This window comes from Dermacentor albipictus, chromosome 1 (assembly GCF_038994185.2).
Source record: "Dermacentor albipictus isolate Rhodes 1998 colony chromosome 1, USDA_Dalb.pri_finalv2, whole genome shotgun sequence".
Lineage (NCBI taxonomy): Eukaryota > Metazoa > Arthropoda > Arachnida > Ixodida > Ixodidae > Dermacentor > Dermacentor albipictus.
This window is the reverse complement of record NC_091821.1, coordinates 497,265,311-497,409,489: the sequence shown is the minus strand read 5'-3', so window position 1 is coordinate 497,409,489 and position 144,179 is coordinate 497,265,311. Positions and strand designations below refer to the sequence as shown.

The 144,179-nt window shown below is 46.1% G+C and overlaps 1 protein-coding gene and 1 long non-coding RNA gene across 4 annotated transcripts; both read right to left on the bottom strand.

Moving 5' to 3' along the window:
- Nucleotides 1–26,279: 26,279 nt before the first annotated feature.
- LOC135908814 (protein-lysine N-trimethyltransferase SMYD5-like) lies at nt 26,280–87,487 on the bottom strand. 3 transcript variants are annotated; one of them, XM_065440649.1, is made up of 10 exons: nt 87,330–87,487; nt 81,202–81,453; nt 72,072–72,187; nt 67,864–68,107; nt 66,003–66,073; nt 53,773–53,879; nt 38,898–38,954; nt 34,812–34,906; nt 28,143–28,213; nt 26,280–26,536 (listed from the first exon to the last, which is right to left on the bottom strand). In XM_065440649.1, exons 1-10 carry the CDS (start codon nt 87,384–87,386, stop codon nt 26,413–26,415), a joined length of 1,194 nt encoding a protein of 397 aa, XP_065296721.1. In that variant the 5' UTR covers nt 87,387–87,487; the 3' UTR covers nt 26,280–26,412. The 3 variants fall into 3 exon arrangements, with proteins under 3 accessions (XP_065296721.1, XP_065296723.1, XP_065296722.1); XM_065440651.1 differs by having other exon boundaries at nt 81,202–81,372; nt 87,330–87,469; XM_065440650.1 differs by lacking the exon at nt 87,330–87,487 and adding an exon at nt 86,332–86,467.
- A 16,284-nt stretch (nt 87,488–103,771) lies between these two features.
- On the bottom strand, nt 103,772–141,596 carry LOC135908832 (uncharacterized). Its single transcript, XR_010566457.1, has 3 exons — nt 141,553–141,596; nt 120,722–120,799; nt 103,772–103,820 (listed from the first exon to the last, which is right to left on the bottom strand). It is a non-coding gene; the product is annotated as an uncharacterized lncRNA (long non-coding RNA).
- Nucleotides 141,597–144,179: the final 2,583 nt, after the last annotated feature.

Sequence of the window (144,179 nt, the reverse complement as noted above, 5' to 3'; positions counted from 1 at the left end):
AGAGGCGGTGAAGCTGCCGTCGGTGCACAGAGTGACCACTCCTCGGACGCTGATTGGCCGCTTCGCCGTACGGCTGCCGCACAAATGGGTCCCGGGCCCGTGCTCTCCACAGCTAGGAAATCTGGCCGTTCGGGAGCAAAACCGCCGTCGCACGGGGGCCCGCGAACGGCAAACGGCGTGCGGCGAGTTTCCGTGCCGGTAACGTGGACGGGCCTTCACATTGAGAAAGGCCAAGCGAAGGAGAGACCGCTCCGAGCTGCCGAACTATGCGACTATGCGAGGAGAGAAGCGGACAACACGAACGCCGCATATCCTGGTCCCTTTCGGAGTCGGCCGGCTACTGTTTTACACTCAAACGTGCAAAGGCCCGTCAACACGGTAACTCGCTGCACGCAGTTTGCCGTTCGCGGGCCGCCGTGCGGCGTTCGTGTTGTCCACTTCTCTCCTCCTGTGTCTGTGTCTGCACGCCTTACCCCTTCTTTGCATTAAGAAAGGATTTCTACATGCCTGTAGCTCGGTCATAGTGGAGGTTATGCTCGGTCGCTCGGCTCAGCAGGCTCCGTAATCGGCATTTCATCGCTACTCATCATACGTCACGTTTTTGTGCTGGTGTGCTATGACGTCAATATTTTCGTTCCTCCTCTGTGACGTAGTAGCTGCCGCGCTAGCGATGGGTCTTGACTACGAGAAGGAGTTTTTAAAGACTTTTTGAAGCTGAATTAAAATTATTTTGAAATGTTTGCGGCGTCCGATACCTCGTTCTGGGTGTCCTTGCATACATAAGCACCCTACAACATGCTTTTTATAGCCTCAAAATTTGGTGTCCCAACCCCTTTAAATGTGAATATTGAAGAGCCCAGAGCCAATTTTCATGGTACCTATTTTTTACTGCAATGGAAAGTTTGCTAGTCAGAGTGTGTAAGCATGAAGTGGTAACGCGGAAAACGCCGTGGAACATTTTTTATCAGAATTTTTTTATCTGCAGTGAGGATGTAGTCTTTCACCGGCAGCTTGTTGGCAGCGGTGGTAGGTGAGCGCGATAATGATTATACGTCGGCATTAGTGGGAGGCAGACAAGTGCGGCCGTAAGTGTGACAAAGTAGTTTGTCAAACAATTCGACGTTCCTGGGATTCATGTTTTCTGAAGTCTTAAGTACTTTTGCGGTAATAGCTACGTGTTTCCATTGTTCCCTGCCCAACTGCTTTGGTATTTAAACAAAGTGAAACCAATCGGATTGAAAACGAAACGACAATTTTACGCGTGATACGCAGTTCAGCGTGTTGCCGTAGCCATGCGTGCGCTTTTGATTTCCGAAGCATAGAATAAAGCGCAAGTGTCTAATACTATAGCAACTGCAATTTTAAGCAATAATTATGTTGTATTAAATAATAGCCGACTTACTTGCAGTAATCGCATAGACTACATTCGAAGTGCCAAGATTTCATTGCCAGGCCTCGCCACTTACTGGCCTTTGAGATATTCTTTGCCAATTTTAAATTATAATCCCTATTTCAATCCCGAACAGCGTGCCTGTTTCTATCGCCATAAATCATGATCAGTTCATTTCCATCAACGTCCCACAACACTTTCTGACTAGTTCTCCAAGCGTCCTCCAAGTTTTTTGTTCGTGCTTTCATTCGACATCGAGGGAGACCACGAGAGAAATTATGGAGGTCTACTATATCAGGAAAAACGGGTCGCGTTGTGTAAGCAGGCCATCGTTAAATTTGCATGACAGTGAATTTGAATTTTTAGGCCGCCTCATAGTGTAACATTAGACTACAGGGTTTTGCGTTTTTTGCCTGTGCACTGTTAATGCCGCCATTGATGGGAGAGCACGTGGCTATGGGCTGTGTACATAAGTTTCTATATGCCTTCGAATGAAGTTAGTTGTGAGATCAGCGCTGTCCTGTGTGTTCCTGCCTTCTGTCTTCGTCATATTGCGCTGCCCCTTCAAGATGTTTAGCTGTTGTAGATGTCAAGGGTCGACCGTCACGGCATCACGGACATTTTTTTACGATGGGTTGTACAAAAAGCGATTACCATAGTCGAATGCGAAAATGTATATACAGATAAAACTGCAAATAACAATGGCTATATTTGGCTACAAATTTGTTCTGCTCTTTTTTGTGTTTGACTACATTTGGGCTACAGTTTCTCTAGCTTTGGGCTATTCCAAGTTGTCCGACCTGGCAACACTGCAGCTGCTTCGGAAGCGCCGAAGCGAACTGAAAACGAAAGTTTAAAGTCCCACCTGCGCTGCGGTTCTGATTAAGTGGTGAGGCTTTACCGCCTTTGGTGTCTGCTTCACAACATTTGAAAGTAGTATAATAGGTATTGGCTGCCTTTGGAGGCGTGAAGCACGGTAGGCTACTGGTCGGCGCCGCAGTGCCGGACGTACGCGATGGAGCCCGGTATCAGCCTTATTCACACGTAGCCACAGGGCAAGGAGCTGCGTGAATCTTAGCTGGCGAAACTTAGAACCAGCCGACAGCCATCGGCTACAACTCGGGCATGCAGCAAGCACAGTTGCGAGGAATATTTCTGCTACGGCGTCGAAACTGCGCGATGTTCGGTGAGTAGCAGAAAACGCGCACTGAGACACGCGCCCGCTGCCCGGCTAATGTCATGACGCTTTATTAGGTCTATGAACTTGTTGATACTAGAATCTGGCAAGTTCACTAGAATGGAAAGGGAGCGGTAAGAAGCGCATTAAAAAAAGGCATGGCATATATGGTCATGTTTGTGTTATGAATTAACGCACTAGATTACGAAAAAGAAGCACAGGGAAATCGCACGCTGAGAACACCGATAAACATACAGTGCGACGCAACTTGAGAAATAATATTGAAATGTCCAAGAATTTAGAAGATTGAATCGTCACGACGGCACATCACAGTCGCCGTAGGCATCGAAGTCTCTACAATGAAATTATTTTTGAACAGTTCTGATAGCGTCCACGCAACGGTTGCTAGTGTGCTGTCAAATGCTCCCATGCTGCGGCCCAAAGCTCACGGCACGGTGCGAAAAAACGCTCACAGCGAAATCAAAACATTGTGCGCGGACATGCATGCAGACGCGCAGTCGGTCGCTGCGAACCCGTGCGATCGCAGCATTGAGGCTTCATTCTGTTATGCTCCATTTGGTTATACAGACAGCCCACTATAAGAATGTATTTAACATAGTTTGCTCTCAGTGTTTTCCTACCTTTCACGCAAAAAGCCAGTTCGGGAGACTCCATCGCGGCGACCGCGCGCAGTGACGTTCACTGTACGTATTCGTTAAAGACAGCATCTGTAAACGATTCTGTGCTTTCAGTTTGCCCAAGATTAGAGACGTTTAGCATGTCCAGTATTCGGGCAAGCGCGGGCGGTTTTCCGGTTTAGCGGGGGCGTCAAGGTGAGCGGCCAGATTGGTGGCACAGCTGGTGGCGCAAAGCTCAACCACACAAATACAGAGCTAATTACTATATTCTGCTTAGCTGCTGGCGTAAATTTTCGACAGTGGCGTAATCGTGTTCACAATTACGCCGCTGCCGAAAATTTGCACGAGTGGCGAAGCAGGATATGGTGAGTTACCGCAGTTTTAGCTATGCGTTTGTCTGGTTGAGCTCTACAACACCAGGCGGCTTCACCGCTCCGGCCGCTCACGTTTACGCCCCGACCATCCGGTAATCCGCCCAAACCGCTCCCGTTTGCCGGAATAGCGTACAAGCTAAAGGTCTCTATTATTATATCGAGTCAAAAACTTCCCTCGTTTTGAGAGCACCTACATAAATGTCCAGGAGGGCTGCCGCGTGGTGTTTTTGTTGAGCGCCGTAAGCAAAACCTATGAGGGGCGCGCCGCTTGATCCCTCATACTACGCAAGTGAGGCGCTTCCGACAGATGGCGTCTCCGTAACTCCTCCCCGCCAATACGCTTGGACCCTGGCTGCAGGCGCGGTAAAGTAGGTGAAGCAGGGGGCTAAGCCAGTCATGGCGGATCGTAGCTTTCTCGCGCCTTACGGCGATTTACCTTGTAAATAACATCATGGATGTTTCCGTGAGAGCAGTAGTGACCGTAGTACCACTGATCGCAAGACGTTTTGAAGACGTCTTTGGCCAACCAAAAAGAACTAAGAGAGAGAGATAAGAATACAGGAAGGCAGGGATGTTAACCAGTCAATAGTCTGGTTGGCTACCCTACACTGGGGGAAGGGAGAAGGGGAAGAGAAAGAAGGGAGAGAGAAGGTGTAGGTACGCGTACGGACAGCACTTCAGTTAAAGTCGCTCGAGCAAACCAGAAGTTCTGAGAAAACACAAAAGTGCCTTCACTGCCTTCTGAGCCGATGATCGGTCGGGACGGTGCTCTAATATTGTCTGTTCACTCAGAGGACGATCGTCTAGTTTCCTCAATGTGTCGGACAAATACTGTCTTTGGGCTTGAAATTGAGGACAATGGCACAATATGTGGTCAATGTTCTCCTCGCATGCGCAAACATCACATGCAGGACTATCAGCCATTCCAATTAGTGCTGAGTAGGCATTCGTGAAGGCCACTCCAAGCCATAACCGACACAGAAGAGACGCTTCACGCCGGTGCACACCGGCTGGAGGTCCGAGTTGAAGTGATGGGTTTAGTCGGTGCAGTCTTGTGCGTCTTGTATGTACATTATTCCACTCTGCTAAGGAGATCGTGCGTGCCAGAATGCCGAGTTGTCTCGCGGCGTCGGTCCTTGAGAGCGGAATGGGGACGCAGCGGTCTTCTTGGTTTGACGTCCGAGCTGCCTTATCGGCGTCTTCATTACCAATGATACCGCAATGACCTGGTATCCACTGAAAAGAGATATCATGGCCTTTTTCTCTTAAGTGATGGACAAGTTCCGCGATTTCGCACGTGAGCTGATCGTGAGTTCCATGTCGGAGAAATGAATGCACACATTGCAAGGCCGGCCTGGAATCGCAGAAGACTGCCCATTTTCTAGGACTTTCAGTATTTATCACTTGAAGCGCGTCGCGGAGAGCCGTGAGCTCTGCAGCTGTAGACGTAGTAACATGAGAAGTCTTGAACCGCTTGGTTAGTCTCATTGCTGGTATAACTACAGCGCCGCCGGAACTGGTTGATGTAGTTGATCCATCAGTGTAGACGTGTGTGCAGTCGCTGTATTTCTCGTACATGAGAAATAACGTTAGTTGCTTGAGCGCTGATGATGGCAAGTCCGACTTTTTCTGAAGTCCTGGGACTGTAAGGTTCACTTGAGTACGGCGCATACACCATGGAGGAATAGAAGGCCTTGCCGCAGGTGTGTAACCTGACCTGAAAGAGGCACGGTGCGCGAAGACAGTCGCACTGAATGTCGTGTGGGGCCTATCTACTGGGAGACTTGCTAGGTGGTGGGTAGGGTTCCGGGCAAAGTGTCTTAGGTGCACACGCATTGTTTCAATGCTAATGTGCGTTCTGATAGTGAAATCTTGAGCCACTGCAATAACTTCAGTCGTTGACGTACTCCGCGGTAGACCGAGACATATCTTGAGTGCTTGGGCTTGGATGCTTTGGATTATGTTCAGGTTAGTTCTGCAGGTGTTGGACATGACAGGTAGGCTGTATCGCAGGAATCCAATAAAGAGGACCCTGTACAGTTGCAGCATAGAGTGTATTGGCACTCCCCAGGTCTTTCCTGCAAGGAACTTAAACATATGGCAAATTCCTGTCAGGCGTTTTTTCACATAATTCACATGAGGGGTCCAGGAGAGATTTTTGTCAAGGACCACCCCTAAAAATCTGTGACTCGTGCTGTACGAGATCATGTGTCTGTCGACGGATATCACGTATGGCGACATTGATTTCCTGGTAAATGCCATCGCTGCGCACTTCTCGTATGATATATGAAGTCCTTGTTCTCGAAGGTAGGATGATGTCAAAGTAGCTGACTTTTGAAGCCGCGCGCGAAGCTGCAGTCGCGTCACAGCCGACGTCCAAATGCAAATGTCGTCGGCATAGATGGAGAGCCTAACAATGCCTGGCAGGATGTCGGTGAGTCCAATGAGTGTTAGACTGAAGAGCGTTGGGCTGAGTACTCCGCCCTGAGGCACCCCACGGTTACTGTAATGCTGGGAGGTCGGGCCATCCTCGGTAAGTACGAAAAAGGATCTCGTATGTAGATAGCTACGTATCCAAATATATACTTTGCCACCAAGTCCTACTGCCTCTAACGCGTTCAAAATCGCTTCGTGCGTTACGGTATCGTACGCTCCTTTAACATCCAGAAACAGGGCAGCAGATAATCTTTTGCAGGACTTCTGGTGCTCGACGTACGTCACCAAGTCGATAACGTTGTCTATGGAAGAACGGCCCCGCCTGAAACCGGCCACTGCATCTGGGTATACCTGGTAATGTTCGAGGTACCATTCTAGCCGTGCTAGAACCATCCTCTCCATTAGTTTTCCGATGCAACTGGCAAGCGCAATTGGTCGGTATGATGCAATGTCTACAGGCGACTTGCCAGGCTTGAGCAGTGGAATTATGCGACTGGTCTTCCATTCTTGGGGAACCGTACCTGTCCGCCAGGAGCTGTTGAACAGGAGCAGGAGCACTTTTCGAGCCTCATCACCCAGATTACACAGGGCACGGTAGGTTATACCGTCGGGGCCTGGTGAAGATGAACGCTTGCACAAGGCCAGTGCAGCTTCGAGCTCGTCCATGGAGAAAGGACTATCCATGCGGGAGTCGCGTGAAATCGGTGAGTGGCGGAGCATCGATGTTCCAGCGCAACTAGTTTCGCCAGCAATCCTCCTGCAGAAAGCTTCCGCTACGTCAATCTCGCTGCATTGTTGGTGAAGGGCCAAAGACTTAAAAGGGTGGCGCTGCTGAGGGGTTCCACGGAGACCACGAACAGTTCTCCATATGTGAGACAATGGTTTTCGTGGATCCAAAGATTCGCAGAATGATTTCCATCTTTGTGATGCAAGTTTGTCCATGCGACGCTGAATTTTCTTTTGAGTTCTTCTGGCCAACCTCAAGTCATTTACAGTCTTCGTGCGCCTGTATCTTCGCTCTGCACGACGACGAATTGCACGAAGCTTCTCTAGCTCAATGTCGTATTCGGTGCGTGTGGACGTTCTCAGAAGTGAATGTTTCGCAGCCTCTAGGGCACCTTTTATGATGTCCTCTAGGCTAGTGGCCAAGTCATCACGACAGCCGTCTTCGACAATTGACTTGAACATTGGCCAGTCGATGCATTGTGTGACGGCGGCTAACCTGGAGTCCGTCAACCCTTCAACCCTAAGATAAGTGGGTAGGTGGTCACTTCCCCGCGTTTCAATATCCGGAAACCACCTGACCTTTCTAGTGAAGGAGCGTGAAACAAAGGTCAGGTCCAGGCAGCTACAGTAGGCAGTTCCACGTAGAAAGGTGGGGCTTCCATCATTTAACAAGCATAGTTCTTGTTCGGAGGCAAATGACACTAATCTTCTGCCTCTCGAGTTTATCTTAGAACTTCCCCAGAGATGGTGGTGGGCATTAAAATCTCCAGTAATCACCAAAGGCTGCGGAGTCGCTGTGGTGATTCGCCGTAATCTCTCGCAGTCCAACCGACTTGAGGGCGATATGTAGGCTCCAATTAATGTGAAAGTGAGCTTGCCTTTCCTCACTGTCAGACAGACGTATTGGTTTTCTTGGTCAGGCGACACTGGGTGATGGACATACGTAAGATCACGTCGCATGAATACGATGATCTTGCTGCATTCTCCGTGGGTGGCGGACATGAAACATTCATACCCGGACAGTCTGATGTTATCTGATAGGGGCTCGCAGATGACGATGACTGGGAACTTATTCGTGAACACAAACTGTCGAAAGTCCGACATGCGTGACTTCAGTCCTCTGGCGTTCCACTGAAATATCGACGCGTTTCGGACTTCGTCACGAAACGACGGCTTCTGGAGAGCCATGATTTTAACCAAGAGCTGCAAGTACTGGACTCAAAGTGTCCAGCACCTGTAGTGCGCTTTGCGCAGACAAAGACTTCATGTTGGTAAGTACAACGCGAATGGCACTCATGAGCGACCGCAGAATGTTGATGACCTGGAGATCATCAGCCAGCGTCGCTTCAACAGTGGCAGAAGCCGTTGAAGTCGGTGCGTTTTGAGGCATCTTATCAGGGAGGTGTGCCCTCGGTAGCTCAGGCCATTCTTCAGGACGGGCGAGGCTCTCCTCTGTGTTCGCTTTCCTTGTATCTGTCTTGGTGGCGCAGTGCGGAGATGCGGCAGCCCTTCTGACTGTAGCTGGCGTGTACCTATCTTCAGCTGCGGAATTTCTTGAACGTTTTCGGTGTCGATGCCGACGTCGCCGAACAGCGGTAGCAGCCTCTCGATGCGTCGAATTGTCGCGCACCATGCGTTTTAGAATCGTGAATTCCTTCCTCATCCGCGGGCAATCCTTTGATGAGGCCTTGTGAGGACCACTGCAGTTCGGGCACTTTAGAACATGTGTGCTGCAGGCGTCTTCTGAATGGGACTCGGAGCACCGCGGGCACACTACACTGTTCACGCAGACACCCTTCACGTGGCCAATCTTGCAACATTTGAAACACTGGAGGGGCTTCGGTACGAATGGTCGTACTGGATGGCGGACATGTCCTACTTTGACGTGGGAAGGAAGGCTGTCTCCTTCAAACATAATCTTCACACAGCGTGTGTTTCCCAATCTGGAAATTCTTGTAATGAAATTGCCTTCTGTCGTTGGCTTTATCAGCGTTGGCAAGTCGTCATTAGGAATGGCAAAGTCGGCGTCATAAATGACGCCCGCAGTACCATCGCCGCCTGTAGGGATCATTGATCGCACCTTTACGTTGTCGATATCAGTTATATTTCGTAGGTGTTGTAGGGCACTGCGATGTAGCACATCAACTGCCAGGACATTTTTCCGCGGGTTTATTCGCACGTCTTTAATCTCATTTGGTGCGATTCTCTCGAGTAAGGAAGAGAGGACCTGCCTGTTGAGGAGCCGCAAATTGGTCGCCGGGTCCACGGGCATAAAGAGCACAGTGTGCGGCCAGCGCAGCGGTGCACTCTTAACGGTAGAAGCACTTGGCGACGAAGATGCCTGCAGTAGTCTTCTTTTCGCTGATCTACTCATCACGACCTGGAAGTCATCGTCCGACGAGTCGTAGCTGTCCGAACATATCTCAGTGGCCTCGCTGTCTGTATCGCTTGACGCACTTCCACGTTTCCTGGACGCTAGCCGACCTGACGGCTGCACACCAGGAAAGTCCGCGGAGATTTCTTCATCCATTGCCGCAAGGAGGGAGCGGCAGCTCCCAGAAATGCAGGGAAACAAAGCGAAAAAGCGGAGACAAAAGCACAAGCGTTCTATCAAAGAAGCACTTCGTCTTCCTCCCTAGTGAAAAAAAAAAGTTCCTTTTTTTTTAAAAAAAAAGAACTAAAACGTCTACAACTGTTTATGACAACTGAAAGACGTCCTTTTGCACACGTCTGGAAGACGTTCTGTAAAAGACGGCTAGGAGACGTCTTGTTAAGATGTCTTCTGCTTACATCTTGCTAAGACGTCTTTAAAACGTCACCAGAAGGTGGCTTGGGAACGTTTTGCGTAAATGTATGGAAGATGTCTGCGCTAATCTTTCGGAAATGTCTAAAAAGAGACATTTCAGTGCTTTTCTCGGCTTACACGGCTGTTACATATCGCAAAATGACTGTACCTAGTATAAATACGTGCACTTCTTGGTACCCTGTCATATCGTGTACACTTACATGACGCACAAACATCATGCAAAGAGTGTAAAATTAATAGCGCTAAACTCCACTGACAACGTGTACGTGCATAGGCCAATATAAGTGAAAATGTTAGTAAATACACAATTTAGTCCATAATAAATACAAAGACGTGCGTAAATGCACGTGAAACACATACAGGGGCGGGAATAACGCTCTGTACACAGTTCGATGCACAGCTATCGCTATTCAATTATTTTTGAAAGAGATACGGGTGCTGTTCTCGTAGCGAGGAGGTGGGGACAGCCGACTAAGGAAGAAGGCTTAAGCAAAACCAAACGTGGTTAATTCCATGACGGCTCGTAGTGGAATGCAGCTCGGTGGCCACATGACTGGGTAGATATAACAAACTGTCGCGATAGTCACGCCGCCGCTATTGCTCTAGCGGCGATGATAACACAACACTCCTCCCTTTTATTTAAGAGGGTGCACTTGTATCCTCATACAATAGTTAAATAACGGGCTTCATATCACTCGGGCGGACGGCGTTGTCTTGACGGGTAGCGCCTTTGCAGAGCTGATGTATCTGATGGAGGAGCGGGTGCTGGAGGGACAGACTACCCGGGCACCGGCTCTTCTGACGTTGGCTGGTCGCCAGTCTGGGTTTAAGGGAAGGCCAGGAACCCCTCCGTGAAGTCTGCGTTGGAAGCACTTGGTGTCACCATACGGCCCGCACCAGCCAGCAGCTCTGTTGGCTGGTCGACGCCAGATGTACTTGCCTCGGGGTGTGGTTACCATGACTGTAAGAAACTGGTCCAGTCTTCAGAACGGTTCCACGAACCCACTTTGTTGAGCTTCTATAAATGCGAACTAGAACACTGTCATTAACAGAAAAAACAGTCTCTGTTGCTCCTCCGCTGCTGCATTTGGGTGAACTGACTATGCATCACCTTCCCCTCCACTGTAGGCTTCATTGCATCCAGCCTGGTGCGCAATCTTCTACCCATCGACAGGCGAGCTGGAGCTTCTCCAGTCGTAGGGTGAGACGCATTTCGGTACGCCAAAAGAAGTTGTGAAGTATTTCTTCGGCAGACTCACCGGGAGATGACTTGCGCAGAGCAGACTTCAACGTTTGCACGAAACGCTCCGCCAGACCATTTGCGCTTGGGTGATAAGGGGCGCTCATGACATGTCTGGCCCCGACATCCCGCATAAACGCCTTGAACTATTCGGACACCAGTTGAGGTCCATTGTCGGACACCACCGTCTCCGGCACCCCGAATCTGCAAAAAAGTTCACGCAAGCAGACAACAGTATGCTCGGACGTACGTGCTTCGCATAACGAACACTTCCGGGTACTTCGAATGAGCATCTACTACCACTAAAGATATAGTTCCTTGGAAAGGTCCCACGATGTCCAAGTGCATTCGCCTCCACGGTGCGGTCGGCCATGCCCAGGGATGCAGAGGTGCCTTAAATGGATCATTCTGTTATTCCTGGCAGGCTTGGCAACTTTCCCTGCGTCATATCAGTTTCACCAACCACTTCGACTTCTGATACGTGAACGTCTGATGCGCTTGATTCGGAAGCGTGCGCTTCTGCTCCTTTGGCTCCTATGGAGTCGTGTTATTTTGGGCCAGTTGCGCGCCCCAGTGGGGTTGAAAATTTTGAGAAATGCTAATAACAGTATCGATAATGCTGGAGGCAACGTTTATAAGGAGGTTGGTTTTTTTCTTAAAGCCATATGAACGGGGTATGACGATGTAAAGGAAGCTTTGAGGCTAGTTTTATACTCCAGACAATTTTTCTGCCACATGATCAGATGCTTTACTTCGTGCGTGACCTAGTATTGCTTGTGACACATCCCTGTGTGTGTGCCTTATTAATCGAAAGCCTTAGACCTGTTTCAAAGTCCCGTTGTGAGCTACAGAAAATATCACGTGACCGAAGGCGGGTGGGAAGTGAACCAAAGCATGTGCAGCCACGTATAAGAGATGATTAATGATTAGCAAAGTTATGATTGGTTAGTGATTGGATTAAGATGAATTCGGGTGTATTAAGGAGAATTAAGGTGGATTAAAGTCGATGAAGATGCATTAAGGCGAATGAAGGTGGATTAAGGTGCATAAAGGACTAGGTTGGATTAAGGTCGATGAAGGTGCATTAAAGGAAAGCTGAAACGGTTTTCAATTACCATGAATTGATGGGATTGGGAAGAACAGACCTAATAATTTACGGTTCCGAATTTTTTTCTTCATTTTGTTAATATAAGCGGCGGAAATCGCTTTCTAAATCACCCCCGCGGACACGCCCCCATCGCTTCCCGGAGCGCCGGGTGAGGTGGTTGCCAGAGGAGAGAACCGGCGAGAGTGACGTCATTCGCGTGGACAGAGCTGCCGGACCGGCGTGCTGGCATGTACTGGCATGCCTCTTTCCGTCCTGCGCTTTACTGAACGACGCTACGAGAGATCTGCCGCCGCCGCCACTCACGTTTGTTTTCTTTTGCGATTTTCGTAAACTGTTCTTTCGTGAAGCTGCCCGTCGTGGCAGCTTCACCTGCATGCTCGCGCGAGCAAACGCCGCTGGCACGCTGCGATGCATAGACGGAAACGCGCGCAGTAATAAATTTTGGTGACCGGACTTCGTGCGTAGCTTCCACAGCGTTGCACCTGAGGTATGAAATGGAGTATAGGCTTGCCTAGTGACATTCGACGTACGGTTGCAGTTATCGTGTTTACCACACGGCGGAGCTAAAACTGCCTAACATTAAAGCCCCTCAATCTCCCAAAGTAGCGCCATTCACTTCCCTCCTCCTCCGCTCGGCGCGGCCTCGACGGTGGCGCCGCTGGTGGTGGGCCTGCCGTAGCAGACGACGGCTAACACGCTACGGGAGGAAATCCGCGGAAAAGTTCGTTCGAGTCCTGCGGAGCAGTTTTTACAATCTAGATCTTGCTTTGTCAGTCGGTAACTGGCCTTAAGAATGTCGTGTCGGATTTGCGGAAGAAATAGAGAAAAGCACCATTATTCAAGGCGTATTTAAGGCGTAAAGCGCGCGCACGTTGAAAGTTCATGTTGCTGAAACACGACACAGGCACGCGGTGTGCTCAGACACGCGAGTAATTACCAGAGTTTCAGGTTTTGACAGCGCGAAAGTATGTGCACGTGGTTTCGTAGGTTAATTTACGTACCTGCAGGATGCTTTTGTTCGGCCGGCGCGTGAGAGATTCCGACTGTCTGCGGTCTGCAATGCCTGGCAGCAGGGCCGTTTCTGTTCCGCGCCTTTTACAGATGTACGTAGCTCATGCACAGGTTGTGGTGGCCATGAGCAACGTTTTCACACATAGGCGGTATAGATAATTTTAACAACGTACCAGCATATGAAATCGTTATTTATTTATTACAGTGCAAATGATTAGAATTTGATAGAAAAGAAAGAAGGAACTTGATGGGACAACTGGAAAGAGGTTCAGAAAATAATTATCCCCCTACCTCATTGGCACCAGCAACACTTTTGTTGAAGTGCTAATTTTATCTCTGTATACTACGTGCGTCTGTATTCTTTTGCGTTGTAAGTTTTCACAAGGAAGCAGTGTTGCGTTAACTGGAACAGTCAAGGCACACAAGACAGAAGAAAAGTTGATTCTTGGGTTTTACATCCCAACACCACGATCTCATAAGGCACGCCATAATGGGGGCTCTGGATTAATTTTTTTTGCAGCTGGGGTTCTTTAACGCACCCCCAATGCACTGGACACGGGCCCGTTTTGACACGGGCGTCAAAAGAAGAGGTTGGAGGAGCCGTGTCACTTCACAAAGCCGCGCGTTCTTTGCCACTTGCTCGAAGTCAGTCCGCCCGATCTTGTGAATCCACACTTTTCTTCGTTTTGCGTTGCGCCCGGTGGATGGTAAAACAAAAAGCTTTTTGCCGTCACTGGGTCTGTTGTGGCAACCGTAGGCGCAGCAGCACGGCATCGCAATTAAGCACTCGGCCCTAACACATTGTATAAAACTACCGCGCTCCTTCAAACCGCCTGCCGTACTTCGTCGCGCAGGCCCAAGAATGGGGGTCGCAGGCCCAAGAATGGGGGTCGCAGCGCACTGGAAAGAAAATATATACAAAAGCGCGGCGCCTGCTCTGCGCCGGAAAGAAAAAAATATACAAAAGCGCGGGGCCCGCTTTCACGTGACACAGATTGGCCAATGGGGGAGCGGAGGAGGCTGGGGCGACAGGAGGAGTGGAGGAGGAAGCGCCTGGGTGAGCGGGGTGGCGGAAAGATCTAAGAATGGCGCTACTTTTGGAAAATTGAGGGGCTTTACCTAATATCTTTATGTCAACACTAGCATGGAGCACGCACACCGATTCTTCATCGAGCCACAATCGCAAAGCAAAGTCGTCGAACTATAATATGAATATTGCACATATAATACCTCTGACCATCTCTGGATGTGTATAAAAAACTTCCACGACTGTACCTCGCAGCACTGCATGTGCGCACTTTGAAACGCGGCACTTATGTTCGCGATCGTGTATCAACACGCAAAAAACAACGGGACTTTAGACAAGCAGCGGCAAGATGCTTGACATCGCGGAATTGCACCCGTATTTACAATCTAATGAGAAGCTAGTGCTTCGGAATTCTTCCAGCAGCAAGTTCCCAGTGACACTTTAGCGCATTTTTTCTCCCGTCATTGGAACGTGCAGCTACATGAAAAAAACATACGTACCAGCTAAGATTTACAACGCGCGAGAAGGTGCACACATCGCTCTCGCTGTTGGCACACTCAACATCGTCGTTGCCGCCATCGTTTTCCGTATCGGCTGTCGGTTCGAACATGTACGGCGAAAATACAAGCTGTTCGAGACAGCGAGAACGTCCCACAATGCTTACAACTCAGCTATGAAGCTTGAACAGAACAGCGTGCTACCATAGAATGAAGAACCAACTGTGCTACGCTCTGAAACGGCGGCGCCGACCGGCGACTGCCGCCATTGACGTCACAGTGGCGCTGACCAATCACGGGCAACAGCGGCGTTCGCGCGATGCCCTGAGGCGCTGGTGCGCGTTTTCTTGAAATAACAGCCGCTTGCGTTTGTTTCCGCCTTTTTGAACCAGATATTCGTGTTCAGGGGACTCAAAACTGTAGAATTCAGCAGAGAACTCATTTTTTTCGAAAAGTGTTTCAGCTTCCCTTTAAGGTGCGTTGAGGTGCATTAAGGACGATTATAGTGGATTATGGTGGATTAAAGTGAATGAGGAAACATTAGAGTTGATTAAGGAGGATTAACGTGCATTAAGGAGGGTTAGAGTGGATTAAGGTCGATAAAGGTAGATTAGGATGCATTAAGTAGGATTTCGTGGTTTATGGTGGATTAAGGAGATAGAGGATTAAGGTCGATGAATGTGGATTCGGTGGATTAATGTGCATTAGAAGGATTACGGTAGACTAATCGGTCTTACTACTCAATGAACTCTAATTCACCTTAGTCCACCGTAATCAACCCTAAAGCTTCTTTATCCACCTTTATCTAGCTTAATACTTCAATCTACCTTAATACAACCTAATCAACCTACATCGCCGTAATGCACCTTAGCCTACCCTATACGGTCTTTATCCTCCTTTATCAACCCTAATCCATCATATTCTGCCTTAATCCTCCTTCATCCACCTTAACGAACTTAATCCTGCTTAATAGTCCCAACTACCTTAATACACCCTAATCCACCTCTATCAAACCTAATCCAGCTCCATGGTCCCTAATCGGTCTTAATTCTCCTTTATCAACCCTAATCCACATTAATCAACCTAAATCCTCCTTTATCCACCTTAATCCTTTTTCAGGCACTTTAATTGGTCTCAATACCCTTTTATCAACCCGTCACTTTAATACACCATAATCCGCATTAATCCTCCTCCACCCACCTTAATCTTTATTCATGCATCTTAATCCTTCTTAATGCACTCTAATCCACCTTAATATTCTTTAATACACTCTAACCAACCTCAATCCTCCCTAATCGACCTTATGTCAATCACTAATGGTTCATTAATTGACTTGGGTAAACATTCTATTATACAGGGGTGGACATGCTTTGGGTCACCTCTGGCCTTCCTTGGGTCATGTGATACTTCCAGTTTACAACGCGACCTTGAAACATGGAAATCTAAAGGCTGTCGCCTTAAAAAAACTCAATGTTGACTAGCTAACGTTCATCACCTGCAATACCACGGGCATACTTGCCACTAATTTTTTCAGGGCGCAAAGCAGAATCTATAATGCTGCACTTCCGACTGAATAACAACAGTTAGCGACGTGTGAGGTGATGCAGCCGCCCCAGAATATTAAGCATATTGAGGACAACAGCAACAAAAACGCTGGTGAGCAGGCCGGAAGAATGAAAAAGAAAATGCAGCATTACGGGATGCTTTGCTACGAGCTATGAGAAAAAGACCTCAGCTCGCAAACAACGTTGTTCTTTGTCGGAACAAAGTTATTTCGGCCAATGTCATGCAGCCACTGCTTCCCGCGCAAGCCGTCATGCTTTCCTTGCGGTATCATAAAAATGGATGTGGCTTAGCTAAAGTTAAGCCCAGGATGCGAAGCATACTAGCCTTTATTTTAACGCGACAGCGTTAAGGAGCTCGTGTCGCAGAAAAGCCGGTGTCGTCGGCGTCGGTGTCTGCGGCGTTTGCCGTGAGCGATAAATCCCAGCAGGCACTTCATGAATAAAACAACTTGCAAGATGGGCTGGGTGGGAATCGAACCAGGGTCTCCGGAGTGTGAGACGGAGATGTTACCACTGAGCCACGAGTTTTTTTTCTTTATTACCTTGATTTCAACACCAATCAAACGCGTACAAAGTAGGTCACTTGGTGCAGAAAAATAATATTACATCACTTCAAGAGACTACATATTTAAAAGGCACTCAAAGAGAATATCACAGACACCAAAGTGTCAAGCTCCTGAAACCACTCTGGGGGTTCAATCATGTGCTTGAGGGCATCACGCGTGTATCTAAGACTTTCATTTAGGTGTTCCCTCGCAGACCTTTCATCCACGCGGGCATTCCTGACATCCATACGCGTTTTCCACACGCTGCTCATACACAAATGCATCATCACGTCGGCCGGCACTCCCCCTGTGTCTGCACACGGTGAGAATCGAATACCGAAAAGACTTAACGGCAGGTCTTTCTTCAGAGTCCGCTTGAGAACATCCCACAAGAAAACTGAGTCATGGCAATCCAAGAAGATGTGGTCAATAGTTTCAGGTTTCTTACATATGATGCAGTTAACAGACCATGGAACAAAAAAGCCCTTGCTTTGCAGCCATGGCTTCACAAGGAGAGTGCCCGAATGCAATTTAAAAAAGAAGGTTTTCGCTGAAGATCTAACCGGCATTTTTCTAACGCGTTTCAGCACATTGCGTTCAGGTCATAAGTTATACATCATACGGTAAACAGGATGCGGCAAGAAAACATCAACCAGATCACTATAAAGTTTCTTACGTGTCACTGAAGTCAAAAATTCATTCGAAAAATGCGCTTTCAATAAAGAAAAGGACATAACTTCCCTCAGAAAGCCAATTGGTGTTCGAGTGCGTTCATTTGTTGACGAGACAACCCACTCAGGCAAAGAAGAACTCAATCTCACTTGAATAACAGTACGCAGAAATATATCGCTTTGGTCCCTTAAGAAAAAGAACCTACTAACAATCTGTTTCAAAAACAAATGTGTTAATCCTAGTCCTCCATTCTTCACCGAATGAAACAAGTTACACCGGCTCGTTCTCTCCCAAGTGGATCCCCATATATATACCGCAAACACTCTGTGAAGTTTCTGCACCGAAATCCTTGCCATGCATAACACTTGTAGTACATAATACACCTTTGTAACTAAAAACAAATTGCAAACACTAGCTTTTGAAAACATCGAAAAATTATGCCCGCCCCACTTTTCTGTCTGATCTTTAATTGTTTTTACTTCTTCGATGCAATACGCAGCACTGTCACGATAATGTTGTAATGGCACCCCAAGATATTTTGCAGGGGTAACGCTCCAGTTCATATTGCAAAAATATTCGGGTACCTGTGTCCAGCTGCCGTGCCATAAACCTAGGCACTTAGTCCAGCTGACAACACTTCCAGTTGCGGCGCAAAAAGAAACAACTTCTTTCATAGTGTTATTCACGCTTTCTGTATCACGGCAAAAAATTGCCACGTCATCTGCATAAGCCAGAACTCTAGTCTCAATTCCTGCGTAGATAAACCCACGAATAGATTGGCTCTTAATTATTTTCAAACAGAAAGGCTCCAAATACAAGGCAAATAAAAGAGGTGACAAACAGCATCCTAGTTTTACTGATGACTCCACTTTTATACTGGCGCCTAATTTCCTATTAATTACTAACTTTGCAGTGCAATCTTTGTACACCATTCTTACTCCATCTGTTATCACTGCACCGTCTTTAACACGTTCTAAGAGCAAAAATATGACATCATGGACGACTCTGTCAAAAGCCTTTTCAAGGTCAATTTGTATCATAGCGACTCTGACCTCTCTTTCATCGCAGCATTCCAGTATGGTCCTTGCAGTATGTATATTCGAAAAGATCGATCTGCCTTTGATACCGCATGTCTGAGGGGGGCCCACAAGTACTTTTATAACGGTCTGCAATCGTCGCCCCAGTACTTTAGTATAAACCTTATAGTCCGTATTCGTCGAGCTTATTGGTCTGTAGGCTTCAACCGCCATAAGTCGTGCAGGATCTTTTGCTTTAGGAATTAAAGTAACGTGCGATGTCCGAAATGAAGGAGGTGCTTCCTTATTCTCGTACATCTCCCTTATCCCGCGATGTAATGCTACAGCTATTTCACTTTTAAAGCTCTTATAGAAAGCCCCTCCCAGACCATCAGGCCCCGGTGATTTGCCGGGACTAAGTTCGTCAATCGCATCCTCAACTTCTGAAAGGCTTATTGGTCTGTCGAGCGCTTCACAGACCTCGTCTGATAATGTTGGCATTAATGGCAAGAAGTCAGTTCTATACCTTTCGATATCGCACGTCTTTTTCCCTATCAAACTTTTATAATAAGACTCAAAAGCGTGCTCAATCATTCCAACATCACTAGTGACTTCCCCTTGATAAGTTATTTCTGTTACTTCTTTGGAAACCGCATGTTTCTTCTCGTCACTTATTGCTCGCTTGGTAGGCGTCTCCCCCATCCATAAACTCTCCGCCCTTGCCCTTAATACCGCACCCCTGTACTTTTCTTCATCCATGACTTCAAGTTCAGACTTAACTTCTTTGATTTCTTTCGAAAATAAGCCAGGCGAAGAGCTTTCTGCACTGAGCATGTATTTTAGCCTAAGGTGTTAATTCCTTCTCACGCTCTTTTTCTTTGTGAGAGACTACGCATGCTCTTTCAATCGCGGTTAATTTAACGTCTCTTTTGAAGAGTTCCCATTCTGCAATGAACAACGCTGACGTAGTTATGCTGAGCAAATTTTCGAGCGTTTCTTGAACTGCCTTTTGAAAAACGTCGTCTTGCAAAAGCTTATCATTTAGCTTCCATAAGTCCCAGCTGAATTTCGATGGTTTTTGTTTCTTTTCTATGGTTGACATAACGAGGCAATGATCGCTTAAACTAACATGTAGCCCTTGACAAATTGAAAATAACGGTACAAAGGTTAACGGAACATAAATTCTGCCTAGCCTGGCATGACACTGACCTTGATAGTGCGTATACATGGTATGACTTTCGCTTGACAACACATAACCAATGTTTTCGAGCTCTTGTTGCCTCACAATCGAACTTAAAAGCAACGCACTCTTATCACAAACACTAGTCAACTTAGATTTATCTTCTGGAAAGCAAACACAATTAAAATCACCCAGTAATATGACATGTCTTTCACAATTCAAGTACTGCTGAATATCACCAAAAAAGGCTTCCCGCTCCCGTGCTACGTTCGGAGCATAAACACATAAATCCCTCCAAGGCATCTCTGAAAAAGTAAAATCGCAGAGGGCCATTCTACCATCCTCTGATGACGTGACGGCTTCAACTACAGCAATACTGCTACGTAAAAGAATAAGGCAGCCTCCAGACCTACCCGCCGCATGACATACACTTACGGTATATCTAGGGCGGAAAACGTTAACCATTTGCTCCGTGCATTCATCAGTTGCAATTTTTGTTTCTTGAATGGCCAATAAGTCAATATCATTTTCAATAAGAATACGGTTAACTTGGCATTGCCTTCTACGCCCGCTAAGTCCACGCACGTTCAACGTCGCGACACAAAGACCAGTCGAAAAATTAGCTACCATTTATCAGGAGGAAATCTAAACCAATTACCGCACATCGTCCGTCTCACATCTGCTACGATGACTCGACGGCCTAGGGAGGCGGCCGTCGTCATTGGGCTATGAAGTCCAGAAAACTGAGCCACGAGTTCGATGCTTCAAAGCGGTACAAAAGCGCCTCTAGTGAACGCGGTGTTGCCTTAGAAACGAGCTGTTTATAAGGCTCAGGCGTGCGTCGCGTGCTCAGGCGCACATTTCGTTGTCGCGCCGAACGCTGCGTTGCTCAACGCTCACCGCGTCCGATGCGGGGCGCGTAGTCGCTGCGCCGTAGCCCATTGTCTTACACCCCTTGGCGGGTCGACGGGAACGCTTTCGCGTTCCACTCTTGAAGGCGAAGCTTAAGCGTCCACTTTGCAGCTGTTATGACGTCATATGGTAGCTACGCGGCCGCGCGCTGCGCAACAAGGAAGAGCGTGGTTGTGCGGCTAGTATGCTTCGCATAAAAACAGAATACCCATCTTCAGGCTTCTTGCTACAGTTATATGCGCAACAGCCCGGCATAGCGCTAACCCATAGAGCAGGAAACACAGCGTACAACGTTCGCTACGCCGAGCTAAAGCGCCGGGCCAGCCGTGCTCAGGAGGAAAATGGCGCGGACGAAAAAGGAAAACACAAGCAAAACTCAAGATCGGCGCGTTTCCAAGGGCAACGGCGGGGAGGACAGTCGTCGTGCAGAAAAACGGGGGCAAAACTGGCTGCCGCGGGGGAATGCGCAAGGGGCGAGGAGGAGGCGAGGAGGTCGCGCGGCGGCGGCAGAGTTCAATGAGTGTCGCTGCTTTCAAATTATGAAGGGATTTTAGGGGTTCTCTTCAGACTGTTATCTGAGGCTCCGCCTCAGAGAACAGTCTGAGCCCTTAAACAAAAGAACCTGCTTCACAAATTGGCATCCGCAACAGGACAAAACCGTTCGTTTCGCTTTTTTTTTAATTCTAACGGATTGGAACCATGGCTAGCACGTAAGACCTGTTAGTTTTAGCTGAATGCATGGGGCTGGTAGGAGCGGAGTTAAAGGCATGGTCAGACGAGCAGGAGGCGCGGGCGCGAGAAGAGCGGGCGGCGGAACGCGAGGCTAGAAAGGAGCAGCTTGCATTTGAAGAGAGGAATTTACAGTTACGGCTAAAGTAGCAAAAGCTGAGGGAAATCGTGGAGAGACAAGTCAACGCCAGTTAGAACTGGAGGAGCGAATGCTTCAGTTGCGCCTTCATATGACGAACTTAGTTACCGTGGCCCAGCGGTTAGGTTTGCATTGGGAAGACTTGGACAAGTGGGTTCAAGAGCGATGGTCGATAATATGCGAGAAAGCTCAGATGGAGCGCGAGAAGCGAGTGGCTGAACAGGCTGATGAAAAAGCACGTCTGGAAGAAGAGCTTCGCAAGGTGCACCTTCGCATCAAATGCCTATATCCATCACTCACGGACGCTTGCTCCAAAGGGACAAGTTCCATTGGGGATACAACACAGCAGTGCAAAGGCAACCCGAAAGCTCACTCCGACATAGCATCAAACCTTAGTGAGCAGAAAGTGTCGCATGCAAAGACAACTTATAATGATGCCATCATAGGCAAAGATACTGTTTCTCCCAAAGAATATGTTTGCTCACGAAGCAAGGAGCATATTTCTTCCGCATCTCAACCACTGTTGCGCGAGCCCAGCGCAGGCTATGACTGGTTCGCACATCTTTCCGAGCTACCGTGCATAAGCCTGGCTGAGGAAACTAAAGTTAGATCGTATCATCTCCTAGAAGTTAAAGATAGTATGTTGGATGATTTGCACCATGGCGAAGCTAAACCTGAAGATACCAGGGCTTCTGAGGGACCCTGTTTGGTTTCCATAAAATGTATTGAGGTGCCTTTACCGCATTCCTCGAATCGAACAAAAGCAACTGCTTGTAAAACTATGTGCACCTGGGAGGGTTCATGTCTGTGTGCCAAATCAACTCATGGCTTTAAGGACGCAGAATCTCCTTTTTGTTCTCATGCGCTTGTGTGAGGTTCGACCTTTCGCAGTGACGCTGCAATAACACATCACAACGTTGGGTACGTTAGAGCACAAGCAGTGACTTGGTCGATGCCATGCAAAGACCCGACTATATCATCTAAAAACGTCTGGGTCAAGCCTACAGTCAACAACACTAGAGGTCTCATTTTATGTAGATAGAGACATTAATTCCTGGAGCAATATGATTGCAAACTGACCAGTGTACTCTGACCGAGAACATTGATGTCTAGTTCGGTTGATGTGGGAACGGGTCACCTAAAGGAACCGTAATGCTGCACTTATGGCTTTTGTCGGACTCTTGACCTCAAACATTGTGACATAAAGACTTGATTATGATTATTCAAATGGAGTGTGTTCTGATAGTCTGTCGAGCACTTAGCGGCAGTTTTCCCTCAGAAAAACTGTAAAAAATGGGGCTTATGTGATGTGTGTATTGCGCGACATTGTGCGGTGGTTGGAGAGGACAAGAAGCAGACGACAAGCAGTGTGCGCGCCGAGGCGAATTTCGTGCGGGATGGAAAACGACAACGCCGAAGAGCGTCCCGCATGTGAACGTGCAGTGCAAAAAAAAGAAACAAAAAGGGAAAAAGCCAATCCAATCAGAAGGGACCACGGAGCTTCAAGCAGCCGATGAGCAAACGACGAATAGGCCAGAGCAGGAGAAAAAGTGAGGTGAGCTGGCAGAAGGGAGAAGACGCAGGGAGAGTTCCAGGAAGTGACACCAGGAGAGGGTCGGCCACCAGACCAGGAGTTGAAGACAGGCCGTCGGGTTCAGTACCCGAGCCACCAGGACTTCACCCGAACGGGGCCTCCTGCTAACCCGTTACTGTGCATCACCACTCTATCCGATCGTGAACTGTTGCCCGAGGCCGCCAATCGAGCTTCTGTGCCCGTGGGCAAGACGAGAGCAGTCGGGCTACAGGCCCGAGTTCTACGTCCAGCTGCCTGGCCAGAACGCCGCCGCCATCTGCTCGTCCCGCCTGCTGCCCAAGCCCGGCGATCGAGCTTCTGCGCCCGTCGGCAGGACGAGAGCATTCGGGCTATGGGCCCGTGTTCTACGCCCAGCTGCCTGGCCAGGAAGCTGCCATCTGCTTGTGCCGGCAAGCTGCCTGCCTTCACTCTCCAAGCCACAGCTGTCACGCTCTGGTCGCCCGATCAACGGTCCAACACCCCGACCTTTGGTGAGACCGGCGCCACTTCTCTCATCATCTTGTCACCGCTTCTCCACGTCGAGACTATTATGCGCCCTTGCAGTCGTGGTCAGCTTAGACTCGCGTACTGTTAACGCCATCATAGCCCTAAGTGTGTTTCTTGCCGTGACATGCATCCACATCGCCAGCACTATCGGTGTAGTTCGCTGGCACTGGGTATGGTTTGCCTGCCATTACAGAAATTCAGTGCTCGTGGAACTGAACTTGCTTTTCAATTGACTTGCCCTACATTTGCTTGACATTCCTTCTGCATCAATGATTCTCCCAGTATTGATGGATGTCATGGAGACACAGCCGTTCAAAGAAGAATGTCCACGCCTTTGCCAAGTGACATCACCCGATACACTACACTCTGGAGTTTGCACAACACTATACAGTTCAGCAGTGGCATCAATAATTTATTTAAATGCAATGTTCTCCGCAGCTTTACAGAGCTTTGATGCTATCTTTTCGTAATTGGAATGCCAAAACGGCAGCGGCATGGTCATGGCTTTTGCCAGCATCACAGCTACAAAATGGCCCTTGCCTAGCTGACACACTGCATAGACCAGCTGCAGGTTATTTTCAATTGTACTTCCGCCACCTTAGACAATTCTAATGAGTGTTCATAAGCACATGCATGATGTAGAACATATGCAAGGGATATTCCATGCTGCGAGTGCCCCTGCAGTCTAAGCGAGGTGTTCTTGCATTCTAGGCAGGTGAGTTTTACAAAAAGAAATGAAAGGATTAAACGTTAATGACTCCATTACCTTGCAGTGGCATCTCATAGCTGTCCTCCAAAGTGCTAGGCTTTGTCACACTCGCCGATATATTAAAGTCAACGTGATTTTCAGTCGGAGCATTCACAGTCTGCCGAGTGTCAAACAACTTTTGTTTAAATCGCCGTTTTACACTAAACTTGGCCACACTTTAAAAAAAAAATATCATTCAGTCTATCTCGCCAATAAAAATATGAACTAGGTAGCCTTTCATATTTAAAACAGCACCAAAAAACACTGACAAGGGAGGACACAGGACGAGCGCTGTGTCTTCCCTTGTCCGTGTTTTTTGTCGCTGTTTTAAATATGAATGATCCGTACCAACTAGCTCGCACCCAAACCCTTCTATGTAGCCTTAACAGCAATATCACAAAGCGGGTGCAAAGTAGGCAACAGAAATGCTTGCAGCGTTGCATGGCCCCTTTACAGGTACTTAAAGCAACGTTTGCAAACTGGAAATGTAACTTCCCTTTGAACAAATTTTTACATATTAGACCTAAATATAGGCTAACTTCAATATATACTGCCAATCGGGCCACAAGCCTTTCTTCTGTGGGTCATGAAGGGTCCTGCTATCACTATCACCAATGACATCAATGCCTCTTACCAACTTCTCACATGAAGCTTCGTACTATCTGAAGAGAATAAAAAACTAGGAACGATGGTATTGATTTGTGGCTAATAACAACAGTGCACTGAAAACAACGATGAAGGTAGACATAACTTCCCTCTTCGGACTCTTTCGTTTATGGCTGCGAGAGGACGAAATGTTGCCTCGGAGGTAATCGAAGCAATGCTATAGTACTTAAATACCAGGCCTCAAGGGCTAAACTGCATCCTTATCATTAAAATACATGATTAAATCAATCCTTGTTAAAAACACTAACAATCATTTTTGGTAGCTCTCTCTGCTGCTGTTAATGTCTTTTAAATAAATTAAAATGTACATGTATCCACGTCATCGAAGAAAGTAAATTTTCAGAAGGCTTATAAAGGTGAGTGGGTCATGGAAGGTTTGTACTACTAAGAGGGGTCACATATTGGAAAAGTTTGCAGAACACTGTCCAAGAAAACGTTGTCCAGATGCAGAGTGGAGCCTTTCATTTCACAGGGGAAATGCCCCTAAGTTCCACTCCTTCTAACTCCTCAAAACGGTGAGAGTTGGACCATTCCTGGAATGGGAATGGTCCAACTCAGCAGCACTCAGCGGCGCAAAGTTAGTGTCATGTTTCACTCTGGCAGCACCATGGGCATCGTATTCCGGCATCACCCACCAGCTCGATTTCATTTCGGTTTCTCATTGCCGATTGAAAACACTGCACAATAGGAAAACTATAATGTGCACCACAAGTCACTTGGGCCTCACCAGATGGACGTGCACTGGCATCTCCTGCCACAATTTATGCCTTGTGGTTACATCAAGACTTCCCGCCAAAATTCCCTGCTCTAAGAAGCTGCGGACCCAGGCAGAATCTGAGCAACGCAAGCGTAAGGTTGCCAAAACTGCAAAAACGACATGCGTCTTGAGCCACTCTGGCCCCACGTCATCACGTGCTGCAATGATTTGCGTATCACTTTGCATTACATAGATGTAAACTACAGTTGAGTCTGCCAAATTTTTAGCAACTTCAAATCGTATGTCTTTCTTGTCTGTATGTTTCTTTCTGTGCTTTTTTTCAAAAACTTATGAATGAGGTTCTACTGTACTGTCATTCTTATGCATGATTTGCCACATAATGCTTGTCTTCATAAATGCGTGTTGAAAAAAAAAGTAAATTTGTTCAGCAATGTTTGCATAAATTGATAATGCAGAAATTATTAAAAATATATTTAATACTGTTTCCATAATTCAGTCACATCACACCTGCCAAAGAAAGTTACACTTATAGTTCTCACGCTTAGAACCTTATGCTTTTCTTGCTCATACTACTAACACGTTCAAATAGCTTTCTTTTTCCATAGTACAATAAAACACTAGAATTAATTGTCCGGTACTGTTTATTCCTTGCCCATAAATGAGCTTTTAGCCACCATTGGAGAATATTCTTCAAATACAGATAATTTGCATTACCTGTAATATATTTTTCTGTGCTTGTGTTTGCTTGTTTACGTTACCTGGTTCAATTATCTGCTAGTGTTCGCCTAGTAGTTGGCTAATTTACCAATCTGTACCTTTTTCACTCCTGCTGTAACTTTATAATATGGCTGCAGTATGTGTAAATAGATAAACATGACATCCTTGAAATCAACTACTGTAATTCAAAATGATGAGCAGGAATCATCTGTGATGCAAAACCACAACAAGCACATACGTATACAAGTAATATATTCTGCACACTAGATAGTGTGCCAAGAATGTCTGTGGTTATTTACATCCCTAAGGTGCCATTGTCTTCATCACTTTCATCATCCATTTCTTCATCGCTTGTCACATCTGGCTGATCAGCTTCTTCGCGACACCTCTTGCAGCAGCATGTGAGCAAGTGGTTTTCTCTGCAAAAAGAAGAATACAAGTAAGTGGTGAATTCAAAACATTAGGAGAACTTCAGAAAATTGCTCCTGTGATTCAAAATATTGAAAAATAATTACATTTCTTAAATATACTTTAAACTGGCCATCACATGGCTGATTGACATACTAGTGGAGTTCTACATTTCAGTGAAAAGTATGGAAACACATTTCCAAACATTTTTGAGTTATATACGCTCTAATTATATTCCAAAATTGCATATTAAAATTGTCAGCTTGAAGCTGCTTTACTGGCAGCAACCACGGCATATTGGCACATAGTTCAATACACAGTAGGAGAAATAGATAAATAGATAGATAGGAGCTCAGCTCCTAAATAAATGTCAGGAGCTCAGCTAAACTGAGCTCCTGACAAAACGCATGAGCCAGCTAATATGGATCCCAATTTACTATTACTTCCAAGTCTTTCCAGGAGCTGCCAAGCACGACCATGCTTGACCTGTGTTACCAGAATCAATCTATGTGAGTACGACGCAGATGCCGACAGGATGCTGTTGCCATGGAGGAACAAAAAGAAAAAATGGCTGTCGCCAACAGTACGCTGAGTCATTGGGACATTTGGTGCTGCTGATATACTAACATCCTGCCATGCTGCACAGACAACAACAGCAATACCAAGTAGAAGTGAAAATTGTTGCAGTTTGGCTGGCTGTTGTGCCAATAATATAGAGAAAAACAGCCTGCTGATTGCCATCGAGCTAGTCTCGAATGCTCATTGCACTGGTGCCTGGGATATCAGACACTGAGCAAACTGAGACACTTACTAGCAAACAAAAATTCTGCATGGATGCCCATGCTTGTATCTATTTTACTAGTGCTCAAAATAAATCAAAACAAGCTTCTGGGGCTTAAACACACAAAATTCAATATTTGTCAGCCATAATTGCACCGATTTTTACCACTGTCGCCTCTATTGCATGGATGTTAAGGCATTTAGTGTGCCCACTAAGCTTGTGTCCAGCAGCAGCTGAGTCTAGAAGTTCACTGTCTGAGAAGTTCAAGTGCGATGTTAAACCTTGCTACCGATGTCAATGCTTTGCTTTTTGTATAAATCCGGCGAACTTTTTACTACTAATATCTCATAAACTACTCCCGTGGCTAATTCAAATACAACAGACTACTCTCATGGCAAACACCTTCTTAATGTGGGCTGAAGTGCATTTAGTATTCTTTTATGTCCTCTATGTGATGCCAAAGCTGACTGTTCCTAGAGCAAAGCACTAAATCTGATGAACAGACATTCAAAAGAGGAGCCTGCTGCTGACCAGAGCAGAAAACCAAGCTTTGCAGGAGCACTGTGTAGCACTGAGGTGGATTTGCTGTCTTATAGTGTGATGTCTTTAGATGGCAGTCATGAAAGCAGAACAATCACAACATCTAAGCAGTTCATGTACCCTCAGATAATGCTGCATAAAATCTAAGCTCGCCGAATGCAGTATGGTTGCAGAATACCACATTTACAATCGCCGAATTGCACGCAATTGTTCAATGCAGAAACAAGTTCTCCCTCCTCCTGTCATTGCAAAAAAAAGATACATCTGATGCAAGCCTGTACAGCGTAAGTGCTCACCTGAGCAGCTTGGCTCGACTGTGACGGCTCCTATTCAAGCTGCATTCATCCAGGTAAGAAACGGTGATCTCCTGCACATGATAGTGTGATTCTATTATTGCAATCTAGGGAACATGGAGTTGCTTGCTAAAGACAACATTTTAAAAAATTGATGGGGGAGGTTGCAACACCCAATTTAATTGATGAATCATTAATTTGCATTACTGAGCTGTCTATTGCATATTTCACTAAAGTCGGAGGTGGTAAAGACACAGGTCTCGAAATTGTGTGTAAAGGAGTGGGGAGGGTCCACAGGATGATGGGATAGTCACATGGCATCCTGATACATGCCACTAGACTTGCAAAGGAGATCAAGGAAGCTATATCCTTAAGGCTTTACGGACCAGCATCCAAGCCAACCAGCCGGTTCTTTGAAAGATGATAGCCAACACAGTGCATGGGGCACAGAGCAACATGAACATGAGCACCAACCCGCCTGATGAGGCATTCGAACTGGTGTCCTGGCGAGCCAGCTGCTTTGTGGCTCAACTCGTAGATGGCACGAAAACTCCTTACTAGCACTTAGAGCTGTGTTGCACTACGTTGCCCACACCACCCCATGCACGGCAAGGCATGTAACGAGGCAAAGAGTGTTTTAGTTTGGTTGACTAATCGCTCGTAGAACCATGGGCATGTTTTCACTGTTGCCTGCACGACACTGCATACCCCTGCATGCTCTGTCCACTTGTCACCTACCAAAGTTCGTAGAATATTTCGCTGCCTTTAAATGGATGAAAATTTACTGCAGTAAGTGCCAGTGTCCTGGTAGCAGCTGTTAATCATATTTTTCATGTTGGTATACCTTTGCTGAAGTTAAATTTGGTAGTAATAAACTGAAATGAAAAGCAATAAACAACTGCCTCGTATTTGCCAGCATTCATAATATCACTCCGAGAAAACATCTGATATGATTTGCTTACTTGTGCGTCTTTTTGTATCTTGTCTGTGCTCATGAGCTGAAACTCGTGGCATGCTTCCACCTGTGCCATGGCATGCTTCAGCTGGCATGTTATACATGATGCGAGTCATGCGACCAGGCTAACATGTTGAGCTACAATTAAAGCTTCCATGTGTGTTTGCCACGCACAACACTATTATTTTGGTGACAGTGTGGCAGCAGTGCTCTAAGATTAGTGAGAGCACACCACAGGCCCCCAGGAACATGAGCACACTTTTGTTTTATCCTGAACCTTTGCTTAAAACAACTGCCATTTTATTCAAGTGATGCTACTGGCAGCAGAATAAGCAGATTGGCACCAACGTACCAAGCATTTCATATTGCTTTCTACTTTGTCCCCACGAGCACCATCGAAGCCAATATGTCACTGCTGCTCCACCAAAACAGCGCACTGTTACTGCCTTTATCATCGCTAGCAGAACTGTGATGGGGAACTTCGGCGACGCAAGCCCTTTCCACTCTTTGAAATAAGCTGACTGTATGTTTACTGTTCACAGTAGCAGCTGAAAAAGGCACCAATACTGCTTCAAGCAATGGCAATGGCAAAAGCAGGCCATTTGGCCTCCTAATATTTTTTTAGCTGTAAGGGTTCTCAACACGTTTGTTTTTCGACTTGAACGCTGTGCAATGTGCACATTTGGTGCCAATAGCTTGGTGAGGAAGAGGAACGTGCCCTGAAAAGCCACGAAGAAGAGAGGAGGAGAGCAGAGGCAGAGAGCATGGTGCAATACTGGGCACCTTTAATCACTGGGCCATTAGTTGCACCAAATGCATCGCTAGATAAGAGTGTCTGCGCTCCTGTCTATTTTACACCATGGCATCAGAGTCCATGTGAACAAAAGGTGCAGGCTAACAAATATGGCAAAAATTTCGTGATTGTTGTTGGGGTTCGAGGACGATCCCACCGCTGTCAACCAGTTGTTGAATCTGGAAGACAATCCCAACTGCTGTCCCCCAGATTTTTGGACTTTGCCGTTGGGTGCGGGAGTTGGCCGAGGTTGAGGAGGACGTTGAGATGGAAACTGTAGGTTTATTTACATTATTTACAGTGAGAGCACAATGAAATTAACATTCATAAAGTCATTACGGGCCGGCAGCAACTCGGACACTGCAGCCCATGAAAGAAGCTCAAAAGAGATGAATGAAGGAATGCTCTCTTGCTGCTTCCGGTCTGTGCCTTTTAAGCTTTTCGGTGTCTCGAAGACACGTCACGTTCGGCCAATCGTAGCCGCCCATGCAATTGTGTCACACCCGGTGCAGAGGGTCGCTCCTTGGGCTCCAATTGTCCGATGGCTTACTTCTCTCTGCGGTATTGCCTTGCTGGCTTGCAAGTGCCGTCACAATAGGCGGAAGGGGGCAACGTTTCAGTGCTGCAATGCAGCTTTGCTTGGGACCTGCGTTACCTGGAACCGTGCCAGGCTCCCACTACTTTCGGGAAGAGTCAAGCAGTGAATAGCTCCACCTGCGGCGCACGAGGTGGGGGACGCCAACTCATTTGCACGTGCCGTGCCTCGGGAACAGGGTAGATGTGCTTCTGCGCTACTTAATTAGCTGTGGCGCGATTCGATGTGGTCTGGTGAACTCGAAGGAGGCTCAGGAAAAGGTCCCTTATCTAACACTGTCCAAAGTGGATTAAGGGAGTTGCATTCAGTGATTGAGAACATTCTTGACCTGCACTCCAACGGTGAGAGCAGGCGACTGCCGCAGGCAATGAGATGCTCTTGTCCTTGTTGCCATTTGGCAAGGACAGCACCAATCCTGTGTCCATTGGTATAGGTTTGAACTACAGTGACGCCAAAAGGTCTAAATATGGGGTGATGAGCAACCCCGCAAATGTGCAAAAAAGGGTCTAGTCCAGGACTCCATGAAAATAAGATGCTTAAAGGATGGCTAACAACAGCAAAACTTTTGACAGAACATCGGAACACAGTCCAAGACTCTGTGGACGTCTTTGGCCAAATGCAGCAAACGGAAATCTTTCACGCACAAATGTTGTCCTGGTCAGATTGGACACGAGAAGCGCACACAAGGCAACCAATAATGCTGATTTGAAGAGTTCACAGGAAGGCTAGCTCAGTAAAAAACACCAATAACAGCTGGGGGGTGGTTCAAGTGCCTCTCAAATAAATGTAAAAAAAATATAAGAACATCTAGACAACAAAGGCATCTCGGTCATTTTTAGCAATGAAAGAGAGAGTTGACCATCTTTTTAGATGTGGCTGGTACACTAGCCAAGCCAAAAGGCATAACTCAACTGAAAAATGTGGTCCTTTTGCAGTAAGGGTTTCAGCAAAAATCAGCCACTATTTACCGTAAAAACTGAAATATAAGTCGAAGTTTTTTCAAAAAAACATTGCGAAAAGTCGACCCTCGTCTTATATACCAGACATTGGTGGAAAAACTACGGAAGTCTTGCAACAATGGGCGGATGAAGTAAAGAGCCGCCTTCGCCATCGTCATCAGCAGTAGTACGGCGTGGCGACAATGTGACACCGTCAATTTGCGTTTACATTGTCACAAAGTTATAATCGTTAAAGGCTGCTTTTTCACATTTTGTTTCAAAATGAGCGGAAGCCGACGGCAATTTACCGTCGCCTTCAAGGAAAAGGTGATTCAGTGTGCGGAAGCCCACGGTAACCTTGCGGCACAGCACGAATTTGGAGTATCCGAAAAGAGCATTCGGTACTGGCAGAGGTAGAAGCAGTAAACCAACAAAAAACATCACTCTGTTGGCGGACCACAGAACTGGAAGACAAGGTTGCGGAGTTCATCCGGGAGCTGCGTGTAAGATCACTGCCTGTGACTGCCAAATGCATAAGTTTGAAAGCGGTAGAGATCGCGCACGCCTCTGGCCTGGACAGCGAGAAGCACTCGTCATCCGACTATAGTTTGGACGACTGATCAAAGGCGTTGCTCTGATTCAGAGTAGCGCTTGGCACTTCGTGCCTTTCTGTGTACTGTACACCCGGCCAATTTTTAACAGTATCGCGCGACCATCGACCCGCATGTTTGTCAGCACCTTATCATCATGGCACAGACAGACAGACAGACAAAGAATTTTAATGACAAGGTCCTGAGAAGCTTTGCCCTAGGGCAGAGCTGCGGGCCGCTCCCACGTGGGGACTGGTAGGCCGAGCCTAACCGCCGCATCGTGGGCTCTCTGGACAGCCCAAGTTTGACGTGCATATTCTGAGCTCCAGATGGCAGTGCTCCATTCTTGTTCTGTGATGCGATTGGGTCCCTGTAACGAGGGGCATCGCCAGAGCATGCGTGCGAGATTGCTAACAGCCCCACAGTTGGGGCAAGTAGAGCTGAAAGCCTCTGGAGTGATCGTGTGGAAAAGGGCCAGGTTTGGATAGCACATCGTCTGAAGCATGCGTAATATGGACGCCAGAGGTCTAGCCAGTTTGATGTGAGGGGGAGGATAAGTCTTCCTACCGAGGCGATAGTGCGTAGTAATTTCGCTGAAAGTAGTGAGAATGTTCCGAAACTCGAGAACCCCGGAGTCTGAACTCGATCCTGCTCCCGCGCGGTGGGTTAGTGCGCGCGCTTGGGAGTGGGCGATGTCATTCGGATTGGGAAACGAGTCAAGCTGGGGGCACGGAGCGGCGAAATAGCAAAAGTAAGCGCATGTGTACACATGCGCGTATCTCGTTTGTTTCGCCGCTCCGCGCCGTTAATAAGGTGCTGACAAGCACGCAGGTCGATGGTGGCCTGATACTGTTAAAAATTGGCCAGGTGCACATGCGAGCAGCATTTAAATAAATACTGTCACTATTTTGCACGAGCCGCATTTGTTTCAAGGTAAGGGTATCTTTCGGTACATTTGCCATTGAAAAAGATTTTTTTCATTTTTCGAATTTGTTAGTTGGGGGATCGACCTATATTCCGGTCCGACCTATAGTCCGGCTTTTACGGTATCTTGTGTGGATGATGATGCATGGGAGGTAGGTCGACTTATGAAGACAGCTGATGGCATAATCAATCGGCGGCAGAAGGTAGACACGTCCTTCTATGCAACTTTTCTCAAGTGACGGTAGTCGATGCATAGGTGCCAGTGGCCAGCCTTCTTCTTTAATATAAACAAATGATTCCAAGGGAGTGGGCATCACATAGGAGGAGGTTACACATAATCATCTTGTCCAAACTGTCACCAGATAAACTGCATGAAGTGGAGGCTATAGCAATGAATTAATCAACAGCAAATGCGCACTCATATATAGAAGAGCGGCTGGCCAGGATAATTTGTGTACATGAGCTGAAGTTCAAGATGGGCAGGGACACTTCGTTGTAAGTCACAGTGAGGAGGCTGTTGGAGAGTGGCGATACTCCGGGCTAATAGAACACCTACAGTTAGAGTGAAGGTGTAATCACCATTGAGTATAGAAGCAGAGGATGTCAAACTGACATGCTTAACAGCTTCAGGTGGCAGTCGAGCTTAATCAATGGAGCACAGATGCAGTTTATGTGGCCCAGAGTGTCAGAGTACACTGGTTTCATAATCAGTAAAGATAGAATAGGCAGATAGAAAGTCAAGGCCGAGGACGACTTCATGCGAGCACTGCTTGAGCCCAGCAAGTAATACAGTCATGCTGAAGTCAGTGGTACTTATGTGCACTGAGCAGATCTAAAGGGCAAGACGTTCTTCTATTTTTATTTTATTTATGGTACCTACTGCAGTCCAAAGCTGGCGGGGGGCCAAGCAGCGTGAGATGAGCACTGTCGTTTTTGTGGCTTCGGTAAGCTTACATTTGCTCTCCTCGTTTGCCCTGAGTCAGCAGCTTTTTCGACTCCAGCATTTTGGCAGAAAGTATTGGCGAGTCTACTTGGTGCGAATCACTGTGTCACAAGATGCTGATGCACGCAGGGTTGGTAGCATCTGAGTGACCGTACATTGTCATTCAATGAAACATTGTTTTCCTTTCCGTAACCGAAATGAAATCCAGCTTGTGGGTGACACTAGAATACGATGCCAGCTGAGAGAAGCATGATGTTCACTTCATGCTGCCTGCAGCAGAGAACAGCAGCACATTTGAGTTATTGCCTGTTAAATGTTTTGGAGCAAATAGGTGGAGATGCTTATCGCAATAGCGTTGGTGGAGACAGCTGTGAATGTGGCGTGCGATGATCCTGGAGGAGATTTGCTGGTACCAGAATAGGAAGCTGAGTGCACACTGGTGTCTTCATGTGAGATAAACGCATGAGTACTGCAGGGAAGCTGCTGTGGCAGACGATTATGTACTGTTCTTGATTGCACGTGCCTCTTGCCTTTTCCTGTTTACATGGGACCTAGTAAGGGGAAAATGTACCATACGATTGCAGTTTGGCGATGAAATGAATGTTGCTACCGAGAGATTGTGTTCTCTGAGAATGTATGAACTGGTAAAAAAGAAGCATAACTGTATTGGGTCGTTCCTTTGTGTTCCCAATTGCGAGCATTGGCACCGAGAAATCATACGTAACAGGATCCTATCAACGAGGTGCTACTGTAGTGTTTCTCATTTTTTAGAGCTTCGTTGTTCAGTCAATTTTATTGCTTTCCTCATGCATATATTGCCTTCAGGGCAATAGGTACAGCAGTTGGTAGTCAGTGGTGCATCTGTGTCCACTCCCTTGTCCTATTTTTCATGCTGTGTTTTACATGAGATTGTAAAGGTGACCTTGCATCATACCTCTCCTGGTTGGATGTCACGAAGAGCCACCAAGCTGAGGACATAGTTGTTGTGGGGGAAAGATGACTCAGCATTGGGAATACAGCTGTGAGAGCCTGACAAAAAGAAAAAAAAAAACATTTAAGACATTACACCTAGCTTGTACGATGAACACAACACTCTACGTGCGTCTGGTGATGTGCTCTTCCTGTGTTTGATTGGTGTCGTTGTGATAATGTGCCAAATACAATCTCCTTTTAGTTGTTTTTCATTTACAAGCTCCTGACAAGGTCAGACTTCTATTTCTTAATGGCATTACACACATCAAATGATGCAAATGGACCTCCTTTTTTTTTTTTTCCTAAAGAACTTCACACAAGCTTTATATTTAACTTTGCTTAGAAATGACCAAATATTTGGTTACTTGATTCAAAACTGAAAGGTGTTTTTTACTAAATATTGGTATTACATTCTAATTTGAATTTTCACTATATTAAAACCCACCTATAAAAATACACCAAGGAGCACACTTGCTGCAGTTAGGGCAAGCGCTTCAACTTTGCCCGTGGCAGCAACTGAACATGTAGTTACGCATGAGCAGAATATCATAGCAAAGAGCTTACTCCAACAGTCGTCCTTAATATGGATTTACAGAAACTGAAGGAAACCTTGGAATGTGTAATTTGCTACGAAGTTATGGCATAGAGTGGCAGGGATACAGCAAAACTCATCACCTTGCCATGAAACACAGCCCTCAAGGATAGGACACTCAACTATATATATACAGTCAAACCTCGATATATTAAACACGGATATATCGAATTATTGCGTATATCGAACACTTTCTATATCACGTGGAAAATCGCATGCATTTTTTATTTTTTATTTCGAACGGGGCCGGATGTAAAATGGATATATCGAACTCTGCCGCCCCAGACCAAGTGCGCTCTGTTGACAGGAGGCGAGCTTTCCCACAACACTCTCGAAGAAAGCGGCGGCGCGATGGGCGTTCCAGACTGCTGCGTACGACAGCTCCCACATCGGTTGCACCGAGGGCGCCATTTGAACGTAGCGGCGTACACACGCGGCGGCTTGGAGCCAGCCACGGCCGGTCTCGAGGGGAGTGTGCGCTTTGCGCGCTTCTCTAAAGCGCGCGCTCCCCTAGAGACCGGCCGTGAGCCAGCCCGGCCGCCTCAATCACGCGCCCCCGCCGTGCGCGCTTGATCGAGGCGGCCGTGGAGCCAGTTGGAGCGCTTTGTCGGTGTTGAGCCACACAGGATGTGCATTGAGGACTTCGTTGGCGGTGACGACAGCACCGGAACAGTGGCAGAGTTAACAGACGTGAGATTGCGGCAGAAGTAACTGCTGAGCGGCCAAACGAAGATGCTGCCGAGGCTGATCCTGCAAGCGCTGATGTTGCCCCGCTCCCGACTGCAACTGAGGCTGTAGCTGCTTTGGCCGTTGTACGCCGCTACTGCGGCGCAATAGAAGGCACTGGACAGTCTCTTGTGGACCATTCGGACTATGTTGAGGACGCTGCGGTCAAGCACGCGGTTTCCAATATGAAGCAGGCTTCGCTGCTTCAGTACATTCAGCGAACGAAATAAATACTTTGTTTGAAGCTTCATGTGAGTATCTATTGCGCCACGATTGGTTCATCGATTGATTTGTGCTAGTTTTTGACGCATTTTCTACGTGATTTTATATATCGAATTCTGGCTATATCGAACTATTTTGCGATCAACGCGCTGTTCGATATATCGAGGTTCAACTGTATATATTTATATATATATATATATACAGCCCAACCAACTTGTAACAATATTCTGGTACCACAAAAATTCCATTGTTATAACCGATAATTATTATAACCGGGTTGCATGAAAAAATCAAAATAGGTGGATAGCTGAGCTGTTGTGAAAAGACTATAATGGTGGGGAGACCTGCGCCCCTCCCCACCACCTTCCTCCATCTGGCTGCTGATTGTGTTCGCTCGTTTAAGTGCTTCCTGGGTGCTCCAATCGCGTGTGACAAGCCGCGGCTGTCGGCGTTAAAGAATGGCACTGCTACAACAACTGCAAAGAGGTGTCACGGGTGGCAAGCGATGCGAGTACCACCGAGGCATCGCTTTGGTGGTCCCAAAAGGGGCTATTTAAAACTTGCAAGAATGCTGCCACGGCAGCCTGTCAGCTTGAGAAATCCGGAAGAAGCACTGAGGTGAGATCGCGACAAGCATCTGGACACGTACTTCTCACTGGCTTGCATGAGAATATCCTATGTCCCTCAGCCTTGCATGCTTTACGCGAAGCTTGCCGACATCCTTTTCCAAGGCATCCAGGTGCTCCCTGTAGTGCAGCGGAAGATTCCTGATGAAAATGACGCCCCGGAGCGACTGAATCATCTGCCGGGCCTCCTGTAAGGACAACGTTGAAGCAGCCTGTCCTACCGCGTCATAACTGTCGTCGTCGCCATCGCTGTCCGATGCAAGCACACTCGTGACAATCGCCTCATCAGGCAGCCTGCCCTCCCGCGTTATCGCTGCCTGATGACGCGGTACTTGATGACCGTACTTGCATCTGATGCAAGTACGGACATGACGATCGCCTCACTTAGTTTCCAAATTTACAGCTGTGTGCTTTCTTTTCACCGGCAACGTCGTGCACTGCCGATGATCAGCGGATGGATCAGCCATTTTCCGTTTCAGCGCTCAGATCTTCCGTTTCAGCGGCGAGAAACCGTGCAGCCAGGAATGATTTCGACGTAAACAACGAAGACCAACACGAGTGATTAAGCTGTTCACAGAACTGCGCTGAATGAGGAGCCAGCGAACAACATGCAAGCAACCTGCAAGCAGCGCAGTTGGCGCGGTCCATGGCGCGGTTCCGTGTTTCGGAAGGTGGGGCGGCTATAGCTGTGGGTGCAGCCGAACTGTGCACGGAACCCATTCATGTTCAGAGGGGGGGTAGGGTGATGGGAGAGAGGCGCGCAGAGATGGCTAGAAAATGAGCACGCAGCGGCTGTTGGAGCAGCGGCCCATCGTGCAGTGGCTCGAATTTCTCATTTTCTTTTGTTCTTTTCAAAGATTTCGCATTTCACTACCTTTTGGCTCGGGCACCCAGCAGCCAAACTGCATCGTTATAACCGATAATGCGGCATCGGGGCATTGTAGTAAGCGAGTTATTTCACCATGAAAAACATACAAAAGTTGACGATGCAGCAGCTTCTCCCTGTTGTAACCGATATATTGTTAAAACCGGCATCGTTATAAGTGGGTTCGACTATATGTATATGTGTGTGTGTGTATGTATGTATGTATGTATGTATGTGTGTGTATATATATATATATATATATATATATATATGCACACACACAACAGCTGGAAGCTCTGAAAATAGGTTCACACAAACCGGTTGGCAATTTTTCTTAATGGTACTCTTACTGAACTTGCTTTTCAAAATTTCTTTAAAACAGCATTGCACAAAACATTAACGTGACATTGCATACTTGAGGTTAAGCCTGTCAAGTTCTGGTTTTGGCTCCACCCTTAAATGCTGGAAGTACACAGTCGCAGTCCTAATAAGCGTGTCTCAGTATAGTTGTCAGTTTCTAGAAGTCAGCTTTGCCGCAGTAAGCTGTGTTCTGTGGTAAAGCATGTGCAAACTATTATGGCGAAACATATTAAGCCTGTAAAGCCACGGAACATAGTACATGTCCCCTAATTAGTATTCACGCATGCGCCATCTTTGGTCAGAGTATGAGTGCTGAGACGTCTAATAACTGTACTAGCAGCCATTTAGCCCTGTTTGTGACGGTGCTGTGGCAATTTGCAGCCTTCGTCACTGTTATGTTTCCCAGTTAAGAGTTTCTTTAGTTTACGTGGCCCCTTGAAAACTGTATCAACAAGATTCCAGTGTACATGCTCCCTTCAGTTTTTCTCGGCACAACCACAGTTTCTGATTCCAATACTGAAGGCAAATAGCAATAGTATAAAGCTAAATCTCAGTACTGCTTTCAGCTTTCAGCAAATAGAAACGTACAGTTTCGATACCACAGTACCAAAAAGAACACTGATGAGCTGGAAGCATTTAAACATAACCAAAACTCACACAGGCTTTGAAGAGGAAAGAGCCCAACACCTTCATTGTTCAGGAATGCATCCGACTCTGAAAAAAAAAGGCATGTGTTAATTAGCTCTATATGAATGCTGTGCCATGGAAGTTACTGTTAAGAGAATGCTTGCCGAGCTTGCTAGATGAGACCTTTCAACTGGCTGATTTCTCCATGTATTTTTTTACCCCTTCACTACTCAGGCCAGGGCTGTAGGCACTACTGGTGTGTTAGCAGACCAGAGTGGCATTCTCAAACGATCTATTTCGGGGGTACAATCACATTTACGAAACTGCATGACTCGGGAGCGTATGCTATAGCTTACTGCATGCCTGGTATTGTGCGAGGCTCGCTGTCTTTACACAGTGCTTGAAACACTGTCACCCGTATACTTGATGAGTCTAGTGACAAGTCTTGCAAAGTCTCACAAAAGTGATCATATTCCTGAAAGCGATCACTCAAGAATACTACCCCTGGATGGTTAGAGCTTGCAGAGTTAAACAGGTTTCCCAATGTATTCTTTGTTTTCAGATTTGTGCACAATAGCGGTAAAGAATCAGGTTCTTCACATGAAATTAATGCTTGTTACAGCTGACCATCATAATCCTGCGAAAAGGTCTGTTATATCCAAAGCTTGTTCTATTCAAAATTGGGGTTGCACTATGTTTTGAAATGGCAGAACTTTGCACATATCGCTGTCTAACCCGAAGGAAATCACAAGAACGATGAGAAAATCAAAATCAAAATAAATAAGTAAGCAACAACTGGATTTAGGTGGTAGTCATAGAACCACATGGCATGATGTCTTGACAGCGAGACACGCCCGCAATGGCAAGATTTAAGATGTTAATTTCGTTGCATTAGAGCATATATACACATGCACAGCAGCAAAAATGATGGTCGGCTCCCATCGTGCTGATCACCTGACTGATAACCACTGATGCAAACATCGAGTGCTATTTTTCATACAAAGCAGTGGTCAGTAAAATAAAGTGCCTTAGCTTTATTTTTGTAACAAGCAATGACCACTGCAAAAGCTGCAGCACAAACAAGAGCTGCGGCACAAGGCAAGTTCAACTTGCAGCCTGCATCTGGCTGCTGCTCAGCCATATCACAGCTCAGCCATATCACACACCTCGCACTCTGTACGCCGTGAATAACAGCCTATTGCCCTTTAAGCACGAATTATTGTGATCAGACATATGAGCATAATCAAGCATTGGCATCTGCAGTTGTCTGTGGTTCTTCTTTAAGCACTGTATGCTATGGCTTCGAAGCTTACCTAGTTGGGCCTAGTGGCATTTTCGGCACTTGCTTCTCACTAGGCCAACAGTGATGGTTGGCAGTGAGCTGCTTGCATTGTCAACACGAAACCTCTCCGTTGCGTATTGTGCAGCAAGCCATTGCGGGACACACATACAGACACGATCCTGGGGGTACTAGCCCTTAACAGCTTGGATTTGAAAATGCATTTTCGCACAGTCTGCAAGTGGCTGGAAGTAGTTGCGTGCAGTGCACTGCTGCACATGCACATCTCCACAGAAAAGTACATTGCATTCACACCATCTAGTTAAAATTTTTCCAAAAGTGTGGCCATTGTAGCTTATAGCCAGGTTCATTAAAAGCAGAATTTGTTGCATTGGTAATATAGGCAGACAAAACAAAGTGAGAAAAATTGGCTGTTATATCCGAAAATATAGCAGACTACGCTTAAACAGAAGACGAAGAGGTAGCAGAACTTGCTTCATTTATCTGAATTTTCATTCATTTGAATGGATGACACAGAAATTAACAACAATTCCTTTATTTGTAAAGTGCCTGACATACTTGATATTCCTGTGGCAAAGAAAATAGGCTTTATTGTACTTTATTTCAAATACAGTGCAGTCCACTTATAACAATTTCGAGAAGAACAAAAAATCCTGTCATTATAACCAATCATTGGTACATCCGGAGTGCCATAAAAAAAAAGAAGCCGAACATACCTTTCAGGCTCCGAACACAAATTTGCCACTTGTGCTAGATTATATATGTTGTAGAAAGTAGGCTGTGAAAAAGATTGAGTCACTTAAGTGCGCTTACATGATTTGAAGCAAAAGGATTATTACTTGGTTACATCCATGATACGTGACGTCATACATCTACCAACTCTACCTTAATCCATTTTGCTCTAATTTGTACCAACCTTAATCCATTTTAATGCACCTTAGTCCACTTTACTCCACTTTAAGTCACCTTACTCTAACTCGTTCTAACTTTATTTCTGTATTACTTGTTGACGTCATAGAACAAGCTGATGATGTCACTGATGATGATGATCTTTGTTACCATTCGTTGCGGAGAATGCCGGATTTTCTGCCTCGAGGAAGATATAATGCTTTCCCATTAATGACATGTTTATTTATTCCTCTAAACAGCACATCAGGTCCTAGGTGCACTGAAACCGCGATAAATCTGCACTTGCTTTTGCTGAGTTTCAGGTTTGCAATCACGATGTGCATTGCATCTAGCTGCTGTGCCAACACTGACGGAAACTGTTCAATGTGCACAAAGGCAATGAGCGACTCAATCGACAACTGTGCACTTTGCGTGAAATTCAAAGAGGGGCCCTTGTCAATCTCGTCCCCTACATCGCAAAATGCCACCATCTGTCGTGACAGCGATCGCCTTATCGGAGATCTCTTTGCAGAGGGAGGCAGCACTACCTGCACTCTGAAACTTCTTCATCGGAGCACCACCTGTTTCATCATTAGTAGTGGCGTGCTTTCAGAGCTCAATAATGTCAGCGGCTTCCATCTTTTTGGTTTCACAAAAAGGGGGTTTTCACCCTGGTGGACAAAGCCTGCCTTCTTGAAACATATCATAAGAAGCCTGCATACACTGACACCAAGGAGTGCATAGGAGAAATTACTTGCGCTTAATAAATGAATTAATGAAATGATAAATTCATGGAAATGAAGGTGGATGAAAAAACAACTTGCCGCTGGTGGGGAACGATCCCACGTCTTCGCATTACGCGTGCGATGTGCTACCAATCGAGCTACCATGGCGCTGTTTATTGGTAGAGCACCACACGCATAATGCGATGACATGGGATCGTTTCCCACCTGTGGCAAGTTGCTTTTTGATCCACCCTCATTTCCATGAATTTATCATTTCATTAATTCATTTATTAAGCGCAAGTAATTTCCCCTATGCAGTCCTTGGTGTGAATGTATGTGGGCTTATGATATGATTAATAAAAATTGGGCCCCTTGGTTAACTCTCTTCCTTCTTGCCTTGGTTGGCATGGTCGTTGGTTTAAGCCCTCATGACTGCGGCACTCCCAGTTTTCAGAATTGTCTGTATCATCAACTGCGCGAGCTACCGCTTCAATTAATCTTGCAATGTTTGCAGCTTCGTCTCAATCAACACAGCTTTGTGTTTTTTCAGCGCCATTTTCTACAAATTGGGCTGTCCGCTGCTCCATTGCTGCTGGTGCGGTGCATTTCCACGCTGAGAGAGAGATTGTAGAAAGGGTGGGCACCCCACGTTGCTTTGCCTTCACTTTTCGCTTTTTTTTCTCCCTCTTCTCTGGATGTGTATGGATCACTATCAAGGGCAATGAGCATGCGAAGCAGCTGGCGCCATCTTGTAGCACACTGTGCCAACTTGTGATGCTCTATGTGGCTTTCACAATAATTGCGCAGGTGAGACGTACTGTGCGGTAATGGCAGCAGATACAAAATTGCCTATGAAAACTTTTCCCCCCATCTCAGCATCTTTCATTTAAGGGATTTTAGCAGCCCAGATGTCAAGCTCAATCTGCATGGAAAATGCCATCTAGAAGGCAAAATTTTGATCGATGTATCTGACATGCGATCATAACATATTGTTATACAGTTGAATCTTGATATAAAAAACCTCGATTTAATGAAACCTGTGAAGTAACAAACTATTTCCGTTTCCTGATCTTAGCTCTATTGAAAACCATTCATTTTTTTTATTGCGATTTAACAAAGTTATTTGTGGCACGGTTTTGATGTAACAAAGTTTTCAGTCATTTAAAGATTGTACTTGGAGCCTCTGAGGCTAATAAATGTGGCAAAAAAACAAGAAAAATGTCAGCTGAGGCAGAAGTCATTATTGTATGCAAAGTTTGCGTGGCTAGAGCACCGAGCCCCCTCCAATGTTCTTGGGGGGGGGGGGGAGGAGGTGAACTTAGCCCCTTCCCCTCGAACACACACATTTAAAGTGTCATTACCAGAGCTTTGTCACCCACATCATTTGAGGCTTCTTTGGACTTTCCTCGACCTTTTTACTTGCAATTTTGCTGGGCTAATAGCTTACTGCATCATTGTAGGTGCAGACCTGCACGGATTTTTTGCCTCATCCGTATTTTCTCACTTCAACATTGTTTTATATTTCCACTGTAAATGCAATACACAATACACAATATATTTAGGTATACACACAGGGCAAAGTTTATTATATTTTTGAAAGAGATGGAGCTGGCTAATTGAAAATTATTTCTAAAGGTTGGGATAGCCTATGCCTGGAGATAGAATACATTGATGTATGCTTACCACGCTTCAAATTGTTTTCCGTGCTTTTTGACCATGAAAAAAACTATAGACTTCAGTGAGCCTTTCGGCAGAGCCTTTTACCAATGGCATGTGAAATGCTCGTGAATGTTGTGTGTCTCGACATTGCTTCTCTTTCCAGTATGTAATGCTAACTCATGAAAAAAAATATATATTTCTAATAATTTACACAATTTATTAGGGATGGAAACATCGTCACTTGCATGCAAAGGTCATAAATATATACAGGCTGTCCCCATTAACTATCATGCACCTAAATTTAAAGAAGAGTAAGGTGTTACTCGAAGAAAACCTAGTGCATATTGTTTACAGTCCACTGGAGTAGCTGCCAATAATTTTTTCATTACTGAGATTTAATTAGGTAATTGTAACTAATTATCTAACTCGAGGTTTACTATTCTAATTATGAAAGTGTCAATGAGGCATATGAAGGCACAGCCAAGGGGCATCTAAATGGTATTTTGAGTGAATGTATTAATTGCGTACTAATTCTTTTCCAACTGATAAATAAACCCCGCAAATTATGGCGAATGCCACATGACTGCGCGCCCAGCTGGATCATAAAGCAGCACCCTCGAACAGGCTCCCTCCGAGTTATCCAGACCAAATAAAGGAAATAAAGAAAAACATCGTGATTGAGCTAGTACACTTTACGTTTGGTGTTAGTTGGAAACAAGGTAAATAAAGTGCATGGATGTTTTTTCTTTTATTTTTTTGCCACTGAACTTATTACCACAAAAGTGAATTGAAAAAGTCAGTGAAAGGTTTAAAGGTGCATTTTGTTTCGTCCCAGTCACCATGTCTTTCTCTAAGGAGCAGAAGGTCAACATAATCCTTGCCTTGGGATCTGCAAATGGTAACAAGAGGAAGGCTGCAAATATATATACCAGTCTTGGAAGTGGGGAAACACATCGACCATCATCAGAAATTATGAAAACCTGAGATGAACCGGCAGCTTCAAAAAACAGCGGCAGAGGACTCCATCTTTGAGTCCTAGCCGCCGCACAAATGTTCTAGCATTTATGACCTCAAACCGTCATGCTAGCATGCGGGACGTGGCCGCCTAGGTACCAAATTCAAAGTCATAAGTTCGGAGGATTCAAAATAAAGGCCTTTCACCTGTGGCCACATTTGTGGCGTAGAGGTAGAACACCCGCCTCGCGTGCAAGAGGTCCGTGGTTCGAATCCCGGTGCCGGCAATTTTCCACCGCATTAAAAAAAAAAAAAAAAACGCGTGTGATAAAATTGCATAAACAGGCCTGGAGTGTGGCCTGATCCCGGTGACCAGAACCGGTAACGCACTCCCTCACCAGAACAGGATTGGCCACCCTGGTGCAGTTGGCCACAACCTCCTATATGAACAACACAATCAAACCCCGACCCTCAGTCCTCAGCAGCTGTGAAGCAACTGACCACGGTGGCGGTCAGACCTACGACGCAGCAGAGGGTGCTAAGAATCACTGGCTCCGGACAGGCCGCCATTGGAATATGAACCTGGCAACGTTTAACGCTAGAACATTATCTAGTGAGGAGAGTCAAGCAGTGCTATTGGAGGAATTAGAGGGCACTAAATGGGATATAATAGGACTCAGTGAAGTTAGGAGGCCAAAAGAAGCATATACAGTGCTAAAAAGCGGGCACGTCCTGTGCTACTGGGGCTTAGCGGAGAGAAGAGAACTAGGCGTCGGATTCCTGATTAATAAGAATATAGCTGGTAACATACGGGAATTCTACAGCATTAACGAGAGGGTGGCAGGTCTTGTTGTGAAACTTAATAAGAGGTACAAAATGAAGATTGTACAGGTGTACGGCCCTACATCCAGTCATGATGACCAGCAAGTCGAAAGCTTCTATGAAGACGTGGAATCGGCGATGCATAGAGTGAAAACTAAATACACTATACTAATGGGCGACTTTAATGCCAAGGTAGGCAAGAAGCAGGCTGGAGACAAGGCAGTGGGGGAATATGGCATAGGCACTAGGAATATCAGGGGAGAGTTATTAGTAGAGTTTGCGGAACAGAATAATATGAGGATAATGAATACCTTCTTCCGCAAGCGGGATAGCCGAAAGTGGACGTGGAGGAGCCCGAACGGCGAGACTAGAAATGAAATAGACTTCATACTCTGCGCTAACCCTGGCATCATACAAGATGTGGACGTGCTCGGCAAGGTGCGCTGCAGTGACCACAGGATTGTAAGAACTCGAATTAGCCTAAACCTGAGAAGGGAACGGAAGAAACTGGTACATAAGAAGCCGATCAATGAGTTAGCGGTAAGAGGGAAAATAGACGAATTCCAGATCAAACTACAGAACAGGTATTCGGCTTTAACTCAGGAAGAGGACCTTGGTGTTGAAGCAATGAACGACAATCTCATGGGCATCATTAAGGAGTGTGCAATGGAAGTCGGTGGTAACTCCGTTAGACAGGATGCCAGTAAGTTATCCCAGGAGACGAAAGATTTGATCAAGAAACGCCAACTTATGAAAGGCTCTAACTCTACAGCTAGAATATACCTGGCAGAACTTTCCAAGATAATCAACAAGCGTAAGACAGCTGACATCAGGAAGTATAGTATGGATAGAATTGAACATTCTCTCAGGAACGGAGGACGCTTAAAAGCAGTGAAGAAAGTAGGAATAGGCAGGAATCAGATGTATGCCTTAAGAGACAAATCCGGAAATATCATTACTAATATAGATGACATAGTTCAAGTGGCTGAGCAGTTCTATAGAGATTTATACAGCACCAGTGGCAACCGCGAAGATACTGTGGGAGAGGATAGTCTAGAGGAATTTGAAATCCCACATGTAACGCCGGAAGAAATAAAGAAAGCCTTGGAAGCTATGCAAAGGAGGAAGGCAGCTGGGGTGGATAAGGTAACAGCAGGTTTGTTGCAGGATGGTGGGCCAATTGTTCTAGAAAAACTGGCCACCCTGTATATGCAATACCTCATGACTTCAAGTGTACCGAATTCTTGGAAGAATGCTAACATAATCCTAATCCATAAGAAACGGAATGCCAAAGACTTCAACAATGATAGACCGATCAGCTTACTGTCCGTTGCCTACAAAGTATTTACTAAGGTAATTGCAAATAGAATCAGGAACACCTTAGACTTCTGTCAACCAAAGGATCAGGCAAGATTCCGTAAAGGATACTCAACAATAGACGATATTCACACTATCAATCAAGTGATAGAGAAATGTACGAAATATAACCAACCCTTAATACAGCTTTCATTGATTACGAGAAAGCGTTTGATTCAGTCGACACCTCAGCAGTCATGGAGGCATTACAGAATCAGGGTGTAGATGAGCCATATGTAGAAATACTGGAAGATATCTATAGCGGCTCCACAGCCACTGTAGTCCTCCATAAAGAAAGCAAAAAAATCCCTATAAAGAAAGGCGTCAGGCAGGGAGATACGATCTCTCCAATGCTATTCACACCGTGTTTACAGGAGGTATTCAGAGACCTGAACTGGGAAGAATTGGGGATAAGAGTTAACGGAGAATACCTTGGTAACTTACGATTCGTTGATGATATTGCCTTGCTTAGTTACTCAGGGGTCCAATTGCAATGCATGCTCACTGACCTGGAGAGGCAAAGCAGACGGGTGGGCCTAAAAATTAATCTGCAGAAAACTAAAGTAATGTTTAACAGTGTCGGAAGAGAACAGCAATTTACAATAGGTAGCGAGGCACTGGAAGTGGTAAGGGGATACATCTACTTAGGGCAGGTAGCGACTGGTAGACTGAAATAATCAGAAGAATAAGAATGGGCTGGGGTGCGTTTGGCAGGCATTCGGAGATCATGAACAGCAGGTTGCCATTATCCCTCAAGAGAAAAGTGTATAACAGCTGTGTCTTACCAGTACTCACGTACGGAGCAGAAACCTGGAGGCTTACGAGAAGTGTTCTACTAAAATTGAGGTCGACGCGACGAGCTATGGAAAGAAGAATGATGGGTGTAACCTTAACAGATAAGAATAGAGCAGATTGGGTGTGGGAACAAACGGGAGTTAATGACATCTTAGTTGAAATCAAGAAAAAGAAATGGGCATGGGCAGGACATGTAATGAGGAGGAAGATAACCGATGGTCATTAAGGGCTACAGACTGGATTCCAAGGGAAGGGAAGTGTAGCAGGGGGCGGCAGGAAGTTAGGTGGGCGGATGAGATCAAGAAGTTTGCAGGGACAACGTGGCCATAATTAGTATATGACCGGGGTAGTTGGAGAAGTATGGGAGAGGCCTTTGCCCTGCAGTGGGCGTAACCATGCTGCTGCTGATGATGATGAACGATAGTGCTTACATGATCGAGACGAACGTCAGATTAGCTCAAAACAAGGATAATGCATGTCTACCGTAGAATTCCGGCGTCGGTCATGAAGAAAGCCACTGATGATGTGATAAAACAGGCACAGTACTGCATAGCTTCAAAAGGAGACCTATTTGAACACATCCTCTAGGCAGCAGTTGATGTTCAACGAAGCTTACAAATTTACAGATAATAAGGGCACAATGAGATGCGATTTCTTTTTTTCTTTTGTGCTGACATCTTGATTGCCAATTCGGCTCATTTAGAAGTGGTATATTTACTTTCTTGAACGCGTTGGTTTTGCTTATTCTCTACACGTAGGTTGCTTCCCATTCTGTTTATTTCCCTTTGATTTTTTGAAGCTAACCTGTTTTTGCAGCATGTATACACTTTCTTTAAAAAAGAAAAAGAAAATGATCACTTTAATTTGTCTTTGGTCCAAAGCATGCTTCTGGCGCAAAATATAGTTTCGCATGCAGACTTTCAATGCGGTGCGAGGAAAGCCGGGATTGTGAAACACTTTATGTCTATTAAATCGCTTTTCGCATATTGTGCGTGGTCAGAGTAGCGCTTCGGCGGTGTTATCAAGGGGCGTTTGTTATCAATGCGATCAGTTGAACTTGAAAGACAAATAATAAGTGTGACGTAGAAATGAGAGGAAGGAATAGCTGTAAAGCCGCGAAACCTGCTATTGGCGCGCCTTCCGTACCATTATCAAGTGATGCGCTGTCTTTTCAGCTTATTTGAGGGCGCTGCTTTATGATATGGGTGGGAGCAGACTCACATGGTACTTTTGATTTTTCATGCGGTTTCTTTGCCAGTTGAAAAAGACTGTGCGCAATTTTAGTATGCCGCTGAAAACACCGCAGTTAGATGTCATTTTGGATGCCTACAGATGCGTCATTAGGACAGTACTTCTCGAGTTAGATAATTGATTGCAATTACCGAAATAAATCTCAATAACGAAATAATTACTGGTGGCTACTCCACTGTACTGGAAACAATATGCACTAGGTTTTCTTCGAGTAACGCAACTGCTATTTTTTAAAGTCTGGGTACATGATAGTTGAAGCACCCTGCATAATTCACTAAGTAACCGAAAAATGAAGCCAAGCAGAATTAACTCGAAATCAGAATCAACAGCACTCATACGCAGCAGCGCTTATACTCGGACTCACATAAGAAAAAAAAAAGAGAGAGAGAGACAGAGGCTGCAGTTTTGCTAGAAAGCCGAAGTAGTATTAGTGACAGTCAAGTATGCGACAATTAGACGAATTAGACAGAGGAAGATTAAACCGCCGAGAGGACTCAGGCTCTGAAATTGTACTGTCTCCCACTATGAGGTCTTGTACATACTCATGTCGTGACACTGCACTCCAAGGTTGCGAACGTTTTCAATAGGCTTTCCCTTGACTGTCCGCATATTGAACACTTTCATAGGTTAGGAAGAATGCGCCCTGGGCATTCTCGCTTTATCATTTTAAAACTGCTTCATTTCAGCGATAAGCAAGTGATGCTGAAGAACGGTTATAAGGAGAAAAATTCCGGCATGAAACTTTCCGAATATTTTTCTTTAAGAGTGCGTGCAGTACATAAAAAGCTTTGGGATGCTTCAGTTGAGCAGCGGAACAATGGCTTGGTTATTAAAATGAAGTTCGATCATTTATTATACATGACGTTCATTACAACTGGGATGGTGCCTCAAATAGTTTAGTAACAGCTCCTGGTTTTGATTCTAGTGCAAGATTTCCAAGTGTTTTGTCATCAGGTTGACAACCTCATCACTCTGCCCCAGATCTTGCACTTTTGAATGTTAATGCCAGGAGCATAACTAACAAATTTCCACAATTTCTTTTGCTAGTTTCTTCATGTTTTCATGATATATATGCATGAAAGAAACATGGCTTCATTAAGATATTCAACTCCTCATGACAGAAGCACCACTGCAACTCGTTATCCTTACATTTACTTTCCTGTAATTGCCTGATGGAGTGAATTTTTTTTTCAGTATTCATAAGCATCACCATTTGACAAGTTTGTTGAATATTTCGTGTTCTATACGTCAATGAGGTAAGTGATGGTTTCTGTTAATGTTCCATTAACCCTTGTTTACAAAAAGATGGGTTCCGTTTACCCTATTTACTCGAACCTAAATGGCACTTTTTTTTCAATAAAGCAGGCCCAAAAACTGCGTGCGTGTTAGAACCGAGCGCGACCCTAAATATGCGTTACCATATCGCCATTGCCATTTCAAGATGGTCGCACTCGTATGCACTATGAGCCTAGCTGCTGTAGTATCTAGTACATTCCAGCCGTAGTTTCCATGTGATGTAGTATGTGTGCTTGCGTTCATGGAGGAAGGAAAAAGTAAAGCCAGTTCCACACAGTGAAAGCTGTCAAAACAGCAAAGCTGGTGGTCATATTTTTCACGTTTGAACTCGTGTTTAGCGGGATTTTGATGAAAGTCTTTTGTCTGGTTGTCGTCGTTTTCCAAGATTCGAGCTTTGGTTCTGGCCTGCGCACACTCTCCAGGTGCGTGAGGTTGTGGTCAAACCACAGTCTATCACACACCTTGCAGCTGGGGTCATACTCGTGGTCAAGAAATTCTCTCTTGAACCGTCCATCAGCCCCTCCGTCGAAGGAATTGCTCTGCGATGACGTCTCTTCTCGGCCTCCCACTCTCAAAGTTGTGGTTTAGCTTGCCTCTGCTGGCCCTTAGCTTGGGTTGCCTTCTCTTGAAAGTGGGGGTTGGCACTTGGCTTGCGCTTCCCGCTCTCGATCCTCTGCGGTAGTGACTTCCCTCTGCTGGCACTTTGCTTGCGCTTCTCGCTCTCAAAGCTCGGGATTTGCGCGACGTTGGCGCTGCCACTCTCATGCGAGCTCCCGCTGGCACTCGCGCCAAGCGGAATCCATGGGGCAAAAGGGCGCACGCCAGCTAAAAACTTGCTCCTATATTCCTCTCCTTCCTTCCACCGGGCACGCCCTCTGACTGGTCTGCTCCCATCCTGCCGAGGCCCCGCTCCTACTCTCGGCGCGCCCTCTGGTGGTGAGCTCCAAAAACTGGCCCCTTGCGTGACACCGGACGCCGGACAGCAAAGGCCTGACTTAGAACAGTTCCGCTGTTAGAAGTTAGAAGAGAGCATCAAGTCATTCTGCCAACCTTGGCAAGCGAACAATCCATGACGCCAGTCTCTTTGCTCAATGTTGGCCCAACATGTGACCGTTGCCTTGAGATCACGAAGCAAGAATCGAGATTTGCAGAGATGTTTGGTTTCCAGTAGGACTATAGGTCGAGGTGGAATATAGGTCGACCCCCATACATTGAAGCAAAGAAGTCAACATAAAAATTATAAGGCACAAAACTTTGTTTTATTTAGTGGTGCCGCCAGAGTCGTCACCTGCTCATTCGTCTGAGCTGTCTGAACTATCGTCCGAAGACGACTGCTTTTCGCTGGCTGCGTCCCACAACATGTCATCCTCGGTGCCGTCCAAGGAGTTGCTAATGCAACACTTCTTGAATGCCCGCACCACCATATCGTCGGGCAGCGAGCGCCAAGCCTGCGACACACATGCGGCCACAGTGGCGAGAGGCGGCCTGCGCAGCCGGCCGGTTGGAGTCGTCGGGTTGTCGCCGGCCATCTACTGATTATATTGTTCACGGACACGGTCCTTAAAGGGCTTGTTGAGCACGACGTCCAGTGGCTGAAGGGTTGAGGTCATGCCTCCCGGAATGACGGCGAGTTCCGTCCTCCCATTGCGGAGTGCCTGCTTCACACCTGCAGTCAAGTGCCCGCGAAAGGCATCCAAGACGAGCATGCTCGGACACCGCACGAGTGCGCCGGGTCGCCGATTCCAGACGGTCTTAATCCAATTGAGCATGAGGGCCTCGTCCATATAGCCCTTTTCATTCACGCGAACAACCACATCCCACGGGAAAGCCTCTTTCGGCAGCGTCTTCCTCTTGAATATTATGTACGGGGACAGCTTTGTGCCGTCTGCAGTACACGCGAGCATCACCGTGAAGCGCGAATGCTCGTTCCCCGTAGAGAGAAGGTTGACATCTTTTGCGCCGCGTTCGCACACTGTGGTGGGCGACGGCATGTCGAACCACACCAGCGTTTCATCATCGTTGCCGATCTGTCCCAACATGTAGCCATGCTGCTGCCGGAGACGGATAACATAGCGCTGGAATTCAACCAGCTTGTCCTCGTATGCCTCTGGCAGCTTCTGGCAGATTGATGTGCGCCGTCGAAGTGCAAATCCCTTGCGTCGCATGAAGCAACAAACCCAATAAATGGAGCCCTTGAATTGTTCCTTGGGCAGTCCGGATTCTCGGGCGATCTCAATAGCTTTGATGCGGATGAGTTCCGCTGTCACTGGCAATGATCTGGCACGATGCTCGCGGACGAAATCCGCCACCTTGTCTTTGAGCTCCGGGTGCACCGCGCGGCGCCCGCGAAAGGACGTCTTCTGCGCGTTGCAGGCAGACAGCTTGACTTCCTGCGTTCGCCAGTACCGGACGCTTCTTTCCGACACGCCGAATTGCCGCTGGGCAGACATGTTCCCATGCATTTCAGCATATTCGATTACTTTCTTCTTAAACGCCGCGGTGAACTGACGTCGAGTACTTGCACTAATTTTGCGGGTTGTCGGGAAGTTAGCTACGCCAGAAACGATCGCTGCACAAAAGGGAAGATGGCGTCGGTCCAACTGCGTAGGCCGCGTCAGTCACCAAGGAGGCGATAACGATGCGGATGCCGAAAGGTCTGCACTCCTACATGTTGCCAGACGACTATTCATGTTGTGCCAAGGGCCGGTATATAAGTCGAGGGGTGACCTTTTAGTAATATTTTTTGGAAAAAACCTCAACCTATATTCCACACTATACGGTAGTTTTTATTCGCTGTGCACTTGTTCGGCTTCCCTGCCGTGGTTGTGCCTGCAGAGCAGGAGTGATAAAACAGACCGTGCACTCTGACACGATGATCACGTATTGGGCAAACAGGCTTGGTTTCAATCACGTTGCGTGATGCTCCCTCATAAGCTTTTCCTTCCTCCATGCTTAGGTTAGTCCATCATCTGTCTTCCTGTTTTCTGCATTTGCTCTATCAGCATGAAAGTTCCTGCGAAGACACGCCAAGTTCATCATGATGCCACAATTACTGTACTGTAAAAGACTTTTCTTTTTTTTCAGGCCTCGGCAAACAGGTGCGCGTTACAATTGAAGGCATTGTTTTTCTTTTCTTTTTTCTTTTATTTTCTCATGGGAAACAGATCCACATAAAAATCGTGGGCGCATTAGAATCAAGTAAGTACGGTAACTGAAGTTTGTTTCCATTGCCCCTATGGGCAGCCAACCAAAGTTGATACCATTGTTGTGTTTATCTGGCATTCCCGTTTAAGTAAGTTACTTTTATCTGGAGTCCACTATATGCTGTATGCAGATCCATTGTAACGGGCATGGACTGTGCTCCATAACCTCCGTAGAAAAAAGTAACTGAAAAACAACAGGTGACAGCAGTGGTTTTGCAAAGTGGCAGCAGTTACAGAAGACTGTCTTCAAGGGGAAATTTTGTCAAAATGAATTTCATAATGAACTGTTCAGTTTGAGGGCTCTTTTTTTGTTTAGTGTTTCTTTTTTCAGATTTTTTTAGATGAATTTTCTAACAAACTGCAGAGATTTTCATAACATTCATTGCTCCTTTAAGAAACCCAACCAACTTCCAATTCTTCATGCTTTTCTTACCAAAAAGCCCAGTGAAAATGGCATCATGCCAATGACAAAACCCTCGTGAATTTTCTGACAGCATTATGCAAAAGCTCTATTCTGTGCACCCCAACACCCTCATGCTTATATACCTATAACATTCTACCCCATGATCGTAGACTGACTCCCTCTGTCTCTCAAGTCATTAGAAAAGCTGTGTTTTTCCACTGTGTGTTGCAAGTGATGACAGCAACTTAATTACCTTTCTCAATATCCTCATACACCTGGTCAATGAATGCATCCAAGGAAGCCCGTTCCGCATCAGGGAGGTCAAGGTTATTGCAGTTTTTCACCCAGACACTCAGTGCACTGCAAGGAGCAAACAATGGACAGCTTTAATGCATCCTGTAGATTCATAGTGATGTGCTAATTGGCAATTACTTAGCAGCATCTTCTGGAGAATCGTAAAGTGGGCTCTGAACCAGAAAAGAAAGATATTCAATATACACTTACAGTGAAATTCTGATAATTAGAAATCTCTTCATTCGAATTGACGGATAAATCAAACTGTTCTGTTAGTTCCGGCAAATTCTTTAACGTCTCCCTTTTCGTGGATTAGTATAATTTTGGCATTCTTCCAGTTCTCTGGAACACTTGAAGTGGTGAGGCGTTGCGTATAAAGGGCCGCAAGCTTTCATGCATGATATCTCCTTTATCTTTAATTAAATCGACTGTTATTCCATCTTCTCCTGCCGCTTTTTCCTGAGTCATGTCTTTCAACACCCCTCTAACTTGATCGCTAGTTATAGAAAGAGCCTTAGTGTCATGTTGATCATCATCACCATCATCAGCCTGGTTACGACCACTGCAGGGCAAAGGCCTCTCCCATACTTCTCCAACTACCCCGGTCATATACTAATTATGGCCACGTTGTCCCTGCAAACGTTTTAATCTCATCCGCCCACCTAACTTTCTGCCGCATCATGCTGCGCTTCCCTTCCCTTGGAATCCAGTCCGTAGCCCTTAATGACCATCGTTTATCTTCCCTCCTCATTACATGTCCTGCCCATGCCCATTTCTTTTTCTTGATTTCAACTAAGATGTCATTAACACGCATTTGTTCCCTCACCCAATCTGCTCTTTTCTTATCCCTTAATGTTACACCTATCATTCTTCTTTCCATAGCTCGTTGCGTCGTCCTCAATTTGAGTAGAACCCTTTTCGTAAGCCTCCAGGCTTCTGCCCCGTAGGCGAGTACTGGTAATACACAGCTATTATATACTTTTCTCTTGAGGGATAATGGCAACCTGCTGTTCATGATCTGAGAATGCCTGCCAAACGCATCCCAGCCTATTCTTATTCTTCTGATTATTTCCGTCTCATGATCCGGATCTGCCGTCACTAACTGCCCTAAGTAGATGTATTCCCTTACCACTTCCAGTGCCTCGCTAATCATTGTAAATTGCTGTTCTCTTCCGAGACTGTTAAACATTACTTTAGTTTTCTGCAGATTAATTTTTAGGCCAACTCTTCTGCTTTGCCTCTCCAGGTCAGTGAGCATGCATTGCAATTGGTCCCCTGAGTTACTAAGCAAGGCAATATCATCAGCGAATTGCAAGTTACTAAGGTATTCTCCATTAACTCTTATCCCCAATTCTTCCCAATCCAGGTCTCTGAATACCTCCTGTAAACATGCTGTGAATAGCATTGAAGAGATCGTACCTCCCTGCCTTTTGCCGTTCTTTATTTGGGATTTTGTTGCTTTCTTTATGGAGGACTATGGTTCCTGTGGAGCCGCTATAGATATCTTTCAGTATTTTTACATACGGCTCTTCTAACCCCTGATTCCGTAACGCCTCCATGACTGCTGAGGTTTCGACTGAATCAAACACTTTCTCGTAATCAATGAAAGCTATATATAAGAGTTGGTTATATTCCGCACATTTCTCTATCACCTGATTGATAGTGTGAATATGGTAGTATGAAGGTAGTATGGCTGCTCTCGGCACTGCACAGGTCAGTATAGAATTCTTCTGCTGCTTTTACTACATCTTCGAAATTGCTGATGACATTACCCTGCTTATCTTTCACTGCATACATCCTGCCCAGTAGCATGTCAAGTTTTGTTCTCACTGATTTCATGCTGTGGCCCTTTTTTATGGCTTCTGCAATTTTAACCAATGATGTAATTTTGACTATCACTAACTTACTTCTTGTTTATCAAGTTTACAGTTCATCAAATCCTGATTTTCTTGAGTTGGAGACTTCTGATGCTTTGTCTTTTCTTTATTAGGTCCTTTGTTACTTGGGAGAGCTTACTTATTGGTTGCTTTGGAGCCTTACCTCCCACTTCAATTGCTTCTTCTGAAGCCAGCCTAGTTATGGGTTCATTCACTACATCTATGTCATCTTCATCTCTCTGCTCTAAGGCTGCGCATTTGTTTGAAAATACCAGCCTGAATTCATCTGCTTTTACACTTACTGCATCTAGGTTGGCCTGTTTCATCTTGGCCAATTTTACTGTTTCTCCCTTCAAACTGAGAGAAATCCTAGACTTCACTAACCTATGGTCACTGCTCTTTACCCTGCCTAAAACTTCTACATCCTGCACTATGCTGGGATCAGCAGAGAGTATGACATCTATTTAATTTTTTTGTTTCTCCATTAGGGTTTTTGCAGGTGCCCTTCACGTTACTGCACTTCCTGAAAAAGGCATTTGTTATTCGCAGCCTATTCTTTTCCACGAATCCTACCATCATCACTCCTCTAGTGTTCCTAGAATCGATGCCGTAGTTGCCAATCGCTTGTTCCCCAGCCTGCTTTTCCACCCACTTTTGCACTGGTCATCCATGACTACAGTGTACTAAGTTTGCACCTTTCTCATTGCTAATTGAACATGTTAAAAAAACTTTTCTAATTCTTTGTCAGCATGACCATCATGGTGACCCTCATCACCATCACCATGGAGGCTTGTACTGCCTTTAATCTGTATCTCCTATTTAGCTTTATTATGATGACTGCTATGCTCCCATTATAGCCGTAGAATTCATCAATGTTAGCCGCTATGTCCTTAAGAATTAAAAATACGACACTGTATTCTCTCGTATCTGGACGACCTCTGTAGCGGAGGACGTGGCCGTCAGCACTGTATAAACCTCACCAGGTCTTCTAACCTCACTAAGGACAATAATTATCCCAGACAATGCCTGATAATTCTTCAAAGAACCCTGCTAAGCTAGCATCACTTGAGAATTTGCATGTTAAACGCTATCAGGTTCAGTTTCCAGTGGCGGCCGGTCCAGATCCAGAGATTCTTAGCACCCTCTGCCATGTCGCAGGTCTGACCGCTGCCTTGGTTAGGCAGTTTGCAGCCGTTGAGGACTAAGGGCCATGCATTAGTTTTAAGAGCCACGATGGAAACAGTAATCAAATACAGTTGAGGCCACTTATAATGATCCCAGATGTAACAATCTATCGCTTATAACGACCACATTTCAGTGCATCTACGATTGTCTGATTTTGCCTATAGAAATTGCTTCCAGATTATAACAAATGTTTTTCTAATCGCCACACTGTTACAACGAATGCTCCCAACCCGATCATGGTAAAGAGAGAGTGCACGCAAAGTACTAAAACACGTAAGCACGACCAAAGTGGGTGCACAGCAGCACACGCCCCGCTCCAGTCGAACTGCGATGACAATGCCGCCTTCGAATAAGCACACGCCTGCGCACGTATTTCGGAAGCCGCGAAGAAGGTGACTGGCTTTCAAGGCAAAAGTGTACAGCATAAACAGCATGGCAAAAGGCCTGCACAGGCGTGTGTTGTCGAAAAAAAAAAAAAAAGACGTCTTGGATGTTGCCTCCCTACGGAAGCTATTGCCAGAGGCTGAGGATATTCGCGACAGCGACAAGATCTGGCAGCACTGCTTTACGTGCCTCAAGGAAATCCTGTCTTCATCTAATGACACCCACAATGAAGCGGACGAGGCATTCCTTCAGGAAGAAAAAGCAATAGATGACTTGAACAAGTACATCCACCTTTCTTATGATGTTTCACCATTGAAACTGCCATCTTCCATTCACAAACACACAGATGATCTTATGGAAAGAGAAAACGGGTCGAGATCGAAAGCATCGCAGTGACGACGATATGCTCAACTTTAAGCGCTGCATACGGAAGTGTCAGTACACCTGAATCATCTGTGACAGAATGTCGTGCATGCGCTGGCTGGTTAAACAGCTTGAAGCAAGTGTAACAGGCTTTAAGATCCTATCGGGAGTGCCTCCGTCTCTTAACCACCGTGCCACGAGAAGTTGAAAACAAACACATTAAAGAGGCAATCCCAGCTGTCACAATGTACATGCTCAGAAAGGCCCGAAATTGGCGCGAGAAGCATGGAATGTGGTCAGATTTTGATCTGTACATGAACTCAAGGTTAAGCTCATCAGATGTACAAGGTGCACTCGACTATTTCCCCAAGGATGAACTTGGGTGCTCTTGGCAGAGCCCGAACAAGAAGGACGCTGTGTCAATCATCCTGAACGACCAGAGAGAGCATACTTCAATGTGTGACACATTCTACCTGCGAGACATTCCAGATGTTCAAAGCAGCTCTCCTCGAAAGTGTCATCACCCTGTCAAAGTTTTACAACCTGCACCCAAAATGGGTGCTGCTTGCACTGCAACAAGAGGTTTTCGTTTGCGTTCATTGTGCTAATGCCAATCTTTGTGTCTCCGCGCTTGAGAATGTAACAGGCATGGAAATCTCATTGGAAGGCACGAAAGCATTGTGCCTCTGCATCTCCCCAACCGCTGATTGTACGTTAGGTGAATGCAAGCGCTGTCAATGAAGTGAAGGCCTCACTTTGGCCAGTCCAGCCTGGTCGACGAAGACAAAGTCACATTTTCTGTTTGGGAAAGTGGTGACTTGATCAAGAAGTCGTCGTCTCCAACCCTTTTTGTGAAAGAGCTTGGCCAATGGGTGACCAAACGGATTCCTCACGAATAAACATGCCACACTCAAGCCGCAGCTATTGATGAAGCAAAAAAGTCCAACCGACGTGGAAGCATTGTTCTGCATTTTGATTCTGCTGAGAACTGGACTGTCTTTCACTCAAATAAAACACAACTGTACCGTTGACAAAAGAAACAAATCTCCACTTTTACCTGTGGCACCAAGACAAGGAAAGTGACACACTGGCTTGCTCTCATAAGCGATGTCATGCATCGCAATGCAGTGCATGCCTGCTGTGTCCTAGGTACAGTGCAGGAAGTGTTAGATGAAAAAGCACCCATCTACTGTCACGTAAAATACACCCAGCGATGTACACCAGTAGCAAGTTATTTCAAAAATAGGTACTAACAGTATGAGTTGCGCCACTCCAAGTATACGTCCGCGAGGTGGATATTTTCCGTACTACACATGGAAAGAATGCCTATGACGGTGTAGGTGGACTCCTTAAGCACCAAGCTTCCCTGCACAACCTGAGGTCTGAAAGAGCCACCTCCATTCAGTCAGCACATGAGGTGGTCTTCCAACTTAGCAGAAACCGCAAGAATGTGGCCCTGCTTAATGTGCCTGCTGCAGCCATTGAGGAGCATTGTCAGCAGAAGTCAGTGCCGCTTGTGCCGGGAATTCAGTCATGACACGTGTGGATGTGCGCTTGCGATTAGTCCAGTGGCCATACACTGTCCATTGCTGGAACTGCAGCTAGTCAGCTGACGGTGACTGAACCCTTTTATATACAACTGCAAAGGACACGCAATAAATTTGTTCGAGCTCCACAAGTAATGTTGAGTTCATCGTCTCTTGCATCCCAGAAGACAAAGCAGAAAGCATGTTCCCTGTTCTTGCCGCACTAAAGAACCTAGGTAAACCTTCCTTCATTTGTGGCAACCATTGTCTTTTCTCTTTCTTTAAAAGAGAGTAACTGTTAACAAAACGGAACGAGTCATCATTGCACAAAAGCTAGCACGCTCAACATAGGCTTTGGCCTGTTATATTTCGTGAATAAAGGAAATGAGCAAGCATATTATTGCACCCACGTTTTGCCGGACATAAGCAGACTTCCATACAAAATTTTTCCAAAAATTGAAACCAGAGCTTTCTTCTATTTTATTCCTTGAAAATTAGATTTTTTGGAAAAAAACTTGTTTATTTAACTATGTTTTCTTCTCTTGCGTTTCATGTAGGGAGATAATATGTTCCATAAATGTTGCAAGGAGAACATTCTAGGTTTGACACTTTTTTTCAAGTTTCTGTGTGAAATAGAAAATATGCCAGGATGCATCAAAGTTACAAATGTTTTTCTGATGTGGGCCATGTTTGGAATTTGTTTACATTTTTTTCGTTTGTGGACAGCATAAAAAAACACAAGGAACCAATTTGCTGTGAAGCGTATAGAATGGGCAGAAAAGTTTTTGGATACAATGTTTTTAGTTTGCATTTAATTCAGTCGCGAAATCGGAAAATATTGTCGTAAGCAATAGGAGGGCGCTCAGGTCGCCACCTTCAAATATTTTTTTTGCCTTGCTGGGAATGCCTTTTGGGAATAAAATTGTCAGTTCCGTGCAGTTTGAATATTTCTACATGACATATAAAAAAAAACGACAGAAAAAAATATCAAGCTGACATGCATGCATGATCTCTCATGGAATGACCCGAAGGTGGTTTTGGTATTATATCCGAATGCACCACACAGGCATTTCTTGGTCCAATTTTCTCAAAAACAAAAAAAAAGAAAGAAAAGAAAGGGAGGAAGAGAGAGAAGATGCACGTTATAATAGCGTAAATACCGCAATCAGACATTGTGAATTATGGTACTTGCTTAATATGCAGGCAAGGCCGAAGATAAGCTTTTTTGATAGATGAGGTATGTTTCTAGTGCATTCACTGTCCCCTAAGCTCCACCGAGACAGAAACTGCCACTGATGACATCACAAACACCAGAAATACGAATGCATTTAGAGACAGGATAACCGCTATACTTACCTAATATCTTTTTTTTACGTCCCGTTACCAAAACAAAATGTTTTTAACGTTGTATTATATGCATGAAACTATGCTCATATTTAGTTCTGAGCCAAGTTGTGCTCTGTTTTTATATAGCCACATTTCTAAAAACCAAAAATTTGTGTAACTACTTTCCTTGATTTTAAGAGTATAATGTCCGGTGTTTGTTGCTAACAATTGTATAAAATTTTTCTTCAATCGATGTGTTGGCTCTTATGCTTTTGCGATTTGCATGTACAGTCAACGACTGATTTTTAGGACGCTCTAGGGAACGTAAAAACGTCCGAAAATTCAGGCAGTCCGAAAAAATGAGTGCATGCAAAAAACGCACCTTTTTTTTTCTTTTTTTTTTTCGGATCTAGAGGTAAAGGGCGAAGTACCAGGCTTCTGAAACCCTGCCAAAGCATCAATGAAGGTGCTATAAAAAGAGGCGTTCAAGAACTCTGTATGCAGCCGACTGCCGGTTTATTATGTACATGTGCATCGTCGGGCAGCCAGTGTTATTGCTGCAGTGGCTTGAAGAACTTGTTGATTATTGTTTGGATGGCATTCCAGTTGCATGCGATCATATTCGCCTCGATGTGAGCAAGGGTGATGTCAGTACTGTACACCGATGAAAGAGTCAACAATGCTCGCATCAACTCGGCGCTTGTAGGCGGCGCAGGCTTTGGCTCCTCATTTTCAACATCGGAGTCTTCTGATTCCTCCACAACCCAACGGACTATTCCCTCGTCAGACAGTTCTGCGCAGAAGTTGAGCTTGTTGTCAGCGTCAACAAACTGTTCAAAAGTTATTTCCGTGGGCACAGTACTGCTTTCCGCGCTTCGATGCCATCGGCGAGGACGACAAAGACAAAGTGGGGGCCATCGAAGGCAAGCGAAATCCTCAAGTTTCCAACAGTGGAGTTCGCTGACGAGCGTCGACGCACCTAGGCCTAGCGTCGCAGAGCACACTTGACACAACAGCACAACCACACACCATGCTAGCCAACATGTGGCCTGCGCTAACAAACGAAATAGCGCCGCTCCGGAAACTCCGTCGGAGGTGGAAGTGCGGCCATTTGCGGCGATGAACATAGCCAGCATGGCCAGACCAAATCGGTGTGCGACAGCTAGATTCAGCTAGTTGCGGTTCAAAGCGGCGATATGCATCGGCTGCAAGTCGATTTCCTTCGCAAGGGCGCTGCGCGAGGAGCCAAAGGACCTTCTGTCGCGTCGAAAAGTCCGGAAAACTGGACGGTGGGGGGTTCGAGCGTGTGAAACTTCAGATGTCCTTATACATTGATTCTATGGGGCTCATGGCGGTTCCGCGAAGACGTCCGAAATATCAGGCATGTCCGAAAATTTGGGCATCCAAAAATTCAGTCGTTGACTGTATATTAAACTCACGCAATGCTCCCATGTAAAGGAGCCTGTGAGTTATTTGAATAAATTAATAAATAATGGGGTTCCTATTTAAATCACCATAGGGGTCAGACACATGCATGCGGACTGGTCAAGTTGGAATATCCAGTGAAGGCTGATTTTATTGTTGAAATAATGCAAGTTTGGGTACACAAGTGCATGGGTGCTGGCCGAGACTTTCAGTCGGGATCAAATTAAATGAAAGATCAAATTAACTGGAGTCAAGTTGACTGGAGTCTACTTAACGGAAGTCTACTGTATCAGGAATAGGAGAAGACCAAGAACAGAACCTTGGAGTACATCAGATGTTCCAAAAGGACTTCTTCTTGGGCAAGTTGGTGCTTAGATTTTCTAGGTATACTTTGTGGCGAAAAATACATTTCTTGAAAAGGGACAGAAGAAGGACAGTTAGTTGCAGTTTTTAGACCTTAACCTAACACTTAAGAGTGATCACGTTTGCTGTGCGTACCTCCCTCGAGGTAAAAAAGAATTGCTACAATATGACTCAGCGCACTCTAAGACTGTGAAGCGTGGAATCGCCTTACTTTGCCTGGAATCGGCTCTGCGCAAGTCATGTGTGCATGTAATGCAGGCGAGTTTTTTCCATCAACTTGAGAAACTTCAAAAAGCAGGCTACCCTCAGTCTGTCTCAAATGTTGTGGTCGAGTCCCTCCTACAGAAGCTGAAAACTACCGCTGCGAGTGGGAAAACGCACTCAAAGGAAAGGGAGCGAGTAAAACCAGAAGTAGTACCTTATGTGCACCGTGTGAGCCATAACCTCAAGAAGGTGGCTACCAGATATGGCATTCCGGTTGTCTTTTCGGCTCCCAACAAGTTAGCTCAATTGTGCCCCCGGATCACACGTGAGGGGCTGCGGGGCTGCCAGAAGCAGCACGCCAAACATTTCCGGGACTGCGTTGAAGGGGTGGCCTACTTGATACCCCTAGACTGCGGCAAGTCATACGTCGGACAAACGGGACGTTGTGTTAATGACAGACTGAGGGAGCCCGCTAATAGCATCGGCAAGTGTGACAACGCGCATCTTCCTGCGCACTGTAAAGCCTGTCGTTGTAGACTATGCTTTGAACAAGTATTGATTCTTGGCAAAAGTAGGGACCAAACTGCAAGGGAGTTGTTGGAAGCATTTTATATTAAAAAGAAAGGGTCTGATTGTGTCAGCGATACATCTATCGTATTATATTCCACAGAAAGGTGCTTCATCCAAAGTATGTTATCATGACCACGTTGTTCTGTCACACCTTGGCTCCCTGCGCATGAGTGGAAGTTGTATTTTCTTCTATACGTTTGTTCAGGCTGTCATTAAACAGTTGGTAGTTTGGCGCTTCACTGTCTCCCTTTCTTCTGTCCCTTTTCAAGAAATGTATTTTGCGCCACAAAGTATACCTAGTACATCAGATGTTACAGGCACAAGAACAGAGGCAAGTTTATTAACAAGAATGTATCGAGATCAGCAGAACAAGAATTTCTCAATCCAAACCAGAAAGTTGCCGCCCAAGTTTAATTAGGTTAGTTTTAATAGTAATAGGTGAAATGGCACATTATCGAACGCTTATGTAATCTAGGAAAATGGCGTCAGTTTGTACGTTGGCATGTGGTTTTGTGAAACGGCCACATGTTAATTGCATGTAAAATGGGAATGTCCAGTAAGCTAGTTCACAAAACTTTAGTAATGAACTTGCTACTTATTCGTTTCAGGGCACACGCTACTACTGGAGAAATGAAGCTTGGCATTAATGCCATTAATGCCATAAGTCATATATGCTTAGCGATGCCCCAAAACTCCTGTCCAATAACTGTCCATAAAATTTGAAACAAATACATAGGCATTCCAGTTACAGTGAAATCTCAGTATAACGAATTTTAGCAGACCGTGGTAAATTGTTCGTTATTCTGAAAGATCGTTATAGTGAAAGCCCCAAAATTAACCATTCCACCCCCGAACCCATCAGTTCATAAGTTGTCACCATATGAGCTATCCACGAAAACGTCTCTCTTGACTATCGATATGCGCTGCTGCCATTTTCCATAGATTCCACGACCACGGACCACCGAAGCACCGTATTGTAAGAGTGACATGTGCAAAACAGAGGCTGACACTGAGAAAACTACCGACAAAACGTAGCTCCATCTCACCTCCAAAGCACAATGTTTCTTGCTTTTTGTTTATTTTTCATATTTTTTGCTGTGGACACCGCAACTGCTTCGCTCGAGGCGGACACCTGAACTACCACCGTAAAATACGGAATATAGGTCGAACTTTTTTTCAAAAAACCATCGCGAAAAGTCGACCTCGACTTATATACCGGACATTGGCAGAAAAACTACGGAAGTCTTGCAACAATGGGCGGATGAAGTAAACAGCTGCCTTCGCCATCGCCATCATCAGCAGCGCGGCGTTGGTTCTTTATTCTATGGCGTGGCGACATTGTGGCACCGGCATTTTGCGTTTCCACTGTCGCAAAGTTATATTAATTAAAGGCTGCATTTTCATTTTGTTTCAAAATGAGCAAAAGCCGACGTCAATTCACTGTCGCCTTCAAGAAAAAGACGATTGAGTACGCGGAAGCCCACGGCAACCTGGTGGCACAGCGCGAACTTGGAGTATCCGAAAATAGCATTCAGTAGTGGCGGAGGTAAAAGCAATGTATTACAACTTGCAGCAACCAAAATAAAACGTCATTTCGTGGCCGGATCGCAGCGGACTGCAGAACTGTAAGGCAAGGTTGTGGAGTCCGTCCTAGAGCTGCGTGTAAGATCGCTGCCTGTTGTCGAATGCATTCGTTTGAAAGCGGTAGAGATCGCACGCGTCTATGGACTGGACAGCGAGAAGCACTCGTCATTTGACTCTGTTCAAACGTGTTGCTCTGATTCGGAGTAGCGCTTGCGGACTTCGTGCCCTTCTGTGTACTGTACACCCGACGAATTTTTAACAGTATCGCGCGACCGTCGACCCGCGTGTTTGTCAGTACCTTTTATCATCACGTCACGGAGCGGCGAAGTAGCGAAAGTAAGGGCATGTGTACACATGCGCGTATCCCGTTTGTTTCGCTGCTCAGCGCCGTTAGTGTGGTGTTGACAAGCACACGGGTCGATGGTCGCGCGATACCGCTAAAAACATGGCCAGGTGCACATGTGAGCAGCATTTAAATAAATACTGCCACCATTGTGCAACCCACTGAGTCGCATTTGTTTATAGGTAAGGGTGTCATGTCTTTCGGTACTTTTGCCACTGAAAAAGATTTTTTTCATTTTTACAATTCGTTAGTTGGGGGATCGACCTATATTCCGGTCCGACCTATAGTCCGGTTTTTACGGTATGTCAAAGCGCAAATGCGCATAAACAATACTGTTTGGAAAGTGCAAAGTGCGACCGTATGGCATCCATGTGAATACCGAGGTTACATTTCACCGTGCATATAGCTAGTATGGCCGCAGAAAGAAGTGCGAAAGGAAGAGGCATGAGCAGAAAGAAGGGTGAATGAAGGAGGAAACGCGCCTCCATTGCTAGGTGACACTTTCTTGGATGGAGAATGCGCTCGCAAAACCTGATGCGCCGTTGCCCCTGCTCGCCCGCATTCTTTTTTCTCTTGGACAGCGTCTCAGGTTTTTCGAACCCATGCACCATGATGTCCACTCTCTGCGCCTTGTCGTCTGCTAGCCTACTGCTTCGGCTGCTGTTAAGGATACATGGCAACCTAAGAATCCCCAGATTTCGGAATATTAGTTCATGATCCTGAGGCGTTGTTAATGCCACAGGGAAACTGAATAACGATCATTATTCTGAGAAGTTTGGTATTCCGAAGTTCGCAGTACTGAAATATTTCACATTGAAACTATAAGAAGTCAGCAGAGGATTTCTGAAAAGTTTGTTAATGTGGTGTTCGTAGTAACGAGGTTTCACTGTCATAATTTTTCAAATCCCTTTTTTTTTTTTCTTTTCTTGCACTGTGCACGAAGAAATTGGGCTTTGACTTCTAGGTTAAGGAACTTAATTTGGCTGGTGACTGCAGTCCAGCCAAGTGCCATCAATGTTTTCGAAGAGGGTACACCCACCTGGTGCCAATGATCTGGCCGCTCCTTGCCACAAATGCCATCAGGGATCGGAACCCTTCATCTGTCAGCCACTGAGAAATGTGAATAGGAAAACAGAACAAAGCAAGCCAATGTGAGGTCCAAGTTATGGCTACTAACTTGCATACAACTAATCATAAAGCGTCCATCGCACAGTACAGGAAGCAACCAACTATGTACTACGATGGTGAGCAACACGAGAACAAGGTGAGAGGAGGAGCTCGTGTTGCTCACCGTCTTGAATTTACATCTCCCGCATTCCTCGCCTTTTTCCCGTACTACAATGAATTATTTCATTAGCTGTTTCAATTCACAAATACAGTGTGATTCCACTGGTCAACTTAAAGGTGTATACAAACAAAGTAACTTGCACATCGAATTTTTTCGCCTTAGCTGCTGACTACATAATCAACATGCAAGGCTGTCATGTGTAAACATTGGGCAGTGTGGGCCAGTGAAGGAAGAAAGAAAGGCCAACACACACTTAGGTTTCAATGACTCAGGTATAAACTGCATTAAGCATGTGCTCCCTTAACATGCGGGGCATCATGTACACAGACACACATGAAAGTTCACAAATGTTGAAAACGAAATAAGAGGTAATTGTAATTATTATCATGAACAGGAACAAGGTTGAAGTGACCTCAATCAGGAAACTCTTTGTGCTGACATACGTTCGCGGCCACATTTTCTATGCACAGGCCACGTTTGTGATTTCACTCTTTGAAAACTTTTGTGCCCAATTTCATGCGAACTCCAAAATGTGAAGTGTGCCTATGCCAATTATTTTATCTATCTAGTCAAATTCCGTCAATGAACTTCAGGTTTTGTCAGCTGAGCCAGAAAGGAAAAGAATTATACACTTTAAAATAAAATTGAAGCACTGCACCGATTGGCTGCATCTTGTCCTGCAGCTGTCTGCTTTGCCCTGGCTCATGAAGACGTGGCTGAACCGTGGCTTATTCTATTCATTGTTACAGAACTAACCGTGAGACCGGATCGCTACAAGTGGACAGTTTTCTGCCAGATGCCTTGAGAAACTTTTTGTGTTGATAAAACTGTTTACAGTAGATGAAAGTTTCATTTAAATGGGACTTCAGTAAGTGGGCTTGATTGTACTGATATAATGACCCCTTTTTACAAAATAACATATCCATTAAATTGGCAAGCAGGCATGACAACAGAGTCAACTGGATCCGGTTAGATTTGATGATAGCCGAGAGCCACCACGTTTGTTGAATTCAAGCAAGAATTCAAGCTTGGGGCAGCCTGTGGCATCTACAAAATAGTGGGCCCTATGCAAAGTGTAAACACAGTTTGTATCTTGCACATGTGCAGAGGGGATACTGTTACTCCCAATCTCTTAACAATGAGACCCCTGTTCTAAGACTGTTTATTAGCATGGTTGTAGAAATGCTTGGTACTCAAACAAACACTTATGACTGTTACCATATTGCAGTTGCTTGTTCTGTGTCTTCCTGCATGTACCTAGCAGCAACCTTAATTTTATTGCCTGCCATGGTGGCTGAATGACTAATGGCAATTGGCTGATGAGGATGATGTTGCGTGTTGAATTCCCGACAGCCTTGGTGAATGATGAGGGTGGAATGCAGGAACGCTCATGCCCGAAGCATTAGGAAGAACCCCAGGTGGCCAAAACTATTCTGGAAGCATCCACTAGAATGCCCTCACAGCCCATTGTACTCCAGATCATTGTGCCCCTCAAAATGAACCTCATCCAAACAAGCCACCTCGCAACTTTAGTGACCTCACTCTTGCATCGAGGGGAGCCCACAGTAGCTTCCCAGCTCCCACAGTGACATTTGAGCTGATGTTCCCTTACCGAGGCGACGCAGGGGTGGCCCCGAAAGATGGCCGCTGTCAGCTCCCGCAATGTCCTGAGCCTCTCGACCCACTTCTCACCCAACAGTCTGGACAGGATGCTGCCTTGCTCTTCAGTGGTGCAACCCGAGGCAAAGCGTTCGAGCACAGCCAGTGCTTTAACCTTGTCTTCAGACTGGACAAAGGCAGCCATGATCCTGACTGCCAGCTCAACAGTGGTGGTCTCTGGAGGGTAGTGCATGGTCCTAGGAGAAATGCAGCATGACTGGTTTACAATAAACCTGGGTAAAATTAATAGTGCAAGTGCCTGCTATGCAGCAAGTGCACAATAGGGGACTCCACATTTTCTGCGTCTGCTTTTGTACTTTTCTAATCATGCATAGTGAGTATTCCAAGCTTTAGGAAATGAAGTCAAACGTTTCATGTCAAATGTGCATGCCAAATTGAGCATTAAAGAGATGATAACCTGATGGTGATAATGTCAGTTCATCTATCTATACATGACACTTTGCAAATAGCAATCTGACAGTGTAGACATTCAAGAAGCATTAACCATGAATACATTGACAAATTAAAAGTGGCTATACAAGCTTAATACAGTAGAACCTCGTTGGTACGATCCCATTACATACTATTGCATGGTGCCAACAGTTGCGATTGAGAACAAAACAAGACAAAGAAAGACTTGAGTAACGCTTATTTTTTACCGATTCATATGTTCCCAGAAAACATGATCTTTCTGCACTAATGTTTAATACATTGGCAAAGTGCAATCGTATGAAACGCTTTCTGTCCACTAGATGCCATGTGAACAAGAAAATGCATGAGGCATGCATTATCAAGAGCAGTAGCCATCCGCCGCAGCCGCTCCACTGCAATACGCGCCCGCCCGTCTCGCATGAAAACACAGGCGCGCAGTGTTTTTTATTTCGGTACCGGCAAATAGCCATCTCTATTGTCGCATGCCGCATTCACAACTATAGCCGTCAACTATATTCCAATAAGCATCTTTACCTATGTGTATCACAGCGCGTGGTGCTGTTGGAAGCTTACCCCACGCTCTTAATTGGCAATAACACAAATGCAGCGCTGCTCCCTGCTGCAAACTGCGATGATATGATATGTTTTTCGGCCGCTAGATCTCATTCAAGCAAGAAGAAAAGACATGAAGTGTGTGCAATCGAAAAGAGTAGTCACCCGTCTCAAGTGAAAACACCGGCGCGTACTGAGTTTCTTATTCCGGTACCAGTAAATCTCGTTAGGATGGATAGTTGGGCGTGTTGGTTAAGCATGATTTCTGAAGTGAAGGCGCTAAAATGACGGAGGACAAAGAAGAAACACACACGAATGGGCCCTGAGAAACTGTGATTGCGCTCATAGTATAAATCGGTGGCGTTTTTTCCTGATTAAACATTGTTGGAAGTGGCGCCCTGTGTGTGTGTGTGTTTCTTCTTTGTCCTCCGTCATTTTAGCGCCTTCACTTCAGAAATCAGTAAATCTCCTCCCAGGTCATCGCAAGTCACATTCACAGCTATCGCCGCCAACCCTATTGCGATAAGCACCTTCACCTATCTGTTTTACAGCTTGTGGGGCGTATCACTGATGTAAATGCGCTGCACGCTTTTAGTAGGTGATAACACAAATGCACCGCAGTTTCTTCCTGCAGGCAGCGTGTTGTGAGCGCCATGTTTTGCTCTAGCTGTATCGAACGTCACCCACCAGCTTAATTTTGTTTCAGTTTCCCGTTGCCATCCTAAATCACTACACAATGTGAAAAGAAAACACGTCTCGGGCCGCCGGAACCCCACCAGTTCGACCCGCATCGGCGTCTCATACCATAATTCGCCCAACGCTTCGCATTAAGTAGACACCAACTACAGTTGAGCCTGTGATATTTATTAGTTGCTTCGGATCGTACGTTTTCCCGGTTGGTATATTTTTCTATGTTTTCTATTTCAACAATGCATGAACAATGTTTAACTGTATACAGCTTATTCAAGGAATTGGTTTCAAAATTCCTTGAAATTAAGAAGCTGCAAAAGTTAAGCAATTTCCTTGGGATTGCTTTTACCATAGAGGCACACAATAAAAAGGAAATGAAAGAATTAATTAAGCAAACTAGGATAATTAATTAACTCTTTAATCAAAAGAGCCACATCTCCAATTCTAATGCAAGATGAAGCATGTCATTCTAGAAGCTCTGTCTCCACACATGAAAGAAAGGTGTGCTTCCAAACTTTTACAGCTTAATGTTAACTCCAGGCAATATCATCCAAAAAATCAAAAGTGCAGAGCGCAGATGCCCACGAATAAAGTGACCGCTGGAGCCTCACTTTCAGTCAAGCACATAGCGGAAGTCGTTATCAAAATGCAATCTGACTTGCTCCATGCTCAACCGATTGCGAGTTACATTTGCATCATTCATAAGGCCTCCGCAATTTGATTTGATTGATTGACGATTGGGTTTTAATGGCGCGTGGGCCAGTTCTGGCCAAAGAGCACCAAGCGTCTGCAATTAAAAAAACAGCTTTTCCGTAAATTTATTTGTCTTACTTTTCTTCAATTGTGTTTTTGCTTGTGCATATACATATATGCATATACACCAAGTCCTTTCATTCAAACATTGACTTCACCATGGGACATCCTTTGCTGAATTATGGTTGATCCATAATAATGAGAGTGCCATAAAAACCCGCATATAATACGAACCGGCATATAGTATGAGGTGAAATTATTGGGATGCGAAATGGAAAAAAAAAAGTTTTATCCACGTGTAATATAAGTTAGGAAAACATTTATTTCATTGCACTTCGCACTTCAATCACCGTCTTCCTCAGCTGCGCTCGCTTCATGCTCCACGCTCACAGCTAGAGGCACAGATTGCTGGCGTATGAACTCCATCAGGGCGAGTTCAATTTCCGCGAATGTCCCACTCTTCGGGCCGCGAAAGCTTCCTTGCATTCCGCTGCATGCGAAAACGGCTTCCTTCTGTCGACGCCATCCGCGAATGCTTCCCTCGTTGACGCCAAACTGCCTCCCGGCTGCACTGTTGAAGATGTCCTGTGCAGCTAAAATAACCTTCCTCTTGAAAGCAGCTGAGTACTGTTTTCGTGGTCCGGATATCTTGGTCCTTCAATGCGGAATAAAAAAGATGCATTTCGCGAAGCGTGGTTTCCACGTGTGCTGCCAAGGTCCAACAACAATAAAGAAATGATGCTGTAGTCACGCAGCAATAATGAAACCAAGCCGTAGCCACACTGTAATAAGGAAGCCAAGCCGTAGCCACACTGTAATAAGGAAGCCAAGCCGTAGCCACGCAGCAATAACGAAATCAAGCCATAGCCACGCAGCAATAATGAAACCAAAGCTTTTAGCCCAAATTTCTGACTGAAATTTTTGTACGGATCCGCATATAGTACAAGGTGAAAATTTGGGACGCTAATAATAGAAAAAAACCTCGTATTATACGCGGGTTTTTACGGTATTGCAACATGCAAACGTGTGTTTGCTTCGGCACACAATGGTGGCATTGAAAGAGGAAAATTTTTGTCCACTCAACCGTAGCTAAAAAGGGAACCTAATACGAGCTTCCCACAAGGAAAGCTTCACAGTTCAAGAAAAATTTATCCTGGTCCACAAATCAAGCCTGGGACGAAAGCTTCTTCTGGAAGGTCGTTCTATGTTCTAACATCTAAACTAAACAGGAGGCTAGCTAATTGCAGAGCACGTCCAAATGATTAAATTATAGGGTTCTACGTGCCAAAACCACACCATATGATTATGAGGCAGGCCGTAGTGGGGGACTTTGGAAATTTGGACCACCTGGGGTTCTTTAACGTGCACCTAAATCTAAGTACACGGGTGTTTTCGCATTTCACTCCTATCGAAATGCGGCCACCGTGATCGGGATTCGATCTTGCGACCTTGTGCTTAGCAGCCTAACACCATAGCCACTAAGCAAGCACGACGGGTAGATGTCCAAATTATTAAACAAATCACTGCATATGGCAGATCAGTTCTGATGAAGCCTACAAGGTGGAGCAAGACACCCTCAAGGTACAGTTGGGTGGATGACGATTTTCCCTTTCAAGTATCTTCCTCCACATTGTGGGCTTTTGCAGAACTAATTTGCCATGGTGGTGACAGTGAACAATGGTTGCTTTAGAAAGCGGTCATGCGTGGACTGCCATCAAGGTCCAAGTCACTCACTTCCAGGCTTCCAGCAGGCTGTGGAGTGGGCGGCTGGGCTCATTGCTCACTGCACAGAGCACCTGGTGGTACAGTTGCCAGGCCTTGGAGCGACACGCCTCACTGCAGTATGCTGCCTGCATGAACGTCCCCATCATTATCGCTCTAATAAACTAATTAATTAGTCCACTGTAGGTCAATCACCCAGTGAATTACACTTACCCATTTCCTGCGCCTACCCACCCACTTAACATTAAGACCTCATGACTACATCCAATTCTGTGCCCCCCTGAATTTTATTTCCCTCTCTGGACACCAAATCTCTTTCTCTAGGGTCTTTTCCCCTCTTTATATGAGCTGCCCACCTTTGCCCTGACAGGATCATAAGGAAACAAGTGTGTGTCTGAGGAGGTGCTAGCTCAGTGACAAATAGACAAAGACAGTTACATAAATGTAAATGCACCAACACTTTAAGTCACGCATATGCACACAAAAAAAAGAAAAAAAAAAGTCCCACTGAGAAAACCCAGATTTATGTCATGCCATTTTTTTTTATATCATTGTTTGCCATTGCTGAGCATTTGACGATTGCATGAAACTACCGAAGAATGTTCTGGTGGTCACCACCTATGTTTCTTTAGATATCTGGTGATGCCATCTGTGTTTCCTCCTGTATTCCGGCGCATGAATAAATTGCACTCGCTATTGCAACACTACAGTGTACGGGCGTGTCTCCGGACAAAGTGCTGCCCTATGGCCAGTCTCAATACATTATTCAAGTCTACAACATTAAACAAAAGTAAGAAAACAAAAATCTCCATTCAAGCACTGCAGCCATCACTTACTTCCACAATGTCTTGTAAAATGTAAAGAAAAATGGTATAAAAAGCTGAGGTAAGAATAGACTTCACTGCACACACGAAGCTCAGTGATCTTTGCAAGAAGGTCAATAGAATGAAAATAAAGTTTACTAGATTTGCAGTAGAAAAAAATCACACAAATAAATATACAGAATGAGGTCCGAGAGCACAAGACTATAAGGGGACCTGGAATCAAAGTTCACAACCTGAGCAACTGCTAAAAGAGCATTAAAAATCTAATCTAATCAAAAATCTCTAATCTCATCAACTTCCTAGAAACAAATTCATTTTTTTCATCTCGTCAGCATGAGTTCCGTAAATCATTTTCCTGTGATGGGAACTTACTTCATTTACACATGACATCTGTGCCACGTTGGATAATGGATTTCACATTGACACCATCTTCTTACCATTTTCTTAGACTTTTCTAAAGCATTTGATCTCGTCTCTCACCAATTACTTTGTCTAAAATTAAATACACTTAACATTGACCGTAACATTATCTCGTGGATTGAAAACTTCTTATCCAATAGAACACAATTTGTCTCAGCTAACAATTTTGACTCTTCACCTTGTCCTGTCAGTTCCGGGGTGCCGCAAGGTTCCGTTCTCGGACCTTTGCTTTTTCTCATTTATATTAATGATTTGTAGCTGTGTATTTGTATTAACTGTGTAGCATCCTCCATAAGGCTATTTGCAGAAGATTGTGTAATTTACAGAGTAATATCATCAAATTCTGACACTCTAACACTACAATCTGATCTAGACAAGGTAACTAACTGGTGCGACACTTGGAAAATGCGACTTAACAGCCAAAAGTGCAAACTAATGAGGATTTCCCGCAATAATGCTTCATCTAACCTATCCAACTATCACTTGAAGAACTCTGTACTCGAAGAAGTCAGTTCCTATAAATACTTAGGCGTCCACATAACATCTAATTTTTCCTGGCAAACACACATAAACCACATCACTAACAATGCTAACCGCACGCTTGGTTACCTCCGTCGCAATTTCTCTATGGCACCCGCTAACTTAAAGCTACTTCTATACAAAACACTAATACGTCCTAAGCTTGAATATGCCTCTTCTGTATGGGACCCTGGCTTGGATTACTTAACAAATGCCATAGAATCTATACAAAATCGTAGCGCGCGGTTCATTCTTACTAACTACTCTCGGACAACAAGCGTAACATCTATGAAGGCTACTTTAAACCTCCCTCTCCTCTCATCCCATAGGAAGTTAGCATGCTTATCACTGCTGCACAAAATTTATTATTACAATCCGAAATTAAAATGTGAACTTTTGTCCGAACCTGCATATATATCATCTCGTACTGACCATCGGCATAAATTGAGCGTTCCACACTGTCGCACGAACCTATTTTATTATTCATTTATTCCTAAACTACCCATGAATGGAATCATCTGCCGGCCTCAATTGTTAACATAACCGATACATCTGCTTTTAGAACTACTATTGAAGAATACTTTTGTTAATCCGCACTTTCTAATTTTTTTTCTTGTTATTATTATACCCTGTTATCTGCACATGCTGTATATTTAGTTCCACTCCCTTCTGTAACGCCTTCGGGCCTTGAAGGTACAATAAATGAAATGAAATGAAAAAGGTAGTAGATTTATTCTTAATTTTACTTTTTCATTTAGAGAAAAGCTGCACCACAAACAGGCATTATTGCAGGATGCATAAACCAGAATAAAACATAACAGAGTTGTGTAAGAACAAAAAAATTGCCACAGAAAAAGGCAAGAAGTACGAAAGCTATGAACAATATTCTAAAGAGAATAACAATATCTGAAATAATGCTGCACTAAGAGGAAGAAAACTGGGAAATCTATTTACAAGTTATGCAGAGAACAAAGGCACAGCAGCCAAGTACCTAGTGTCTTTTCCAGAACCAAGCTTGTGCTGTCTTTATTTAAAGGGGCCCCGAGGCATTTCTTGAACACAGTAAACAAAAGAAGTGAGCGTCTGTTGATGAGGCTCCTCTGAACATGTAAGCCAAATATTATTGCACTGCATGCAGCAAGGAATTTACTGTACAATCTCATGTAAAAAGCATTGGACAAATGCTTGCTCTCGCATACGCAATGTCGTCATCAAAAGCTGATTGAAAACAGTTGGCCGGCCAATGCTGTTTGATGATTTTACAATCGTGAGAACATTATCAGTCTATAAGACATAATTGATAATTTTTAGTAAAATAAATAAAAGACGTATATGTTTGCGATCTCAAAGAGAGAGAAAAATATTATATGTTTGCGATCTCAAAGAGAGAGAAAAATATTTCCATCTTTGCACTGCGTGTAGCTGCATCTCCTGTGCGTGGCGTCCAAAATGGCCGCAGCATGATTCGTAGCATAGTCTACTATGGCCGCCAAAGGATGTTGCGACGACGAGCCCTTGCACCACCCCGACACTGAACTTTTGGCCGGCGCTTTCTTTCCTTGGCTTCTCCAATGTGTAGCATGCAGCGCGCTAGCAGAGCCAAAATGCCACAGGAAGCAGGGTATCGTTGTGACGGTTCTACTCGCAGTTTAAGGATTCAAACATTTTTGTGGCGTGAGATTCATGGAACGACAAATTTTAATAGTGAGGCCATTCTAGGATTAGTTGAAAGTGTTTCAGGGTCCCTTTGACGTTGTGTACAGCATAGCAGCATACCGCATTTACTCGCATAATGATCGCACTTCTTTGTCAAAAATATTGACGCAAATTCAGGGGTGCGATCATTACGCAAGTTAAATTTTCCGCGAAAATAATTTTTTTTTATCCCACGTTTGCTGCGGGATGACAAGAGGTTAACAAGCAGGCGGCTGCCACTGTAGCAGTGCGGGACACCAAAACAAGTATGGCGGGCAGCGGAACAAGCTGAACACGCTAAATGTGATTTTTGTTCTTGTGAGTACATTACGCGCATCGAAGCAGTTTCTTCCGTGTCAGTAATGAATAATATTGTTAATATCGGCAAGTTTGTGACAATAACACAGCCATGTCCGCTTTGAGAGGACAGAAGCAGAGATGGGCTCGCGTAGCTGCCAGTGACATAGAAACACATAGAGGGCATGCTGTGGAAACCGCGACATTTGTATTCAATACTATCCTAATACAGCACGTTTCCACTAAGGGTGGGCGAATATCTTAGCTGTGTTACAAGCGTCGGTGAATGACTAGGGTACACTTCTAACATATCTGTGCAAACATGGCCACTGTATTTGCTGCTCGCGATTTGTTGCGTGCCCACGAGCGCAGATGAGAAGAATTGGAAGGCGCCTTTTTTGTTGTTGGCCAAAACCATTATAAAGGCTACAAGTAATAAAGCCAAGGCAAGTTTAGTTGTAGCCTTTTTTTTCATGGAAGTGTGGAAAGTGATGAAGGGATTGAAATGGGGCATCTGCTTAAGAATGTTGGATTCGTGCAGACCGCTTGGCATGCCTTCAAGAGCCGTTCGCGTAACATTCGACAGATGCTAAGTGCGATCATCATTAGCTAGACTTGGCACATGACATATCGCTGCGACAAGTTCAAGGTGCGATCATTATGCGAGTGAAATTATTATGCGAGTAAATACGGTAATGATTCATGTGGGACCGCCGAAAATCGTTCGTTATTCTGAAAGGTCATTATAGTGAAAGCCCCAAAATTAACCATTCCCCCTATCAACGCATCAGTTCATTAGTTGTCACCATTTTAGCTAGCCACAAAAACAGTGCTATTGGCTCTTAACCCGCGCTGTTGCTATTTTCCATAGATTTTGCTGCCACGCACCACCGAAGCACCGTATAAGAGTAACGCAAGCAAAGTAGACGCTAACGTTGAAAAAACTACTGACAAAAAGCAAGCTCCATGTTGCGTCCATAGTATGCGGTATGCCTTCGAGAGTTGTTCGCGTAGCATTTGACGGATGGTAAGCGCAATCATCATTAGCTAGACTTGGCACATGACATATCGCTGCGACATGTTCGGGGTGTGATCATTACACGGGAAAGAAACAAAATCAAATTTTGACGACAAAATTCAGGAGTGCGATCATTATGTGAGTAAATACAGAAGCATGGAAGTGTAGTCCCGGTGCACCTCAGGTAGGGGAAGACTGCTGGTGTTTTGGGTGGCCAACATAAACATCAAAGGAAGCCTCAATGGGTTGTGTGTTAGGCACGGCTGAATAGATCTCGTAGGTTAAATATGTCCCCTGGTGGAGAACCCGGTAAAGACCGGAGTATCAAGACCGAAGTAGTGTAGTTCCGAAAGGATGATTGTGCAGAGCAGAGACCATTAATGGACAAGGTCATTGGGAAGATAGTGATGATCCCAGTGACGATAAATGTGCCTCTGCTTATTCTGGGAAGCACAGAGGCAATGGTAAGTGAGTAGACATGTCTGTATGGTTTGGGCGAAGACATTATGGGCGTACTATAGACAGGGCAGTGAATACAGGATCGCCGTTGTACAGCAGATAAAATGCCGAGTAATCTACAGTGTAATTGCAAGAGGAATTATATATGAGTGTAACCAAAGGGAGAGCAGCGCTCCAGTCACAATCGACATAAGAAACATACATGGGGAACATGTTCATGGTGGTTCGCTTAAGCCACTCAGTAGGACCGTTCTGTCTGCAGATGGCACATAGCAGTAAGGTAGTGTTTGGTGGTGCAGCAATGGAGTAGGTTGTCTGAAGCTCTGGATACGAAATAGTGGCCCCTGTCGGTAAAAGGTTGACGAGAAGGGTCGCAGTGAAAAATGATGCCTTGCAAAAGGAACTCAGCAGAATCTGCTGTGCAGAAGGTTATGAGAGCTCTCGTGATCCTAAATCAAGTTGTACAATTGGTGGCATGGAGTCAGATGCAGAGACAGGTCAAAGAAGTTCTACACCAGCACAAAAGAGCAGTTCTGACGGTACATCAGAGGTTGAAATCGACAAGCAAGGAGTGAAAGTGGCTCCTTGCAGTGCTGATATAAGTTTCAAAAAGTGAAGTAGCACTATAGTGATCAGTATAAATTAGGCCAAAGGAAGAGGTGCCAAACACTGCAGTGCATGCAAGATACCTCAACATGACCAGCAGTTGGCACACCGTGTAGCTGGGAGACCAGGCTGGCTTCAAGAAGGGATACTCTACAATGGATCACATGTATGCCATCAATCAGGTAATCGAGAAATCTGCAGAGTACAATCAGCCTCTCTATATCGCTTTCATAGATAACGAAAAAGCATTAGATTCAGTAGAGATACCAACAGTCATAGAGGCATTGCATAATCAAGTAGCACAGACCGCTTACGTAAGTACCTTGCAAAATATCTACAGAGATTTCACAGCCACCTTAATTCTACATGAGAAAAGTAGGAAGATAACTATAAAGAAAGGGGTCAGACAAGGAGACAGAATCTCTCCAATGCTATTCACTGCGTGCTTGAAGTAAGTATTCAAGCTATTACACTGGGAAGGCTTAGGAGTAAGGATCGACTGCAAATACCGTACCTCAGCAACCTTCGGTTTGCCGATGACATTGTTTTATTCAGCAACACTGCAGACGAGTTACAACAAATGATTGAGGACCTAAACAGGGTGAGTATAAGAGTGGGGTTGAAGATTAATATGCAGAAGACAAAGGTAATGAGGAATAACCAGGCAAGGGAACAAGAGTTCAGCATCGCCAGTCAGCCTTTGGAGTCTGTGAAGGAGAACATTTACCTAGCTCAATTAATCACAGGGAACCCTCATCATGAGAAGGAAATTAACGGAAGAATAAAAATGGGTTGGATCGCGTATGGCAGACATCGTGAGCTCCTGACTGGAAGCTTACCGTTATCAATGAAAAGGAAGGTACACAATTAGTGCATTTTACCGGTGCTGACATATGGGGCAGAGACTTAGAGACTGACAAAGAATCCTGAGAACAAGTTAAGGACCACACAAAGAGCAATGGAACGAAGAATGCTAGGCATAACTTTAAGAGACAGAATGAAAGTGGTTTGGATCAGAGAGCAAACAGGTATAGATGATATTCAATTGGCATTAGGAGAAAAAATGGCACTTGGCAGGTCATGTAATGCACAGATTACATAACCGTTGGACCATTAGGGTGACAAAATGGATACCAAGAGAAGGGAAGCGTAGTCGAGGACGACAGAAGTCTAGGTGATGCGACAAAATTATGAAATTTGTGGGTGCTAGTTGGAATCGGTTGGCACAGAACAGGGGTAATTGGAGATCGCAGGGACAGGCCTTTGTCCTGCCATGGACATAAAATAGGGTGATGATTATGATGGTGGTGATGATGATGATGATGTAGCTGGAAGAGAAAGTGGGTCTCTCGCATAGCGAAAGCTATGCAGAGACCCACTTTTAAAAGTTTATTTCTTTCACTATCTTTTGTGCGACAGAAGCGAGCGCATGGCACAGGTCACTAGGTTGTTGGCGCTGAGTACTCACATCATGTGCCCGCTTCTGTCGCAGAAAAGATGGTCTCTTGACAGGTTAACTGATAAACATGTGATTTCTTTGTCAGGTAGTACAACAGATGACGTGCTCACAAATTTTTCATTCTACACTGCAATTCTGTCGGCCTCAATAAATTCGCGTGTCATTTGTTTATGTTTTTTGCTAAAACTTCACAATTATAATTTTCAGAACGGCACCCTTACTGCTTACAGTGAACACCTAGACAGCCACTGATGGCTCTAGTTACATTGTAATGATGCTTGCAAAGTCTCTCATATAAACAACAGCCGGTCTTGCCGATATAGACCTTTCCACATGTCGAACAGATGCGGTACACAAGATTCGCAATACATGAAACCAACGATCACTGATGTTTTGTGCAAGTGAACCATACTTAGTTTTGCTGCTTACTCTGTTACACAATTTTGACTTGTTTGGTGCGGTTAATTCAACTCAAGTATTCTGGCACTGGCCAATCTGCTTCACATTGTGTGAAAAGGTGTGAAAGTAAAGTATTTCGGTGGTGTTGCAAAACTATTTTGTTTTCGCAATTGCTTCTTGCTCGTTTGGAAGGATCTTTTTTTTTATTTCTTTCATGATCTTTTGTACGACAAAACCGAGCGCATGACGCGCGTTGCTAGGTTGTTGGCGCTGAGTACCCGTCAGTTATAGAAATACAGCAAGGGTCAGAGAGATGGGCTCACAAGCACTCTGTATCTTGGTGTAAACAGCCGGTCTCGTAGGCAATCATGTTCAAGCTTTCTTGAAGGCACAGCGCACAGCGACCAAGTAGCGGGGTCCTTCAGCAACGAAAGCCAGGAGAGTGTGAATACTGTAAGTGAATGACCGTATAAACAAGTGCAAGATTTTTCTATTGCACAGAGAAGTGCAAGTCCCTTCCCCACGGTGTTGGAATAATTATGCTTGACTGGAAAAAGTAAGTGACTTGTATATGCAATCCCACAGTCATGCTCTCGCTGATGCTGGCACAAAATGACGATTCCTTGACCACTGGAATGGCATCAGTGCGGACTTCATACACCAGTGGCGAACTTCATAATTCATCTTTCACTGATTGTGGCTATGAATCAAAGCAAAAATAAACTCCATGACACTTTGTTTAGAGCCGTGTTAACGATAATATGTTCCAACTATGGAAACTTGCGCAGCAAGCCTGGTAACAAGAGATGTGTCTATGTTTAAATGTGATGACTATGTGGTAAATGAAACAGGTAACACAGATTGTAGCAACAGGGTGCCCTGCTGTAGCAATGTGTACTCTACTATACTGTGCTGATAAGTCAGCAGTGCCAGGTTCAACTTGCACACCAAGTTGAATTTTTCTTCAGGTTTTGACGAAGGAGCCTGGAAGGGTTTGGTATATATATGGCACTAATGCTGCACTCAGACGGATGATACCTGTTCAACACAGAAAGCAGCTGTGAAGATGAAAGCCCCATGATGTATGTGAGGCACAAAGTAAAGGAAAGGTAGAAGAGAAGCAACAAATGGTAGGCTGAATTTGGTTAGAAGCACCACGCTGCTGGCTCAAATGAGTTCAGTCAGCAAGAGTTCTAAGAAAATTTCATTTCCTTTACGGCAATGCTTTTCAGTGATTAACTAATTATTAATGCTCTTGTATCACTGTGTTGCTATCTTATGCAATGTATTATAAGCACCTTGTTCACAAAACCGTTTTCACTCCCCCTACAACCAAAAGTAATGCTCTTTGGGCCTTTATATATAAGGAAACAAGTAAATAAACAAAACAAGTAAATCTGGCAAGATAGAGGCATGCAAGCTGTACTCGACCACGTTTGCACAAACCTGGCATCCGGGGCAGGCAATGTGCTCTTGGACACGTGTTGCGCAACAATCTGGATGTGGGAGCCTAAGCTGAGACTTGGCTGCCAGGCGCCGTGCATTTGCCTCGGCCGTCTCGAGGGGCCGCATGCAGAGGTCGCAGGCGGCATACTTGCACGCTCGGTTCCAGGCCAGCTGGGAGGACGTCACAGGAAGCTCTGTCAGGACAGCCTCACCCTCCGCAAAGTGCCTCACCGCAAAGAGCCGCTCCCTTGCCTGGAAAGTAGCAAGACACAGTGTGATCATAACAAGCATTTATTAAGATTAAGCCTTTGTTGCTGGGTGAAGTGGTTATACAGCTTCCCATGTTTGATGGAAACAACCTTTAAAAAATTTTTTCTGCTTGCTGCTGTTCCATTTTACCTCACATTTTGAAACAAAGTTCCAAGGATTGGGCCCCATTGTTTAATAAAGCCCTCACAAGCTTTGACGATCAGCTCACGTGTGAAATCATGGAAGTTGTCCACCATTTGAGAGAAGAAGGCCATGATATCTTATTTGAATGGATACCAGGTGATTGCGGTATCATTGGAAATGATACCGCAGATAAGGCAGCTCGGACATCAAACAAAGAGGACCACTGCATCCCCATTCCTCTGTCAAGAACCGACGCTGCGAGACAACTTTGCATTCTAGCACACATGCTCTCCTTAGCAGAGTGGAACACCAACACACAAGGCGCACCAGAATGCACAGACTAAACCCTTCACTGCAACTCAGACTTCCGGCCAGACTGCACCGACGCAAACTGTCTCTTCTGTGTTGGTTGTGGCTGGCAGTTGCCTTCACGAAAGCTTACTCAGCACTAATTGGAATGGCTGATATTCCTACACGTGATGTTTGCAGATGCGAGAACGTTGACCACTTATAGTGCCGCTGTCCTCAATTACAAGTACAAAGACAATCTTTGTCCAACGCATTGAGAAAACTAGATGACCGTCCTCTCGGTGAATAGACAGTACTAGAGTCCGTCCCCACCGATCATCTGCTCAGAAGGCAGTGAAGGCGCTTTTGTGCTTTCTGAAAACGCCTGGTTTATACGAGCGGTGCTGACTCAATTATTGTCTGTGCACGTCTCTATACTCTCTCTCTCTTCTCCTTCTCCCTTCTACCAGCGTAGGGTAGCCAACCAAACTCTTGACTGGTTAACATCCCTGCATTCCTTATATCCCCCTTCTCTTTCTCTCACAAGCTTTGCTTGCCTAGTCCATCCCAGAAGTCTGCTGCTGCAGATACATGAACTGGTTTTGAAGCCTGTGAACAGCTAGAAGTGAGGGCAAACCTAGCAAACAATGATACCAAGTGTTCTATTGTGCAATATGGATGGACACATAAATGCGACCATGCCACAAAGTCTGCATGAGAACAAAACAGCAGTAAATTCACCAACCTAACTGCACAAAGGTTCAACTTGCACACAAGAAAACAGAAGGACTTAAACTTGTGTCCAAGTTCTATTTTCATGCTGTTATGTTAATTATGCCCAACAAACTAGCCAAAACATACACCCAGCTGTAAATGCTAAATCTTCTTCAAATGTTATCTGAATTATAAGAGGTCATTGCACTATACCTCACACATATGAGAGCAGCATAAGACAATGTTTAGAAGAGATGTCGTACTAAACCTATGCCAGTATTCTAGAACATTCAACAGCCTTCCTAGACTCAAGGAAGTAGACAACAGTGCTGTCCCTCGACAGAAATTGGTCACTGCACTTCCTTGACACCCCATGGCAATTGTTCAGAAGCATAGTGTCTGTTTTAGTCGAGCAGTTTTAGTCACGGTTCAACCCGGAGGAGTAGAGGAAGAGATTGGAGATGAGGCTCATTTGAGAATATGGGGATTAGTGCGTGTCCAATTCCCCCCTTGTGTGTTTCATTTTACTTCTGCATGAACATGTATTGAGTGCCCAGCAATGCACATCAACATAGCTAGTATGGGCTCACTGTTACAAGACTGCGAAATTTGCACAAAGGAAACATGATGGCAACTACAGCAACACAAATGCTCATGCGTGATTCTCATGCTCTACACTGTGAACTTTCAGTGCTTCTTCAGCAAGCAGCATGGAAGGTTCCTTTCTCTTGGATTCTTAGACATAAGTTGTACAAAACAAGGCAGACATCATATAATAGGTTCACAAAGACTACAAGTTAAAGCTGCAACACTAATTGCATTGGATATACTGTATAGCAACATTCTAGATTCCTGGTTAAAACTAATAGTGTGGTGAAGACAAAGGCAAGTTACACAACATAAACATTAGCCAGTTTGCTTGCACTTCGGTTCACGTACTACGTGACGCCAGTGGTTAAAAGGATGTTCTACATCTACCAATATGGCCATGAATAGAGCCGGTTAACACTCCCATGATCAGATCTCGTACACATGCACAAACAGCAAGAAAGTGAATGGAACGGCCACTGCTGTAGCTCTATCACATGCACTATGTGGAAGATGTGGGTTTTGGTCCCACTAGTGGCAATTCTGTTTTACAGTGAAGCTGTTAGCCTCTAGTTGGTCGGGATTTTTCATGGCGTGCTCACCCCAAAAACGGCAGCTAGAAAAGGGGTTTGCATTCGAGTTTCCACATAACAGAATCATGTTATCTCATTTCTTCAAATTACAATCCAACGCTATCCTGTCTGTAGGTTGCATGTAGGCAAAAAAAATAATGCAAGAACTTTTAAGAGAGCCAGCTACAGTGATTTTATTAGCATGGTTTTCTATCTGGCAATTAGAGTACTCCATTCAGCTGTAATAGTCGCTGATGAACTCCTTTCGCCAAAATCTCCATTTTACTTCCTTGGTGCAAGAGAGACCGCTTGACATGGAGTGCAGCCCCCTTGACATAAAGACAAAGGAGTTAAATGGAGTTTGCAGGTGCCCGTGTAACGGGGGACTCTCTACAGGTGCACTAAATGAAATTAAATGTGTTTTCAATGAAGTGGGGCACTATGTCCTTTGAAAACAAATCACAATATGCCTGCGAGCCTTGGGTTAAGCCCCCTGATATGCACTTTCACACTGTGTGAAAGTCTGATATGAAGACAAAACTCATACATTGGTATGCTGGTCCAAACGTGATGCAGATGAAGCAGAGAAAGTATGACGAGAGAGAAACAAAGAAAAACAAGAAGGTTCACCTGATGGACATCTGGTTGGCTTTGCTGCAAGGTGGAAGAGGAATGAGAGATTGAAGAAAGAAAAAAAGGAAAGAAGAGGAAGGCAGAAGGAGATAGTTCACTCGCACATTAGTAGATGCAGAGCATCTATGTAAGCATCTCTTTAAGTCTGCTGGTTTTAGAATAATTATTAGAGCACGCATAGCTTTCTGGATCGATAAAGGGCAAGCAACCAGGATATTTGCCTCTGTAACAGGTCGATCGTCCAATTGACTGAGCGCACTCCAAAGAGGATGGCGATCAAAGCAGGTGTAGTGGCAGAGAAGGGGCTCGATGTTCTTCGCATAGTTACAGTAGACGTATAGAGGAGAATCAGCCATTAAAATAAGGAAGAAGTATGGATTTGTGAAGGCTGCATGTAGTCACAGGTGGCACAGCAGTGTAGTGTCACACCGGGGAGAATGTTGTAATCATACCAGCAGTGATGGATCAAGCAAGCATAATCGATGTTTGAAATACTCCATAGTTTTTAAAAGCCAACATGATGTAGCGACGCAATTTTTCGAAGTTGCCTGCCAGTGTCTGTCCTTAACAGTAGCATGAAAATGGTCTGTACTTTATCATAGGCTGATCTAGCAGCTTCGTCAGCAAGATGGTTGCCGGAAATGCCACAATGACCAGGCAGCCACTAGAAGATGACCAGATCTTAAAGCCACTAGATTGTCAAATACAATCGATTATTATATAAATAAATAAATCACTTTACCATCGTAAATTGTAAATATGTTTGAAATGAAACAAATATAGTCATCCACCCGATAGTAGCATGCAGCTACAACTGAAACCTATACGGATTCGTGGGAAATGAAGCTTCAGAGGTGAAAAAAAAAATTTGTCCTGGACCAGAGATCAAACCAAAAACCAGCACATTTCCAGGACAGTCACTCGACCATGTGAGCTATACAGGATGCTATAAGATCGCAGCACGAGGGTGAATGAACAATATATGGGAAATCAGTTCTGCTGAAGCCTACAAGGTGGAGGAAGGTTCATGAAAGGGAAAAATGTCATCTGCCCGACTGTAGCACGAAGCTACAGCAGGGTGGATGAGTTCGCACAGAGTTCGATCCCCAGACCAGGATGAATTTTCTTCAACTGCGAAGCTTTCTTTCTGAGAAACCCACGAGGGTTTCTTTTGTAGCTTCGTGCTACAGTCAGGTGGATGAAACTTCTTCCTTTGATGAACTTTCCTACCTTGCGGGCTTCTACAGAGCTGATTTGCCATGTTTGGAATGAATGGCTCATAATTCAAACGGCACAGTGCCACCTGAAGGTTTTACAGAGCTGCTTTAGAATTGTGGAACACAACTCACTTATATGATGATTCCTGCTGAATATATTTAACAGTAGCACAAAGGGTGGCACGTTCTGATTCCGTGCACATGGTCATATGTGGCTGTCACGAGTTGTGACCTGGGGCCGTATTCTGAAACAATCCACTTCGGCGATACTCTCGCCTCAGCCCCGCCTTCGCCATCTGTGATCACTGATTGGCTGTTTTAGCAAAATCGGATGAGCTACGTCATCTGATTTTGCTCAGCCAGCCAATCAGCGCACACCTGATGGTGAAACTATCGCCGAGGCAATAGTATCGACGAAGAGGATTGTTTCAAAATATGGCCCTAGATGAGCCAGAACAACAGTGGCCATTGCGTTGGCATATTTAGCTGAACCACCTGTGTAAATGTGAACGCCATACGCATACAATTTGTGTAAAAGCGACAAAGTAACCTGCTTTAGAACCTTCAATGACATCGGGCCCTTCCACGTAATCGCTCATATTTGGAGTTGCACTTGATGCTTCTGCATATTCCACAAGGTAAACAGTGAACTCGCAGCAGGTGAAAAGCTCTTTGGAAGCGAAGGCTGGTGATTCCCTATAGTTATTGAAAATGTAGCACCACACCTCATTGATGAAGCAACTCATGGAAGTATGGTACTCCGTTGAGTGTCATATGTTGTGTTGAGGCCCCCATCCTAACTCTGCAAGGATGGGGGCCGCTCCCCTACAGCACCTGAAAAGACTGGCATAGCGCAGGCTTCCGCAGCCAAGCAAATCGAACATGCCACGTTTTAGGAGCCAGTAGCCACAAGTAGCCATCTAAATAAAATTATTGTTTCCCAGGAACGTGTCCATATTTTCCTAAAATTTTCGCGTGTCCTTACGTACGCGACATTTTCCAAACTCGAAATTTTCGTAAAGGCACGCTTAAGTAAAGGCCTTTACAATAAACTATACTTCGCTTGTGGGTAAAACTAAACATTTTTATTCTCTAAATTCCGACCCGTTATGAACCGGTTCGAACTGTTATATTCTTGATCCGAAGCAGAACCTGAACCGAACCGGGAAACATGCACAAGTCTGAACCTGAACCCGAACCGAACGGGAAAACTTTTCGGTTCGGCACCATGGTTACGGCTCCGCGTCTGTCACACAAGTCCGTGCCATTCCGAAACATCGGCAAGACGAACACGACACCGCGACTGCGCGCAGCGCGCCGAACACGTTGTAAACTCTGTAGCAAAGCCACTAAAGCTACAGAATGGCACGATCCGGCAACATGGCAATAACGGTGCCTTTTCAAATTGATCCCTTCCAGGAGAGGAGAGGAACACGGCACCGCTAGCGCCGCATTTGTGTCTCATTACAGAACAAACGACCCTAGGAATATATACACACATATACATATTGTTTTCAAACGCGATGTTTCATCGAAATTCGGCCTTGAAAAGGCAAGCACTGAGCCGACAAAGTATTTTTTCAGAAGTCTCTTTCTGGTAACGTTCAAGATGCTTTCTCGGCTGCACATGTAACAATAGCGGAAACAACACGGCATGACAAGGTCCGGCGAAATATCTTAATCCAGCGGAGAATCCAATACACTGATAAGAGTAAGTTCGTACCCTGGATGTGTCCATGTGACGTACTTCTACACCCGATGAATGGATCACCGTAGACATGATGTGTAATCCTCATTAAATGCCGAAAGCGAAGTAACGTTGCCACCACCTTGAGACAACACGTGGTACTGTTGGTCTTGTTTACAGCGGAACAAGCCAAAATGAAGCACCCCGATTTTCGCATTTAACAATCTTGTCGTTGTAGATTGTATTCACCATCAATTACAATTGCTAATTTGTCATTCGCAACGTTAAAAGCTGTGACGGACGTGAGAAGTATTTCTGAATTATTTAAAGGAGTGAAAGCGTTTCCTATCGAGTCGTGATTGTTTGTTACATCCACTGACGTAGGATGGCAGTACCCATAGGCGTACGTTAAAACCCCTCAATCTCCCAAAGTAGCGCCATTCACTTCTCTCCTCCTCCGCTCGGCGCGGCCTCGACGGTGGCGCCGCCGGCAGTGGGCCTGCCGTAGCAGACGACGGCTAACACGCTACGGGAGGAAATCTGCGGAAAAGTTCGTTCGAGTCCTGCGGAGCAGTTTTTTCAATCTAGATCTTGCTTTGTCAGTCGGTAACTGGCCTTAAGAATGTCGTGTCGGATTTGCCGGAAGAAATAGAGAAAAGCACCATTATTCAAGGCGTATTTAAGGCGTAAAGCGCGCGCACGTTGAAAGTTCGTGTTGCTGAAACACGACACAAGCACGCGGTGTGCTCAGACACGCGAGTAATTACCAGAGTTTCAGGTTTTGACAGCGCGAAAGTATGTGCACGTGGTTTCGTAGGTTAATTTACGTACCTGCAGGATGCTTTTGTTCGGCCGGCGCGTGAGAGATTCCGACTGTCTGCGGTCAGCAATGCCTGGCAGCAGGGCCGTTTCTGTTCCGCGCCTTTTACAGATGTACGTAGCTCATGCACAGGTTGTGGTGGCCATGAGCAACGTTTTCACACATAGGCGGTATAGATAATTTTAACAACTTACCAGCATATGAAATCGTTATTTATTTATTACAGTGCAAATGGTTAGAATTTGATAGAAAAGAAGGAAGGAACTTGATGGGACAACTGGAAAGAGGTTCAGAAAATAATTATCCCCCTCCCTCATTGGCACCAGCAACACTTTTGTTGAAGTGCTAATTTTATCTCTGTATACTACGTGCGTCTGTATTCTTTTGCGTTGTAAGTTTTCACAAGGAAGCAGTGTTGCGTTAACTGGAACAGTCAAGGCACACAAGACAGAAGAAAAGTTGATTCTTGGGTTTTACATCCCAACACCACGATCTCATAAGGCACGCCATAATGGGGGCTCTGGATTAATTTTTTTTTGCAGCTGGGGTTCTTTAACGCACCCCCAATGCACTGGACACGGGCCCGTTTTGACACGGGCGTCAAAAGAAGAGGTTGGAGGAGCCGTGTCACTTAACAAAGCCGCGCGTTCTTTGCCACTTGCTCGAAGTCAGCCCGCCCGATCTTGTGAATCCACACTTTTCTTCGTTTTGCGTTGCGCCCGGCGGATGGTAAAACAAAAAGCTTTTTGCCGTCACTGGGTCTGTTGTGGCAACCGTAGGCGCAGCAGCACGGCATCGCAATTAAGCACTCGGCCCTAACACATTGTATAAAACTACCGCGCTCCTTCAAACCGCCTGCCGTACTTCGTCGCGGAGGCCCAAAAATGGGGGTCGCAGGCCCAAGATTGGGGGTCGCAGCGCGCTGGAAAGAAAAGATATACAAAAGCGCGGCGCCTGCTCTGCGCCGGAAAGAAAAAAATATACAAAAGCGCGGGGCCCGCTTTCACGTGACACAGATTGGCCAATGGGGGAGCGGAGGAGGCTGGGGCGACAGGAGGAGTGGAGGAGGAAGCGCCTGGGTGAGCGGGGTGGCGGAAAGATCTAAGAATGGCGCTACTTTTGGAAAATTGAGGGGCTTTAGCGTACGTCCAGAAAGACTATGTACTAAAACTACTGGAGTATAGCCGCTGCAGCCACCTAAGGGGGCATGTCAAGTCACTGGCGGCCATATTGCCGGGGGCAAAAGCGCGTAGGCCTAGCATATTAATTCTTTTCACGGTGATCCCGCGGGCGCTACCATGTTTGATCACGTGGTGACGCGTCCATTGCTTGCCTCTGTTGCCTCTGTGTTTACAATGGATGTTCATGATGAAGGTGCGGTTCTGCAAACGTCTGTTTCGGTGGGTATCGTACATGGTCACTGGATGAACGACACGCGAAGCTTTGACTACGTCTTCAAAGGACATGTCAGCGCTTTCGGAGCTCATTACGCTTTGTCCAAACGGCAGGAGCAGCGTATACGGTGCCTGTAATAAAAGAGGGCCTAACGATTTATTCCAAGCTATCCTAACTTTCCGCGTATGAATTGAATCAGTATCAGTGTGTTTAGCTCTTCGTTCTTTATTTAGTAAATACTTTTAAGCAGCGGCTTGTCGTGTTACTGAGTCATTAAAGTTCCCCGGACAGTAACTATATGATTGTTTATTTCCTGCGTGATCGCTCGCGCGTGTGCTCAGGTGCGATAGATTTGTTCTTGCTGGGCACAAATCTTCTAACGCAGATGTTCTGTATGTCGTAATAGCTTGCAGCAAATACGTATTATCGCTTGTAACTCGCTCACTGTGTAGAACGTTACGAAATGTTCAGCTTCGAACATTTTTGTGCTGTCGGCGTAGTTGCAGTCTTCTATGATTTTGCGCATTGATTCAAGTGTGCGCCCATCACTTATTCTTGATACTAGTGGCGTAGCCAGAAATTTATGCTATCTTTAAAATGATGGTATTAGAAAAACAAAAATTTCGTTTACGAATTGATGCGTGACCTAGCTGGTACATGACTTGGAAAAATGAAGAACGCTAAAAGTGGGGCCATACAAAAATAAGACAGCGCACTATCCTGTGTCTTCTCATTTGCGGGCCAGACTTGTTGCAGTCCAGGTAACAGCGGGAATCACCGTAGTTTTTCTGCCAGACCTAGTGAGTGGTACGTCCACGGCTACGTACGGGAGAGGGCGGGCACTATTTTGCAAGTTTCCTATCCCTCAATCGCGCTTTCGGCGTTGTGGGCATGCTATATTCTAGGTTTAAATATAAAGGAACGAAGCTTTGCGCTTGAACTTCGATAGCATAGATGCAACTGTCGCTCACTTTGGTGACTTGCTGTCCGACTTGTTTGAAGAGATGTTTGGAAGTGACTTGCGATCATGGTGTATTGTAGTCTTCACGCGACGCATATTGTTGTTTCATCACACTGGAGAACTGATGAGGCACATAGTCCAAAGCAGGACTGTTTCCTGTTTAGAAGCCTTTGTGAAAATTACGGCATCTGTTGTTCGCAATAAAATGAGGGCCAGTAGCTCCGGGAGATTTGAAAGCGTCGTGTCACCTGACAACCGTATATTCTGAAATTCGCCGAGAGGTTTAGTTAGGATGGGCTCTCCGCAGCAAGCAGCACGTGGTAGGCGACTGGCCACGGCCGTCTGGTGTTGAGCAATTGGGCAGTGATGAGACTCTATGTCCATAATTATCAGACAACTTCGTTGTTGACGCCTTTCATGCGCCCCCCCCCCTCCTCGCATCCATCCCTCTATTCCCCTCAACATTCATTTCCTTTAGTCACTGTCACGCTCTTTGTCACCTGTCACCGGTTTGGTGAACGGCGCGGCGGCCGCTAACATACCTATGTTTTTGTTTCCGCGTGGACTTGGAGCCCATTCTCCTACCCGCTCTCCCACCTTTGTTGTGTCAGTTTCTTAGCTTCCCTGGCCCAGCACGCTCGTCCTTGATATATCTTGCCGCGCGCAAATCAGCGTTTTTTTAAAGCGAAGCTTTTTTTCTCGAAAGTTAGCCCGCGTTGGGGGTGGTTCAGAGCATGTATATACATGGAAGGAGCGTGGCAGAGAGGAAAGAAGACGCGAGAAACTCATTTGGACCTTTTTACCGCGTCGAATATATTGCACAATGCCCTCTGGACCTCCCTGGATGTCGATCGCCACACAGCTGTAATTCACAGCTGTAACTATCCGTGACCGCCCCCCCCCCTCCCAAGACCACTGCAGAAATGGCAGCGCTTACATTCCTACTATACCCAAGTCCAGAGGGAAGCTAGATAGAATGGTAGAGAGGAGGCACATAATGGGTAGAACCAACGCAATCGCTAAACGAGTTATAAACAGCTTTGCCACTCTTCGCTGGCAGTTCCTGTTCAGGGTGGGGGGAGGGAATAGGGAAACGGTGACGTGAGAAGTCAAGGAAATGCTACCACTATGGACACGACAGTGGTCGCAGGGGAACTGGATAAACTTAAGTTCTAGGTCCGGTGACATGACAAAATCCCCTACTCCCCGTCAGACATTGCTTTCATCCATGTCGCTCTTTCGGATACCGCCTCCTGAAACTTTCTGTACCGTGGGAAAGGGGAGGGGTTTCGTCAGAAAATTTCGGGGGGGGGGGTTGTCGACCCCCTTGGCTACGCCAATGCTTGATACGTTGGCGGGAGGGTGGGCGTAAGTTTGTGTGTCAGTTGGGGTATAATCGCATGAGCCGCACTCGCTCGTGCAGACGTTTCGGGTTTGAAGTCCTTTCCTTGGAGGTTAGCGTTACAACGCTGATGGATGAGTGATTTTTTTAACCTCGACGGAAGCCGTGTATCAAGAAGATATGGCAATACAGGCAGTATTTATGTAGCATTGGTCTGTGAACTTGGACACACAGATTCATTGCATTCCTTAATATGCCAGTCACAATTTTGCAGCCAACTACTGCACACGTCTTCCCTCCACCGCTCGATATTTTGCAGCATGAATCGGGCATAGTGCGTTAGGGAAAGCCCAGTTGCATTTCGACAGCTGATCACACAGAAGCAGGGCGCTGAGGCAACGTGCGGCGCGCCACCGAAAGCGCCATCTCGTTTCTCTGGAGCAAACTGCTTCGTGAAAAGGGTCAACAGGCAACCGCGGTATATGCGCAGCACTCGAGTGCGTTTTCGGTTCCCCGATCAAAAATTTCACAAAAAATGTTTACTTTATATACCTATTGTACTAACGATAAGCAATTTAGAGTAACATACGATACATTTGTTTTTGTGACCATGCGATCGTTTTAATGATTAGCTTCGTTTAATGCGTAAGCATCCTTTGGCGAATACTCCAGCTCCGTCACGCGAAAAGTGTAATGCCTTGTACCTGTAAAATAATGTGTAATTTTCGAGGACATTTATTCGTTATAGTAGTGTAAATGTAGGTGATTGGTTGATTTATAAGCGATTAGAAACAATTAAAACTAACAACAAATTACCACGGAGAATATGCATAGGAGTGCATAGGGCTCTATAGAAAATACATGGGGAAGTTTATAGCAGGGGTGGGCCAGTTATGGAAGTGGGTTAACTGAAATTTCAGGGTGGCCCAACTTGAAACTGGGGGTGCGCCAACTTGAAATTTGGGAGTGGGTCAACTGAAATTTGTGGGTGGGCCAACTTGAAATTTCTGGGTAGCCCATTTTGAAATTTGGGTGTGGGCTAACTTGACATTTCGGAGTTGACCAATTAAAGTTTTGGGGTGGGCTAACTTAAATTTTGGGGGTGGGCCAACTTCAATTAGGGGATGGAACAAGTTGAAATTGGGGGTGGACCAAATTCAATTTGGTGGTCGGCCGACGGGAAATTTGGGGGTGGGCCAACTTAAATTTGGGGTCAGTCAGCTTGAAATATGGGGGTGGCCCATCGCAAAATTTCAGTTAGCCCAGGTCAAAATTTGATGTTGACCAACGCCGAATTTCGCTTGGCCTACCCTTACTATAAGCTTCCCCATGCATTTTGTATGGAGCCCTATTTATCCCTATGGGTATTATTCTCTCTGAACCATTTTTTACAGCGAAGCTGTTATGAGGAAGATTTAGCTCGGATGTATATAAATACATTTAAAAGGAGAATTCGTCTTTTTCGGCAACCACTGCACCAAACTTGACAAGATTTGTTGCAGTTAAAAGAAAAACCTAAATTTTGTGACTGTTGGATTCGTATTTTTCATTTAGGTCGTAAATTTTTTACTAAAAATTGGCGAAAATCGGACATTTTCAGAAAACTAAACTATCAAGTTTACAACTCCGTATTTCAGCAATGAAAAATGATATCACAATTTTGCGAATGGCACCTCATAGTACATCTAAAGCGGACAAAATTGATATCTTACACATGAATCTAAAAATATTGAGTAATGTGTAGATACAGGTTTTTCACAACCCTGTACACAACGTAACGAATTGATGTAATATATAGATTGTCAAACAGAATTTGTCCGCTTTGAGTGATCTAATGGCTGGCATTTACAGAATCGCGATATATGTGCATGACGGAGAGCTATTAATTTGTAAACTTCGTCAGTCTATTTCTTTAGAACTTTCGAATTTATGGAAATTTTAAAATAACAATAAGGCCTTAAATCGAAATTCCGCTTCCAACAGAGTCTAGAATTTAACTTCCCCTCTAAAACGCAGCAATTTTCATTAAAATCGGTCGAGGGGTTATCTCGGGAAAACGTTTTTGCGTTTTACATGTATTTGAATAAGCCGCGTCGGAGTTGGGCCCGAGCTAAAGCTTCCTCTTAAGGGCTAGTTCCCTCAGGATCGTGTGCGTGTATTGGTACAAAACTCCCCATACTTGGGGTGATACCGAAGTTAGTGTAATGCCGGGCCGACCTGCGACGGAGGTGAAGCAGGCGTCAAGGGCAACTCCAGCGATTTTTCGAGGTCAACGGACGTCGATAAAATTCGCTGGGTACGTTCCTCCGAACACTTCCGTCATGTCCTAAAAAAAGCAGGTTTGAGAATTGCGCAGATTTTTTACAAATGAATTTAAGTAATTGCTTCGAACACCGTACCTTGCCTCCTCCTCTTTTGCAGGCCACATTGTGCATGACGTCAGGAATGTTCCATGCAGAGCATGCCGGGATCATTCAGACGACAGCGATGAGAGCGTCGAGGAGTCGACGATCGTGAGCTAGTGCATGGCGTGAGAGGTTGCTGTCGCGAGAAGTTGCGTTCCCCGTAGACGTGCAGGAGATGGGAAGCAAGAGGTGTTGCATTGTTGGCCGAACTTCAGCCCTCGCCATCCACACGCACAGTTTGAGCCGATACCGATCGCATTCAGCCGAGGTTAAGCGTATATTTTGGAGTCGCGTAGGTCATGCGTCTGCTGCTGGCGGACCTAAGCGACTGACCTGAAGGTAATTAAGCCATCAGGATCACAAGCGGCACCGAGGCCTGTGCTACTTGCGTCGGTGTGGATTCCCGTCTTGGCGCCTTTATCGAAGCGTGAAAGCACTGGTGGTGACTGCAACCGTGGTTTCACCTCCTCAAATGTGCTTTTCTGTTATGTTTCGACGTCAGGTTTCGTGAAGTGGGTTAATGACTCCCCAATTCTTGAAAAGTCTCTTACAAAGCAACTGTAAAAGGACAGGCCGCGGGAACTTGGCGACGACAGCTGTCTTCTGTGGGTCGGTGCGGATCATACGCATACCCAGTGGCATTACAACGTGGCAAAGTGGTCAGTGGTCATCTGGGAGTACACTGTCAGGAATGTGATTGCCGGCCTGAATTCGAAAAGTCTGAAGTGTTAGTAGAAAAACAGCAATCAGGTGACCCTGGAAATAAACAATCGAAGCCCATAGAATGTTCATATTGCAATATAAATGTGTTAGTGCGCCTTCTGTTTTGCTGTCGAAAAGGAAATGACATCTGCTGAACTATTAGTAGATGCCCGTACTGCGTGTATGAACCACTGTGTGAGGATGACCTGGATTTCTTTGTTTGTCTTTTTTTTTGCTTTTGTAGACTCGCCTTAGCATATTTAGAAGTTTGTATGTCACAATAACATATCAGTTCATAGGCGGTGAAACGTGTCGCTTTCCCTGTGCCTTGTTCCTGTCTGAAAATGAGCAACCAGCTAGCCAATGCTTTCGTGTTAGTGAACCCCACATAGCCCTTTCCACCGCGATATATAAATTGGGCCGGCTGTGCGGACAGCCTTTTATTCGGACCGGGACACTTGGCGTAGACACAGCGTAGCCCAGGATGATGACGGTAACACAGTCGATTAAGAGGAAATGTATACGACTGATGGCGATATATAGATTAGAAGGAAGTGCAGAATAATATTTCTCTATCTATCTATCTATCTATCTATCTATCTATCTATCTATCTATCTATCTATCTATCTATCTATCTATCTATCTATCTATCTATCTATCTATCTATCTATATATATATATATATATATATATATATATATATATATATATATATATATATATATATATATATATATATATATATATATATATATATATATAATTATGCAGTGAAGTAGACGCGCGTATGAAGAGATTTATTTACGTTCCGGCTGGGGTCCGGCCTTCATCATTTTTATTCTGATCCGAAACGTCAATGAATAGCTTCATATGCGCGTCTACTTCACTGTATATATTTGCCCGGATCCAGAAACGCTCTTTTCGGTATCAACGAACAAGTGCACGAAATAATGAAAAAGGGTGTCGTACAAGAGTCAGCGAGTCCGTGGGTAGCTCCAGTGATTCTTGTTAAAGAGAAAGATGGATCTTGGAGATTTCGCGTCGACTATCATCGTTTGAATGCTGTAAAGAAAGGACGTGTACCCACTCCCACGTATTGATGACGTAATATTGACACGTGTACTTATCTTTATCGGGCGACCAAGTTTCGCCGCCTAACAAATGCTGTCGCACAGCGCGGGACGCGCCTGCGTGTATCCGAAGTTTCCGGAAAGTGATCGATGCTTCTATCTACTGTCTGTTGTCGCCGAACCTTATGTTATCTTATGTCATCGTGTGACGCGACTGGTGTAGAACTTTGTGGAATGCACGCGGGTCCCAACGATTAGTCTGGAACATTCGATGACTGCTGTAGAAAAGCCGACGCGCTGGACCCGCTGATCAGATTTTCGACGATCGCCGACTGTGTTCGCCGCTATCGTTGTGCTATAAGTGTAGCCTGTTTTGTGGGCACAGGTTCGCCCAATAAACGTTAGTTTTGTTGTTCACAGTATTGCTACTGTGTTATTCAACGTCACCACCACGTGACATCTGGTGGAGGTGCTTTACGTTCATGTACAGGACGCCCCCGACAAGCCGTAATTCAAGCCCGGACCGCAAAGACAACACCAGCGCCGCCGGAACATCGAGCAAGCCGCCGGCTACAGCAGCTGCCCCCGGAACACGGAATTCTACCAGAGACGACCAAGAAGAGCGTCAGAGAAGTTCGTCCAGAGACGACCAAGAAGACAGCCCCAATGGCAGCCGGAGCAGCCCCAATAGTTCTGCAGCAGCCCAAGGAGCCACCGACGTTCCGCGGTTCCACATTTGAGGACCCGGAAAGCTGGCTGGAGACGTATGAGAGGGTCGCTAAGTTTAACAGTTGGGACAGCGACGACAAGCTGCGGCATGTGTATTTCGCATTGGAAGACGCCGCCAGGACGTGGTTCGAGAATCGGGAAGCCACCTTAACGACGTGGGACCTGTTCCGAAGCGGCTTCTTGCAAACGTTTACAAGCGTCGTGCGAAAAGAGCGAGCCCAAGCTCTACTAGAAACCAGAGTGCAGCTGCCAAACGAGACGATCGCGATCTTCACGAAGGAGATGGCCCGTCTTTTCCGGCACGCCGACCCGGAAATGTCGGAGGAGAAAAAAGTTCGCTTCCTGATGCGGGGCGTCAAGCAAGAACTTTTCGCCGGACTTATTCGTAACCCACCGAACACTGTGGCTGAGTTTTCTGCAGAGGCATCGATGATCGAGAAAACTCTGGAGATGCGCACCCGGCAATATAACCGCCAGGGGCACACGCCGCAATATGCCATCCAAGGACTGGGTTCGGACGACCTTCAAGAGACCATCAGGGCCATTGTGCGCGAAGAACTGCGCAAGGTCCTGCCTTCGTCGCAGCCTCAAGTAGCTTCCATCGCTGACATCGTGAAAGATGAGGTTCAGCGATCGCTTGGGGTTCCTGAGGTGCAACCTCAATTACCGCAGCCCCAGCCAGAAGCGATGACCTACGCCGCCGTCGCACGCCGTCAAGGTCCCCCTCCGCGACCACGCCAGGGCCCTGCAACGACGCAATTCCGTCGTCCGCCGCCGCCGCCGCCAGGACGCCCACCCGTCGCCCAGCGCACCTACGCGAGGAAGACGGACATCTGGCGTGCTCCTGACCACCGCCCGCTCTGCTACCACTGCGGAGAAGCGGGTCACGTCTACCGACGATGTCCGTACCGGGAGATGGGACTGCGAGGTTTCGCCGTCAACGCGCCGCGTCCACAGCTTGGCGAGCGCCCACGTGACATCGCCGATTACCTCGCCGCTACTCAGTGGAGCCCTCGACGGCTGTCCCGTTCGCCATCACCAGGCCGCTACCTGTCGCCGCAGCGCCGACCATACACTGGCCCAGCCCGGGGCCGGTCAGCGAGCCCATATCCGGAAAACTAAAAGCAGCAACCGATGGAGGTGCGGTTGCTGTTCGTCGAACTGACGAAGATCCTCCGCCGCCGACGAAAATGACAAAGAAACTATCTCGACGACCTAATGAAGACACGCCGCAGTCCCGACGAAGTCAGCAAAACGAAAGACGACTTGACGACGCGACGTTCCAGTTTCAGTTCAACACGACGCAGCCGTGATCCGACGCCAAGACCTAACTGCAACGCCAGACAAAGAACCACTGACCTCGACGTGCTTCTCGACGGCCACGCAGTTACCGCCTTAGTGGACACTGGTGCTGATTACTCCGTCATGAGTGGACACATCGCCGCCCAGTTGAAGAAGGTTAAGACTGCATGGGAAGGCCCTCAAATTCGCACCGCTGGAGGACACCTGATTACGCCGACTGGAATCTGCACGGCAAGAATAACCATTCATGACCGGACTTACCCTGCCACCTTCGTTATCCTCCAACAGTGTTCACGAGACGTCATTCTCGGCATGGACTTCCTGAACCAACACGGCGCAATCATCGACCTGAAGTCGAAGTCAATAACGCTGTCGGAAGATAAAGCAATACCGCCGGAGAGCCCTCGTAGTCACCACGCCTCTAGTGTGCTCGAAGATCAAGTGAGCCTCCCGCCTCGCTCCAGCATTGTTATTTCGGTCGGCACCGAAATACCCGCTGACGTAGAAGGTGTCATCGAAGGCGACCAACGTCTACTGCTAGACCGTGAAATTTGCGTCGCAAGAGGGATCGCTCGACTACACGGAGGGAAAACTGAAGTGTTGCTGACAAACTTCAGCCAGGAGTTCAAGCACATCAACAAGGGCACGACGATCGCGTACATCGAGGAAATTCTGGAAACCAGTAATGCGTTTGTCCTCTCGGATTCCGCCGCATCTACCCCGACGACCATGGTTCCCGAACCAGCCTACGACATTAATCCAAGTCTCCCAGTGGTTAAGCAACAGCAGCTCAGATATCTGCTCCGTCGATACAAAGGCTGCTTTTCGACGTCATCGAGGATTCGACAAACACCAGTCGCCAAGCATCGCATAATCACCGAGGAGTACGCTCGACCACTCCGCCAAAGCCCTTACCGAGTTTCGCCGCGAGAACGCGAAGCCATAAGAGAACAAGTCGACGAAATGCTGCGCGACGACATCATCCAGCCGTCGAAAAGCCCGTGGGCCTCTCCTGTAGTCCTGGTAAAGAAAAAGGACGGAACCCTACGCTTCTGCGTCGACTATCGTCGACTGAACAAAATCACGAAGAAGGATGTGTACCCCCTTCCACGGATAGACGACGCATTGGATCGGCTCTGCAACGCTAAGTACTTCTCCTCGATGGACCTCAAGTCTGGCTATTGTCAAATAGAAGTCGACGAAAGAGATCGCGAAAAGACCGCCTTCATCACCCCAGACGGCCTCTACGAGTTCAAGGTTATGCCATTTGTACTGTGCTCGGCGCCTGCAACGTTCCAGCGCGTGATGGACACGGTTTTAGCGGGATTGAAATGGCAGACCTGACTCGTTTACTTGGATGACGTCGTTGTATTCGCCGGAAATTTCGACGATCACCTTAGGCGGCTTGCCACAGTACTAGAGGCCATCAAGTCATCAGGGCTCACTCTGAAGCCAGAAAAATGCCGCTTCGCTTACGATGAGCTTCTGTTCCTAGGCCACGTCATCAGTAAATCCGGAGTACGCCCCGACCCCCAGAAAACAGCTGCCATCGCAAAGTTTCCGCAGCCCACCGACAAGAAGGCAGTGCGTAGATTCCTTGGCATGTGTGCCTACTACAGGCGCTTTGTCAAGGACTTTTCACGCATCGCCGAGCCGTTGACACGTCAAACTAAATGTGATGTTGAGTTCAAGTGGGGAACGCCGCAGGCCGACGCATTTGAAGAACTCAAACGACGCATGCAGTCGCCGCCGGTACTTGCGCACTTCGACGAGTACGCCGATACAGAAATCCATACTGACGCCAGTAGCCTAGGCCTCGGTGCCGTTCTAGTCCAGAGGAAAAACGGAGTCGAACAGGTGATATCTTACGCTAGCCGGTCGCTGTCAAAAGCGGAAGGCAACTATTCTACGACCGAAAAGGAATGCCTCGCCATCGTTTGGGCTACAGCTAAATTTCGCCCTTATCTTTATGGCAGGCCATTCAAAGTTGTCAGTGACCATCACGCGTTGTGTTGGCTAGCGAGTATAAAGGATCCTTCAGGACGACTGGCGCGGTGGAGCCTCAGACTACAAGAATACGACATCACTGTAACCTACAAGTCCGGACGAAACACTCCGATGCCGATTGCCTATCACGCGCCCCCATTGACCCGCCGCCGCAAGATGACGAAGATGACGACGCCTTCCTTGGAATGATAAGCGCGAAAGATTTCGCTGAACAGCAACAGGCAGACCCGGAGCTAAAAGGCCTCGTGGAATATTTGGAAGGGCACACCGACGTTGTCCCCAGGGCATTTACGCGCGGATTATCTTCCTTCACGCTTCAAAACAATCTACTCGTGAAGAAGAACTTTTCACCAGTCCGCGCCAACTACCTCCTTGTTGTCCCGTCAGGACTTCGTCCAGAAGTATTGCACGCCCTACATGACGATCCGACCGCTGGACACCTCGGATTTTCCCGGACACTATCGAGGATACAAGAAAAGTATTATTGGCCGCGCCTGACCGCCGACGTCACCCGTTATGTCAGAACATGCCGAGACTGTCAGCGACGCAAGACACCGCCGACAAGGCCAGCCGGACTACTACAGCCAATCGAGACTCCTTGCCGACCATTCCAGCAGATCGGGATGGACTTTCTGGGACCCTTTCCGACGTCAACAACCGGAAATAAGTGGATCGTCGTGGCGACGGACTACCTCACCCGCTTCGCAGAAACTAAAGCACTGCCGAAAGGTAGCGCAGCCGAAGTGGCGAAATTCTTTGTTGAAAACATCCTGCTGCGACATGGCGCCCCAGAAGTCCTCATCACCGACAGAGGAACGGCCTTTACAGCGGAGCTCACCCAAACCATACTGAAATACAGTCACACAAGGCACAGGAGGACAACGGCCTACCATCCGCAGACGAATGGTCTTACGGAGTGGCTGAATAAGACCCTCGCCGACATGCTAGCGATGTACGTCGACGTCGAACACAAGACCTGGGATGCCGTCCTGCCGTACGTAACATTCGCTTACAACACGGCGGTGCAAGAAACAACACAGATCACGCCGTTCAAGCTGGTCTACGGCAGGAACCCGACGACGACGCTCGACGCCATGCTGCCGCACGTCACTGACGAGGAGAACGTTGACGTCGCTACCTATCTCCAGCGCGCCGAAGAAGCCCGACAGCTCACCCGCCTGCGAATCAAGAGCCTGCAGAGGATCGACAGCCGACACTACAACCTCCGACGACGCTTCGTCGAGTACCAGCCCGGCGACCGTGTTTGGGTATGGACCCCGATACGCCGTCGAGGACTCCGTGAGAAGCTACTGCGACGCTATTTTGGACCCTACAAGGTCATCCGACGTATTGGCGCTCTGGACTATGAGGTCGTGCCAGACGGCATTTCGCATTCACAGTGGCGCCGCGCACGATCTGAAGTGGTCCACGTGGTGCGCCTTAAACCATTTTACGGACGCTGACGAACTTTCTTATTTTGTTGTTTTCTTTGCTACGAGTGCTTTTCTTTGTTACTTTCGTTTGTTTGCAGCATCGGGTCGATGCTTTTTTAAGAGGGGGGGAATGACACGTGTACTTATCTTTATCGGGCGACCAAGTTTCGCCGCCTAACAAATGCTGTCGCACAGCGCGGGACGCGCCTGCGTGTATCCGAAGTTTCTGGAAAGTGATCGATGCTTCTATCTACTGTCTGTTGTCGCCGAACCTTATGTTATCTGATGTCATCGTGTGACGCGACTGGTGTAGAACTTTGTGGAATGCACGCGGGTCCCAACGATTAGTCTGGAACATTCGATGACTGCTGTAGAAAAGCCGACGCGCTGGACCCGCTGATCAGATTTTCGACGATCGCCGACTGTGTTCGCCGCTATCGTTGTGCTATAAGTGTAGCCTGTTTTGTGGGCACAGGTTCGCCCAATAAACGTTAGTTTTGTTGTTCACAGTATTGCTACTGTGTTATTCAACGTCACCACCACGTGACAATATACTGCCTTCATCCCGCCTCTTACTTTTCCTCAGTATAATTACGATCCGGCTATCGGCAAATTCCGATGCATCCTGAGGACAAGGAAACTACTGCCTTTGTAACCTTTCGCGGGCTCTTCGAAATTAATGTGATGCCATTTGGACTGTGAAACGCTCCGGCAACTTTTGAGAGGTATATGGACACTATTCTGCGCGGCTTGAAGTGGAACTTCTGCATGTGCTGCCTCGAAGAAGTCGTCATCTTTGGCCGCACCTTCAGCGAACACAACTCAGCGTCGTCTTCTTCCTCTTTTCCCGCTCGGGGCCGCCAGCTTGTTCACCGGTCTTCGTTTTCCGCACGCGTAACATTCTTTTCTCGTTTTCCTCACGCGTAACGTTAATGTTCTCGTACCACATGAGTGCGGTATCGGTCAGGGAGAACACCACATTGGTGAGCTGAGCGGTTGCATCCCACCCGTTGAACTTGCTCACTCGTTTGTAGTGGACGAGCCACTCGTCGGCATCTTCCCCCGTTTTGCCTCCGAAGGTGGGTGGAACTCGGCAGTATGGCAGTGGACTGCTAGGTGCTGCCCTAGGAGCGGCTACGTCTTCTGGCATCTCGAAAACGGTCCCGGCTGATGGCGAGAGGCCGGCAAGTCGCCGGCTTCGACGAAGCTGCAGGAGTGATGGTTACGTTGTTATGAGTGCTACCCCGTACCTCCACCACTTTGTTAAGCGCGAAGGAGACCATTTATTACCTTTATGGATGAATGGGACTGTTTACTTTAGGTCGCGAAGGTGAGCGCAAGAGCGGCCAGCTGGTTGGTGAACTCAGCGTCGTCCTCTTCCTCTTTTCCCGCTCGGGGCCGCAAGTACTTTCACCGGTGTTCGGTTGCCTCACGCGCAACATTATACATATAGATATATATCCTCACACACGTGCTTTGGTAAAAGCTCCCCCCCCCCCTCCCCCCAAGAAAATCAGAATGCGGGATAAACACCTGCAAACCTGTGTTTTCTCGCGTACTCAACGCTCGGGGCACCCGCCTCCTCCTTTGCCTTTTGCGGCCTGAGCGCGTTCACAGCGTCGCGCTAGCTTACGCGATGCAATGGCTGACGCGACTCTGTGGCTCGCTAAGCCGCAACCTGCGGTAGTCAGTGCTTCTGTGAGATATGAACACCGGCCAAGCTTTATGTACTTTGTATGTCGCTCTTGTGTACTATATATAGCATCGCGACGATGCTTTTTAGGAGCGGTGTATTGACAGACATTCTTATCTTTTTTTCTGTGACCGCATTTCACCACCTAACAAGTGTTCAAAGCTTTCGGTCAGCGCAACATGCACCTGCATGTTGTCGCCGAATCTATCTGTTGTCCATGTTGCCGGCCAAACCTTATGTAATCAGAATAGAGCAAGAAGTCTGGTTTTTTCACTATCATCACAAGGGAACAGTATGTGGTAATTATGCTCATTTCATGCACGTTCAGTGCACCTGTTGTCTGCCTGAAACTCCATTACTGGTTTACGAGCCTAAATAGCACGTTTTTTATTATTTATCACTAAGGAGGACGGAACACTTTACTTCGAATTTGGACACGAATAGCTTTACTGCAAAACAAGACAGTGCGAAAGATTCACACAATAAGCAAATCTTTTATTGGAATTTATGAAATGCGACACGCGCTATCAGAAATGTGACTGGTTGCAGTATGCGTGATAAACTTGGTATTTATGTTCACAAATAGCGTCGTACGTTACCTCACACACTGGCGTGGCACTCTCCGTAATCTTGTCGTCCCACACGTGCATTTCACAATGACTCTGTCCTGTAAAAATAAGAACAAGATAATGCATCAAGTAAAACCGATAAGCACTGTTCACCGAAGAACCGCAATCTATCTATAGCGTAAAGTTCAAACACACAATGTGTTACTTCTTGTAAATCATGCTATGTTGAAAAATGTTGAAAAATGTTGCGAAATATTTTTTTTATTCTTTTGATACCGCAACGCAACGTCTCATCATATAAACATGACTGATAGTTAGAGAGAGATGCAGATCTTGTAGAGAGACAGGAAGCATGAGCTTGTTGCTAATTCGTTTCGCTTTATATATATAGTTACATAATGTAATATTACGCAAATGGTCTTTCCTTTCGCCTTCAGTAGTCGCATATCCTCATAAATAATGAATCAGCATTGAGTCACTGGATCACGGCAGTTATAGACGCGAGGAAGAGTAGAAGCACGTAAAAGTTGAACGGGACTTTATTGATGTTTCAATCGCGGCGCCGATCTTCGTCAGTGCAATATACACATGCGTCAGTGTAATACGTGTATACAAGAGGGTCGGCTGGAAAGCTTCCGGTCTCATCCAGAAGGAAGCAGTTCTCAGGTACAAAACTGTTTTGTGTTCGAGAGAAAGTTGCGTTTGTACTTCCTGCCGCATTTTATGTTCTAATGTTGCACACGTCGCATACTGCATGAGTGATTATGAGGCAAACTGGAGGTATCAGCAAGTGAGCACCGCTCGCCGATCGCGCGTTGATTCGATATGAAGTTTTATTGACATTCGATATCTGTTAAGGAAAGACATGGCAGCCCAAAAGGTTCACCAGGACATGCAAAAGATATTTCGTGACGCTCTAGCAAATTAAAAAAAAAACAATAGGAAAGCATCCTAATTGTTCTCAATTAAGGAGATTTGGCAGTTTTCGGGCAGCGATAGCAAAGCTCAGCGTTGCACCTCAGGTGGTGCTCTAATTGCAGGCGCGTGCCACATGCTGGGGTCTCAAAGGCAGCGTTATCCGAGTGGCCAGTTACAGGTGACTCACCTCGATGGCGCACGAGGTGAGACTGACAAAAACCGTCTGCGGGAGACAGCGTCCAGCGAAACCTCAGATAGGTTGACGCCTACTGCTCAGAACTGAGCACACGCAAAGCAACTCAGGAGGAACGACGCCGGCGAGGGGATTGAGCCTACCGTTCCTGGTGCGTCCGCTTCGCTTCGTCGTATTTGCAGCCAAACGCACTCGGTTTTTCAAAAAAAAAAGAAAGAGAAAAAACGACAACCTCCGCGCGTGAGGTGCGCAGACGTCGATAGCGGGACAGCACGACGACGGTGGCGGCGTGAATAAGCCTCGAGCGTTGACATGTAAGCGTAACTTCACGTAACTTCTGCCAAGGATTAAAAAAAAAGTGGTTAGCCGCAGCTGAACGAAACCAACGGCATATGATTTGCTGTGTTGTGGCACTCCTCGGAGTATTCTTTATATCTCGCTTAATTAATTAATTAAAATAATTATCTAAGATAACTAATGCAAAACATTTAATATTTACTTTAGGGCCAAGTGCATTTCATTGCGTTGTAGAGCAGGTTCAGAAACGGCCAATCCAACTTTTTGCGGCAACGCACGTGGTTCGTGGCGATTTTGTTCGTCGTTTAAAAAAAGCCCGCGAAATATGAAGCCACGCGCGACTGCGCTCATGCGCTATCGTACTGCACACAGTTAATAGCTTGTCAGATGAAGCTTCCGGTAGAATTAAAATTCTTTTGAGTGCGGCCAACACCAGCTTGTTCAAGAGACGCAGCGGAATGTCGAACTCCACAGCATCTCCACTGCAATGTTCCTCTGGAGACACGGAAGCATGATCCAGAAGGAGATTCAGATGGCCTACTGCAGTGAGTTTCTCTGGAATGTCAATGGTGGGCCCGTCCCTAAATTTATACTTTGAGAGCACCACAATGTAGTTCATTTGTTCACAAAGAAAAAAAGTGCCCACGATTACGATACTTCCTAATACGAAAATTGAGCGCAGCTCTCCAGCTGTTTGGCTTTTGATATATTGAGGCAAGGAATTCGAGCAGGACATCTATGTACAGCTAGAGACAACTTTTTATTCTTCACACATGTTCCTTCTTCAAGAAATACTGCACTCTCAGTTCTTGATTGTCATGGAGGAAGCTTTGTGGTCGTAGAAATAGATGGATATGTGCTCGACTTGCTGCACCAATGCCTGGTTTGGCGTAGCGCACCTCTGGATTTTGGCGGCAACGGTGGGCTAGAACCATCCTTTGACGAATCGATCCTTACGAGGCAGATGCATTCTTCGTCGACGCCGCCAAATATGGCAGCGAAGACAGGTTTGCAATCACGGTCGTTGACGCGCGCCGAACCCTTATCTGCGCCACATCAATCTGCGCTAAACACGCGAACGAGGCGGAGGAAACCGCGATAGCCTTGACTCTTCAAGCCGCAAAAGGCGCGGCGGCCATTTTCTCCGACTCGCGCATGGCGGTTAGGGCTTTCTCGTCCGCTCTAGTTTGTAAACGCGCAGCCGACATTGTCAACAGATTCTTTCGTACTACTACACGAGAAGACACTGCAGGTTATACGATAGCGTGGTTCCCGGCGCACGTGAACGATGTAACTAACCAAGCGGGTTGCAACCCTAACGAGCGGGCCAACTGCCTGGCGCGTGAATTCACGAACCGCGCCCGAGCTAACGGTCCGGCTCTTCCGCAGGGTTGCCCCTTCAAAGATAATCTTACGACCTTTCACGAAATTACGTCACATTACAGACACAGCAAAAGGAAATTCCCTCCCCCCAGCCCGAAACTGAACAGGACTCAGGCTGTTACTTTTAGGCTTTTACAGACGAAATCTAACCTCACCCCAAGAGCGCTTAGTTGGATAGACCCGAACTTCCCCCAACCGTGCTCCAAATGCGGTCACGCGTGCTGCTCCTTCGACCACATTCTCTGGCTGTGCCCGTACAACGCGGGCTCCGACTTTCACAACAAGTCCAAGTGGGACGCCTTGCTGAAGAGCTCGGATTTCACAAACCAACTACAGGCCGTTCAGAGGGCCCGCGACGTCGCGGAGAGTCACCACCTCCCTGTCCCGTCGTGGGCGGAGCCACAAACGTGATCGGCGAGCCTTCGGTTCCCCCCAATCGAGTTCCTCAGGACACACTAATAAAGTTCTTGGCACTGTCACTCATCCGGGAAAAAAAGTTGTGGCTACCATAGTGTCACGTGGTAGTGACGGTGAAGAAAGAACACAGTAGCAGTACTGTGAAAGAGAAATTAGCTTTTATTGGGCGAACCTGTGCCCACAAAACAGACTACACTTAAAGCACAACGATAGCGGCGAACACAGTCGGCGATCGTCGAAAATCTGATCAGCGGGTCAAGCGCGTCGGCTTTTATAGAGCAGTCGTCGAATGTTCCAGACTAATCGTTCGGACCCGTGTGCCTTCCACAAAGTTCTACACCATTCGCGTTACGCTATGAAATCAGCTAACACAAGGTTCGGCGACAACAGACAGCCGGGTAGAAGCATCGATAACTTTCCAGAAACATCGGATACATTCAGACGCGTCCCTCGCTGTGCGATTACAGTTGTTAAGCGGCGAAACGTGGTTGCCCGATAAAGATAAGTACACGTGTCAATACCCCCCTCTTAAAAAGCATCGACCCGATGCTACATACAAGCGAAATAAAAACACCCGTGGCAAAGAAAACAACAACAAAAGAAAATAAGTAATTTCGTCAGCGTCCGTAAAAGGGTTTAAGGCGCACCACGTGGACCACTTCAGATCGTGCGCGGCGCCGCTGTGAATGCGAAATGCCGTCTGGCACGACCTCATAGTCCAGAGCGCCAATACGTCGGATGACCTTGTAGGGTTCGAAATAGCGTCGGAGTAGTTTCTCACTGAGTCCTCGTCGGCGTATCGGTGTCCAAACCCAAACACGGTCGCCGGGATGGTACTCAACAAAGCGTCGTCGGAGGTTGTAGTGTCGGCTGTCGGTCCTCTGTTGGTTCTTGATCCGTAGGCGGGCGAGCTGTCGGGCTTCTTCGGCGCGCTGGAGATAGCTAGCGACGTGAACATTCTCTTCGTCAGTGACGTGGGGCAGCATGGCGTCAAGCGTCGTCGTCGGGTTCCTGCCGTAAACCAGCTTAAACGGCGTGATCTGTGTTTCTTGCATCGCCGTGTTGTAAGCAAATGTTACGTACGGCAGGACGGCATCCCAGGTGTTGTGTTCGACGTCGACGTAAATCGCTAGCATGTCGGTGAGGGTCTTATTCAGCCGCTCCGTAAGACCATTCGTCTGCGGGTGGTAGGCCGTGGTCGTCCTGTGCCTTGTCTGACTGTATTTCAGAATGGCTTGGGTGAGCTCCGCTGTAAAGGCCGTTCCTCTGTCGGTGATGAGGACGTCTGGGGCGCCATGTCGAAGCAGGAGGTTTTCGACAAAAAAATTCGCCACTTCGGCTGCGCTACCTTTCGGCAGTGCTTTAGTTTCAGCGAAGCCGGTGAGGTAGTCTGTCGCCACGACGATCCACTTATTTCCGGTTGTTGACGTCGGAAAGGGTCCCAGCAAGTCCATCCCGATCTGCTGGAATGGTCGGCAAGGAGGCTCGATTGGCTGTAGTAATCCGGCTGGCCTTGTCGGCGGTGTCTTACGTCGCTGACAGTCTCGGCATGTTCTGACATAATGGGCGACGTCGGCGGTCAGGCGCGGCCAATAATACTTTTGTTCTATCCTCGAGAGTGTCCGGGAAAAACCGAGGTGTCCAGCGGTCGGATCGTCATGTAGGGCGTGCAATACTTCTGGACGAAGTCCTGACGGGACAACAAGAAGGTAGTTGGCGCGGACTGGTGAAAAGTTCTTCACGAGGAGAATGTTTTGAAGCGTGAAGGAAGATAGTCCGCGCTTAAATGCCCTGGGGACAACGTCGGTGTGCCCTTCCAAATATTCCACCAGGCCTTTTAGCTCCGGGTCTGCCCGTTGCTGTTCAGCGAAGTCTTCCGCGCTTATCATGCCAAGGAAGGCGTCGTCATCTTCGTCATCTTGCGGCGGCGGGTCAATGGGGGCGCGTGATAGGCAATCGGCATCGGAGTGTTTTCGTCCGGACTTGTAGGTTACAGTGATGTCGTATTCTTGTAGTCTGAGGCTCCACCGCGCCAGTCGTCCTGAAGGATCCTTTATACTCGCTAGCCAACACAACGCGTGATGGTCACTGACGACTTTGAATGGTCTGCCATAAAGGTAAGGGCGAAATTTAGCTGTAGCCCAAACGATGGCGAGGCATTCCTTTTCGGTCGTAGAATAGTTGCCTTCCGCTTTTGACAGCGACCGGCTAGCGGAAGATATCACCTGTTCGACTCCGTTTTTCCTCTGGACTAGAACGGCACCGAGGCCTAGGCTACTGGCGTCAGTATGGATTTCTGTATCGGCGTACTCGTCGAAGTGCGCAAGTACCGGCGGCGACTGCATGCGTCGTTTGAGTTCTTCAAATGCGTCGGCCTGCGGCGTTTCCCACTTGAACTCAATATCACATTTAGTTAGACGTGTCAACGGCTCGGCGATGCGTGAAAAGTCCTTGACAAAGCGCCTGTAGTAGGCACACATGCCAAGGAATCTACGCACTGCCTTCTTGTCGGTAGGTCGGGAACTTCGCGATGGCAGCTGTTTTCTGGGGGTCGGGGCGTACTCCGGATTTACTGATGACGTGGCCTAGGAACAGAAGCTCGTCGTAAGCGAAGCGGCATTTTTCTGGCTTCAGAGTGAGCCCTGATGACTTGATGGCCTCTAGTACTGTGGCAAGCCGCCTAAGGTGATCGTCGAAATTTCCGGCGAACACAACGACGTCATCCAAGTAAACGAGACAGGTCTGCCATTTCAATCCCGCTAAAACCGTGTCCATCACACGTTGGAACGTTGCAGGCGCCGAGCACAGTCCAAATGACATAACCTTGAACTCGTAGACGCCGTCTGGGGTGATGAAGGCGGTCTTTTCGCGATCTCTTTCGTCGACTTCTATTTGCTAATAGCCAGACTTGAGGTCCATCGAGGAGAAGTACTTAGCGTTGCAGAGCCGATCCAATGCATCGTCTATTCGTGGAAGGGGGTATACGTCCTTCTTCGTGATCTTGTTCAGACGACGATAATCGACGCAGAAACGTAGGGTTCCGTCCTTTTTCTTCACCAGGACAACAGGGGATGCCCTCGGGCTTTTCGACGGCTGGATGATGTCGTCGCGCAGCATTTCGTCGATTTGTTCTCTTATAGCTTCGCGTTCTTGCGGCGAAACTCGGTAAGGGCTTTGGCGGAGCGGTCGAGCGTACTCCTCGGTGATTATGCGATGCTTGGCGACTGGTGTTTGTCGAATCCTCGATGTCGTCGAAAAGCAGCCTTTGTATCGTCGGAGCAGACTTCTGAGCTGCTGTTGCTTAATCACTGGGAGACTTGGATTAATGTCGTAGTCTGGTTCGGGAACCATGGTCGTCGGGGTAGATGCGGCGGAATCCGAGAGGACAAACGCATTACTGGTTTCCACAATTTCCTCGATGTACGCGATCGTCGTGCCCTTGTTGATGTGCTTGAACTCCGGGCTGAAGTTTGTCAGCAACACTTCAGTTTTCCCTCCATGCAGTCGAGCGATCCCTCTTGCGACGCAAATTTCACGGTCTAGCAGGAGACGTTGGTCGCCTTCGATGACACCTTCTACGTCAGCGGGTATTTCGGTGGCGACCGAAATAACAATACTGGAGCGGGGCGGGATGCTCACTTGGTCTTCGAGCACACTCAAGGCGTGGTGACTACGAGGGCTCTCCGGTGGTATCGCTTTATCTTCCGACAGCGTTATTGACTTGGACTTCAGGTCGATGACTGCGCCGTGTTGGTTCAGGAAGTCCATACCGAGAATGACGTCTCGAGAACACTGTTGGAGGATAATGAAGGTGGCAGGGTAAGTCCGGTCATGAATGGTTATCCTTGCCGTCCAGATTCTAGTCGGCGTAATCAGGTGTCCTCCAGCGGTGCGAATTTGAGGGCCTTCCCATGCAGTCTTAACCTTCCTCAACTGGGCGGCGATGTGTCCACTCATGACGGAGTAATCAGCCTCTGTGTCCACTAAGGCGGTAACCGCGTGGCCGTCGAGAAGCACATCGAGGTCGGTGGTTCTTTGTCTGGCGTTGCAGTTAGGTCTTGGCGTCGGATCACGGCTGCGTCGTGGTGAACTGAAGCTGGAACGTCGCGTCGTCAAGTCGTCTTTCGTCGGTGTAGTCTTGGCTTGCTGACTTCGTCGGGACGGCGGCGTGTCGTCATTAGGTCGTCGAGATGGTTTCTTCGTCGACTTCGTCGGCGGCGGAGGATCTTCGTCAGTTCGACGAACAGTACCCACACCTCCATCGGTTGCTGCTTTTAGTTTTCCGGATATGGGCTCGCTGACCGGCCCCGGGCTGGGCCAGTGTATGGTCGGCGCTGCGGCGACAGGTAGTGGCCTGGTGATGGCGAACGCGACGGTCGTCGAGAGCTCCATTGAGTAGCGGCGAGGTAGTCGGCGATGTCACGTGGGCGCTCTCCAAGCTGTGGACGCGGCGCGTTGACGGCGAAACCTCGCAGTCCCATCTCTCGGTACGGGCATCGTCGGTAGACGTGACCTGCTTCTCCGCAGTGGTAGCAGAGCGGGCGGTGATCAGGAGCGCGCCAAACGTCTGTCTTCCTCGGGTAGCTGCGCTCGGCGACGGGTGGGCGTGCTGGCGGCGGCGGTGGTGGTCGACGGAAGTGCGGCGTTACGGGGCCCTGGCGCGGTCGTGGAAGGGGACCTTGACGGCGGGCGACGGCGGCGTAGGTCATCGCTTGCGGCTGAGGCTGCGGCGGTTCTGGTTGCACCTCAGGAACTCCAAGCGATCGGTGCACCTCTTCTTTTACGATGTCGGCGATCGAGGCCACTTGAGGCTGCGACGAAGGCAAGACCTTGCGCAGTTCTTCGCGCACAATGGCCCTGATGGTCTCGCGCAGATCGTCCGTGGCCAGTGATTGAATTCCTGCGTAGCGGGTAGAGCTTGTACGGCGGTTGAATTGCCGGTTCCGCAGTTCGAGTGTCCTCTCGATGTTCGTCGCCTCACGAAGAAACTATTCGACGGTCTTCGGTGGGCTTCCTACCATCCCGGCGAAAAGTTCCTCCTTTACACCACGCATCAGTAGGCGGACTTTCTTCTACTCGGCCATATCCGGGTCGGCGTGGCGGAACAAACGGCTCATTTCTTCCGTAAAAATGGCAACGTTCTTGTTTCGTAGCTGCACTCGGGCGTCCAGCATAGCTTCGGCCCTTTCCTTGCGCACGACGCTTGGTGCGTAGGAAGCCGCTACGGAACAGGTCCCACTTTGTCAAGGTCGATTCCCTGTTCTCAAACCAAGTTCTGGCGGTGTCTTCTAAGGCGAAGTAGACATGCCGCAGCTTCTCGTCGGAGTCCCAGTTGTTGAATGTTGCGATTCGTTCGTAGGTCTCCAGCCATGATTCCGGGTCTTCAGTCGCTGCTCCATGGAAGGTTGGTGGGCCCCGAGGTTGTTGTAGGATAACAGGGGACGCTGGGGCAGCCATTGGGGTTGTCTTGACCACGATCTTCTTTGTCGTCTCAGGTAGAAGTCCGTGCTCTGGGGGCAGTCCTTGCAGTCTGCGGCTAGCACGTTGGTCTTGGGCGATGTTGGTTCTGTCCTCGGGCTTCGGGCTTGGATCGCGGCTTTGCGGGGGCGTTCCGTACATGAACGCACTAGCACCTCCACCAGATGTCACGTGGTAGTGACGGTGAAGAAAGAACACAGTAGCAGTACTGTGAAAGACAAAACTAGCTTTTATTGGGCGAACCTGTGCCCACAAAACAGACTACACTTAAAGCACAATGATAGCGGCGAACACAGTCGGCGATCGTCGAAAATCTGATCAGCGGGTCAAGCGCGTCGGCTTTTATAGAGCAGTCGTGGAATGTTCCAGACTAATCGTTCGGACCCGTGTGCCTTCCACAAAGTTCTACACCATTCGCGTTACGCGATGAAATCAGATAACACAAGGTTCGGCGACAACAGACAGCCGGGTAGAAGCATCGATAACTTTCCAGAAACATCGGATACATTCAGGCGCGTCCCTCGCTGTGCGATTACAGTTGTTAAGCGGCGAAACGTGGTCGCCCGATAAAGATAAGTACACGTGTCCATAGTAACAACGAAACTAGAGTGTACTAGAGGGAACCACCCCACCGACGCCGCACAAGCCGCACGCTCATGCTTGCGGTGTTGTGCAGCGCCTCACTCAGCGTTTCTGCAAGCTGCCGTAAAGACTCAACGCTTTCTAACGTTAACAATGGTGTACCTATTCTATTATCGAATAAAAATAGGAGAATTGGAATATTTGACTATAGTCGGATACAACTTTAGAAAAAAAGGGGGCGTTTACTCCTCCGACGCGGATGCACACGAGCATCCACCAACGGGCACGCACTCCGGACTGACGTCATGAGCCAGATGACCGGTGACCCCACCGACGGAGTCGATAGGGTCACCAAGTGCGTTCCCAAGTGCGTCACCCAAATGGGTCACCAAGTGATGCGGGCCAAGTCGCATCAGCTGTGTGCTTCAGCGATAAATGCATTGTTTTATATAAGCACTTTTTCAATAGCAACTGATTCATGTTAAGCCAGGAAAACGAGTAGGAGATACGCCGTGTACATGCGAACAAGCGCAAAAGCCATGAAGAGCTGCTCTTTCTACTTTTGTCACTTGCAATGAAGCTAAAGAGCAGACGACGAGCAGCGTTGTAGAAGGCACGGGGTTATTTTTCTGTCGCTATCCGGCATCTGCTGTAGCACACGAGAGCTCTAATAAACCAGTCATCAAGATACAAAAGTCTTTATTTATACCGAGAATTGCGCGTTTCAGGAGCACGATTTTTCTAGCGGGACTATTTTAGTCGCGGAGGCAATCGACTCTCGCGCTTCGGGCACCTGGGCGGGGCCTCCTCTTTTTTCTAAAGTTGTATCGGACTATAGTTTCCATGTTGATTTTATTTAAGAATGCAGGCAGGGATGCTTCGTGAGCAGGAGGCAACCTTGGGCATTGTTCGGCTTGGGTAGCAGCGTATCATCGAGATCAGCCGCCACCGAGCCGGTGCTCTGATTGCCGCCGCATAGGGGTGGCATTGAAGGAGAAGCGAAGAGAGATGGCGAAAAGAAAGTTTGGAAGGTATTTTAATTGTTGAAACTTTTTTGTTTCAACAATTAAAATACCTTCAAAACTTCGAAACGGGGAATTGAGTGTTTTGATGGTAAGTGCTTCGGAATCGCTGACAAACCAGTCGTAGCCGCCGGCAGGCAAAACAAGAGATGCTATCGTGCCATTCATACATACAGCTGTGAGCAGTCTGCGAATGAAATATTGCCTGGAAATAAACGTTATCGAGAACTACGAGAACATTGATGGACGTGAATTGTGATGACTCGGCATCATGCGTGTCACCGTTTTCGGGGCTCTAATGCTAATGTTTGGCATTCAAATACCTAGCAACGACTACCAATGAGTGCACGATGTGAGTGAGGAAAATGTGAATTTCTTCGACCAGTGGTTTGAGTTTAGCATGAGCCAGCGCATAAACTGCTATGGTGATGGTTGTAAAAGCGGGAGTCGCGCAGTTCGCTGTCACTACCAATTCTGAGGTGAAAATATAAATTTTCCTTAGTCATTAACGTACATTCCGTACCCATTAATCGATCTAGACAGGAGGCGCTAACCATGCGCACAGGCGAGTGGGCCATTGAGATCGGTGTGGCGAACCGAATGATTGTTAAAGAGGTAACACTCCGCTCGCTGCGACAAAGTGGCGCCAGATACACGGTCTACTCTCATCTGTGCAGCGGTCTGAATGTACGTACAATTTCAGCAAAAATAATCTCGAGCTAGTATGGAAACGGTTCTTCCAAAATTTTCCGGTTCAGGGGTCCTACAACGTAAGACTATTGAAATATGTTTTTACTCCAATGTCCTGACGTCCAATTTGCGTAACCGCCGACGCAAGCATCGGGCGGTCATCCGCAGGGTTGTCTGAACAGACCACTCAAACGCTCTCCTCATTCATAGGAGGTCACTTTTCTTCGCTTTAAAAACGAATAACATTTCCTGCACTGAGCGGCTTGTCGTATAGGTGAGAAGCACGCTCAAGTGGAGATGGATTCCATAGGACCGATCCACTGCACTGAAAATCGATAACCGGATGAAAAGGGCCGTGCCGACGTCTGCGACTGGTCGGCTTTCCCTTACTTAGCTTGCGGCGGCTGGTCGAAAATCGCGGCGCCATGCAACGAAACCTTAAGAATGACGCTGAAACGAATCCTCAGCAAAGAGGAGTTGGCACAACGAGGTCTAAACTTGCCGAAAGTGCTCGAAAACGTTACACCGCCACGCAAAAGGTTTTATTATACACAAATAAACCCAGGCTCTCCGGCAGGTGGGAGTAGCCACTGCCTGAGCGATCGGCGGCAGCCATCTTTTATTCTTTTCGCAATGGGGCAATCTGTGGCTATTCACAAGGAAATTCAGTTTTGTTCGGCATATTATAGCGTCTTTAATGCGTGCACGTCACTTTGAAGCGGTGAGCTTTTGCGGTTTTGTGACGTCGCGTGATAGGCAGCTGAAGTGGGTGCAGCCAGAAAACTTTTGACCAATAGCCGAGGGCTAATGGCGATAATGGCACCCACGAGGATAATGAAAGAGAGAATAGTCTAGAGGAATTTGAAATCCCACAAGTAACGCCAGAAGAACTAAAGAAAGCCTTGGGAGCTATGCAAAGGGGGAACGCCGCTGGGGAGGATCAGGTAACAACAGATTTGTTGAAGGATGGTGGGCAGATTGTTCTAGAAAAACTGGCCACCCTGTATACGCAATGCCTCAGGACTTCGAGCGTACAGGAATCTTGGAAGAACGCTAACATAATCCTAATCCATAAGAAAGGGGATGCCAAAGACTTGAAAAATTATAGACCGATCAGCTTACTGTCCGTTGCCTACAAAGTATTTACTAAGGTAATCGCAAATATAATCAGGAACACCTTAGGCTTCTGTCAAAGGACCAGGCAGGATTCCGTAAAGGCTACTCAACAATAGACCATATTCACACTATTAATCAAGTGATAGAGAAATGTGCAGAATATAACCAACCCTTATATATAGCTTTCATTGATTACGGGAAAGTGTTTGATTCAGTCGAAACCTCAGCAGTCATGGAGGCATTGCGGAATCAGGGTGTAGAAGAGCCGTATGTAAAAATACTGAAAAATATCTATAGTGGCTCCACAGCCACCGTAGTCCTCCATAATGAAAGCAACAAAATCCTAATAAAGAAAGACGTCAGGCAGGGATCTCTCCAATGCTATTCACAGCGTGTTTACAGGAGGTATTCAAAGACCTGGATTGGGAAGAATTGGGAATTAGAGTTAATGGAGAATACCTTAGTAACTTGCGATTCGCTGATGATATTGCCTTGCTTAGTAACTCGGGGGACTAACTGCAATGCATGCTCACTGCACTGGAGAGACAAAGCCGAAGGGTGGGTCTAAAATTAATCTGCAGAAAACTAAAGTAACGTTTAACAGTCTCGGAAGAGAGCAGCAGTTTACGACAGGTAGCGAGGCACTGGAAGTGGTAAGGGAATACATCTACTTAGGGCAGGTAGTGACTGGTAGACTGAAATAATCAGAAGAATATGAATGGGCTGGGGTGCGTTTGGCGGGCATTCTCAGATCATGAACAGCAGGTTGCCATTATCCCTCAAGAGAGAAGTATATACCGGCTGTGTCTTACGAGCACTCACGTACGGGGCAGAAACCTGGAGGCTTACGAAAAGGGTTCTACTTAAATTGAGGATGACGCAACGGGCTATGGAAAGATGAATGGTAGGTGTAACGTTAAGGGATAAGAAAAGAGCAAATTGGGTGAGGGAACAAACGCGAGTTAATGATATCTTAGTTGAAATCAAGAAAAGAAATTGGCATGGGCAGGACATGTAATGAGGAGGGAATATAACCGATGGTCATTAAGGGTTACGGACTGGATTCCAAGGGAAGGGAAGCGTAGCAGGGGGCGGCAGAAAGTTAGGTGGGCGGATGAGATTAAGAAGTTTGCAGGGACAACATGGCCACAATTAGTACATGACTGGGGTAGTTGGAGAAGTATGGGAGAGGCCTTTGCCTGGGCGTAACCAGGCTGATGATGATGATGACGATGATGATGAATGGCGAAAAGGAGTCGAATCAGAAGTAACTATTTTTATTTTGTTTTGTGAAATCCTGCATAATCGGTGTGTACACGTCATATCTGGACAACACATATTAACACATATTAACTCATATTACAACACATATTAACAACACATATTAACTGGACAACACATATTAACAACGTTACTTCTTGTGCATTACGGAAACTCTTCTTTCTCAAAAGGTGCCTGCGGTTGGCCCCAACTAACGTCAAACTTCTAACTTACATTACATTTGTGAGACCCGTCCTTGAGTATGCTAATGTCGTATGGTTCCCGCACACTAAAACAAACATATCTAAACTGGAAAGAATCCAGAGAAAGGCAATTAGGTTTATCCACCGAAAATACCGGCGCAGTGATTCCCCTACTCTTCTTCTAAGACAGTCAGGGCTTGCAACTTTGGCTGTACGAGCAAAACGAGCTCGTCTCAAATTTCTGCATCAAATATTACACAGCCGACTCAAAATAAATGCCTCTGAATACGTTACCTTTTCTAAATCCCGCGTACTTCGTCATAATCATGCGTATACACTAAACGAGTTTCTTTGTAATAACGATACTTTTCAGTCTTCCTTTTTCCCCCGTGTTGTCCGCGAGTGGAATAACCTAGATCCATCTGTAACTAACACAGTATCGCAGTCTGATTTTGTTAAGTTATTAGAAACCGAAATAATTAATTAGGAAATAATAGAACTTATGCATATATAACTGTCAGAACCCCCATTTTTTTTAAAACTGTAGCTAAACATTTACCCCCTTTGTTTCTTTCTTTGTTTTTATAACACTGTATTAATCCTTACGTGTATGTAACCTGAAGTGCACTATTTCTGTGAGTTTCTCTTGTTATTCATATTATTAGTGTTGTAAAATTGTGCATTGAACCTGTTTATGTATTTCCATTTACATGTTTTCATGTTCTTACCATTCGGTATATAAACCATGAAATGTATGTAAATCATATGCCCACCTGCTATGGTCTCGATATGAGACTGGCAGTATTGTAAATAAATAAATAAATAAATAAATAAAATAAATATCAGATGTGGAGCTGTCGCGGTTTTCGTGACGTCGTGTGACAGAGAGGAGCAGTGGGGGTCGTTCAAAAAAGTTTTTGACCAAGGACGGAGGGTTGTTACGGAATCGTAATAGAAAAGTTTGGAATAGTTTTACGTTATAGCGCACCAGGTTTGGTTCCAAGGTGGTGAAAAACAAACGGTTAGTTTTGGATTCGGTTATGCTGGAAATAATGGTACTGCTTCGTTTTATTGCAATATCGATTACATGAACACTCCAGATGCATTACCGTCATCGTCGCCGTCATCAGCGTCGTCGTTAGGTTCCGTATAAAGTCCAAGTGCAATACGATAGCGACCACGTGCCATAGTCGTAGGTGCGAGAGAAAGCATGCGAAGTTGAGCAGAGAAAAACGACGCCTGATCTCGGGTGCGCGAGAAAGGAGGGCGGTAAGGATGCGCGCAGTCTTCGCTTGCGCGCAAGGTAGATAAACTTAATAAAAGAATAATCAGAAAAACCACTAATGGTCGGGCCCCTTAGTCCAGGGCTCCGCTGGCTCTTGTCATCTTCTCAGCTCTCTTTATCAGCTTGAGCTGGTCATCGAGGGCCGAGCTGGACAGCAGTGCCTCCCATTGCTCCCTTGTGGTGTTCGTGTCTGGGTGTTCGTGTCTGTGTAGTGTGCACTCCCACGTAATGTGGTATAGGGTTGGTGTGGCCCCACACCATGGGCATTCGTCCCTGTACGCTGTGAAGTGTATCCGATGTAATATGTGTAGGTTCGTGTAAGTGCCCGCAAGGTGGGGAGCGGGGAGATGTGCGCGCACTGGGAGAGAAAGGAGGCTGGTTAACGCGCTTCTACACTTCTACTTCGTCCACGCCTGCGGATGGCACAGATGAACGCTGCCGCGCGCAGCCTATCCTGGAGCTGATCTGCGCTGGGTTCGAAGGCCGGTAGGTTCGATCAGAGATAGCCGATGGCATCGTGTACGCTGTGTTTTCGAGCGCGCCAAGTTCGCGTTGAAGCGAGAGGCAGCACGAAAGGCAATTCGCTCCCGTCTGCTGCCGCTCATTGTCACACCAGGGTTATTCTATACAGCGAGTGTCCGCGATCGTGGAGTACGATGGGTTCATGTTTGCCTGTGATCGCGTGACACCATGATTGCTAATTTAGTTAATAAGCAAATATTTACAACCTTATGCGGCCAATAGAACCACTGTCCTTACATCGCACCGCTGTGTATAAATTTGGTATTGCAATCAATGCTTCGCCATTACAGCGAAACTTCGACATATTTTCGGTTCATTTCCAGGTGGGTTAGACGCCGTGATAATGCCAGTGTTCAGTGATGCGAGAGCCGCACTCGGGTTCCAGCGCGGCCATGGCTAAACGTTCTTTTTTGGCATTATAGGCATCCTTAAATTGTCAGTTTGTCGCATGAACTGTCCGCATGGATCTCCCGTAACTTGTCATGACGGGCCAAGTAGCGGCATTAGCGACTGGCGTCACGGTTTGGGTTTCGCGGCTCTTCTGTGCCGGAATGTAGTTATGTGCAGCCTTGGCTTGGCTGAACGTAAACGCTGCGTACTGACCGACGCGTAACGTATCGGCCTGTGTCTAAAGTGAACAGAAGCACACACACGGTAGCTATAGTTTACCTGTTGTAACAATTTCTCGTGCTTCACTTAGCGTGTTGCTTTTGGATCATACTTCAATACAACTCACAAACTTGCATCCAAAGATGAAAAGTATAGCGAGTGCCTCGAATTATTTGTTAGTTCCAAATAGCGTCTCTGGAGTTGCCAAGGATTAGAATTAATACATAGTTATCGCTGTAAACGTTTGCGTCATGAGCGTGTTGCTCTATACAGACAGGCAAATAATAACTTTGAGAGACCGTAGCTAGTGTCGCAAGTTATTCTTCAAGTAGAATTAACGACCCTCGAGTGATCAGATATTTGAATCATTACACCGTTATTCCGCCCATTGCGGTCTCACAAATGTTATGAAATTTGGGGAATAAACTCCATGCGCTCAGCTTCGGGTGCAGCATGGACGAACGAAAAAATGAGCGTTGTTGCCTTTGCTTTGCAGTTAAGTAGCCTCACCTGGGAGTTTCTATCACACTAAATGACTATATCTGGCCCCTTCCTACTCTTCCGTCAACGAACATGCTCTTTAACCGAGCACAAAAATTTTGTAATTCCTATAGCACAATCGAAAGCTTCCTCCATTGCCCATCAAGCATCCACCGTTTCTTGAGGTCCTACTGCTTGATATAAACCCCTTCTATGTCTTCAATGTTTAACTTACGAAGAACACACTGTCCTTGGTTTCTGTAGTCATAGAACTAAGCATTTAATCACCTAAGATACTACCTGAATTTGCTACCGTTAAAGCATATGTGGAAATTAGGCAACGATCCTTTCTTTCCGCCCACTTCCGTCTAGTGCAGATAATAAGAATGTAGAGGTACACAGGTACAAATACATACATTATTATTGGCTAAATTATCTTTTGCTTGTACACTGAATTTCTCAACTTTTTCAGAAACTCAGGCGCAAACATTAGCAGTACTTTAGAGAGAAGCGGTTTACAAAATAAACAAAAATCTCGTCTTACCAGCAATTGTCAGTGTAAGTATAGCACAATGTTCTTTGCTATTCCAGTAATGCAAATGGTATAGGGCTCCTGTCTTTCCTGTAGAAAACAGATGACACAAAATGTTCACTTACTAGAACTTCTTGGGTGTGTTACTCGAGTTTACTAAACATGCTTTTTTGGCACTAGATGGGACATACAAAAGGAAAGACAAACACGCGTCTTGTGTGTAGGTGTTTGCGCGTCGTTTCTTCCATAGGTCCTATCTAACGCAAATCATATTGACCGCAAAAAAGACGGGCACATAGGAAGAAAACACATAAACAGCTAAATTTTGTCCTGTTTTTGTGCTGTTGTGCTGTTTTTTTGTGCTGTTTATGTGTTTTCTTCCTATGTCCCCGTCTTTTTTGCGGTCAATATGATTTGCAGTAAATACCAACTAGGCCAAGCTGAAGTTCTTCTGGAGTCTTATCTAGCGCCGAAAAAACACGTTTACCAAAGGTGCACTGTTACGGTACGCTTGAATACAAAGAAAATAAGCAATAAGGAAATCGGCAGTGAAACGCCAGAAATTTTCCTAGGTAACATCATCTTTCCATACATCGACAAGGTGCTACAGGTGAGGGCTTTCGGTCAGTTTTGACCCCTTTGATTCGACGCGTCACTTCTGTGCGTGTCCGAAAGGGGCCCATAACACATTTAACGCGATTACGATTATTTGGGAACTTTACTCACATTGTGGTTTCTTTGTTTGTATCTAATCTACTACTCTCAGTGACCCGATTCGTCTACTGTCTCGGGTCACTAGGTATTTGCTGGCTGCTGTCCAGTTAAGCAGACGACATGGATCATTGCGTGTGTGCCCGCACAGACAAATACAGCACTGCGTATGTAAAAAGAAGTAGCCAAGCTACTACACCAGGAAGGCTTAGGAGTGAGGATCAACGGCGAATATCTCAGCAACCTTCAGTTTACAAATGACATTGCCCTGTTCATCAAAACCAGGATGAATTACAACAAATGATTGCGGACTTTAAGTGAGAAAGTGCAGGAGTGGGGTTGAGGATCGCCTCTATTCTGACGCCTTGAGCTCCGTCTGATACTGTTCTAATGTATGTCCAGTTTTATTCCTTCAGTGTATTTTCAAGTAACCGTATTTAGTCATCGATTCAATTTTTCTCATCATTTCATAAGTTGCAGTAATTCTGTATTTGATTCTTCATATGTTTATATATGCATATAAATATTCAAGTATTCTGCCCCTCCTGCTTGCGCCCCTATTTGGGTCAGCAGTATTTTATAAATAAATAAATAAATAAATAAATAAATAAATAAATAAATAAATAAATAAATAAATAAATAAATAAATAAATAAATAAATAAATAAATAAATAATATTATGCAGAAGGCAATGATAATGTTCAATAGGCTGTCAATGGAACAAGAATCTAGGATCGCCAGTGAGCCTCTAGAATCTGCGAAGGAATGCACTTATCTAGGTCAATTACTCACAGGAGACCTCGCTAATGTGGAGGCAATTTACAGAAGAATAAAAATGGGTTGGAGTGCGTAGAGCAGAGATTGTCAGAGCCTGACTGGGAGCTTAACACTGCCGTTGAAAAAAAATAGCTTAAAATCATTGCATTCTACGAGTACTAACATATGAGGCAGACACGTGGATGTTAATAATTAAGATCGACAAAAGTTAAGGACCGCGCAAAGAGCCATGGAAAGAAAAGTGTTACGCGTAACGTTAACAGACAGGAAGAGATCGGTGCGGATCTGAGAACAAACGGGGATAGCCGATATTTTAGTTTACATTACCGGGGAAACATGGCGCTAGGTAGGCTGTGTAATGCGCAGAGCTGGTAGCCGGTAGAACGTCAGAGTTGTATAATGGGTGCCAAGGGAAGGGAAGCGCAGCCGAGGACGGCAGAAAAATAGGTTGGGTGAAGAAATGAGTAAATTTACAGCTGCAACTTGGAATAAGCTAGCGCAAGACAGTGGTAATTGGAGATCGCTGGGAGAAGCTTTGTCGTGCAGTAAAAATAGGCGGATTATGAGGATGATTATGTAAAATTAAGATGGGCCCATTCCGGTCAAACCCCCTCAAAAATGAGTCAAGGTTACATAAGGGGTGCGTAGCCATATATTAAAGCAATAACGCCCCATGCACAGCAGCACGTCGGCGTCGAGCGAGGCTGTCAAGAGCGATAGCAGCGAAGTTGTAGCCAGAATACGAAGTGTATACTAAGGAGTTTCAACTGGAATATAATGAGCACAAGGCATTCTGTGTCCTAGTATCATTTGCCATTATGAATGGCAACGAGATTGCTAATTCGTGTGTCTGCTGATGTGCCCACGGGGTTTTGTGATTTACTGACGGCATGACGATATGGCCATGTGGATACCATGGTCATCATAATAATTATCACAACATATAACACGCATAATCAATATTTACACTGCGAATCATAACAAAGATTGCTGACTACACTACGTCACGAATAATCTCAAAATGATGGATGTGTTGCCAGTTTATTTGCGATTGGCATTCTGTGCCTATTTCAGGCACTGTGAGCCTATCTCTCTATCTAGCCTCTTACGCCAACGCAGTGACCAAAGTTTTCTATCAGCCTGGTCCACTGTACTTATGTGCTCGTGGTCGTGATGCCGTCGTTATCGTTCCATCATCGTCATTCCAGCTTCGTGATCTCACTCTCGTCACGCCATCGTCGTCACGCCTTTTACGCCTACCCAGTGGCTATATTGTCTAACAGCTTGAGCCAGAAGGCGTATGTTCTTGATCGTGTGGCCCTCAGGGTCACTGCATCGTCGTCAACAGGCTCCCGTAATGCCATCGTCGTCACGCCGTAGGCGTCATGTAGTCGTGATGCATTCCTCATCATTACGACGGCGTATAGTCATTCTATTGCCGCCACTCCAACTTCGCCAAATGATTATCGCCAGTCAGTCGTTGTCACGCCAGCGTTGCAATGCAATCGTCATCATATAGCAATTGTCACGCCATTGCCATCATACCCTTATACTTATTATACTTATATACTTATTAATATCATTCTTATTCTACTTATACACAGTCACCGCCGTGCACTAATTTTCATACTCTAATCGTGATGCCGTCATAATGGTTCCACTGACGTCATTTCATCTTCGTCATCCGACTCCCGTCACGTCAGCGTCGTCCCGCCATCGTAATCACATAGTCATCATCACACGGTTGTCATCAGGCCATCGTCATTGTACTGCCTTCGTTGTTCCATCGACGTCATTCTATCGTAATGACGCTGTTATGATTCAGTCGTGATGATGCCGATGTGGGCATGCCATCGTCGTGAACTTGTCATCCCCAGACAGCTGTCATGCATACGTTGTAATACCGCTGTCTTCATGCCGTCACGGTCGTTCCATCATCATCGTTGTAACTTCTTCATTTTGTTGTCGTCATACACTCGTCGTCATCCTATTATCACCATGTCGTTGTCATCACGCTGTCGTTGTTATACCACGTTATAATTTCATAATTGTCCTCTGATTGTCGTCATAACGTCATTGTTGTACTGCTTTTATCGTTCCATTGTCTTGATTCCATCATCGTCAGTGCGTCGTCGTCATAGAGTCGTCATCATATCTTCCTGTTCATGGTCAATCTCCGCAAGCGAGTGCCAGAGCGACGTGGGCCGATACCGGAGGCAGTGTACATCACATATAGCCGAAGCAATGGAAATTTCTGAATTATAAGTTCAGATTTTAAGTAAACTTGTCTTCAGCAATACGGCGTGTCACAAAATTTTTCTGATACTTATCGCATTCCAGTTGACAGTCATTGTGACATGGTGCTCGAGGAAAGTTTTGTTGCTGCAGTAGGTATATCGCTGTTGCATTATTTGATTGGGGAACAAAGACATCGGTACATCTGAAAGTGATAGTACCGATGGATACGTGTGAGCCGTTGTATAAGCGGAATTTCGGCACTTCGTGACCTAGAGCACGTGCGCACCCATGTACGACATTCAGGTTCCGCGAATGGCTCAGCATTGCACTAAGCCACGAGGTGCGGATATTGGACGTTGGATATTGGATATTGGAGTCGACGCCTATGTTAAACGAAGATACGTCGACGATGACAGTACCTGACTGCTGAACAGGAGTTTCAGTCAACGTCCCTGTACTAATATATAGTGGCAATGTCAGTGCTTTAGTGAACACCGAAGCGGATTACTTGCCAATCAGCAGAAAACTGGCCAGCCTTCTGAAGAGAATGACGACGCCATGGAGTCGAAAGTGAGTTCGTGCAGCTGGCGGGCATGTCGTCGCACCACTGGGTATGTGCACGGCGCTAATACAGAATCGGGGTCTTGTGTTCATTGCCAGCTTAAGCATTCGCAGTGAATGTGTGCTGAACCTAATAATCGGCATGGACTTTCTCAGGGAGCATCGTGCTATAGCCGACCTTCTACAACGCATCGTCATTTTCCCAACGAAGAACTCCGCAGAGGCTGATGACCACAGCCTCCTGAGAGTCGTGTTTAGCGCCATTGACGACACTGTCACAAAACCACCGCGCATATGTGTCTTGGATCAACTGGTGTAGGGCTGCTGAAGCAGTCTTGTTGTCTCGGCGTGTATGCAGGGAAAGAAGCATTATTGGCCCCAAAAAGGCCTCTGCGAAGTTCTCGTCATAAATATCGGCTATCAGCAATGGCCCATTTTTCCCGGCACTGACAACGCCTCAGTCGACCGAATAGCCTAATTCGCTAAGCGTTTTGCTTCTGAAGCAATCGACACTGCAAAAGCGGCAGTGTCGATTGCAGTCGATTGCAAAAGCGGTAGTGTCGATTTACGTGCCAAAACCCTTTACAGGGTTTTGGCACGTAAAACCCTGTAACGTAATGTAATCCCCCTGAAATGACGTTCTGTTAGCGTACCAGGGCGAACCAACCTCCTGTCACTTGGATAACTCAAAGCCAATAGACGTAGTGCACCAACTATACCACTGGCCCAGACTTAATGCCTGTGTCATGCGCTGTGTCAAAGGCTGCAGTGAATGTCAGTGATGAAAATCAGTATCCCCAGAACGAGCAGGCTTACTCCAGCCTATTGACCCACTGAACGCTCCTTTTTTACCATATGGGAATGGACCTTGGACCGTTTTCCTTGTCTTGCTCCGTAAACAAGTGGATCGTCCTCGCGACTGATTATTTGGGGGGTTATGCTGAGACAAACATGATACCACGCGAACGGTACCTGAACTTGCCAAGTTTTTTGTGCACGACATTGTGCTTTCGTTCGTCTTTACTGATCTTTACTTCGTCTTTACGGACCGAGGGACACCGCTTGCGGCAAAGCTCAGCGGGTACATTCACACCTCAGCACAGCCACCCGAACACCACTGCATACCCCCTTCAGAGTGAAGGTTTGACGGAAAGACTGAGCAAAACGTTAGCGGACATGATATCTACGTATGTGGATGAGCAGCACGAAACGTGGAACGGAATTGCCCCGTGCGCCACATTTGCGTACAACACTGCCACGCAGGGCACTACCAGCACTGCCGCGTTTTGTATAGTTTATGGTCAAGATTTTGAACCGATGCTAGACGCCGTGACTTTCTATGGCGACGGAAACCAGCTTGACCAGCTAACTGCTGACGTCGAGGAGTACCTTCAATGAGTCCAGGAAATGCATAAACTGGCCTCGTGCTCATAAAACAGCAGCAGTGCGCAGATACACGACAAGTTAACTACCAACCTCGTGACTAAGTTTGGGCCTGACACCAGTCATACAGCGAGGACTCAGCGAGAAACTCCTTAGCAAGCACTTTGAACCATATGAAGTCGTAAGGCATGTGAGAAACATTAAGTTTGAAGCCATTCTAGACAGAGGCGAGCCGCCCAGTCAGCGTCAGCTACCACGCACAGAGGTTTTCAGTGGCGTTCACTTAAAGCCTTATTTAACGCCATGACCTCGTGGCTCTGCTGTGCTGCTGACGCAATATATTCTCTTTCTGTCATTGTTCATTATTCAGAGAACTGGGGACTCGTTTGTTTTCTTGCTACCACCCACTGCATTTCTCGTTCGCACGTCCATCCTGTGTCCTTTGGTAGGGAGAGTAGGCCACCTCGTTTTTCTAGAGTCGCTTATCAACGATGAAAAAGTGGGTGTAGACCACGCGATAGCTATCGTATGTTTTAAACGAAGAAGAGGGTTTGGGGATCGCGCCAACTGGAGGCATGGGACACAATACAAGACAAGACATGGTCTCCGTCACGAATAGCGAAGTAAAACTGTTTATATATATATATATATATATATATATATATATATATATATATATATATATATATATATATATGTATATATATATATATATATATATATATATATATAATTGCGCATGTACAATGAATTTAGTTACAGTGAAAACGGCAGAGAAGACATGAGATGGTCCGAAACAGCCGATCACCGCAAAACCCTCGCGCCGCTTCTTCCTCTTCCACGCTCCTCCAGCGCTGCGTTGCATTTTCCTCCGGGGCAGTCGAAGCTCACCGAGCGAGTCAGAGTGAATGTTGATGGAACGGTTTCAATCGTGCGGCGTGCACAACTTGCGTCTTGCGTGAACGGCGGTTATCAGCCGTCACTTTAGCGATGATATAGGTCGCTTCACTCAAGCATTTGAGAATCACGAACGGGCCCGAATACTTGGGGAGAAGCTTTTGGCAAAATCCTCTTTTCCGAACCGGTTTCTACAGCCACACGAAGTAACCGGTGGCGAATCTGACGGGGAGATGTGCGTCGTAGTGAGCTTTAGCATGAACATGCGACGACATTGTTCTGAACCGGGCAAGTCTACGTGCTTCTCCAGCACGACACAATATCTACGGGACAGAAGCATCGTCGTTAGGTGAAAAAGGAAGTATGGTGTCGAGAAAAATTTGAATATGGAGAACATAGAGGAGAAAGAAAGGTGCGTATCCTGTGACTTCATGTTTGGCTGTGTTGAAGGCATACGAACAGTGATGAACGGTAATACGGCATTCCAGTTCTTATGATCCGCTGAGACATACATTGAAAGCGTGTTGACGAGGTTACGATTGGTGCGCTTGGATATACTGTTGGTTTGCGTATGGTAAGCCGTGGAATGGCGATATTGAGTTCCACAAATGTGTAGCAACTCTTACACGACGTCAGCGGTGAACTGCCGGCCGCGATCACTTATGACCACCCGAGGAGCTCCATGATGGAGGATAATGGAATGCAGAAGAAAGCTCGAGACATCGGCTGCTGTAGCTGAGACAAGTGCCGTTGTTTCAGTGTGATGTGTTAAATAATCCACACACCCGATTATCCAGCGGCAGCCAGTGGAAATCTTGGGGTAAGCACCGAGTAAATCTATGAACACTTCCCAAAAAGGTATGTCGGCGGTCTAACCGGTCGCAGAGTTCTTGCATTAGCTGTAGTCGGTTGTTTGTGGCGTTGGCAGACATCACAGCTGGCGACTTACTGCTTAGTTGTCGTCCGCGATTGAGGCCAATAGAAGCGTTGTCGGAGGTGGTGGAACGTTCGAGCGAATCCAAGGTGACCGGATGTGAGGTCGTCGTGCATGGCCCGAAGTATAGCAAGGCGCAGACATTTTGGGACGACGAGCAGCAGTGGAGCACCGTTGCTTGAATAATTCTTGTGGTAAAGCAGACCATCACGAATCACAAATAGCGTAGCCCGTTCAGATGTGTGGGTCGCATCAATAATCGGCTTTAGTGAACTGTCGCGCTGTTGTTCCTTCTTGTGAACATGGGAAAGTCAGGAGAGTCCGATGAGATTGTAGTTAAGTAGTCGTCGAAATCGTCATTATCAGCATGCTCGGTCTGAAAGGCAAGACGATTTAAGCAGTCGGCCTCTGTATGGCACCAACCACTTTTATAAGCAACAAAAAGTCATATTCTTGGAGACGCAAGGCCCACCGAGCCAACTGCCCAGCTCGGTCATGCCGTCCGACGAGCCAGCAGATAAAATGATGGTTGGTGACAATCTTGAAATGGTTGCCATACACATAAGATCTGAACTTGTGGATGGCGAAAACAACAGCAAGGCATTCCAGTTGCGTGACTGCATAATGGCTCTCTGCTTTCGTCAAAGTACGACTTGCATACGCTACGACGTGTTGGCGTCCGCGATGAAACTGGACGAGCACAGCACCAACGCCCACACCACTTGCATCAGTATGCAGTGTGGTCAACGCCATTGAAATGGCGGAGAAGTGGCCCAGAGATGAGAAAAAAAGTCAGCTGCTAGAAAGCAGTCTCGCAGTGAGCGGACAATATGTAGGGAGTGTTGTTGGAATCTCAGCGCTGACGCCCGTTGTTGCAATCGGGTCGCAAGCCCCAAGGGTAGCGTTGGCCTGGCGGCCTGGGGCACAACTGGAAGCATCCGAAGGTCCGAGCAAAGCATGAGTCGACTGCTAACAGAACAACTTCTTTATTCTAGCATTGCAAAAGAGCGGCTGGTCAGGTCGAGCGAAGTGGAGAGACGGGAGAGCACGTTACTCAACAGAAGAAATCGGAGCCTCTCTCTTGGCGTCCAGGGGCAGCTGCTTTTATACTCTCGGAGTCGAGGGCAAGAAGGAAGGTCACGGGATGAGGCCACGTGAAGGCGGGGCTCGGACAAGCTGAGAGACATGTTGAGACGAGTGTAGTGACTCATCCGCCGGGCCGGCGCCGATCAGACCTCGTCGCTTCACACTTGGGGAGCTCCTCTCCCCGGCTGCCGCGCTTTGACTAGCGTGGGCACCAACATGCACACACACACACACGCACACACGAATACACGTGGCATCGAAACATGCCTGGACGCGCTTGGCGGGGAGGCGTCGCGGGAGCGCCGAGCGGGCCAAAATGTCCGCCGCTTTGAATGAAACCTCGGCGTCCGTTGCATCCGTGCCGGCTATACCGCGCGTCGTAGGCGAAACGTAACAGTGTCCTTGCGGACTAGGTCAGTCAGTGGAGAAGCAAGCTGGCGAAGTGTTTAATAAACCGACGAAAATGAGAACAAAGGCCCAGGAAGCTACTGAAGTCTTTCACTTTCTTCGGCTGCTTAAAATTGCGAACAGCAGAAATCTTTTGGGGATTTGGTCGCATGCTGTCGATGTCCACGAGGTATCCCAGCACAAGGGAATTGGCGCTCACCGAAACGACACTTATTAGAGTTTAAAATGAGGTCAGCCTGTTGAATGAAATCCAGAACAACGCCGAGCCGCTGGTTGTGCTCGTGGAAAGTTCGACCGAAAATAATCACGTCCGCTAAATATTACATAAAAATCTCCTATTTGAGACCACGGAGGGAGTCCATAAATCACTCGAAGGTTGTTGGGGCACAATATAAGCCAAACGGCATGACGTTAAACTCAGAGTCCGTGAGGTGTAACAAAAGTGGTCTTCTCTATGTCAGACGGGTGCATCGCTATCTGCCACTACCCGGACTGGAGGTCAAGCGATGAAAAGTACGAGGTGAAGTGAAAGCAGTCAACAGCATCGTCAATGCGTGGTAAGGGATACAAGTCTTTCCTTGTGATAGAATTTAGGCGGCGGTAGTCGACAGGAAATCTCCACTAGTTGTCTTTCTTTCTCCCTGGTATAAACGGAGCTGCCCAAGGATTGCAAGACTCCTGAATAGCGCCTTTCTGCAGCATGTCATCGACACATTCGGCGATCACTTTTCTCTCTGAGGGAGATACGTGATAGGTCAGATCGGAATCGCTTGTCCTGTGTTGATGCGGTGGTGCATGTGGGATTCCGGCAACATTGAGTAAAGTTTCAGTTGAGTAAAATTAAATACTGACGTCTAGCAGGCGAGCACTTGTTGGAGTACGTCCTGCTCGGAAGACGACAAAGACTTGTTTATCGTGCGTCGTACGTCGCAAGTGATCCGTATAGTTGGGCAACGGTCAAATGATGTCTGAAAACGCTGCAACTGTTCGTACATGAATTGTGGCGTGCTCCTCAAATGTTGCCAATTTAAATCGGACTGGCAGGGTAACAGACTTCGTAGAAGCGTTCAATAGAAGCAAGAAAGCGCGCCTGTCGAGGGCTTGAACAATAGGCCGAGGGACCAACAATTTCTTCCTAATCGCGTTGTTATGATCTGACTCGACAACAGTGCTGCATGATCCCATCCGAACACGTGAAGAACTCATGGGAACAAACGCGGCTGTCCGACCAGGCAGAAACACATCTTGAGACAGCGAAAACACGTCGGCTTGATCGGTCTGCAAATAATAAAATATGGTGATTGGCCACATGCTCTCGCAGTCAAGTGCAGCGCTGGATTCACGTACGTAACCTATGCCTAAAATAACATCATAAGTTGCGTGGACCAATACAGTGAACTCGGCTCTAAAACTCAGTCCTCCGATCGCAACCAAGCTTGACCGCCCCGCGACCGCACCTCCAGCGGCCGCACAAGCTAGTTTTCTAGCTGAGGCGGGGAAGGCGACCCACGACGGCGCGGGGATGGCGAACGGCGCAGTTGGGTCGGCGGCGGTGTAAGGCTGAACTCGGAGATAGGCGACTCATCGTGCGATTGGTACGACCACTGTTGCCGCAGAGGATGGATTCCAAATGGTGGGGGCGCGTCTTCGTGTACACGAGTTGTGTAGGCCGAAAAACGTAGGACTCGCTGCAAGCGGCGGCGACAAAAGCGAGCAATATCTCCTCGGGAACCGCAGGCGTAGAATACGGGTAGGTCGCGGTTGAAACTAAATGGAGCAGGCACGCGTGGCGCCGGGTATGATTCCACAGGAGCATGTCGTGGCATCGGGTATTCCGCAGGAACACGTCATGGTGTTGGGTAGTACTCTGTAGCGTCATGGCGGACTGGTGAGAACTGGCGGCTACTGAGATTCGCCGGGAGAGAACGAAAGCTCGCGTTATTTAAGTGCGGTTCTTCAGGAGGTGATCGGCGCTCGATGCGATGTTCTCTCGGCCAGGATGGTGTTTCGGAACTGCACTCGTCAAACGCGCACTCACAACCAGCACCTACTGCCTGAACTCATGCTAGCTCATCTTGAACCACTCGAAGCACGATCCAGGCGTTGTCATCGCAGGCAGTGACGCCCGTACTTGCAACTGTGGTGACGTTGTCCAAGCACCCGAACTTTGGTAAGATTCTTCGGATCTTCAGAGCTTCGAACGCGTGACACTGATGCCTGAATTGAGAAGGAGTGTTCAGGTTTTTTTTCGTTGTAAAAAGATTGTAGACGTCTTCAGTGATGCCTTTTAACAGATGTCCTACTTTGCCTTCATCCGGCATATTCGCGTTTACAATTCGGCATAGCTTGAATATTTCTTCAACATGCGTGGTACACGTTTCACCCGGCAAGTTTGCTCTGCAGGAAAACGTGCGTTCCGCTTTCTTCTTTTTGGAATTAGATTCGCCAATGCAGGCTTCCAATTCCTGGACAAAAGTTTCCCAAGTCGTCAGCAGGCGTTCATGGTTGTCAAAACAATTTAGAGCAGTACCGGCGAGAAAAAGTGCAACGTTCACAAGCTGCGTTGACGAACATATCCCGTTATGTCGGCTCACTCTTTCGTAAAGCCTCAGCCAGTCATCTACGACTTCATCTGTTTCACCTGAGAATATGCGTGGTTTTGGCGTCCAGTAGCTAGGTTGCCTTGGTTTCTGGCTGGCTTGAACGACGCCTTCTTCGATCGTGTTCGTTGACCGCCCTGCTTGGGCGTCGGCCATGCTTGTTGGCTCTGGTGGTTGCTCAGGGCGTCCAGTACCTACCACGTACGCCTCTTGTTACGGATGTAGAATGGATTTACAGTGAAAAGGGTAGAGCAGACATGGGACGGTCCGAAACAGCCGATCACCCCAAAACCCTTGCGCCGTTTCTTCTTCCTCTTCCACACTCCTCCACTGCGGCGTTACAATATATATGTATATATATATATATATATATATATATATAGAGCCCTGGCGTTCCCCAGGGCTCTATTCTGGGACCCCTACTTTTTCTTATTTATATAAATGATAATATAGCAATACATGGAACCCCGCAATTAATAATGTATGCAGATGATACTAATGTTTTTTTCGCCGGAGAAACCATGCAATGCCTAGAGACGTCTGTTAATGACTACTTATTGCAGTTATCTGCATGGCTTCAAAGAAATCGCTTGAGTCTAAATATAAATAAAACAAAGTACGTCATTTTCAAGCCAATCAATAAACATGACTGCTACACGGTTAACATTAGATTTGAAGGATGCTTGCTGGAACAGGTTACTGAACAAAAGTTTTTAGGTGTCTGGTTTAACCACAATATCTCATGGAATACTCACGTTATTCAACTAAAATCAAGCCTTCCTCGCACCATTGGGTGCATTTACAAAGTACAACATCTAATACCCAAACGTTTAAAGCAGGCACTATACTATTCACTGGTTTACTCTAGAATGAGCTATGGCATCTTGACTTGGGGAACAACAACGGCTACTAACTACTACAAACTTAATGTATTACAAAAGCAAATTTTGCACATACTGGAAAATTTTAAACGCAACAAGCAGTTATTGAGAACACAGCCGTTATTTACCAAATATAACATGTTGAAGGCTGACCAGGTGTACTACTTTAAGCTATTGCAATGGATCAATAAATACAAGTTACATATTTCCGCAGTGCCCAGCTCAAGTTCATACAGTACCCGAAACCCAAAACGAAAAATGCCGCAAGTTAGAACCAACTATGGAAGGCAAGCATTATCTATTCAAATAACCAATGCTCTAAACAGAAGAGATATGCAGGTCGACTTTAATAAAAAGGTACATACATTTAAGAAATACTGTAGGAAGTTTCTTTGTGAACAGTGACATTATGTTTTCATTATTGTAAATTACCTCACAAAGTGCGCTTTGTTCTCCCTTGCCATGCTCCTCTCAGTTAGTGCAATTTTTATACACGGCTGTGAAATTGTGCTTGGTTTTTGTGTCTTGGTTTTTGTGATGATGATGGCTATGAATGATGTTGTTGAACGTGCTGACTGATAACTGAATTGCTGTGTTCTGTATTTACGTTGCAGACATTATGTTGCGTATGTAAATATTTTGTACAAATTATTTGCTGACTTGATATTCGAGCAGTGACTAGCCTCCCTTTTTAATATTGCCCACTGTCTGAACCTATGTCTGTCTGACTGAACTTTGTTGATGTATTTTGTCTGTGTATATTGTGCAAGGGGGCCGGGGCCCTTGTCAGGCGCTCTGTCGCCTTTAGCCTCGGCCCCCTCTTAGACGGTGTCTGAGGAAACAATAAAGAAAGAAAGAATATATACATATATATATATATATATATATATATATATATATATATATATATATATATATATATATATATATATATATATCTAACCACCATTGTATTTGTACTAGAGTGGCAACATTATTTTTCATTGTTTATTAAAGGAACTGTATCGTTTGTCTTCTAATATGTACATTCCAGACCTTCTTATTTTGAACAATGCTTCTAATACTTGAATAAGATATGTACAGATTTTTCCGCTGTCAAATATTAATGTATGTCTATTACGTTTCTTATGTGTTCTCTGTACTCTGTTGATCTTATTGTAACGCCGCTTACCCAATGCCTCATACGAGGCCTGTAAGGACATTGGTAAATAATAACAATATGTATACATATACATATAGATATATATGTATATATATATATATATATATATATATATATATATATATATATATATATATATATATATATATATATATATATATATATATAGATACAGGTATATATATATAAATTATGCAAAAGATCTCATAGAATATTTACGGACCATCGTCTTAATGTCAACTGAATCCGCCAACGCACTGTAATCTCTTTCAACAGTGAGTGCCCCAGGCATATTAAAAACAACTGACCCTCCACGGCTAGGTTGTCAACCATGCGGACAAAGCAGGTGCCAAATCTGCAAGCACATGAAAACTACGATTGTAGCGTACAGTTACAATCCAAATTTATCTAATCTATTTGCGGGAATCTCACCTGCGACTCCGCAAATTTCGTATATCTTCTCGAATACGGCGTATGCAAGATACAGTACCTTGACCAAACAGACCCCTTTCAGCATTAAATTCAACCACCATCGGGCACACGCGAAATCTCAATCATGCCTTCGTATTTTCCGACATATAAATGGATAAAACACGTTTTTGACACATTTAGGGGAGCTTTATTGCAAGATAGGTTTACAAGATTACGGGAACGAGAGTAACTGGAATCATACCTCATCTTTAATTTTAACAGTTCCAAGGTATGCTTGAAAGAAAACGCTGGCACAATGTCGAACCTACAAATATTGGCGACCACAAATGAGCCGCAAAAGCTCAATGCAGCTCACGCACTGTACAGCGCCATTGCACACCACGCCGCATCGATACAACAGTCCCAACTTCCGTTCTTCCCTATGCACCCTTTGCCTGCCCTAAATAATGGGGCTAGAAGCCTAGAACTACCGTAGCCGTGACTGGTCAGCCATAGTGAAACGTACTGATGTTTTCCGTTCCATCAACTCAAAGCCACATTACGTGCATGCAACGGTTGCTTGACCCTCGTCTGTCTTTATTTTTTCTTTCCTTCTTGATGATTCTTTCTTTTCGTCTTTTTTCACCAACTTTTTTGGGGACCCTCGTAAGCGTAGGCACTTTCTCCTCTCGTAGGCGCTTTCTTTTTCCTTTATTTAGCCATCCCAAACCTGATCGATGCTGTGTTCTGGCTCCGCCCACATAAACATCGTGCAACCTAGCATACACACTCTTCGTAAAGGCCAGTCCTCCAGCTCATCATCATCATCATGATGATCATCATCGTCATCAGCCTAGTTTCGCCCACTGCAGGGCAAAGGCCTCTCCCATACTTCTCCAACTACCCCGGTCATGTACTAATTGAGGCCATGTTGTCCCTGCAAACGTCTTAATGTCATCCGTCCACCTAACTTTCTGCCGCCCCCTGCTACGCTTCCCTTCCCTTGGAATCTAGTCCGTAACCCTTAATGACCATCGGTTATCTTCCCTCCTCATTACGTGTCCGGCCCATGCCCATTTATTTTTCTTGATTTCAACTAAGATGTCATTTACCCGCGTTTGTTGCCTCACCAAATCTGCTCTTTTCTTATCCCTTAACGTTACGCCCATCATTCTTCTTTCCATAGCTCGTTGCGTCGTCCTCAATTTTAGCAGAACCCTTTTCGTAAACCTCCAGGTTTGTGCCCCATATGTGAGTACTGGTAACACACAGCTGTTATACGCTTTCCTTTTGAGGGATAGTGGCAACCTGCTGTTCATGATTTGAGAATGCCTGCCAAACGCACCCCAGCCCATTCTTATTCTTCTGGTTATTTCAGTCTCATGATCCGGATCCGTGGTCACTACCTGCCCTAAGTAGATGTATTCCCTTACCACTTCCAGTGCCTCGCTACCTATCGTAATCTGCTGTTCTCTTTCGAGACTGTTAAACATTACTTTAGTTTCCTGCAGATTAATTTTCAGACCCCCCCTTCTGCTTTGCCTCTCTAGGTCAGTGAGCATGCATTGCAATTGGTCTCCTGAGTTACTAAGCAAGGCAATATCATCAGCGAATCGAAAGTTGCTAAGGTATTCTCCATGAACTTTTATCCCCAATTCTTCCCACTCGAGGTCTCTGAATACCTCCTGTAAACATGCTGTGAATAGCATTGGAGAGATCGTATCTCCCTCTCTGACGCCTTTCTTTATTGGGATTTTGTTGCTGTCTTTGTGGAGGACTACGGTGGCTGTGGAGCCGCTCTTGATATCTTCCAGTATTTTTACATATGGCTCATTGGCTCATCTACACCCTGATTCCGTAATGCCTCCATGACTGCTGAGGTTTCGACTGAATCAAACGCTTTCTCGTAATCAATGAAAGCTATATATAAGGGTTGGTTATATTCTGCACAGTTCTCTATCACTTGATTAATAGTGTGAATATGGTCTATTGTTGAGTAGCCTTTACGGAATCCTGCCTGGTCCTTTGACAGAAGTCTAAGGTGTTCCTGATTATATTTGCGATTACCTTAGTAAATACTTTGTAGCCAACGGACAGTAAGCTGATCGGTCTATAATTTTTCAAGTCTTTGGCATCCCCTTTCTTATGGATTAGGATTATGTTAGCGTTCTTCCAAGATTCCGGTACGCTCGAGGTTATGAGGCATTGCGTATACAGGGTGGTCAGTTTCTCTAGAACAATCTGACCACCATCCTTCAACAAATCTGCTGTTACCTGATCCTCCCCAGCTGCCTTCCCCATTTGCATAGCTCCTAAGGCTTTCTTTACTTCTTCTGGCGTTGCCTTTGGGATTTCGAATAACTCTAGACTATTTTCTCTTCCATTATCGTCGTGAGTGCCACGGGTACTGTATAAATCTCTATAGAACTCCTCAGCCACTTGAACTATCTCATCCATATTAGTAACGATATTGCTAGCTTTGTCTCTTAACGCACACATCTGATTCTTGCCTATTCCTGGTTTCTTCTTCACTGTTTTTAGGCTTCTTCCGTTCCTGAGAGCCTGGTCAATTCTATCCACATTATAGTTCCTTATGTCCGCTGTATTACGCTTGTTGATTAACTTAGAAAGTTCTGCCAGTTCTATTCTAGCTGTAGGGTTAGAGGCTTTCATACATTGGCGTTTCTTGATCAGATCTTTCGTCTCCTGCGATAGCTTACTGGTTTCCTGTCTATCGGCGTTACCACCGACTTCTTTGCGCACTCCTTAATGATGCCCATGAGATTGTCGTTCATTGCTTCAACACTAAGGTCCTCTTCCTGAGTTAAAGCCGAATACCTGTTCTGTAGCTTGAGCCGGAATTCCTCTAGTTTCCCTCTTACCGCTAACTCATTGATTGGCTTCTTTTGTACCAGTTTCTTCCGTTCCCTTCTCAGGTCTAGGCCAATTCGAGTTCTTGCCATCCTGTGGTCACTGCAGCGCACCTGCCGAGCACGTCCACATCTTGTATGATGCCAGGGTTAGCGCAGAGTATGAAGTCGATTTCATTTCTAGTCTCGCCGTTCGGGCTCCTCCACGTCCATTTTCGGCTATCCCGCTTGCGGAAGAAGGTATTCATTATCGTCATATTATTCTGTTCCGCAAACTCTACTAATAACTCTCCCCTGATATTCCTAGTGCCTGTGCCATATTCCCCCACTGCCTTGTCTCCAGCCTGCTTCTTACCTACCTTGGCATTAAAGTCGCCCATCAGTATAGTGTATTTTGTTTTGACTTTACCCATCGCCGATTCCACGTCTTCATAAAAGCTTTCGACTTCCTGGTCATCATGACTGCATGTAGGGGCATAGACTTGTACCACCTTCAATTTGTACCTCTTAAGTTTCACAACAAGACCTGCCACCCTCTCGTTAATGCTATAGAATTCCTGTATGTTACCAGCTATTTCCTTATTAATCAGGAATCCGACTCCTAGTTCTCGTCTCTCCGCTAAGCCCCGGTAGCACAGTACGTGCCCGCTTTTTGGCACTGTATATGCTTCTTTTGTCCTCCTAACCTCACTGAGCCCTATTATATCCCATTTACTACCCTCTAATTCCTCCAATAATACTGTTAGACTCGCCTCACTAGATAACGTTCTAACGTTAAACGTTGCCAGGTTCAGATTCCAATGGTGGCCTGTCCGGAGCCAGGTATTCTTTGCACCCTCTGCTGTGTCACAGATCTGACCGCCACCGTGGTCAGTTGCTTCGCAGCTGCAGGGGACTGAGGGCCGGGGTTTGATATTTGTATTCATATATGAGGTTGCAGCCAAGTACTGCACCAGGGTGGCCATTCCTGCTCTGGTGAAGGAGTGCATTACTGGTTGTGGTCACCGGGATCAGGCCGCGCTCCAGGCCTGTTTGTGCAATTTGCTCAGCACATGGTTTTTCTGTATTTTCCAGCGGAGAATTGCGCGGCGCCGGGATTTGAACCACGGTCCTCTTGCACGGGAGGCGGATACTCTACCGTCCCCGCAGGAATTAAATTAAAAAATTAAATAATGGGGTTTTACGTGACAAAACCACTTTCTCATTATGAGGCACGCCGTAGTGGAGGCCTCCGGAAATTTCGACCACCTGGGGTTCATTAACGTGCACCTAATTCTAAGTGCACGATTGTTTTCGCATTTCGCCCCCATTGAAATGCGGCCGCCGTGACCAGGATCCGATCCCGCGATCTCGTGCTCATCAGTCTAACACCATAGCCACTGAGCAACCATGGCGGGTTCCGCAGGAGTAGTACGCCTCATTTAAGCTACAGTGGTGCCCTATTTGATTAGTCAAGGGGAACCAATCTGAGCTCGGTTATACCGCACGGATGGCACTCGGCTAGAGAACCAGGTACTTATGTCCTGCACATGTGTGGCCATACATATTTGAGTATATATGTAATTTTTTTAGGAGGGTTCCCGTACAGTGATAACATAAAGGAAAAGACAATAAAAGGAAAGAAAAAAAAGAAAAAAAGGGGGAGAAAGGGAACATAACAGGTGATTTGAACTCGTGACCCTTGGATGTTGCCCGTAAAGATAGCTCAGTCGGTTGGTTCGTCAGGCCCCAGGTTACTTTCAAGCGCAATAGCTCCTGCTCCGAGCCTCATACTTACGTGAAAAGAGACTGATGTTGTCCGCGATAGTCGATAGCCGATTAGTCGAGTGGTTGGAAGGCATACTTTTTTTTGGAAAAATGGCCGCCCGAGGAGAAGAGCGAACTCGAGCGGCTTTAGAGAGCTCCAGCTCAAACGTCGAACAAAGAAACGTCTCGAGGGGCAATACTCTCATTCGTTATTTAAGTTGTGTAGCAAGCCCACACCCACTGTCTTTATAACCATATGCTGGGTGCTTGTGCGAGTACTTTTACCAATTTTTAGAAATTACCTGTGGCAAATAGCACATTTCTAATCTGAGCTAGATTGTTCAAGCAGGCGGACAGTACTTACACGTGGAATTTAAATGCATATTCGATTAATAAAGAAAACTATTGTTGAACGTCTTAAATGAATGACTTTATGGCACATATTGCAATTTGCTTATTATTGCCGGTGTGTTACCATGTCGAATTGAGACGAATTTTAAGGATGATGTCAGCTTCGACATAATAATTCCTTAAGTTGGCAACCAAATACATCGGCGTCCCAGTTACTTTTGTGCTTCAATTCATACAATGACATGTTTATAAAGTAGCAAGTGGAGCAACAGTGAACTTTTATTATAAGTTTGATAGCGCATGTCTCAAAACCGGTGCCATCCTAAGTACTCGCTCCAAGGGGATATGCCTTGTAAACTTATTGGTTACGATTGTCAATTTGCAATATTGTCACCTGGTCATGGCGGCAATGAACACAGTAGCAATACTGTGAACGACAAAACAAACTTTTATTGGGCGAACCTGTGCCCGCAAAACAGGCTACACTTATAGCACAACGATAGCGGCGAACACGCTCAGCGATCGTCGTAAATCTGATCAGCGGGTAAAGCGCGTCGGTTTTTATACAGCAGTCGTCGAATGTTCCAGACTACTCGTTCGGGCCCGCGTGCCTCCCACAAAGTTCTACACCATTCGCGTCACGCGATGAAATTAGATAATACAAGGTTCGGCGACAACAGACAGCCGGGTAGAATAATCGATAACTTTCCAGAAACTTTCGGATACATGCAGGCGCGTGCCGCGCTGTGCGATTACATTTCTTAAGCGGTGAAACGTGGTCGCCCGATAAAGATAAGTACACGTGTCAATATATACCGTAATTTAGTCCAGTCATAAGGTAATGAGTGATCGTTGTTGAGACGAAGCTTTAGCTCGGGCCCAACTCTGATGCGGCCTATTCAAGTACATGTTAAACGCAAGAACGGTTTTCTCAGATAACCCCTGGACAGATCTTAATGAAATGTGTTGCATTTGAGAGAGACAGTTAAATTCTAGTGACTGCTGCAAGCAAAATTTCGATTTAGGGCGTTTTGTTTGATACAAGAATTTTCGAAAATTCTGAAACACAATAAAATATAAGCAAGAAATATACAAATAGATCTGCATCAAGAACAGACAACGCGGCTCTGTGAGCGCTATCCATTAGATCACTAAAAGCGCACAGATTCGATATCTCATTTTATATTTTACGTGAATTTGTTACGTTTTGTACAAGCGTTCTGAAAAAGCTGGAAAAGCAATAACAAATTTTTTTTTTAGATGCATGTGCAACATATATAAATATTGTCCGCTTTAAATTTACTATTATATGCCATTCACAGAACTGTGGTATCATTTTTCATTGCTGAGTTACAAAGTTGTAAACTTGATAGTTTCGTGTTCCGAAAATGTGTTATTTTTGCAAATTTTTAATAAAAAATGAAGACCTAAATCAAAAATTTGAAACGAGCAATCATTAGATTTTAAATTATTCTTTTAAATGCCACTAACCTCGTCAAAGTTGGTGCAGTGGTTGTCGAGAAAAGCGAATTCTTCTTTTATATGTATTTAGATAGGAGCACCCTATAAGTAGTTAATTATCCATTTCGATTTCTCGGGCGAGTATTGCCCGCCTCTTCGAGTGGAGCAACTCAAGGAGTATAGTTGTCCTACTTGCCACATACGATTTTTAAAAATTGCTTGAAGCCGTCGAAGAAGCGCGCGCGCGCACACACACACATATATATATATATATATATATATATATATATATATATATATATATATATATGCATTTATATATTTATATATATGGAACAGTAAATCTTTCCGGATTACTGATCTCACCTTTACTTTTGCTAATGTCCATTGTAGGTCTGTTTTGTTCATCCATAATTAGGGTGGCATACAAATCCTCCTCATGCCAACTGCAAGAAATAATGAAATGTTACTGCATCGCTATCTCCTTCATAATTGCTTTTCAATACTGAATAAATGACGATCAGGCTCTATTGTTTTCTTTCTTTGCTGCTTATCCCCAGTATGAGTAATTTACCGTCATAGAGCGCCTCTAATTTTTCTGGCCCACTAAGCCTAATACAATTTACACAACATGTTTTATGTTGAAAATTCAAGACTTACATAACCTAAGTTATTTGCTAAATCGAAATGACTTTCTACACAGTATTCGCAAATAGGTGCAATCATTTGGGACTCCCTAATAGCCTTGTACTTCTGCTTGCAATTAGGTTAAGTTTTTTTTAGACAAAAACGAATTTCGCGTTTTGTGTTTCTGAAGTTGTGGTTTAGTTTGCTAACGGAACGAAGCCTTGGAAACTTAATTGGGTATTTGATATTCCTCTATTTTATTACTTATTTCAATGTGAGTATTAAATAATAATTCCGAAGAAAGTCTGTAAACCTGACTACGTTATTTCACAATACAACTCTCCCGATGGCTGGGCGCATGTAAATAAACTGCAAACACGAAACGCTGTCTGTCAAATGCTATTACTTGCACACCGGCACTGCAGCACAGTGCGCTACATCAGACACAATACCAAACTTATACGCATGAATGCATTGGAAGAGTATGATTGTATGCGTGTTTCTTCACTCAGCTTGCCGAGAAAAGAAATTATCTTTTTGAGAAACGCGTTCAACAATGGAGTGTGTTGAATATGAAATTCACATGAGCCTGTCCGTTCGCATATTGCTTGCTCGGCATATTGGTTCAATTCTTGATTGTCCTTGTGCTTTTGTGTATACTTTTCGGCTGTATGAGTTACGTAGAGATTGTTAGTGCGTGGCTATGTGTAAGCACAGTGACTGGTACACAGCACTTCGACTGTGCCGTTTATTTATTTGTTCAATTACTTTCATGGCCATAGGGCATCAGAGAGGGAAATTTGCACGATCTTATTAAACGTAATACAACAGAAGCAACAACATAAAAAGTACAATAGAATTGACAACCTTAACAGAAACGATGCAACTGAGCGTTTATTGACAGAGAAGGTGGGTATCAGCATTTCTAAAAGCATAACTATCTTTAATGACGACAACATTGCGTGGAAGGTGATTCCGACACGAAGTGTACTGGGAGTGTACAAGTCATGATAGCATTTAGTGTTTGAAAACGACCACTGACGTTATAATGTTTAAAGTTAGAATCCCCGGACTCAGCTCGGCAACTGCGCACTTGGTTGGAGAGACATGGTCTGGTCAACAGCGGTTGCGATTAATCCTCTCTGGATCACATATACGCGACGCGAAGCAACAGATACGCGTACACTCGCTGCAAGCTGCTCCCGCGAAAAGGGAACCTCGCTATCTCGTGGGAGCCAACAGGGAGTGAACATTTTACTCTACGAAACGCAGTTTTACTCTCACTAAAAACAAACTGCAGTACACAGGGTCGTAAAACATAGGGCTTCAGGTGGGTAGAGAGGCCTGCGGTCAGCGAAGGGGTCGTATCAGGGGTGGGGAGCGAAGTGCGAGGTTGCAGGCGTGGGAACCGTTCATCCGGGGCGCATTTTTACAATTACTAGGCAGCGCATGCGGGGCGTGGCATTTTCCGAGGCACTTCCGGAGGCACCCGAGGTTTCTGCGCAGGCGCGTGTGAGAGCGTGTGTGTGAGAGAGAATCTGGGGGCTTTTGCTCCTGGAATATCCAACTTTGCCTAGGCATTTCGGAGAAGTTTCTTTGCTCGTGTTGTACGTGTTTGTTCCATAGGCATGCCGGCATTGCGGAAAAGGTAGAGACTCTTTACGCTCCGATGCTGGCTGCAAGCGCGGTGAAGCAGTGGGCACGGACGACCCATTTGATGATCGCTGTGTCTGAAGGTACGGCGAACCGACTTTGTCACGCCTGCAGGGCTGGTGCTGAGTCAGTCATGCCGGATTAAATCTTCATCGCCCCTAGCGGCACTGTGGAACTGTAGGATGGTTTTGTTAGTAGCCTGTCTTCAAGGAATGAGTTGTGATAAGTATTGTTCGTGTCTAGTCGTTTGTCGAGCTTTACTGATACACTCTGTGACAGCCACTCGTTCAACTACAGTCCCCCCATACCAGTGTGCAACTTCTTTTGTGTAAAATACAATAACGATTTGTGGCAGAATACTCTATTTTATGTTTACCTTGAGGCATTTGTTTCTAGCACGTGCAAATTTTCACCAGAAATACAATTTTCGCTAGCGATGGAAATAATATCCGTGCAGTATTTTAGACTAAAAATTGTACGGGCGGTCGTTGGTTTAAAACGTCCTTAACAGAGAGGGAGCTTAACGCCTTCTCCCAGCGGATTAAACAAAAGATTATCGATGCTCTTGTCGCATCAACAAGAGCCCCACGTCTCACTATTTGCCATCCAAATGCCAAAATACGGTCTTTCAGTGCCAGACCTAGCAGAGGTGGCGCTTGGTCATCATCAATTTTTGGAAAAAACGTAATGGCTGTTAACAGTATCTCAAGAGT

Coding starts and splice junctions, on each gene's coding strand:
- LOC135908814 (XM_065440649.1), bottom strand. CDS start 87,386: ATGTCTACGGTGATCCATTCATCGGGTGTAGAAGTACGTCACATGGAC. Junction 68,108..72,071: donor AGCCTGCTGGAAGCCTGGAA/GTGAGTGACTTG, acceptor CATTTCTCCTAG/GACCATGCACTACCCTCCAG. Junction 38,955..53,772: donor GTATGAGGATATTGAGAAAG/GTAATTAAGTTG, acceptor TTTTTTTTTCAG/AGTCGGATGCATTCCTGAAC.